Raw genomic sequence first — 142952 nt, 5'->3', positions numbered from 1 at the left:
TGTGATTAGTAAATAAGCAACTTTGCATTTCCCAATACCATTATTAACAATCTTCAAAATTAGCATAGAGATATGACTCGATTGAGCGTATGATGTTTCCTAATATAGAAAGTTAAGTTGTCAACTACTATTTTTTTTATTTAGATTGGTTTCGATTCAGGAGCAGAACAAGGAAACCGAAAATCACTCTTTGTGTGCCTTTCTCGTGAAGTTTGGTTTGCTGCTTATGGCGGAAGTTGACTCGTGTTCTCATTCCCCTAATTTGTCACACTCTTGGCGTGTATTATTTATATTCCTTAATGCTATCTCCGGCGTGATCGCCCTCGGTGGAAACTCGATCATACTGCTGTCCATTTATAAAGTGCGTTCTCTGCGATCGAGACCTTCCAATATCTTCATTGCGTCTTTAGCTTCTTCTGATGCATTGGTAGGCTTGTTGGTGTACCCGACATATATCGCCTTAACCACAAAAAACTTATGGTTCGGCCGAAATGTGGTGTACAGGATGGAGAACTTCTTGTGGATTCAGAGTTTGGCAACATCAACGTATACTCTGTGTGCCATAAGCGTCGATAGACTAATCGCAGTAACACTCGCAATTCGCTACGGAGACATGGTGACCAAAGGCCGTTGTTGGTATGTAGTCTTTTCAATTTGGATCTCTTCCTTCTTGTTAGCGTGCTCGGCGATATTTAATCACAGCACTCACACCGCGTCTATTCTGTGGTTAACATGCCTTGGCTTGACTTTCGTTCTGCCCTTCGCAATCATAACGTACTGTTACGCTCTCATATTTCGAGCTGCCAATGAACAAAAAAGGAAGGTCATTTATCTTAATCCAGCTGAGGCAACTGAAATGCTTAAAAACAAGAAAGCCGCTTGGACTTCAGGAATAGTGATCGGTATTTTTTTCATAACATTTTTTCCAAACGTAGTGTTTTCGTCTATAGATGTAGCCACCAAGGATCGTTGTGAGAAGAATCAGGTCTACCGTCACTGGTTATGGGGAATTTTCTTGGCTTTCAGCAGTTCAGCTTGGAATCCTTTCGTTTATGCCGCAAGGATTAGAGAATTCAGGCATGCGTTTAAAAAAATTGTCATATTTAATTAAGAGCCACCTTATTTCACTTGTTTGGGAAATAAATTGTTGTAAGCTGTTGTCCTTGATAAAAGAGAGAAATAGTAATTATATGAAAAAAAAAAAAACCTTCACTAAATTTCAGTTCTTATAATAACTGACGTTCTGTTAATGTTCCCGTTTGGCATAGTTCAAGCTGAAGGTCATCAATATAAAGACAGAAAAATTAACCGAAAGATTAGTAATTATGAATTTAACACCAAACGTAGACGGAATCCACCTTCCCAGACATATTTCACAAACATCTTTAGACGTAATAAATACTGGCTCTCTTTGAGAGCCAGTATTTATAACTTGCATCTAGGTAAGTGCTTGGGGCCCTTGTTATTTGCAGTCGCTTCACGTGCTGACAAACATCATTAGATAACGATCCTTAAAACACGATTTTTTTTTGGAAAATTGCTTTTTTCTCGTTACTCATATGGCTACCTTCAATCTTAGTGGGTGTGATTGTCGGTCGTGATGCAACAATGATTGCTTCACGCCCCGACCACTGATTGAAATTCCCCGTGGGTGGGGGTTGCGGTTTGTGTCAATTTTTGCAGGATATATACCACTGGCCTTTCAAAACCATCCCTACCCTATTATTGTATATTCTGTATTCAAGTATAGACCACATCTCAGTTACTTTTGAGCAAACGTAACAACTTTCTGACCGCGAAACTTCCCGTTTTTACCTATTTATTAGAAATTCATTAGCCCCCCAAGAAACCCGAAAATGTGCAATTCTTTTGACAATACAAACCCATCGCTGTCAATCCAAAAATGAAAATGCGACGCCATCAAAAGGCACATCCCCACCAGCCTATTATTAAGAAATACTCCCCCACTCGGGTAGAAAGTAAACATTTCAAATGCACTGTCATAATGGTCTTCTTAGCTGTCGCCAGACAACATTTCGTTGTGAGCAGCAAAAACGTGCTCGGCTATCGCCTCGAGCGACTCTTACGCTTCTTTCGTGCTTAGCAACCTCCCGCGTGCATCCATAACTCAATAGTGTACGCTGTGGTGTTTACCATTTGCTAATTATAAAGAAACACTGGCAGATGGAACTACAAACAATTTGAAAGGAATTAATAAAGTTTGCGACATCCCTCTGACACCTTTCCGTCGTTCATCCGTTTTCTTATTCGAGCGCTTTCCAGTTCGTTTACCTGGGCTTGAGTCCATGGTTTTTTCATTTCCTCCTCGATATTTAGTTCATTTGTAATATTCTGAATTCCTTGATTCGCACACTCGTTCTTGTATTCATTTTTTTTTCTTTCCTTTGATCATTTCCCCCGAGAACACTTTTTACGCGATGTATTTAATCCTTCAATTGAATAAATTCAATCATTAGTGGTTTCATTTACCTCTTTATTAATTTTTACTTTGTACGTGCGTTCATGCCATCCATGTCCAGTACCACGGCTCATAACGACTCGTAAAACTGACTTGTCGATCCTTACGGATCGTCAAATGTATTCACGAGTCATAAGTCCGTGAATCCCTTTAAAGCTTTAGCCCGGACGGTTCAACGATCCGTACGATCCGTACGGATCGTCTGATGTTTCACAAGTCAAAGTTTTTCAGTCGATCCGTGAATCTCGCAAGAGAGACTTCGAGTCTCTCTAGCCATGACGCGGTGTGGCGACTCGTAAGTGCAAGAGTGTTCTCCGTTCTACTAAAAAGCGCTGCAAGAAGTGCACGAACAAGAAGATTATTTCCCGTTTTAAAAGCAACACGCCAAGTGCACAAACATCAAGAGTTTTTTCGTTCGACTAAATAGCACCGCATGAAGTGTACGCGTAACAGGAGTATTTCTCGTTCTAAAAGTACCGCGCGAAATGCACACACAATAAGTGTATTTCGCGCTCTACTAAAAAGCACCAAGCGAAGTGCAAAAAAAAAAACAAAAAAAAAACAAGAGTATTACTCGTCCTTAAGGCACTGCATCAAGTGCATAAACAACAAGTGTATTCCTCGTTCTACTAAAATGCACCGCGCGGATTGCACAAAGAACAAGAATATTCCTCGATCTGCTAAAAAGCACCGCAGGAAGTATACAAGGCGCAGAATAATAATATTGCTCGTGTGGTTCTTCAAGAAAGCGTCGCGCAAAGTGCAGAGACATGTGTCGTTCATAAACTTTTCATTCAGCACAAAGAAATATTATTTATATATGAGAAGATCCGCATGGATTGTATGAGTCGACATAATCCATCATGGCCTATAAGACACTAAAGTCTCTCTAGGGACGTTCACAGATTCACAGCAAGACCTCAAGACTCGTGAATGCAATAGACGACTCGTATGGGTCCTATGACTCGTAAATACCTTACACGATCCGTACGAATCGAACGGATCGACAAGTCAGTTTTACGACTCGTTACGATCCGTGGTATTGCTTTAGTTGTAAAGATTTCTGAACCTTCATTGCCTTTTACAGTCTGTAAGGGTACCATAAGGGTACATGCAGTCACGTGGTCTCCGAACTCATCGCACAGCCCAAATATCACTTGAGGAGCTTCTTTAGGTGGTGATCTCGTGACCATACGTGTGATTCAGGGCTAATATTGTCAAGAGAAATAAGATTGTAGTCACTCTTATGGGTTAAAGAGAGGGTACGGTGAGTTGCAAAGTTTAGGAACACAACACCTTCAAAACAGAGATCTCATCACTCCCAATTCATAGGCACATATACAGGTACTAAAAAAAAAGGCGTCACAAGAAAAGTGTACTCATTTTTCCACAAATTAAAGCATCTATTAATAGTTTACCAGATATTCAAGAACAAAAAAAAATTATCTCCAAAAAAAAAAAAAAATACCCTGACAGTAATTAAGTATTTAGTGATATGCATGTACATGTAAGTGCAACTGTGAAAAAGCAACATATTAGAATGAAATCAACATTTATTCTCAACACATAAAGTTCACAAAATATGTCATCCCCGGTAGGCAGTAAAGAATAGAATGGCACCAGTGAATACAAATGAACAGCTACAGCTGTACTGTACAGGGATAAATAACTGAACATCACACAAATTTTCCCTTTAACACCGACAAAGAAGAGTAATGAGCATAAGATGTAAATCAATGGTGAGTAAAGATGGCCACAAATTCATCTTGGCATTTCCTTTTTCTAGCATACAGTCACAGGCATATAACTTTGTGGTACAAGTAGAGTACCCCTGTGCTTTAAAGAACTACGTTTTTCCTTGCACATTCACTGCATGCCACTGTATAAAAAGCAGACAGCAAAATATTAACATTTCTTTTTTTTCGTGTGTGTGGAGAATCTGATGCACCAATACCACACTATGCCATGCTGTTCCTTAGAAACAACTGTCATCTATCAAATTCACTGCTATTGTTCTGTTTTTGCTTGTCATTTTCATTTTCCTGCATTTTCAATTCCTCATCAAGTCTTTCTTTTGCTCTGTATACCTATAAGGTGAAGAAAAAACAGCATGTTGAACTTTACCCTGTTTAATTACATGTCCTAATTTTCCTTTTTTTATTACTACTAAGTTATAAGTAATATATAGCTGTAAATTGCAAGGTTATTAAAAAACAATTGTTTTTTGTTTTTGGTTATGATTTTTTGCTTGAATATTTTTTTGCAGTTTTCTTTTGTCTTTCATTTTTTGTCTTTTTGTTTTTGCTTTTTGATGTTTTTGCTTTGTTGTTTTTGTCTTTTTGTTTTTGCTTTTGTTGTTTTTGTTTTGTTGTTTTTGTTTTGTTGTTATTGTTTTGTTGTTTTGTTTTGTTGATTTTGTTTTCATTGTTTTTGTTTTGGTGTTTTCGTTTTCATTGCTTTTGTTTTGTTGTATTTGTTTTCATTGTTTTTGTTTTGTTGTTTTTTGTTTTTGTTTTCATTGCTTTTGTTTTGTTGTTATTTTGGCACAGTTTTACCTTTGATTGAAGATAGAATGATCCTCCAGCTTTCTTCTCATTGATTTTGAATAGATGATCATAATTCTGTAAAAAAAAAATGTTGAATACTGAAAGATGTTATTTGTTTTGCCACCTGCATCAACCAATGAACCAAGGAAATCAAATATATTCTGTGCCCCAGTACTCCACCCACTGATCTCAAAAATAAGCAGTTACAGATTGGAGGTATTGATTGTATTGAAAAATATGAATGGAGGGGAATAAAAGCATTCTTAGCAGGTTGGAGAACACAACAAATTACACAACAGGATATAGGTCCACCTTCCTCAGTTTAGGCAATTGACCTCAACCAAATCACAAATCAGAAAAGGTCAGCCCTTACATGCAATGAAATTAACAGTGTAATGTAGCATATCAGTATTCCTTACAATTATTTCAACTTATGAAAATCACTTATATTAACAAGAAAAAAAAGCAGGTACTGTTTGAATAGATGTAATACAAGGCAATGTAGGACTGATTTGAGCTTTGATGGATGTAGAGAAGAACACTTACCTTGACAGTTCACCGTCTGCACAAGAACACAACATATCCCCATCCCCCCCTACCCCACTGATAATCAGCCTGAGCAGTGCTACTGTAGAATCTAAAAAATCTCCACTCAGAATCAAACACGCAAAGCTTTATGCTATGAGATCCCTCATTGTATTCAGAATTTGCAATGTGAACAAAATATACTGTACCTTTGTAATTAGTTCAGAGTTCAGATCTTGAACATTGAGGATCTGTTTAGCTTCCTGTTGACAAATATTTTCAATATAATAAATATATGAATTAAATTATCATTTTCTTACAAAGTCAGTGACTCTGTCCAAGTGTACAGCTGGCCACAGCTTCAAGTCAGGTGCATTTCTTGTTAAATCATCCTTTATTAAACAACTTATGCGGTTTAAACAAAACAGTAACATGCAGTATAAACGTGTATGTTGAAGTTTAAAATGAATTGCAGATAAAAATAATTTTAAGCTAGTTTGGTTTCTTTTTCATTTGTTTCAGGTACACTTCTGTATTCCTCAAACAATTTAGGAAGATACAAATTGTGCTACACATAATTTGGAATCATTTTAACCTGAAATCATTTTCCACCATAACACAATCTACCATGCATACATGTACATGTCAACATAAGTTATTATAACATAACCAAAGTAAAGCACGCACTCTGATTGGTCAATTTAGCGTCCCCCATTTGCCCATGGATGTACGCTGCTGACGTGAACAAATGCAAAGACTATTTTTCCCCACGCGCTTGTTTTTCCTGGTCGCATAAGATTTGTTAAATGAAAGGGAACTCTTTAGCTACAATGTATCAATGTTATGTTATAAAACAAATGGTATCCACCACAGCGTACACTATTGAGTTATGGATGCACTTGGGAGGTTTGCTAAGCACTCAAGAAGCTAGAGTCGCTCTCGGCTATCGCCTTGAGCTACTCTTACGCTTCTTTCATGCTTAGCAACCTCCCGGGGTGCATCCATAACTCAATAGTGTACACAGCGGTGTTAACCATTTGTTAATTGGAAGTTAACATTTTACACTTGATGGTTCAGAAATTTCACAATACCATGGAAATATTATAGTGACTACAATTTATCATAGAAAGTTTTTTCATTACTTCCTGAATACTATCATGTGTTCACACTACATGCCATATACAATCATTTCCTTTCCTTCATGCCACATTACCCACCCACCACCCCCCCACCATTACCCTGATGTTGTGATTACCTATCATTAATAGAAGGGAGTTCAAAATGATCTCTTCATGTGCTTACTGTGTCCAAATGGAATTTTCTTAATTAGGATTTATTTACTATGGAGGCCTTCTGACAGGGTGCGCGGGTGGGGAACCAAACAATTCGGTCAAACCAGCAGAATCACACACAATCCGTGAAGTTTCGCAAAATCCCACACAAAATGGAAATTTTTATTTGAAATTTCAATCAAAATGGGTATTTCTGTCGAGTATCAAGATTTCTAGAATATTTTAGACTATTTTCAGACTATTTACCTTCAAAAAACACTCTAGCACTTCCATGCTTTCATCAAACAACTCATCGATCGCATTATTCAAACAACAAGGCATTCTTACCGTAGCGTGCGCTTTCCTGGGCACTAGTCTACTTCTAACTCTATTTTTCATTGGCGGTTTGTGCCTATGCTTTTCAAATAACGAATCAGAGGTGTTGTTGAATAAGGCCACTGGCGTTGTGGCTTTCTCATTCAAAGCGAAAAAAAGTAATGTTTATTCTTGGCAATTACAGGACGAATGGGTTGTCAGATATTAAGACTTTCATAAATCGTAATGGAATAAGAAAACATGGCTTCCATCCACAGTAACTTTTACTGGCGAACTCAAATTATGGGGCCATCTCCTCGAGTCTTTTCGTTTAGCTCTTTCGATCGCTTTAACAAACAAAGAATTGTTTCAAAATAGGTTTTTAAGTTCAGTCAATAAGATAAAAATCGTTCAAAGTAAAATCAAGAAGTCATTTAGCCATTACAGAAGGAATTTCACATTGATATTATAAGAAAAGGTATGATTTATGAGGAGAACCTGGTGTTTACTTTAACAGGGAGTGGGATACGAAATATTTTGTTCGACGCAAGATTACACAATCCCGCACAATTACCCGCACAATTGACTTTTTCTCCCGCACAATTCACCTCCGATAAAGCGCATAATTTTCATATTCTTCCCGCACCCTGTCAGAGGGCCAGACTATGCCTATGAAATTTAATACCAGTTCTGTTTATTGATACAGCTTCATCCATTTTTTACCCAGACTGAAAATAAAGCTATTAAAAATGCAGATATTCCCTCTCTGTGTTCTTGTGTATTATTTCTTTCCTTGTTTTTGTTTGTTTGTTTACCTTTGTTCCAGAAAACATTCAGCATATGTGCCAGCAATTGTTAAATTTAGAATTAAATGACAAAGTTACCTCTAAAGTCAATCCCATAACACTGTTTGAGGCAGCTCTTTTGGCACCCTCTTGAGCCCCCTTTGATGCTTTCTGAGCTGCAGCTCCACCTAAAAAAAAAAAAAAAAAAAATCATACATAAGTAAATAATCATAGACAGTTCCTCCTCAGGACCTAGCAAATAAAAGCAAATAGCACAACAACAAAAAGAAAAACTTGTACATGTAAATGAAACTCATGTCTAGTACCACAACAGCCAGATTGTAGAAACATTATAAATGACTATAATTCTCCTCTTTTCCTCATAAAATTCAAGAAATCTGAGTTCACAGAATGTAACAAAATCAACCACTTTTAAGGCTGAGGACTGAGTGGAGTCCAGTTTGGTCAATAATTATACCCATGTTTACCACATATAATATGTTAATAATGAGTATGATCACAGTAAAAAAACGTTCTCATTCAACGCAGAATTCCCAGTCATAATATTTCACGCTATTTGAGGACAAGAGCAAATAGTTCCTCGACGGGACTGTGCTTTCTGTTTCACAGAATATTATTTGAGTTTACTTCGAGTAAATATGGGCAATGTGTTCCATATAAAAAACTTAAAAAGCAAGTATCTTGAGGAGTGTGATACAGTTTGTTACCACGTTGTTAAAATGATGTAATATATAGCTAAGCGTGCACGCTCATTTAATTTGACACGAGTTAGCAAGTTACAATATGTCCCGGTAAACAAATACCCTACGATTTCTACAGGCAATAAAAAGGGTCAGCTATAAAATCATACAAACACAAAACTACAAAGAGTTACAGACAATCACGAAAGTGCGTTTTAAACGACTAAAGTCTAAGATTTATTGCATCACTTACTTTGAAACTCCTGACGCAGGGCTTGAGCAAACGCTCGTCCGATAACTTGACCACCAAGAATGATGATTTGGGCAATAAATCTCGCCTAAAGAGAGATTATGGTTCATTAACCCTATATTGATGATTTTAAAAGCCTTAACTCAGAAAATACGCAAAAACTCACCATTTCTTTAAAGGGATGATGGTCGAACTACGCGATCATTCCGACATGTTTTTTACGCAACAAGTTCCCAGGTCACCGCAACGTTATGTGTGGATCCCAGTCACTCGCAACATTGTGACAAGCTGTGTATTGCATGTAAGAACCCGCGAGATGTATTCCTTACAATTCTTTCTATCCCTGAGATGCATGCCCGATCAATAAAGACAAAAGAGAACATTTACAGAGTGCGTCCAGTTGACTTCTTAACCGTACGATTTTACTTAAGTTTCAATATGCTTTTTTGAATCAATCCACTAAATTTGTTTTGCTAAACGACCAACGCACTGAAATACTGAGATGCGCGAGTTCGAATTCATGTTGATGGAGAGTATAAATGGAGTGATGGCTTTCACGACTAAAGGTTAAAGTTTTTGGCGATTTTACGGCTAACGGTTAATTTATCTTTGTTTTTTTTGAAAAGGAGAAATTTTACGGTTAACTTTTTTTACGACTTACGGATAAAATTCGTCAATTTTGACGCCTAACGGTTCAAGTTATTTCATTATAATTACTAGTAGTATATGCGTGTAGTACCTATCGCTAAGTGCCAACGAGGAAGACACAATCTGAATATTGAAATTGAAATTTCAATACCGTTTTGAATCAGATGTTAATAAGATACTTTTAAATCCTTATTTTTGACGCAGCGTACACTATAGATGCTATGATAAATAAAAGAACATTGGGCGCAAAGCGTAGACTATGTCTTCTTAAGAAACGTACGTCTATACAGATGTTTATGTCTAAAAACTAAAACGAAATATTCCCTAAAAGTCTCTACAATAATCCCTAAAAGTCTCCAAAACAGCAAAATTCGCACTGTTACTTTACGTTGGCCTTGAAGGTGCCCGCTATGTTAATACAATAATATTATAATAATATTATTATGTTATAATATTATTTTATTATTATCATTATTATTATTATTTATTTTTTGGCCGTTTTAACGAAGCTAGCATCGTCAGGGTCAAATACAATTATATCAAGTGTAACGCTGTCAGGAAATTGTATCTACCTTACACTAATGTGCTTATCCACCGTTAGATTGTCCTAAATCAAGGACCATCATGGGATCTACCTTTTTTTCGATGGCGTCTTCGCTGAAAACATAATGGTTTGGGGTCCGTCACAAACAGTGACGTAGTTATTCACACATCTCAGCATTACGCTACAGAAGCATATTTAAACTCAGAGATTATCATTGTCTATTTTCGAGAGCGCCTTTACAATCGTAAAGAAAATCTACGAGCAAAAACAAACAAAATAGATAGCTAGCAATAGCATCCAATCACAGAACACGGATCTCACCAATTTAAAATAGAAGTAATATCGAAACTTGAGTTACAGTGGTGTTAAACAAATTGTACAAGATTTATTTGAATTCAACGATATACAAATTTTACTGAATGGCGTATTAAGAGCACAACAGTAAAGGCTTCGATTTTTTATTTGTGTTTATAACATAATATACAGCCTTATGCCATATTTCTCACCAACACATCCCTCCTCCACTACCCTGTTGTTGTGATTACGTATAATTAGTGGGAAACAGCTTTACTTTTTCGTCTTCTAATGTGCTCACTGTGTCAAGTTATTTCTCAGGCTCCGTCCAAATTACGCCATAGAAATTTGAAAAGGGAACTTTATCAATGCTGGTGGTTTTACCTACTGTCCACTTTTGGACCTTTACTCCGGACCGAAAATAAAGCTATTAGAAAACGCATATGTCACATTCCTTTGCCTTTGTGTTTTATTTATTTATTGATTTTGTTTGTTTTTGTTCGCTTAAGATTTTCGGTCGTCTTCTATATGATTCTTTTTGTTTTTGTCTTTATCGTTATCAATTTGTTTTTTTTTTCTTTGTTTTTTTTTTTTGTTTCTGTTTGTTCGTTTGTTAGGTTTATTTGACTTTTTATATGTGTTCTATAGAATACATTCAGCTTCCGCCGGCGCTTAAATTTGAAATTAATCTGCGTAGTATGGGCCATCAATAATTTATTCTTTTTGTATAGTCCACAATGAATTTGCGTGATGATTTTTTTATTTCTGTTCGTTCCTTTCATTTCACTTTTCATATGTATTCTAACGGATACATTCAGACGTATCCGCTACCAGTGCTTCAAAATCAAATTAATTTGGCATAGTATGGACGATGAATATTTTGTTCTTTTTTTTATTGTCGACAATAAGTTTGCATTAGGATTTGAGATTGAAGACTCCTATTTTAAATCTATGCAACTTAGGGTATATGTGTCTTTAGAGAGCTTGAGGAAACGAACATTACTCTGCAAGAAGAGCTGGTTAGCTGACTGTTGTACAGTCAAGACATGGGTCTCATTTTCATTTCTGTCCATTTCAGGGAGGTATTAAATCCCCTCCAGTCTGCCCAAATGATACCATTGTATGCTGGTGCATTCGGTGTCATATAGTATTTGCCGTTAAGGTGTGATCGGATGGAGGCTCCATACCACCACGCCCCATGGTACATATTGGCACATTCTATAGCAGGGCAGTCCCCATTATTATGGTCCTTGGTGGAGTAAGGTAAACCATCGTGCCACCTCAAGGAGTCACCGGCTGTTCCTGCAAGGATGATATCATCAATGTCAGGCTCATACGTTTTTAGTAAAGCAGTGAGTCCTCAGGGGGCAGGGAAGTAGCCTTTGTAGCTGGCGGTTTTGTATGAAACCTCCCGTGACCTCGCTGCTTGTTTCAAAGCTCCACCGCTTGACGCTGCAATGTGCACAAAGGCTAAGGTTGATGCATCTCCTTCCGCCAAAGAACAAGTTAACATACAAAAAAAATTGCGAAACTCTTGAAAGCCGAGAAAATTTCTCTTTTCTTGACTAATTCATTTGTTTATTTTCACCTCCTCCCGCCAAAGAACAAATTAACATACATAAAAAAAATTGCAAAGCTCTTAAAAGCCTAGAAACTTATCTTTTCCTGACTAATTCGCTCGTGTATTTTCATCCTAAGATGGAAAAGAATCTCTTCTCCCCCTCTCTAGACCTGTTTTTATGTGAATCCCTCAAAAGTACACGGAGTAAATTTTTTTTACAGTGCCATAACGTGTACTTTTTCAAAATCTGCAGTACACTGAGCTTCAAGTCAAATGTACTCCTTCAAAGTTTTCTAATATATGCTTATGTTATTTAATTATATACCTGAATACTTTCCAAGATGGAGCGCGTATGAGTTTTCTTCGCTTAAAACTTGAAACCTATCGTACGTGGCGTATGCAGAGTCTCCATTGAAATCACCGAGATCTACGCGCAAAATAGTCCGTTTCAGGGACGTCAGTCGGTGTATTTTGTCGAGACCGAGCCAAAACTCGCCTGTCAAGTTACCAAATCCAACTCTGTAGCTCGCCCAGTCTCGGAAAAAGTCAACCGAGCCATGGAATCGCTTTTGGAAGACGACCCATCCACCACTGTTTGTCTTTTGTTGATCGCAGAAGACTTCAAACTCGTTTTTGCCGTCAGGGGTGATTGTGTAGACTCCACTTTGTGTTCTTCCCGCTTGAAATAACTCGTAGCAATCTGTGAAGCCTATTAAAAGAAAATTAATAATCACAGCACCTAAAAAAAAAAAAACTAGGTAAAAACTGCACAGACGATGACGAATTGTGAAGTAAATGGGAGTAACAAATGCAATTATGAAGGAGCTAATAAACAAGATTAAGAGGAAAACAGAGCAAAAACACGAGTATATGACAGTGATGATAATAAAAATATTAATGGTATGAACGAAATAGTAACAGATCAGAATAGCTGGTTGGAGCCCAGTTCAAAGCAATTTGAACAAAAGTGAGGTTATCTTGACTAACAAAAAATTTCTATTTCACTCGAGAAGGTAAATCAACCTGAAATTGAAAAATTTCAGTGCTACCTTTATTTTTCACCGTCTTTTTGTATGGCACTATCTCGGTTGCTTCCTGAAAGGAAAAAAAAGTGAAGGATATGGGACTTACCACTCTTTAGTCGAGCTCAGTTCTTCAGCAGTCAGACATTAGTTTGGAAATCAGTAGGCCAGTTGGTTAGCCAGTCAGTTTGTCAGTCGGTCGCTAGGTGAGTCAGTAAGTCGATCAGCCGGTCATTCGTCAGTCGGTTCGGTATCGGATCAGTCGGTCAGTCAGTTAATCTGGTGGTGTTTGATCGGGTCAGACCATTTCTACGATCCATAGACATTTCAACGACACATGATTTACCTCAATAAAAAAGAAAATTCGTTCTGTCGCCAGGCGTGTATTTCATGTATTCGCCTGTAAACAATTCATCTGGTCACAGCACCGAATTCAAGGTTACTAGAGATTTCCGAATCGCACACCAAGGAAACGAACCTCCATTGCACTGGTTTGCGCTTGTTAATTGTAAATAAAAACCCTTTTGATTCATAGAGAAACAGGGCACTCTCTTACATACCTTCCTGCTGAGTTTTATCGCATGAAACATGTAACCAGGTTGGTAAACAAGACGATTGGTATCACACTCTCCAAGATCTTTGTCTCCGCTAATCAATTCACATACATTCCCTTGTTCTTCAATATCTGGAAGCGAGTTGTAGTTATAAGACACGCATGTCTCGCTGCGGCTACAAGCTTCTAAACAACTCAGCCAATCTAGGTCGTAGAGCGTTTGCGAATTGAGACCCTTAAATGCGTGACTGGGTATCGTACGAAACATAAAACAGTTCACTGCTTCTAAATTGAACGAAAATGCGAGAACAAGGAACAACATTGCTGAAGAACTCATGGCAACATAGAGCTGTAAAAACTATCAAAATTTGTGTTTCTGGAGAGAAAGGAAAATTTACTCTACATGATATCAACTTCCTTCTACAAAAAGTTTCTTTCCTATATTAGGCACTTTTTGAAGCACCTAATTAGTGCTCGTAAAAAAAAAAAAACATCTTTTGACATGCACTTAACAACTTGTCATGTACTTTGTACTGTTTTCATTGGTTCACCGTAAGTCTAGTGCTGCCTGTCTGTCTTCCAATCGACAAATTATAATGATTTGTTGTCTTTTTAAGTGCGACATAATAAAAGCTTAAACCAGTAAAATAAAAGAAGGGAGACTATAGCGACCAGACAAGGTCCATACAAAAAGTCCTTCTAGCTATTAATTTCAGTGATTCTTTCTTTGCGTGTAAGTGAAAACTCAATTACTTTTTCAAAGTGTATCGCCTTTTGAAAAGAAATTAATTACCTCTCCTTTGAAAAGAGTGCCGGACGCGAAACTTATGCATTCGTTACACTTATATTTTAACAGTACGTGTGGCCTTTGAGTGATGGCGATTTTTTTCATGATTTTCTTAATTTCTGTACTGATCAGCAGCGCCGTCCCTCATATTCATCTGATTACATTTTTGAACTACACCTACTTGATATCACAAGTACTAAGAATATTGATCGACATAAACTTTTGAAGCATAAGTGCTTATTATCTTCGTTTCCTACAGATGTGTTAGTCAGTGTTATTATTGCGTTTTGAAATGTGAATATTTGTTCTGTGAGGAAAATATAGAATACTGGAATACTTCCTATTCATTCTCTGTGTAAACATGACAAAAAAAATTGAGCACTTTAAATTAAAAACCGAAAAATATAAACAAAGCTAACTTCTCGACTCTTTGACGAGGTTTCGCAATATTTTACTTTATGCTTTAAGATGCACTGATCATCATTTTTGTTTTTTCGTCATGAGACTCAACTTTTCCGCGAAGCCGAAAAGTTATATACACAGTCTTCATCTACGCTGGTCGACTTGGCTACTGAATGCATTGCATCAGCACCTGATGTAGAGAAAGGTTTACTACAGAGATAAATGTAAAATAGCGTTCTTAAAGAATGCGATAGCCGAAAAGACCCTAATCATTAGCCTGATATTCTCTGTCTTCGGGTTGTCTTCCTGGTGACTTAGTTTTCGGTAAAACTCTAATTTCTTAGCTAGCTGTCTATGATGCGTGGTTTGAGTTAGTAAAGAACTGCTACCAACAGCTGTGTTTGATTATGAACATAATCCAAACCGCGAACTGAATTCTCTAAAATTGTAATTCCTTCCTCAAATATCCTCAGGATCTTCCCCAGAGGAGGAAAATTTCTTTGCAAGTTAGAGTGTGATTACCTTCCGATTGTTTGCTTCCATTCACCTCTGACTCGATCTTCAGTCCTCTTCTATCACTCCACTACGGGGTCGAGAAAGTCTTTCTCATTTTAATTTTCATCTCGAGAAAAAAAAAAAACATCGAAACCATCAAAGCTATGGCACTAAATTTTCATTTCAATTTGATTTTTCATGTTTTTCTATCCTCCTCCCCCCTCTTCTTTCTTTAACTTCTGCAAATTCGACTTGCATTCATTACGACAAGGCTTGTAGGAGTGTAAACAATTTTACTTCATTACTGGTGGGATCAGTCTTTCCTTACCTCTCAATATATCCTGTCTCATAAACCAAACAAATTATTTACGAAGCTCCAGTAGCAATGCATGAACGTTTAGAAATTATACTTATACATTCCAAAAGTCAATCGTCGATCGAAAAATTTGTTTAGATTAGCATAAGTGTGACTTCACTTCTATCAAAATGTCACTTCTTTTAAAATGTATTGTTGCATCTTTGCATTCCTACAGTTCGAAGTAAGAGAGTCGATCAGAGATACAAAAAGTAGAAATAGAGAGTTGACTAGAGTTACTCAGAGAAAGGAATAGAAAAGCGACAGATGTAAATTTGCTGTAAGTACAATTGCATCAGGGAACAAATGTTAAAGACTTAGTGTCCTTGGTGCCTTTTGCTGAGCGCGCTACTTTCAACAGCCAATTCCCCCTCGGACACGTGCTAATATCTAAAGACTTTCTGCTACGTCCACAATAATATTTATCTAAATTCGGAAACTTACTGCTCACTCTAATTTTTCACAAATACAACGAGCGCCAGCTGTCAGCACTTTCACTGAGATTTGCATCATTTATGAGACAATGGTCGCATTGATGTGACAGAACTTTTCTTTTGTGTACCGAACTTTTGCATTTATTTCTTAGCTTAGGATTATTGATTATAATTATGAACCAACTGTCTTCCCTTGAAAGCTGTTATGTACGTTATCTGTCGATTTTCCGATTACATGATTTCACTGTTCTTATTTCTTGTTCTAGACTGGCAGAATTATAACCCTCAGATCATATTTTTCTCGGAGCTCGAGAGAAAGCCATGAAATTTATTGAAACTCACAGGAAACAACTGAGGCGAAAAATTTTGGGCAAATTGAGTTCACAGCGATTACAACACCGCGTGACAAAAGCAAGCAATGATTATTGGCTTTTAGCGCCACGCGCTCAGCTCTGCTTCTTGTTTGTTACGAAGAAGTTCGCGATCTTCAGAGTTGTTTTCTTTGGAATGTTTCTGTCTGAGGTGCTAGGAACTAAGAAGCTGGGGAATAACGCAACATCTCAGCTGAAAAAATGCCCAGAGAGTCAATGCCTGGTAAGCCTGAATGCTTGAATGTCGGATATTACCCGAACTCTCGTAAATAATTCAGCTTGATTTGGTACAGGGCATCTCGAACCTCTTGTAACTCGCAAGTCACGTTATTTAGATTATATGAGAGCGTGAAAGTAATCGCATATCAGTGTAAATCTCATGGCTCAAGCAACACCAGACGAGTGCTCAGAGGTTCGATTCTTCATGTGGACTCAGAAGTTTTTCTTTGTCCTACGCTCGTGACTAGATGAAAAAACATCTTTCTATACGTATCAATCGAGTGTATCAATTCTTGTCTATCTATTATGAACAGACAAGTAGTTAATTTTTGCCCGATGTATTTAAATACCATGTTTAATTTTCTGTGTGCCACCACAAAAAAGAGCATCCTGCTAAATGACACTGAAATGTTTGTATCTTTTACACCTGTCCATAGCTCAATGTGACGATAAATATTTTTTCAAATAAACCATAAATTAAGACTTGCTTTGCTGCGCTAATTTTATATCTTCGACTTTTTAAGACTGAAGCCATTGCTTGTCTTTCTGGAAGCAAACTTAAGGGAGATGGAAATTCAGGTAAGCTTAGGTCTTAGAAAGATCGATAAACCAAGCTATGGACGAGGTTACCAGGTACGTAAGTAGTTCAAAACTTAGACTAGTGCGTTTCTCACTGATGTACCTTTAACACAAAGCAAACATACAAACCAACAAAACAAAATAGATGTCATACAACTTATTTTCAAAGTACCTCGTCGAGAACCTGAAGATTGTGAAAAGTGAGAAGAAGATTCGTGAAGGTGTTTTATAAAGATATCTTTAACATCTCTTATAAACGTATTTTTTACAGGCAATAACGACAGATTGAAAGCTTTGGAAGACGAGGTTAGTTCTCACTAATAATAAACGTAAATTTCTTTAAGTTGAGTTGACGACAGCGAAAGCAGCGCTAACCTTCCAAATATATGGGAATCTAGAAGGTAATGGACGAATTGCAGTACTCAGTTGGAAATCGATAGATAAATATGCTCATTACTTTCTCTTCAATCCTCAAGTAACAAGTTCGACTTAAAAAATACGTTTCAATTAAGTCTGACAAACATACTAGCTTTCGTAGCGACTTCTTCGAATTTTTTGGATAAACTTTTGATCCTATTTTGATCAAAATTTGTTGTAGGGAGATGCGCATAGAGGCCAAGTTTGTTCCAACAGATGCTGAAATTATGGTAGAAAGCAAAAAAAAAAAAACAAACAAACAAACAAAAAACAAAACAAAACAAAAAAACTGGCTTGGAGTGGTTTATGTTTTTTAAGCAGTAAGGCAGGAAATTAAACTTATAGATGATATGAGAGTATTTGTTGACGTCTTATTCACCTTTCGTTTCAATTAAAATCCGTTGCTTCTCTGAAATCTGCTAGGTCGACAAACTGAAAGGTTTACTCCAGAAGGCGGGAAAACCCAACAGCTTCGCCTTACTCGACAGCACCGGCCATCTGCCTCAGAACCTCCTCGCTGCTGGTTACGACAAGTACTCAATGTACGACTTGGGGTGGCAGGCTCTACATATGGCGGCTGCCGCTGCCTGCAGGGGTAGCACAAGCTCAGGAGGAAGTGGCTGCTGTCAAAATGTTGTTCTCGTACGAAACACGGCTGACAGGAAGACCTGCACTCAGATCTGTGGCCGGACTTCGTTTAAAAATTGTGATGCAGAGGTGTCCATTCATGGAAAAACAGGAAAAGCCACTAAGGCCGGTGAAATGATTGGGGCTTTCTACAATTATCGCTGTAATCAAGCAGCTAACGGAGGGAGTGAAGTTTCAGGCTCTCCTGCTGATATCAATCGCTTTCCTAAGGGTTACCCCTACTACAGCTTTTGCTGTTGCAGAAAGTAGGAACGTAGCTGCAAATCAGTAAAAAACAAACGTCTTTCCTCTAAGATTTTAGTTTCTCTCTGAAAAGTCATGAGTCTTAGCTTGCGAAATGCATTTGTGGTATTTTCAATAAAAAGACGTTTACCAGTTTTGCTTTTAATGTGTTTGCTGTCGTTTATGCCGTTTTTTGCCTTCTTGGTGCGAATTCTTTAATGTACAGCTGTTTCGAGAAAGGGTGTTCTTTAACTAATATGTATTAGTTATATATATAATAATCATATATATAACTAATAGTTCATAATAATAATAATAACTAATAGTTAATAATAATAATAATAATACATATAACATATATATATATATATATATATATATATATATATAGTAAGTGTAAAACGATGAAACACGAAGCAAATTTCTAACTGTTCCAGCTTTAATGTGGCGACGTTTCGGCCTTGGGCCTTCTTCAGGTGGAACGTATTTACATAGAAATCAAAAACTGAAAATCCTAGTAGGTTTACAGAATGACCTGAATTTATACTAAACGTAAGAAATATAAATAGTATTGCGTAATGCATTCCAGACCTAAATAATAGGATATAATAATAAGTAAAAGGCAAGAATGTGCAATAGGCGAAATAACCACGAATGGTTGCGAAGAACTCAATTACATTGTGTAGATGATGCCCTAATTAGGTATTATAGCGGACGCGATTTTTGGATCTGAATTCGCGTCTTTTGTTAAGTCCGTGGGGACTGAGTGTACATAGTTGTGCGGTCCAGTAGGCCTCTCTCGTAAGTAATAATCTATCAATATAAGCTGCGTCTCCTTGGCTCATAATTTCTCAATAACAATAAAATTAATTTCAGAAATTTCGTGTTTGGTACAATTGAAGTGGACTGCAAGCTCGCACGTTTTTTTGTTTGTTCGCATAGTTGACTTGTGATTACGATAACGCACTTTGAATTCAGTGGAAGTAGAAGCCACTTATTGTAAATTGCATTTCTTGCACGAGGCCAACTAGACAACATTTCTGGTAGAGCAAGACAGGTTTTGGCAAATCTTATAGGTTCGGCCTGAGGAAAAACTCTTAAATTTGGAATCTTGAATTAAAAAAATTCTTGCAAAGGACTCATCTAGAGCAGCATTTAAAACAAACTCCCGTTTCCCTCCCTGCCTGACTAACTTTCCCACCCATACAAAATCTAGAAGGCGCCAGAATGTCTTTGAGGTTTTTAGTACGGCGATATGTTGGAAAAATCGATTTTGATGGAAAAATTTCCAATAACTCCGTTATTGGAAATTTCCGTTAGTCCTCGACTACAATCCTATCCTCCCTGATGTTCAGAGGGTTATCCAAAAGCATGCTCATCTCTTAAGATCGTCACCTGAGAGAGGCATGAAACTCAGAGTTGCAGTAAAAGTTCAAATAACCTAAATATTGAAGTATAATTATCCATAGCTCTAGCCCTGCTATTGAGCACATTTTTAGTAGATGATGATCTCATTCCACTATTTTGGTTATTTCGCTCCTATTATTGTCGAGCACTGTGTCTGACTCATCTCCTATCAATATGGAGAAGGTGAATTTGAACTATTCAACCAAGAATATCCCACTGCCGGGAAAGAACGAATACTTGAAGAGATTCATCGAGAAGACGGAGCATTTCCTACTTCGGATGCGGTGGAAAGCTTATCATTTCTTAAATAATACAGAATCCATATGATGCACGATCCTCGCAGTAGATAGCGCTATTTAAGCAATAGCGAAAATCAGACCTAAAAAAAGTCAGGCTTGTACGAGATTCGAACCACTGACCTCTGCGATACTAGTGCAGCGCTCTACCAATTGAGCTAACAAGCCAACTGGGAGCAGGCCGTTGAGTTGATTCGTAATAAACCCGTGAAAGTGATAAATACGTGAAAGTGATAAATATACAATGAAATATATGAAGTTCATATATTTTGAACTGCGGTATTAGATACATATAATGCACGATCCTCGTAGTAGATAGCGCAGTAGATAGCGCCTCAAATCAACGAGTTGCTACCTTTTGAAGATGCCATGACCCAGCTTATCCAGAACTTAAAATTCAAGGACACCAAATGCAGTTTTCAAAGTAAGCTACATAGCGACATTAAGAAAAAGATTAAGAAGCCTGGCACCCTCCTCATTTCCGCCGATAAAACCAATAATTTCTATACCATGAGTCCTTCCTCATACGACAAATTGCTTCAAGAGAACATTACCAAAACCTACAAAAAGTCAAGCGATCATCTTGTTGACAAGTTAGACTCCCAGTCTGCCAAAATTGCTGAGTGACTCAAGTTAGAAGACCGCATTGAGAAATTGGCTAAGGAGGATGCATTCATCACGTTGAAAGATCATAAGCCCAATTTTCAAGACAATCCATCATGCCGCTTAATAAACCCTTCTAAGCCTGAAATTGGGAAAATCAGTAAGCATCTCCTTGATGAAATTAACAACCCTATCATCACCAACAGTGAAGTAAACCAGTGGAAAAACACCTCAAGTGTCCTCAAATGGTTTAATAGTTTAGAAAACAAGAGCTCTCTTTCATTCATCTGTTTCGACATTTGTGAATTCTACCCCTCCATTACAGTGAAGTTGCTTTCCAAAGCAGTAGATTTTGCCTCTAAGTACTGCCCAATCCGTGAAATCATCTTGCATGCAAAACGATCTCTGCTATTTAACGATGATTGCCCATGGGAGAAAAAATCTGCCAGCAACCTCTTTGATGTTACCATGGGGTTCTTCGATGGAGCGGAAACGTGTGAGCTGGTTGGATGCTTTCTCTTATCAATTCTTACTGAGAAGTATGGTCAAAATATTGGTTTATACCGGGATGATGGTTTGGCTGCCCTCAACGGAACACCGCAGGAAATAGAGAATATCAAGAAAGGTTTTTGCAAAGTCTTCCGCGACAATGACTTAAAAATCACAGTCGAGGCTAACATCACCAAAACCAATTTTCTAGACGTCACGCTTGATCTCTCAAGTGGGAAGTATTACCCTTTTACAACATCCCCCTGTACGTGCATGAAAAATCTAACCACCCACCATCCATTCTGCACAAAATCCCTGAATCAATCAATAGGAGGCTCTCCGAGATATCTTCCAACAAGGAATGCTTTGATAGCGCTAAACCTACTTATCAAGAAGCTCTAAAAAGAAAGTGGGTATAGCTACACCCTGTCATTCGATGCTGCATCAAACCAGGCACCACGTCCACGAAGAAACAGGCAGCGGAACATCACATGGTTTAACCCACCTTACAGCAAGAACGTGGAAACTAACGTCGGAAAATGCTTCCTTGCACTTATTGATAAGCATTTCCCAAAAAACTAATCCTCTTCACAAAATTTTCAACCGGAACACCCTTAAACTGAGCTACAGCTGCATGGGCAGCATTAAAACTGTCATATCTAACCACAATAAATCTGAAATCCGGAAACTCGCACGCACTGATGATCGAGCTAGGAAAAGCTGTAACTGTAGAAAACCTGACATATGCTCCATGGATGGAAGCTGTAACATGGAAAGCATAATTTACCAGGAAGAGGTCACCACAGAAACCACAAAGGAAACGTACATTGGTCTCTGTGACACCGCTTTTAAAATGCGTTACAGGAACTACTTGTGTTCATTCCGAAACGAACGTTACAGGCATGCCACTGAACTTAGCAAATATATATGGATTCTTAAAGATAAGGACACTAAGTTTAATATTAAGTTGCGCCAGGTGAAACAAGCTAATTCGTATTCCAATGTAGCTAAAAGATGCAATTAGTGTTTGTGGGAAAAATATTTTATCATTTGCAAACCGCAAATGGCAAGTTTAAAGAAAAGAAATGAGCTGACATCAGGTTGCAGACATGCCAGGAAATTCCTGTTAAAGAACGTAACTTTACGATAGCGCGTGCAGTATGTAGCGCGCATGTACACATTGTTCTGTCTTTTAAATTTCGATGTATTGTAACCGTTATTTCTGGCAGTTGCCTGACGATTGCTTCGCAAGAGGCATGAAACTCAGAGTTGCAGTAAAAGTTCAAGTAACCTAATTCTTGAGGTATAATTATATATATATATATATATATATTACTCTAGTTTGAGCACTCTGGCATGGCTTAGACGATACCACAAAGGTTGGGTCGTTTGGGGTGATCGTCTCGGTTCTCCCCCATCCTAGCATTAGCACTGCACTGATGAGGCCCAGAAGGCCGAAACAGTACTGTCTGCAGTTAGTTATATATATATATATATATATATATATATATATATATATATATATATATAGTAGCAAATGGACTACTCAAGTTATGCACATATGGATTTTAATACAGCCTGTTTCGTAAACAAACAAAAGTTGATCCACTCATAAGTCAAACTCCATACACACGCTGATGACTGATGAGTGGATCAACTTTTGCTGGTCTACGAAACAGGCTGTATTAAAATTCATATGTGCATAACTTGAGTGGTCCAGTTGCTACTGTAATCGCTCCTTCATTGTCGAGCACTGTCATGGATCCTACGTTGCCTATTTCGCTGACATATATATATATATATATATATATATATATATATACACATATATATCTATTTAAACAGAGTAAAAAGGTAAACCAAACGATGAGATCCCAGTAGAAGGATCCGCGGAGGATACAATGCTTCAAGGAAAATATTAAGCAAGTGTAAAACGATGAAACATGAAGCAAACTTCTAACTGTTCCAGCTTTAATGTGGCGACGTTTCGGCCTTTGGCCTTCTTCAGGTGGATCGTATTTATATAAAAACTAAAAACTAAAAGTCCTAATAGGTTTACAGAATGACCTGAATTTATACCTAACGTAAGAAATATAAATAGCATTGCTTAATGCATTCCAGACCTTATATAAAAACTAAAAACTAAAAGTCCTAAAGCAAACTTTAAGCAAACTTTATTTATTTACACAGGGTAGCCCATTCAGCTCTAAGGCTGGTATCCATAGGGGCCCTGTATTGAAAATAATTTACATCAAATTTCTAGAATAGATATATATGTATATATAATGACTAAGATTTTACAACTACATTAACAGCCTAAAACTACAAAGCTAAAACACAATTAAAACATAACATAGTAAATAAAATATCAAAATTATCAAAATTACGGTAAAAGGAAATGTTTTGCTCGGCGACAGAACGTTTGAATGTTTTCACTCTTCACAATGTTTAAAGGAAGTTTATTAAAAATTTCTGCGCCAGTAAAAAGAAAGGTCCTTCTCCCAAAATTCTGTTTTACTTTTGGTAGGGATAGCCTCAGACTTTGCCTCGTGGAATAATTGTGAATATTCGAAAATCTGGTAAAATATGATGAAAAGTAACTAGGAACTAATGAGTGGAGACAGAGAAAAACGAGTTTAGCCTTGTGGTAATAGCGTCTACTGGAAAGAGTCGGCCATTGCAGCTGATCTATTGCTTCAGATGACCGAGAGCAACGTGTAATAATCCGTGCAGATCTATTTTGTAAGCGCTGTAGTCGATCTATATCTTGTTGTAAAAGTTTACTCCAGGCAATGTCACAGTAATCAAATAAGGGAAGAATTAAGGTATTATGAACAAGTATTGCTGCCTCTTTTGTGACGAAACTTCTAATGCGGCCCAGAATACTAACTCTTGACGCCACCTTTTTACACATATAGTCTGCGTGAACCTTCCAAGTCATAAAATTGTCGAACACCACGCCTAGGTATTTAAAAGTAGTTTCGCAAGAAATGAGCTTTCCGATAAGATTAAGATTTAAAATACAATCGCGCTCTTTATGCCTTCGAGATGTAAATAGTACACACTTAGTTTTTGAAACATTGAGAACAAGATTGTTGTCTTCTAGCCATTCAGATAGACATTGAAGATCTTGATTAAAGTAAAAAGTTAAATTGTCTACTGTTGGGACAGCGAGATATAAAACTGTGTCGTCAGCGTACATATTTACAGAACAGTGTTTGACACAACGTGGTAAATCATTAATGTAGACAATGAATAACAGGGGTCCGAGGATGGACCCTTGTGGCACTCCAGAAGTTATAGCATGCTCTTCAGATGAATGAGAATCAATTTGCACGAACTGCTTTCTTCCCGTAAAGTAGTCCTTAAACCATAGAAGGCTTTCCTCGCATATACCATAGTAATCTAATTTTCTGAGCAAAATGTCATGGTCAACTGTGTCGAAAGCCTTTGCCAGGTCAATAAACACAGAACCAGTAACAAGGCCCTTATCCATATTCAGGAGAATCTCGTCGGCGAAATAAGTTACAGCCGTCTCAGTTGAGTGCATTCTTCTAAAACCGGACTGTAATTTACAGAGCAAGTTATGATCATCAAAAAAACTTGCAAGCTGCTTGTGGATTAAACGCTCTAGGACTTTAGATACCACTGGTAATACCGATATGGTGCGGTAGTTTCTTGGGTCATCTTTTGAACCTGATTTATGTAAAGGGGTCACCTTCGCTTTTTTCCATTCTGCAGGGATAACGTTTTGTTGGATAGTTAAATTAAAAATGAGCGATAGTGGATAGGCCAGGGCGTCTGATCCGTCTTTTAGTAGACGAGATGGAATACCATCAACACCTGTAGCTTTCTTCGGTTTTAAATCTTTAAGAGCCTTTCTAACTTCCGTCACGGTGATCTTTCGTAGATTAAATTTTTCTGGGCGGACAATTTGCGGTAGCCATTTGGAAAAGGATCGCGCGGTTGATCGGTGGATCGACCTTAAATCTTCGGCACAAGAGACAAAGAAGCTATTGAAGGTGTTACACTTGTCTTTTGCTTCATTAGCTGTACGAGCAGTAGCGCTGCTACTCTTTGAGCCATTTCCGAGTAGCCGTTTTAAGTTTTTCCAGGTCCCACGGGAATCTCCTCTTGTCTCCTGGAACAGTTCGTTGTAATATCTTTCTTTCTCTTTTCTGAGCTTCAAAGTCACAACATTGCGTAAGCGCTTGTAAGAGCTCCAATGAAGCTCATTGTGTGACCTCAATGCCAGATTATGAAAGCGGTCTCTTTCATTTATTAGATGTTTTACCTCACGTGTCAGCCATGGTACTTTATTTCCCCTGACTCGCACGCGGATTTTTGGGGCATGGGTGTCGGCTACTTCACAAAAAAGGTGTTTAAATGAGTCCCATGCGTCCTCAACATCTGCGAAGGAATTTATCAATGACCATGGAACTTTATTTAGATCTTCAATGAAAGCATCACGATTAAAACGCTTGATATTCCGAGTATCAATTATCGTCGGGGGAGGCGGTTTCAAACGATGTAATTTACGGACGGCATATGTTGCGGAGTGATCACTAAAGCCAACTGGTATTACCCCGGAGACATATAGATCCGGACGACTGGTAAAAAATAAATCGATCAGGGTCTTTGAATTTTCAGTTATGCGAGTGAAATTGTCAATAATCTGCCGCAGACTAAACTCTTTCGCCATGTTCATAAAGCGCTTCGTAGATGCAGGTTTATTCGACTGTTTCAGGTCGAAATTCAGATCCCCGGTAATGACAATTTCCTTTTCCCGATCAGCCATTACTGTTAACATATTTCTCAAGCCCTCAACGTAAGTTGCAACGTTGTCCGCATTCGGTGGGCGGTAGCAGGAACAGAAAATAAAACCTTTAGATTTTGGAGGTGTTATTTCCATCCAAAGGCATTGAATATCCGGTTGATCATTTTCAAATTCTTGAATAACTTTGTAATTGAGGTTCGAAGAAATGTAAATGAGAACACCACCATTTCGGCGAGTTTTATCTCTTCGTACAAGTGAGTAGCCGGGAAGCTGAATTTCATTGTCACTGATTGATGAATCTAGCCAAGTTTCGTTTAGGGACAGAACGTGCGGTAGGTGGGTCTCACAAAAAACTCGGATCTCATCCATCTTGTTGACAAGACTTCGCACAAATTACAAATTCTTAAGCCTTTTACCGTACTCAACTTGAAGTTTCCACTTTGAGAAGTTGATTTTGGACCAGGGTTTCGCTCAACATTGCCACTGGACAAGAGTAGCGATAAGCATAGGCAATAGGCCAAAGTAGAGGTGGTGTGCTTTGAGAGTTTGACTTTATGGTTGCCCGCCATATCGACTGCTCGAGCTGCAAACTCATTCAGCGCAGTTTGAGCTATTTTTGCCTTGAGGTCGCTTTTCCAGCGCTCGTTTAATCCTTCCAAAGGTTCTTCACCAAGCAGACTGCCATGTCGAAATATTTTATGCCGGTTTACCGGCAAAATAAAGCAAAGAAGGTGAAATAAGTAAAGAGCTGCCGAGATGCCAACCAACCCTCTTGGCGCCAACCAACCCTCCTAGTAGGTTTACAGAATGACATGAATTTACACTAAACGTAAGAAATATAAATAGTATTGCGTAATGTAATCCAGACCTAAATAATAGGATATAATAATGAGTAAAAGGCAAGAATGTGCAAGGGGCGAAATAACCACGATTGGTTGCGAAGAACTCAATTACATTGTGTAAATGATGCCCTAATTATGCCTCTGTCATTTCGCCGTCTCTCGTGGTTGAACGACATTCGATGGTTGCGCCATCTAGTCTTAAAATCTGTCGCTGTGAGGCCCACGTACGTTTCAGTTTCTTCCCTGGTAGCGACTGTGGCTTGGTAGACAACCTCGCTTTGGAAACATTCCCCTCCTAAAGGGCATTCGTTTTCGTTTCTGCAGTTACACAATCTTTGGGGACGGCTTTCTTCGGACATTTTTGCGTTCCTGAATGTGGCTTTGTTATGCCCGTCTATGATCTGTTTCATATTGGGTGTGCATGAGTAGCTCAGTTTAATGGTGTTTTTAATAAAATAATATCCAATTGTAGACATCGCCTGAAATATATTCTCAAGTATTCTTAACGCTATTATCGGCGCGCACACGGTTGTCAATATTTGAATTTTTTAAACAATGTCATGTGATCACGTTGCTAAGTTAGAGTTAACCGTCACGATGCCTCAGTGTGTATGGAGTTTAACTGATGAGTGGATCAACTTTTGTTGGTCTACGAAACAGGCTGTATTAAAATCCATATGTGCGTAACTTGAGTAGTCCATTTGCTACTATATATATATATATATATATATATATATATAACTAACTGCAGACATTTTTTAAGTTTTGAAAAGGATTCTATCTCGTCATCACTGCCCCAGGAATCCCATGAGATAGCTAGACGCATGCGCATAACGAGTGCTTTTCGCGCGCAAATCAGTTTAGCACGGTGACTTCTTATGCCAAGAAAATCTTCCATTTTTACCTTCAAGTTTCTTAATATCGGGTCTGCAATAAGATCACTGGGTAGAAAACAACTAGAATTACTACACCAGGTTGGGAACCCGATATTCAGTGCTCGAACGATGCTGTAGACCAATCTTCACAGAACACCATGGCGGCGATCCTCAGAGGACTTAACGATACTTTGGAACAATTGACAAAAGCTTCAGAAAAGCAGACAGCGACGCTGACCAGTCTTAAAGACGACATCCTCCTTCGTCCTGAATCAGACGTGGAGGCAGAAAAGGAAGGCTCAAACACGAGCAATACACAACTAAATATTACTGCCACGATAAATAATGTGCTCGACCCGAGCGACTCTTGCGTAGTGAAAGAATCTGCTGGCTCTGACTCAGAATAGCAGAATGATGTCCTTGAAAGCCTGACTCAGGCATTTGTACAGACCAACAATAAATCTCCTACCATAACAGAGAAGGTTGCCAGTCTAATCGATAATATGGCTTCTGGAGGTCTTTCACCAGAAACGGTGAAGGAAAGAGTTGATAAATACCCTCCACCAGAAAACTGTATGTTCCTGTGTACTACAACAGTTAACGAGGAGGTTTTATGATCTGCTTCCCAGGGGGAGCAGAACAGTTGACCTTGCTTTTCAGAAGGTGCAAGAATTGCTTGTTCAGGGTTTATCACCCCTGTCGATTTTGGGGAAACAGTTGGTAAAAGACCTTCAAACTGGCAAAACCACTAACGTCCGTCAGGTCCTGGACCAGGTCATGGACAGCATTACCCTCGTGGCTAATGCCAATTATAAACTTAATATGAAACGACGAGAGCTAATCAAGCCCGACCTCAACCCCCCTTTCACAAGGTTATGCAAAGAGGACATCAAGCCCTCTACAAAGCTATTTGGGGATGAATTGTCAAAACATCTAAAGGATATGGCAGATGCAAAGAAGGCAGGCCAGCAGATGCAGAGGACCTCTGACACCCACACATCCAGCCATAACTATCTAAAGGCTGGGAGGCAGAAATTTCGACACTCAAATTTCAAACCATACCACCGGACATTTACTGGCCAGAAAGCATCTCAGACACGCCCTTTTTTAGGGTACAGCCGGGGACACAAGAGTGCCCCGAAAAAACCCAGCCAATCCAACAACAAAGATTAAATGATAACGAGGTGAGGACACATCCTAAAACAATTATGGATGGGGATTATTTGCATCAAATGGTCCGTATTTTTTCAGCAGGACAGCTGAAGGACTATGTCGGTTCCTGGGAATCTTTGACAAATGACCACGTCATACTTGATGCCATAAAGAACTACCATATTGAGTTTGAAGCTAATACCCCTGTCCAACCTCACCCACCAAAACAAATCCACTTCTCACCTGGTGAAAGGGGGATAATAAGTGAAGAAATATCTACACTTCTCCGTGAAGGAGTTTTGGAACAAACTGAATTTGTAGAGGGGGACTTCCTCTCAACTATATTTGTGCGGCCTAAAAAAGATGGCAGCTACCGAATGATTTTAAATCTCAAACCTCTTAATGAATTTGTCTCGTACCACCATTTCAAAATGGACACTATTCAAACAGCTCTTAAACTCATGCGTCCGGGGTGCTTTATGGCTTCAGTTGACCTAAAGGACGCATACTATTCTGTCCCTGTTGCTAAAGAGGACAGGAAAGATTTAAAATTTGAGTGGCAAGGGAGTTATTATGAATACACATGCCTACCCAATGGCCTCGCTTGTGCCCCCAGGCTGTTCACAAATTTTTTAAAACCTGTTTACTCTCATATCAGATCAATGGGCCATCTTCGCATGGGGCACATTGATGACTCTTTCTTATTAGGATATGACTACGCTGCTTGTAAGAGGAATGTCCAGGACACGATTGACACATTCCAAAACCTGGGATTCGTAATTCATCCGGTGAAATCAGCTTTTATTCCCACACAAGAAATAGAATTTCTTGGGTTTTTACTTAGCAGTATTCTTATGACAATTAGACTTCCCCGTACCAAAGCTGCACGCGTACGTATAGCCTGTCAGAATTTACTACTCAAAACTGAGGTGACTGTCAGGGAAACTGCCCACGTCATTGGCTTGATAGTGTCAAGTCTACCTGCAGTGCAATTTGGAGAATTGTATTACAGGAATCTAGAATAGAATAAGGTCCTTGCACTGCAGGCTAGCAAGGGTAATTATGATGGGCCATTATATTTGTCTAAGGATGCCAAAGTAGATTTGTCCTGGTGGATAAATAATGTGGACTCTTCTTTTAAGAAGATTGTTCAGCCTAACCCTGACATGACCCTGACAACAGATGCCTCAACTAAGGGCTGTGGGGCAGTGTATGGGGAACAGAAAACTGGTGGCCCTTGGGGTTTAGAGGAGCAAGGGTTTCATATGAACTACCTGGAGCTTTAAGCAGTTTGGTTAGGTCTCAAGTCTCTGTGTCATCTCGTGAGACAGAAGCACATTAGGATTCAATCTGATAACACTACGACAGTAGCTTATATCAATGCAATGGGGGGTATCCAATCTGAAAATTGCAACAACATGGCCCAGCAAATTTGGCTGTGGTGTACTGAAAGGGAACTTTGGCTCAGTGCCTGCCACATACCAGGCTCCATCAATGTAGTAGCTGACTCGGAATCTAGAGTATTCCACACCTCCATTGAATGGTCTCTACATCCAGATGTGTTTGATCACATTAATGAAATGTGGGCCCTTTTGAAATAGATCTTTTTGCTTCCCGACTTAATTTTAAAATACCTACGTACGTGTCTGGGAAACCAGACCCTAATGCAAAATATGTAAATGCATTATTCATGCAATGGAAAGAACATTAATTTATGCTTTTCCACCTTTCAGCCTGATAGCAACTTGTCTGCAAAAAATAGAACAGGATCAAGCTACTGGTGTAATCTTAGTCCCTTTCTGGCAGACACAACCTTGGTTTACAACGCTCCTTCACCTTTTAATAGAAAACTCAGTGTTGCTACCTCAGCTGGACTATCTCTTGACACAACCTCACAACAATGCTCTACACCCCCTTCGCAAGCAGCTAAAGTTGATAGCTTGCAAGGTCTCGGGAAAAGCCTCCAGCTTCGCAACATATCAGAGAAGGCTGCAACAATCATCTTGCAGTCATGGTCAGATGGGACGCAGAAACAATATAAACTGTACATCAAGCAGTGGATTGACTTTTGTTGTGAACGACAGGCAGATCCCTATAACCCACCTTTAACATCAGTATTGGATTTCTTGGTCACCCTCAATGATAAGGGCTTGAGCTATACTACCATTAACACTGCTCGTAGTGCCATATCAGCAATTACCCTTTCTGAAGACCAAAATACTATTTGTTGCCACCCACTTGTTTCTAGATTTATGAAAGGCATATACAAAGGCTCACTACCTGTTCCACGGTACCACTCGACTTGGGAAGTTCAACCAGTGTTAAATTATCTGGCTTCCAAAAGCCCTGTGGCTGGCCTTGACCTCAAAATGTTGACCCACAAGCTGATTATGTTGATAGCTCTGGTGTCTGCACAAAGAGGACAGAGTCTTCACATCCTTGATAAGTTCTATGACAAACCTGTGGAATCCTCCACATTTGCTTCCGCTATTCTCAAGACTGTTTAGTCCTGAAATTGGACTTGTTGGCAAATGGTTTTTTGTACTACTAGCCTTAACGAAACATCTTGTAGACAGAAACTTTATTTAACATTTATGTTTCTTAACATTACTTTAATGTTACATACACCTCCATATGGTGTTTTAGGTTCCAATTGATACATAGATTGTAATACCTACATCACTCATTGCTCCGTTCCTCATGCTTTTTATTGTGGGGAAGATACTTATACCCTCAGTTGATATTTGTCATGTAAATCTGTTTGACTTACTACGTTTCAGTTAATAAAATGATTATAGTGATTCATCATTCAGTGTTTGTTCCTCGTGTGACTGTCTTGGCTTTGAAATCTCATGGGATCCCAGGGGCAGTGATGACGAGATAAAATTGAAAAATTAAGCGAGACTTACCTGTAAGTTGAAGTTTGATTGGAATTCTATCGAGTCATCAAACTGCACCAAGGGATCACATGCCCACCCTTGGGCAACAAATCATACTTACATCTGATTTTACCCACCCATTTATTTATAGTGCTATTGACATTACAGTTCTTATACAATCTACTTCATGGTGATCAGACTGTCACATTCGGCTGTAAATACTGATTATGCGCATGCGTCTAGCTATCTCATGTGATCCCTTGGTGCAGTTTGATGACTCGATAGAATTCCAATCAAACTTCAACTTACAGGTAAGTCTCGTTCAATTTTTCAATTTATTTTCAATAAATCACTAATTACAGAATAAAAGCGCAGACAGCACATGGGCTTGGCCCTAACTAAATACTAGTACGCAAAAGTATTCAAAGTCCGAAGATAAAGTTGATATATCTAAAGGGAGTCGTAATTTAAACTAGGATAATTCTTAGCTAAGAATAAAGATAATTCGAAGTTGAACAAATAAAAAAGGCGTAAATTGCGAAGAATAATGATATAACTAAAGATAGAACTATCTTGGGAGTATTAATATAGGATTAAGTTATGAATAAATGTAATTCAAATAACGCTAACATTGATCTAGGGATAATTTAAAGAAACCTGAAAGGAACTAACAATTAATCTATTTATTAATATAGTTATTAAATCAACTATTAATTATTTACACGATAATTTTAATAGTAGTATTGCCTACTTGACACAGAACTGGAGCTTTCCACAAATTTTTAAAGTCACATAAACAGAGACGAAAGTGGTCACAGAGAATTCTCTTCTTGATATCATTGAGGATATGACGGATTATACCCTCTTGATTTTCTTTCCATTGCGAAAAGTAGCATTATTACGAAATTTCCAAATGCCATGCAAGATCGTTTTGATAAGAAAACGGGCCAATCGTGCATTTTTTGGGTTGGCTGGAGCCCACTGAAAAAAGAAAACAGAATTACAAGAGGGGAAGAAATTACCAAGGAGAGAGGAGATCACAGGAGAAAAATACGACCACACTTTTTAGCACGGGAACAATTAAGAAAACAGTGATCAATTGTTTCTTTCCGAGAGCAGTAGGCACATTTATCAGAATCAATATAACCCCAATGTTCTAGGGAATCGCGGACTTTAATGGCCCGAAGGACAATTGACCACAACACATCATTCTTGTAGTTTTCAGAAAAGTCATCTCCAACCAATTTCCAGAGATTGTCAAGTTTGAAATCGATAGGAAGAAAGGGGGACCAAAAACGGTGAAGAATCGGGGAAGCAGAATTCTCACTTAACAGGGCCTGATAGCATTTCTTAGAGGTAAAATCAAAGTCTTGCCACTCTTTGCGGGACACAATCCCGCAAAGAGTGGTAAGCGCCGAAAAACATTTTTTATAATATGGTGTGGAGTCATGAGAACCTGGAGTGGAATTGTCGCGAAGAGAATGCCACTCCGGCCGAAAAGAAGCAAGTCTAAATCCTAGTAAGTATTTGGTTAGGTAAAAGGACTTTGATTCGGGGTTAGAGAGATTAGACACTAGAGAGGCTAGCTTTAAGGAGTCACCTTTGATTTGAAAATTAACTCGATCAAAGGCTTTCTCTTGATCGAGGCTGAGTAGAATGCCAGTTTCGTTAGTGGGCTCAATATAGTCTAAAATATCCCTTAATAGGTGTAGGTTTGACGTAATTTTCCGACCGGGCACGGAGCAAGTTTGATCAGGATCAACGATAAACTGTAAAACTTTAGAGACGGAGAGAAAGAGACTTGGAACATATCTTATAATCGACAATTAGTAAGGAAATTGGTCTCCAATTTTTAAGATATTTGCGATCCCCTTTCTTGATAATGACTCGAGTATTACTTGTTTTCATAGACTCGCACATCTCTCCATCTTGGGAGCATGCATTGAATACCTGGCACAGATATGGACCCAAACGGTCCCAGAACTTCGAGTAAAACTAGACCGAAAGGCCATCAGGGCCAGGAGCTTTGTTTGTGTTCATTTTATTCAGAGCGACAGTAATTTCCTCGAGCATCAAGTCACCTTCACATGAGGATGCCTGATCGGACGTGAGTTGACGAGACAAGGCAGATAAAAAGACCGGTTTGCATCGCGACATTTACCGGCTCTTCGGAGAAGAAATAATTTGGATATATCAACAAAGTTGAAATGGTAAATTGGCCACCGCAACGATTACAGAAGCTGACGTTTCGAGCGTTAGCCCCTCGTCGAAGAAGAGTCCAGAGTAAAAATCTACGTGCAGTTTCGCAATTTCCTCTTGAGAGAAGACCTCATTGCCGTCTGAATCGTACACTGAAGAGATGTGCGATCTTTGCGCTTTACTTCGCTGTAAATTAAAGAAATATCGGCTGGGGCGTTCGCCCTCTTCTAACCAATTGGGACGACTACGAATCATAATTCCTTCTGCTTTTTCGGTATGGAGAGCTTTCAGGCGACATTCCGTATTGGATATAGAATCGGAGACGTTTATAAGTTATAATAATAATAATAATATAATATAGTTTATTTCGGACCACTTGCAGCCAAAGGCTGAATTACTGGTACAGTTTAAAAAATATACACACTGGTTGTGTCGCCATTAACTAGACGTTACCGAAGTCGAATAAATTTAGTGGTTAAGAAAACTTCATCTCTATGTAACCGTCTCCGTTTCTTACGGGAAAAGGAGATCGCTTCTTCCTTAACGGATCGTTTTAGAAACTCCCACCAATTCTGGATGCAAACAAAAGCATGTAAGAAACGTATGTGATTAACGATTAAATTATCTATACCAATGCAGAAATCTTTGTCTTTCAAAAGGGAGTTGTTAAAATTCCATACACCAGGATCGCGTTTTAAGCTACTAGGAAAGTTAAAAACAAGGGAGACAAAGTCATGATCAGAAAATGAACAAGGAAAGATATCACACTTCGTCTCAGGGGAGAGCAAATCCTTAGAGATAAGAAATTTATCGAGTCTGCTCGAAATTGTTGAGGTGGAATTGAACAACGTAAATTGCCTTTGATTAGGGTGCAATTTACGCCATACATCGATAAGAGTGAAAACACTTTCTAATGACTCGTAATCTTTATGAATAGAGATGTTTCCCCCAAATTTGTCTAGAGCGTTATCAGAACAGTTAAAATCCCCGCAAATGATAGTCGCTGAGGATGGAATAAAAAAGTCATGTGGAGAGTCGAAAAACACTTTTCGTTCAGATGGATTGGTGGGAGCGTAAATATTTGCTAACTTCAGATCAACATCGTTGGTCCTGATCAGGATACTGACGATACGACCGTGCGAGTCTTTCTTCCAAGATATGACTTCTTCTTAAATTCTATGGGACATCAAGGTTGCTACTCCGCCTTTTCGGCCGATGGCAGGGGACCAGAAACTACGTCCCGGCCATCGATGACACAGCCTTGATCAGAGACTCAGAACTTATAAACGTCTCTTGTACAAAGCAAAAATCACAATACATTCTTTCAACTAAATCAAATAAATAGTTGTGGGTGAGAAGATTCCCCATGCCCCTCGCATTGATAGTTAATAATTTGAAAGATGTTTAGGAAGAAAAGACTCACTTCAGAAAAAACATTAAAGGACTTACTTTGATTTCTTTGAGTTTATATTTTTTTCCTTTTTTCTTTCCTGGGGTAGGGGTTTCTTTGCGAGACCGAGAGAGGTCGGAGGATTTTCGTTTCAGGTCGTGTGCAGTTTCCATGTCGTTTTCATGGGTGTCTAAAGAAGAGATGGGTGTTGAGGTTGGAACAGGTATCGCAGAGCGAGATTTTCTGGTGACAAGAGTCGGAGTAGTTGGTTTTCTGGAACAGGTGAGAGATGATTCGGCGAGACGGGCAGCTGTACGGCGAGATGGCGGTTTAGCGGGTTTAGTTGAGGTAATAAGGTCTTGAGGGTCCAGGATCGGCGAGTTAGAGGAAATAAGTGGTGTTGGCGACAATTTTGAGGAGGCAGGCAAAGAATCGGTAGATTGGTCGAACGTAAGGTTTTCGTCAGTAGGTGGAGGGTCACCGGTGGATGGTAGATTTTCAGGCGTAAGATTTTCGTCGGTGGATGGAAGATTTTCGGGCGCAAGATTTTCGTCGCTGGATGGAAGGTTCTCGGGCGCAAGATTTTCGTCGGGGGATGGAAGATTTTCGAGCGTAAGATTTTCGTTACTGGATTTCCTGGGTAGAAGAGCGGAAGCGAGTGGAAGATTTTCATCAATTGATTGTTGGTCATCAGACCTGTCGATGTGTACGTCTTCCAATTTATCTGTTGCGGTGCCATGGGCCGCTGGAGAGACCCATGAGTATTGGCAATTAACACCATAGTGTCCTTCTTGCTTGCAAATACAACAAAGAGTTGGAGGTGGGCACTCCCGCGCTTCGTGTCCGGTAACATCGCAATTGAAGCATATCTTATTCGCGCATACATTAGCAAAATGACCGGGGCAATTGCATTTACGGCAGGTAGGAATCTGGCTGCTGTACTTGACAAAGATTTGAAATTTGACGAAGGCCGTTAAAGATATTAGGGGCGTAGGAATGTTTACCACGGCGGTAATGTAGCACTTCGCTGTAAGGTGACAGTCGTTTGATTATAGCCAAATCTGACAGCTCAAACGGTGCATCGTAAATCGTCAGGAAAGTTAAGGGCTTGTCCACATCTTGAAGGGCGTAATTTTCCGAATTAATGTGTAGGGAATTTAAACGAAGGAAGTTTTCCTTGGCAGTTATGGACTTAAAAGTAACAACCACTTCGCCGTTGAGTTTTCTTTGCAAACATTCGATGTCAGTCGGGTCGACCTTCCAAAATGTCAGCGCGTCGAATACAGAGCGGGCAGTCGTTAATTTTTTTTGGAGTAAAGAAAGCGGTTCTCGGCCGCTGTGGCATGTTATTCTCTACATGTTATTCTCCACATTATGGAACTTGTGCCAGAAGTACGGGCAGCTCTTGACGCATATGATTCCCCATTGACAATAGACGAGTTTTCCGGCATTTTCATCCGCGGCGTTCAAAATATCTTCGACAATCCCTTCTAAATTCTCAGTAGATTCCATAATCAAAAGCAAGTAAATGAAGGCCCAAAGGGCAAACTAACCTCTAGTTAGAAGATTGGCTTGGTAATCCAAAAACCACGACCAACTTTACACTGTTTCGGCCTTCTGGGCCTTATCAGTGCAGTGCGGATGCTAGGATGGGGGAGAACCGATATGGATCCCAAATAATGCCGCACTTGTGGTATTGTCTAAGCCACGCCAGAGTGCTCAAACTAGAGGAGCCTAGTGAGCTATGCACAATGCTAGCGGCGATGACTCATCCCACAGTGCTCAATTTGCACATGAAAGCAGAGCTTTGTATACCAAAGAGCTATGTCTATATAACTATATATATATTGGTCGTTAATGAGACTTCCAGGCCAACAAAGGTGCACCGCGCCAGGAGGATCAATAAAGATTCGCAGTCCAAACCTCACAGCCAACACGAACGTAGAAAGTTAAAAAAGATTGCGAGGATGGACAACTTCTGACGTAAAAATACAAAAAAATTTTAATAAAAAACGTTTCGGTCAGAGACCTTCTTCAGTTATTTACAACTTTTGAAATAAAAAAAGAACATTAAATAGGATCGAAGTGCTAATGATTACATAATTACAGATAACGACTAATGAACTGGTGCTATATATAGACATATATATATATAAATCTTCCCTTGTCGGCACGTATTGGGAAAATCAGCGAATACTCTCCTAAGTACTCGTATGTTCAGAGACACCGTTTTGCAAATTTGACTAGTTTTGAAACGTCAAAACTATTGGCGCTTGAATTTTGAGTTTATCCGTTCAGTATTTCTAGTTTTCGTGGAACTGATCGGACTGGCGGATTTTAACTCCTCCTGCTTACAAAGTATGCTAGTCCAATGCAAGATACTCTAAGCAGTTTCTCAGCTGTAACTGGTATTTCTCCAAAACAAAAAAAAACCTTAAATGAATAAATTAGTTAAGAAATAACTATGCCAATGAATAGAGAAAAAGGGAGCGAAGACTACTTTTGGCAATATTGCTCGCCATATTCGAACATGTTCAGGCCGCTGAAACGCAAATCAATGCAAATATGCCTCCTAAAATGTTTCGAAATGAATTTCCAGAAACCTTGCTATCTACATATCAAACTCATGGGGTACAAATAGTCTTAACATGAATATAGTGACCACGCCCACTTCAACGCCCCACTCAAATCGAGTGTAATTTTCGAATGTTTCACCATCGTGCAGATTCTCTACGAAAAAGCACTCAATGTACCTATAAAATATTAAACTATAATACTGTGGCTTTCTATTTCGCTAATTTTCTAACTTGAAGGTAGTGTTTTTCCATCGTCATTTTTACCTTTTCTCCGAGCGGTTGCGTGAAATTAACAAGGCGTTTTTTATCAAACGCGACCGAGCGAAGTGTCTCGGGCGATTTCTCTTTTACACAGGCACAAATTAAAATATACCGCCAGAACAAAAAAGAGGAACAAACTTCCTTTGTTTTGATATGTAAAGTGTCGAACAAAAAGCAGATTTGTCCTCGTCGAATGGCGTTTCAAAACAGCTGTATCTTCCTCCTTTTTTTTCTTTTACTGTTTTGCAAGCGTGAAAGCAGTAGAAGAGAGACCAAAGCTTTTTCTTTATTTCACGAGTAAGTTGGCCATGGAACGATTCTTTTCTATCCTCTAGGAAGTTTTCCGATGGAACCAACCGCTTTTCGCTACGAACAAACGGAAAATATCCACATCCTCCATCGGCCCCTAGGGGTCTCCATTCGTTGAAGCATGTGCTATTATACAGCCAACGTAATGAATTTTCAACCTCTTGTTGATTTTTTCAACCTCCCTGATCTCAATATCATACAGTTTCGAATCCTTCTTCCGTGGATTCGCCTTTCTAACGGGGGTGTATGTTGAGCATCCATTGCAAAATCGCTTTGTTTTTCTATTTCCTTCTTTTGGCCTGTCCGCCATTTTGAAAATTCGCAACGGAAGCATGTGCATTACGTGGCGTTAGTGGACGGGTACACCTGGAACCGAGAAAAACAAATGTTCGTCGCGCTGGGGAAAGAGTTTGATATGGTTTCGGTCTCTCTTCTTCTATCGCAACTCTCAAAAGAAAAATATTCTTCGCGAAGTCAACTACTCCAGAAGTGGATATCGTTAAAAACGAAAAATATTTAGGAGTTTTAGAAATTCTTAAGCTACTTAATTATTCACTTCATGAACAAGAAGACTTCAAAGCTCACATGCCAACTTTATTCTATTCAATTTGATACATCTCATTTAATTTGACTATGTTGTTAGCATATTTTTTACTCTGTTGTTTGTTTACTTTCGGCAACAACAGAAACTAAAATAAAGGGAGGAACTCATAACACCTTTATCAGGATAGGACGCCTCACTTCCTCCTTTAGCACCATGACCACACTTGTAGTTGTAGAAAGAACCCACCATCTCTCCATTCTGAGTAGCTTTGCGTTCTCGTCCGTAGATGGAAACTTCACCATCACAGTTTGGATAGGAGCTCGCGGCGTAAATCGTCGCGCATGTTTTCAAATCTGCAGTGTTCCTCGCCATCACCTTGTTATCGCAGCAGCAATGTCCTCCAGTGGATGTGCTACCTCTGCAAGCTGCTGCAGCCGCCATGTGCAGAGCCGCCATGTGCGTTCGCCAAGTCGAACGCCGAGTACTTGTTATAACCAGCTGGGAGGAGGCTTTGAGGCAAACGAGCGTTCTGGTCGAGTTTCGCAAATCCACCCGGCTGGCCGGCATTTGCCAACTGGGCTTTCAGCTTAGCGACCTAATGATAAAAAAAAAGAAAACAAACACATACACAATATTCCACGCATGCAGGATGATTGCAAATTGACGTGACTGAGATCCATGTATCTCAGATATTAATAGTAGGCCACCGCCTAGTAAAATACGCTTGGAAAATTTGATTCGCAGCTGCGCTAATTCTTTGGTGTCAACTGGTGTCTGAGAAGCTCTATTCTTTCATTCGTGGGTCTAGGCTATGGGAAAATTCAAGCCCACGAGCATGAGCAAAAGCAACTGCAGCTGACCAGCACCCGTTTGATGGTTAGCAAGCCTGTACGTTATACATATATTTTACTTTCTATTTACTGTCCCTTTATTTCAGAGACTTGAAATGGCATTTCAGCCATATAAATATATACATCGGAAATAACAGATAACGAAAAAATGTTAGATGGAATGAGCACCTTCTAAAAGTATGTTACACTACCTCCATTTCCAGATGCTTTAACCTGTGCGCATACCCTAAATGCAAGAACAGATGAGATTGAAAGATCAAGCATCACTTCTTATTTCAAAATATAAAAGCTACTACCCCTTTATGATGTTTATTTCCCATCTTTTATGAACTGCTATCTCCTACCAAATATTCTCATAATTTTGTTTTTTAATCTTAACGGTTGAAGTAAACACGGGAAAAAATGTAGAATTTTAAAACTATCCTATGTACGGAGGAAAAAACGTTGCCTACCAGACAATGTGTCTTGAAATCGCACGAAGCACTTGATGATCCTTCATCTGCGCTTGTCGTAAAGGTTATTGAAATACCGTTGGAAATTGCAGCAATGAAGAGCGCTTTCAGGATTAACTTCGTCATCTTGAAGAATTTTGCTGAGCCACTAAATTAGAAAAAGAAGCGGAAACAGAAGCAGATATTGAGCAGGAGCAGAATTAAATCAACTTGGAGAAAAAATAGTTTACTGTTTATAGGTTATGTTAGTTCGGAAGGTTTCTCTTAAACTTTAAAACACAAGTTTTCCTTGAAGAGCCGTTCACGATGTTAGCAATCGATTCCAAAAAATAAAATGTGAACATTTTTACTTTAACAGCCATTTTAATATCGCGAGTCTGTGATGTTGCTCAAAATAGTATGATGATTCTTATTTGAATAAAAATTATAATCTGTGAGCTAGAAATCCGAATCCACATGCACGGAGACGATACAATAATATGCTGAACCTTTGTTTTTGTCTCGTTCTTTGGACAGTTTTTACACAAACAGGACAGCCCTTTTGTGAGGCCTACTCTGGGACCTCATGTTGCCTTAAGTCGCCTAAAGTTGCCTAAAGTCGCTATTGGTTACGAAATGTCATAAGGGTTCCACCCTTCCCAACTGACCCCATAGACCCTACTCTAATCATATTGCGTCTCTTGCAAGTGATTCTGTAAACATTTTTAAATTCTTTGAAGACACTATTGCCAACTTTTATTTTATTACTTCAGTCAAATAAAATTGCTTTAAATCGCTTTAAATTGCCTAAATTCCCAAGGTTTTTTCTACCAATTTGCCTTAAATCGCCCAAAGTCGCCCAAAGTTACGGCGACTTAAGTGTCCCTGTCTGAGAAAGTGATCCAGGGGCTAAAAGTGGTGGTCAACCGATGCGGCTGAAACTTGGCACAAAAATTGAGTGTGATAAGATATTTCAAGAGCCACTTTGGCTCACTTCTCTAACTGCTTCTTCTGGAGTTTCAGGGGGTCCTATTTGTGAGCATAATTAATGCTATAAACAGATCAAACTCTTGACATAAGGCCTTTATTTTGTGTAAGGTGAGTGTAAATGAAACATTAAAGCCAAATCAGTTTCTTTATCTAGAAATACCTAGACTCGTAGCTTACAAATGCACTAAGAAGGCCTCTGATTAGCACTACAAACACTTCGCGGTTTAGCAAAACAAAGTAAATTTAATAAATGAAGACCTAGTACCCATCATAGAGCACAAATGACGATGTTCTGACCAAAATATGACAATATTTTTTAAAGATGCTTGAGTTTTCTCTGATCTACGTTTTCTAGGCCATATTTCCATACGTATCATACTCCAAGCATGCAAAGTCTATATTTTGTCAGGCGGTTTTTTACTTGAAAATAAAGTGACCTTGACCCGGCCTTAACCAATAAGCTAAGAATAAACCGATCGTTAAAAGATGATCCACTTCTGACCTCTGAATAGGCTGAATAGCTCTCGCAAATACCCATCACTAAGTGAGCATGACCATGCCTACATAAGCTTACGTGCCGCAGTGAGCACCGTCCAGGTGACTTGTGATCCACCAGAGATCTTAGGTACTTTAGAACTGAATAAATGGAACCATCCAACAAAGAGGGAATCCCCAGTCAGAACAGCTGGATGACAAAAAATTATTGTTGCTGTTTAAATGAAATATTCCTCACGAGACATGAGATGATGCCAATAGGACCCGCCATTTTGGACGTGAGAGTATTAGGACGGGACCGAGTTTCCATCCCTCCCCCAATTCAAGCGTAAATGTTTTTGTCCTTATGAAGTATTAAAAGTGTAGCGATAAGAAGTTTCAGGAGAATTTTACGATAGCGCTTTGTTCCTTTAGAGGGGTAAATGAACAATGCGGTGCCGTGTCATGGGCTCTGCACGAAACAGGAATGACTCCTTTGTTGTCTCGCGATAATGACATGACTGCTTGGTCAAAATACAAGGATAAGGGGTCAAGTACGTCCGGGGCGAGAGGAAGACCAGGTGATGCCAAAGCTACAAGTACAGGTAATTCAAAATATAAGAAAGGGCTCATACACGCGCATAAATGTAGCAGATGGCTTTCCGGCAAGTGCAACTCTCGCTAAGAGCGGTCCTCTCAACTTCCCGTCCAAAAAACGTTTCCTTTATTTTTTTTTTCCTATGAAAAGGGTTTAGGACACGTGTTTCAAAAATAGTTTGGTTTTTTTCCAATTCTCTTTTGTATGAAGATTTCAACTTTCGCGAACTTACTGCCAAGGGAAGATTAGCCAAGGTGTTGCAATAGCAAAACCTTAGTTAACTACACTCATTGTGCGAGTTTTTTTTTACGTTGAAAGAATAGGTAATGCTAATCCTAAGCCATCGTATTATGAACCTCTTCTACAGTTAGCAAATTCCTGTGATCACCGCAAGTGATGGTCGACAAACCCACGTTACTCAAAACTTAGTGAAGATTGCGTGACTCCTCGACTTGGTCCAGTCCTCTCACTCTCACGTCCAATATGGTGGGCTGGTCGATACAATAACAATCGCATCTCGAGCAGTTGCGTGACATGTTTCATATAAACTGCAACACAAAATATTCGTTATCCAGCTCTCCTTACTGTGGATTTCTTATTTACTGCCGGATGATTTGATTTATTCAGCTCTAACGTACCAGGGAAATCGGATGGATCACAAGTCACCTGGACGCCTACTCACTACAACTTGTATGTATCATCCTGCTCTTTTACTGATGCCATCATACGTATTTACAAGAGCTAGCAAGGCTATCAAAACTTTAACCATAGATCTTCTGTGAACTGTCGTTATCATTACTCTCACTTCATATTGCATCAAAAAATGGGTCCGACAAAATATATAGACTTTGCACGCTTGTGAGTATAGTATGTATGGAAATATGACGTGAAAAATATAATTCGGACGAAATTAAAGCATCTCTAATAAAGATTGTCATGTCTAGGTGAGAACATCATCATTTGTTCTCTATGATGGGTACCAGGTTTTCAAAGAAAAAAGATTATCTTTATTTGCTAAACCCGGGTGTATGTAGTGCTAATCAGAGGCCTTCTTAGAGCATTTGTAAGCTATAAGTCGACGTATTTCTAGATAATGACACTGGATTGGCATTAGTGTTTCATTTTCACTCACCAAATACAAAATAAAGGCTGTATGTCAAATATTTGGTCTGTTTATATCATGAATTATGCTCAAAACTCCATTTTGCTTGGCCTTAGAGGGGAATAGAGGGTTTGTGCCAAAAACCTAACAAACCTTAATAAGCCAAATTTTCCTCAACTAATTTTGATAAATAGGTCACTAAAGTACATACTGGATTTGATATGAAAGTTACGCAAGAAGGCAGGTGAGTGTTATGGTTTTTTGAAAAATGGCAATTTTGAGTAATGATATTGATCTCAAATTTGACCTAAATCTAGCCCCAGGCCCCTCTCTGTCAAATCACTTGAGAACAAAGTTACATTTATGAAGTAAAAGCTCCACTGTAGTAGAGTCCATGGTCAAATTTGTTTGGCCGCACAATTTACCAATAGCCCATTGCAGAAACGTGAGAGGACTTATATTGATTACATTGAAAATCTAAACATTTCAACTAAAATGTTACTGAATGAAAAGCTACTCAGTCAAGGTTGAGAGTTTTCAGCAGAAAAGTGTCCAAATCGGAGCATTGCAAAAGTTGCAAAATTCCATACAAACCCTTAAAATGTTTTGGCCTGTCTACCCAATCCATACAAAACTCTCTATTTTAGGTGATATTTGAAGAGCTGTCATTTTGCCATTTTCCTCCTCTAAATACTTCTATTCTTGCTTAAGACTCTAAAATTTAGTTGATCTTTCATTTGAATATCTTAGTCTTTCAAACAAACAGAAACAACAACAACAACAACATTGACTTTATTTTTTTTTAAATGAAAGAAATAAAGGCTTTTGTAGCCCGCAGTTAGCAAAGCTATTCTAGGCGGGCTACCTAAACAAACACTGTATAGGCTCTCACACATACACACACACACACACACAAACACACACACACACGCAACAATGAAATAAATAAGTAAATGAGCAAATAAAAATAAATAATAAATAATAGTAGTGATAATCATGAAAGCAACCACACTCTTTGCCAGTCCTCTCACGTTTCTGCAATGGGTTATGGAGTTTTATAGCACTTTCAAAATGCCATCTAGAAGGATAAATTTTTGGTGCTCCCCTCATTGAAACTCTAGAACAAGCAGTCAGAGAGGTGAGCCAAAGGGGCTTTTGAAATATCACGCCCCAACTTTAGTGTCAAGTTTCAGCTCAATCGGTTGACCACCACTTTTGGCCTCTGGAACACTTTCTCAGGCAGGGACACTTCATGCCTCAGAGTAGGCCTTTTATGACTCAAGGCTGATAGTTTCGAAAGAAACTGTTTGGGGCTGCGTCGGTGGGAGTAACGAAATAATTTGGATATATCAACAAAGTTGAAATGGTAAATTGGCCACCGTAATGATTACAAAAGCTGACGTTTCGAGCGTTAGCCCTTCGTCGGAGCGAATAGAAGAATTGTGGGTTGTGTGTGCTTTTAAGGGCAGAAGATGGAGCTACGTTATTGGTGGGAACATGGCAACGAGAAAAACAAGAATAAATTAGTTGAGTGAAAAGCGTTCGTTGATCCCTGAGTGTGGGATTTAGACTGCCGGTTTGAAAGATGAGCTTTTGTTCAAGAGTTTTACGGCTTTCCGTGCTACCTAAGTGTAAGGAAAGACCGCAGATTGCCATATGTTGCCTAGAATGATTTGGTACATTAAAATGTCTAGCGACTGGTTTCGATGTGTCCTTGTCATTCCTTTCCATGTCTCGAAGGTGTTCTCGGAATCGGTCGCCTTGTCTTCTGCCTGTTTAGCCGATGTATATCTTTTTGCAATAAGTGCAAGTTATGCAATAGATTACATTGGCAGAGGTGCACGTGAAGTGATCGGTGATCTTAATGGATCGTTTAGGTCCCGATATTTTATCAGTGTTGTGAATGAAAGGACACGTTTTGCATCGTGCACGAGCGCATTTAAAAGTGCCTGGTTGGTCATTAGTCTGAAAAGAACTTCTGACCAAAAAATTGCCTATATATGTTTTTGTCGCGTTTGAATGAAATGAGCGGAGGCTGCGAAAGGATAGTGCTTGTCTCTGGATCGTTTTGAAGTAATTTAAAGTTTTTAAGAACGATGGATTTAACTGAGTGGTTGTGAGGGTGAAACGTGAGAGTGAATGGAATGCGGTCGGAATCTTCCTTATGCGACGTTTGTAGTGCTGAATGTCGATCAATAAGTTGGGCGCGGTGGTAACCCGCTTGAACGACACAAACAGGGTAACCACGTGTATCAAAAAAATGGCACATTGACTCTGATTTGTGGTGGAAATCAGAGTCATCACTACATAAACGACGAAGTTTTAGAAACTGAGAAAAAGGAAAGGAATTCTTAACGTGAGATGGATGCGAAGACGAATATAAAAAGTAATCATGCGAGCCTGCAGGTTTGTAATACACACTAGTGCATAAACCGTTACCTTCAATTGAAACTTTGATGTCTAAAAAGGATAAAGAATTGTCAGAAATTTCCCAGGTATATTTCAGAGCCGGGTGAGAAGAATTGACTGCGGTTATGAATTGAGTGAGCTCCTCTCTGGTAGAGGAGGTAGCGCTGATACAGTCGTCGATGTAGCGATCGTAGAGTTCAGGTTTGGACCCGTGGTATTGGTTGAAAAATTGATCTTCGACAAAACCTACAAAAAGATTGGCATAGCTAGGTCCCATTTTGGTTCCCCTGGCTACACCATTGGTTTGTTTGAAGAAGTTGTTTCCGAATGAAAAACAATTGAGTGTGAGCACTAGTTCGGCTAAGCGTAGTAGTGTTTCAGATTTAGGTTCCTTATCCGTACGTTGATCAAAAAAATGTTTTAAGGGCCAGAAGGCCTTCGCCATTAGGAATGACAGTGTAAAGAGACGTGATATCCATGGTGAAAAGAAGTTTGTTTTGGCCAAGGAAATTGAAGTCTCGAAAAATTTGAAGAGCGTTTTGGCTGTCTTTAATGTATGATGGTAAAGTTTTGACGATGGGAGCCATAATTTTGTCTAGATAGCTGGAGATAAGTTCTGTGGGCAACTGCAAGCCGAGACAATGGGCCGACCCTGGTTGTTAGGTTTGTGAATTTTAGGTAAAAAGTAAATACGAGAAGTTCTAGGAGTAGTAGTAGTAGTCTTAGTAGTAGTAGTCTTTATTTCCTCACAAGATAAAAAAAATACATATCTTATGTTACAATATTTGAGTAAAAAGTATATATATCTAAATTATAAACTCACATAGCTAAACTGTATTTAAAAATTAAGCGATTAATGAAAGAGTTCTTGAATCTATCTGTATTAACTTTCGGATACTGACTTGTTCGATTCCTTAAATTGTAAGTCGATACTTTCTTCTCGGGTAATAGTCCCCTTAGAGGGTGTCGGTCTATGCCAGATACCTTACGAAATACTTTTCTATCCTGCTTTTCCAGAAGGTTATGGAGTGGTTATGATGAGATTTTTTGCTGTGGCCGGCAATTCTTGTTTAGTTATGAGTTGGTTGATCGTATTCTTGACGGAGTTTTGATTGCTAGCAGTGAGGTCTTTGTCGACCTTTTGATAAAAAGAGGTGTCAGAAAGTTGCCGCAAAGCTTCTTTTTGGTAGAGGTCGGTGCGCCAAACAACGACTGAGCCGCCCTTATCGGCCGCTTTGATAACTATGTCTTTGCGTTTTCTAAGACTTTTTAGAGCCGACCACTCTTCAGAAGAGAGATTAGAAAATTTGATAATACGTTTATGACTCAGACAAACGTACCAAATGAATCTCCACTATGGTTTTTTTTTTTTTCCTGTTGTTGATAAACGTTTTGGAGGCGATGCAGTCTTGCGGTTCGCATTTGTCTCGAAACCTACTTCCTTGTTCCAGCTCCTTCTTAAAGAGTTGAAGAACTGAAAAGATAACGGTCATAGCTTCTGTGTTCTTGAGTATGAATTGAGCCTAAAATCTGCTTCATGCTGCCAGGGTTGATACAGTCGCGCCAAAACTAATAGACAAACTAGCCTTTTTTTTCTTCTGTATGAAATGATAACTTACTACATAGAATAAATCAGTTTGGAGCAATGAGGTATATAGATTTTCAGTTTTGCCTAGTTCTCAGTGGTAATATACGAGGCACAAGAGTAACGTATTCGTATTGAAACTTGACAACGCCAGATCACTTCACTTTTTCTTTTCTTTCCTACGGGGAGTTGCATTTGTATCTTTTTAACTCAAAGCTCAGCCTAGGTGAAACACAAATAGAAGAAGGAGATTTAAAAAACTCAAGCCACATACCAAACGACTAAAGGCCTTCGTGTTTGCTAGATTCCAGTCGAGTCTGGTATCAAATGTACACAATCATGATTTTAGTTCAAGACATGGCAGCAGCTGAATAAATGATTTTTAGAATGACTTAAAAGTGTATTTATCTACTTTGTTGTGGTTGTCAGATTCTCAAATAATGTGTGAAAAAGGTGTTAAAAGTTATTCCATATTGTCAATGATCCGTCACGTAAACAAGAATGAAAGTGCCTTTTCTTCTGACTATAGACTAGCATTCTCTGGTCATTTTAAAGGAAATTAAATTCGGTATTCATTTTTCGATTTCTCAAACTCTCAAATTTTATTCAATACAAATTGATTGAGAAGGAATCCATGCTGTTGAAATAATGGATTTGGCAATAAAATCTCTAATCAGCATCATTAAGATATGACATGTTTCGATCTGCAGACGAATGTTCGCATGAGAATTGAGCATAAGGTAATTATATGTATTTACGCCATGTTCAAGCAAAAAAAACTGAAATGCATTAAGTGCACTTTTAGAATTAATTCCAATGAATATTAGTCTCCTTCGCAGCCGTTGTTTGGGCTCGTCACGCAACGCTCCTGTCCCTCTCCCACCAACCGGCCACTAGATGAATATCTCCTTGATGCATTTAATACCATTTAAAAGGAACTGACGTTGGGAAATATCATAATTTAAGTGATTTTGTCGGAGATTAGGGCGCATTTTTGCGGGCTAGATTAGATACTTTTGGCTCGTTAAAATGTATTTTTCCCGCTTGCACGCTCGCTTGATTGTTCATAGTGCTTTGTTGTTATTTTTTGCCCTGAGTCTTTCTCAAAGTTCTTTTAAATCAAATTTGAAAGACTGTCACATTTCAGTTTTGAAAACTCAAATTTAATCCGAGTTAATTGACCAGGAATCAACGCTTAAGATTATCAAATCTTAAATCAGGATCATTAAAATAAGTCGTTTCTCTACATGACAATTTGATGAATTTTAAAAATTAATTAGATAAATGGATGATTTTAAACAACCCGATGTTAAGATTACAGAGCTTTTTCGAGAAAGGTTGACGGAAAAAAAGGGCAGAAGTGCACGTGACAGTCTTGAAAGGTAACCGGTGGGTATTCGGTATTCAAAGGATTTTGATAAGTCAAATAAATAAACCGATTCTTAAGAAACTCGAAGCCCGTACTCACTGCGAAATATTCTCATGCCAAACGTCCCTAAAATCTTGATATCAAGAGACCGTGAAGGGGAAACTACTCGCAAAAATTTTCGGGATTAATTGTCGCGTGCACTTTTATAATTTTTTTAGTCTTTTTTTTATGACTATTTTTTTGTTAATGCAAACCTTTGTCGAAACAACTATACGCAGCTATCACACAAAATTCAACATTTTCCTTTCCTTTTAATATTTTTTGTTCGAGGTAACTAAGGTGACTGAGCAGAATTTCAAAAACTCCAAAATTAAAAGCCCTCTGTTATGCCGTTAGATGCGCAAAGACAAATATTCCTAGTGTCAATATTCCTAGTGTCATCTTCATTGTCATGGACTTGAATTCAATAATTCATTTGTTTCGCCTTGAGAAGAATGGCGGATATGACTTCATGAAAAGTTTCGACTATGGGTATGCGATGGGTAGACTGATTGCAATTGCCTCTCGCGAGACGCCGTTTCCTTCTCGTTGGCGGTGAGCCGCCGTGGCATATAGAACAGCCCACGGTTGTTGAGAGTTCTAACCACTTAGCCGTTTATTATAAATATTGAGCAAATGTCAACTGCTTTATTGGCATCATCAAGCGAACAATACTGCCCACTTAAACTTTGATAAAACTCGCCTGCTGAGTTAAGTCGAGTCATTTCACAGTGACAAGGTACTTTGGACTTAAGGAAGACAATTTCGACACTTTAAGAAAGGTAAGGAAAGATATACCATCTCAACTCAGGATCAAATTAGTGTGTAATTCCCCAAACAAATTAAACGGCCGATCCACCGACTTCCAGATACGCCTTTTCATGATGCTTTTTCATGAGTTTCAATCTCACAAATATTTCTGTGAGTAACCGAGTGAATCAATGTGTAAAATCTCCGCGACAGATTATATGAGCTTTACTTTAATGATACTAGATTGACCCTTCCAGAACACAATTCTGGGTAAGAGTTTTTATTACGCCTACATGTTACACGCGTATTAGCAAAGTTAATTTACTCAAAATAGTCAAGTTTCGTTTCTTCCTTTCAGTATAACTTTCAGTAAGAGATGAGAATGTTGAACAAAGTAAATTAATATATTTGCTAAAATGGCTAAACACATTTGACCAAGCTCTTTCAGGAATTACCTGCATAGCCATTTAAAAATGTATTTATAGGGTCAGCTAGCGTAAATACAGAACGAGTTGCAAGTTGTAACAGCAATTGTTATGCTGAGGAATTCTCTTCGTTGGTCCTGTTGACCTCTGACGAGAAATCAAAAGAAGCAGTTAGTTTGCTGATTGGTGAATGTATATCTTTTCCTAATAAGGCGAAGGATGAATCGAATTGTTTATATTTTGGAAATGAGTTTTTGATGAGCAAAGGCCTCCTGTACACTCTTACTTCACCCACGTTCAAAAATCATGATAAGACCTCCCTTGGCGCGAATTCCGGGTATAGGGAACAACATGTCTTTTTTACACACCGTCATACAAATAATCTGCCTGCAACAACGCAGCGCCATTTTACATGTTGTTTAAGCAGGTGAAAAGCAATTTTGGAGAATCTTCCTTCCTTTGTACTCTTCAGTGATACAGTTTTGCCGTTGACCAACATGAAAGTTATCTCGCGACCAAACAGTTCTGCGAATGACTTCCTAACTGATTTAGCACAGGGCTAGAAAATATATATTTTCTAACCTAAGCTAAATTTTACAGCTTCCTTGATGATCGGATTTCTCGTCGAAGCTTTATATTGATTGATTTGGATTATCACGCTTCACTCATTCTAATTTGACCTTTCACACAGGAGAGATGTCGAAGATTTTGGTGGTGCTACTTATCGTCTGCCTCGTATCTCTACAAAGCAGTGCGGTACGATATTCGATAAATAATGATAAATACATGAAAAAGACAATAATCATCAGCCCTGTTACTTTGCTGTTGGAAAACATCCCCAGCTGGCGAATTTTTCCCTTGATATTATATTTTAGTTTAATTTCAGAGCTGAACAAAGAGTTTCCAACAATCTGATTGGTCGAGCGGTTCGTGATATGACGCTACATACACCGCTCCGCGCGGTTTATATAAAATGTTAAATTAAGATGTTAATAAATGTTACTAAAATGTTATGATTTTAGACATTTCTCTGTTGTTCAGCTCTGAAATTATACTAAAACAATTATACGCCTCAGGTTCGGTGAATATTGTCGAATTATCGCCCTCGACTTCGTCTCGGGGATTATTCGACGAAATTCACCTCGCCTTCGGCGAATAATCGTTAAATATCATGTCAGTTTTACCGTAATTACAAAGAACTTATTGAGAACTCTAAGCTCATGAGGAAGATCAAATTGATTTAATTCATCGCGAATGTAAGATCGAGAGACATAAAGGAGGTGAAATCAGCCTTGGTTCGTTTGAATTTTTGAGAGGTGGACGAAAGCGTATAGGTCATGCTCTCCTAAGCAAATTTTTGATTTTGAGATAAATCGACTTAACAAATTGTCTTTTCTTCACAGTTACGAGTTAGGCCTAACGGTAAGCGATAACATTCTTTTACATTTCCTCTTTTAATTAGCCGAGTAGGTCAGTCATTATAATTAAAGTGCGCCTACACCCAAAAACTTTTTTTCGCTTAACGGAGTAAGCTTATTTTTTTGAGTATTTCTGCGCAAAAATTTTTATATTTGCTCAAATCTTCAATTTTCTATGCCCAGTCAAAATACGGAAAATCGGCCGCCATCTTGCCCCACGACCGAGTTTAAAGAGGAAGGAATGGCTCTAGTGGGTGACGTCAAATCGAGAACACGAAAGTCTGCATTTCACACATTTTCACTTGTTTGGGAAGGTTGCAGTCGATAATTGTCCGAAAATATGCCGACTAAGTGTGTTGTAGAAGGATGTAGCAACATGTGAAATTTGCAAGAGGGTATCGCGCTTCATACATTGTTCATACAACACACCTAGTCGGCATATTTCGGACAATATCGACGACAATCTTCCCAAACAAGTGAAAATGTGTGAGATGCAGACTTTCGTGTTCTCGATTTGACGTCACATTACCCGCTAGAGCCATTCTTCTTTAAACTCGGTCGTGGGGCAAGATGGCGGCCGATTTTCCGTATTTTGACTGGGCATAGAAAATTAAAGATTTGAGCAAATTAAAAAATTTTTGCACAGAAATACTCCAAAAAATAAGCTTATTTCGTTAAGCGAAAAAAAATTTTGGGCTTAGGTGCACTTTAAAGAAAACAGAAATGACACCCAGCGATCATACTTTTATTCTAGGTGCTTCATAATCCAAACTAAATGAATGAAGACCATGAAATTCGAATCCATGTCACTGTTGGTACAGTAAAGCCCCTTTATCTCTCATGAGTCTAAGCATGTATACTCCTTCAAAGAACGCTTCTTTCCTTAGGTGACAATTATTTTTTCAAGCAATGACTGAGAAGAGCACTGTAATAAACGGAATTTTTTTAGCATTTCAAAACGTTGCATTACATTTATTTTGTTAACTGAAAGACTGAATTACGTAACAAAAGAAGGAGTCAATATATCTATCTAGTCAAATTTGTAATTGTTTTCTTTGTGTATACATATTGTTTATATTAGAAATGTACAGGATGAGGTAAAACCTCAGAATTCAAACGGGATTTGAAAAATCTGCCCCTCCCACCGGATTGGGAACTTATATATAAAAAAAAAAAAAAACCACAACAACAACAAGAAATGTATACACGTTTTTATAGGTTTGTTAGTTCTTTAAAAATACGCAAAATTTTTCAGGGTACTGTTTCTCTTTTGCAGTGACACCTTGCTGTAGGAGGTGCTTAAAGCAATCTCAATGTAGAGTTGATCCATGTGCTTTTACCACGTGCCTTCGTGGTTCAAAGTGCTGCCGCTGTAGCTGCAAGAGAGCCATATGCAAGTCAGCCTACAAGGGCTGATAGAGTTCAAACGTTTTGTATGACTATTAATAACTATGAGCAACGCCTCATTCTTAAACGTATCACTGAAGCTCGTAAACTATACCTGGCTTTCATTGAAATAATCATCAGATAATTTGGGTAAATGAAGTCGGTGTTAAAAATAAATAAATGGATAAATAAATAATGGAAAGAAAAGAGAATGAAGTTCAACGTGGTTTAAGATTAAAAAAACAATTGAATTGAAAACAAAAAGGCTGAAATACTCTAATAAAATCTGAACTTTATCATCATTATTTCTTTTGTTCTGGCAACAACTGCTAACAGTTTGTCGGAAATGATTATTCAGATACTGCGCTGTTGATGTTATGAAAGACGATTAAACTTTGGTGAGTTACCGAGGTTAGAGCGGTTTTCTTAAGTACTCTTAAGTCGAAACTCCTGTACCCTCTAAGCGTAGGTTTTAGGATCTCGATATTTAGGATTCATCCTGTTTCTTGAAATGCATGGATCATGACTGCCAGAGTTTCAGCCCTTTACTTCTCTATCCTTCCAATCCCCACCCCCACCCCCAAAAATAATTAGTTCTTATTAACCGAGCGGGAGATCTGTATGGGAGAATCTTGAACGAGGTCGCCAGTACAGACCGAACGCAATGAGGTCTGTACCAGCGACCAAGGTCAAGATTCTCCCATACAGACCGACCTAGCTGGGTTAATAAGATGTTTATTATATGGCTGTGTCTTATATGCCAATTTTTTATATTCTTTGTACCTTTTTTTTTTTCTAGATCGGTCTAGATGCCGGTCTAGATGAGAAAATCTAGACCGCTTTCAGTATTGATTTCAGCCGATCAAATTCGTGAATTCAGTGGTTCCAAGTCCTTGTGAGGCACAGCCATATTGTTAAAACTTGTTAAAACATTTTGTAAATGCATGGCGTGGCTTCTGGTGAACAACACATACATTGAGGAAGTTGATAAGGTTCTAAGGGACCATTACTTACTTTTTACCAGGTTTTTCTTTAAGAAAATTTCTTTTGGTAAGTCAGCAAACCAACATGTTTCCCTCTGCTGTATTTTGGTTCAGTTGATGTAAGTATACCCGGCAGTAGCTGGGCACCTTCTGCCACAATACCCCTAAAGACCCTGTTACTCTGAATAAAAGTACAGTTTCACTAAGATAAAACGGGAGACTAAGTTTTATAGGAATTCGATTACTTCACAGATCTCATTAGCAAGAAGGCCGACAGTGGTAAGGCAACAGAAACAGTTTTCATTGACTTATCAAAAGCGTTCGATACTATCAGCCATTCGATTCCGTTCTTTTAAGTAAACTGTCCCGTTATGGCGTTTATGATATGGAACTACAATGGATTACTGATTATTAATTCCTTAATAATGATATTATAATAATAATAATAATAATAATAATAATAATAATAGACATTTTAACGTGGAGAAACACTTAGGTAGAAGCTAGTTTACAGGTTTCCCACGAAACAACTTAAACAAATAACTCAAATTGAAAATAACGTTGTTAAGAATCCCAACTGGCCGAAGGCAAACCATTTGGCTATATTACAAGCATGGCCGATGATTTGAAACTCGGGGCTACCGTGAAACAAATCCAAGTAGGGGCCAGGGCGCGGGACTTGAACTCGGGAGCGGCGGATTGCAAGTCCGACACGCTGTCCACTCGACCATGCTGCCTCCATTCCTTCGCCAGCAGATCGTTCTATTTGGAGGTGTACTTTCAGAAACAAATCCTGTTTACTCTCCTTTTTCTCATGTTTTTTAATGATGTGCATAGCCCCATTCGTCATTAAAAGATTGTCACCCATGCCGATGATACTATGATTCTTACTTCCGCTAATAATTTCGATCCGATACAAGGCAACCTTTCCCAGGACTTGGATTATATTTCTAGGTGGTTTCGTTATAATGAACTTAGTTTTAATCTGTAGAAGGGAAAGACTGAGATGATGCTTTTCGGCACCAGTAAATGGTTAAATCTGTTCCATGACCGTCATTAATCTCAATCTCTCGTTCAATGGTTCTCCTGTTAACACCACTACATGTATAAGTATCTTGGTGTGCATCTGGAGCGACGCTTAACTCTGAAACACATTTTTATAAAATTTACAGGAAGGCGGCAGAAAGAGTGAACCTCCTAGGGCGCGTCCGTTCCAGCATTGATACTTTTAGTGCCTAACGAATTTATCAATCGATAATTATGCCGATATTTATGTGTTGCTGCTATAATAGTCTTGGATGGCCAGAGTCCCGCAAGCGCATGATCCACTCTATTGAGGAACGAAGTTTCGAAGTCATTACCGCGAAATGTAGTCCGAAAATCTGCGATCTTCGGTTTTTAAGAATTGACAATTTTCTGCGAAAGAAAGCGTGCTGTTTTGTTTTGACTGCCTCAATGGAACTACATGTTTCTCACTTGCGAATTATTTTAAACGTTTTCACCATAATTCCTTAAACACTAGAAACAATGGGACATCAGTAAAACTACCCAAGGTGAATAAAGGCTGATAGTTTCGAAGAAAACTGTTTGGGGCTGCGTCGGTGGGAGTAACGAAATAACTTGGATATATCAACAAAGTTGAAGTGGTAAATTGGTCACCGTAACGATTACAAAAGCTGACGTTTCGAGCGTTTGCCCTTCGTCGGAGCGAATAGAGGAATTGTGGGTTGTGTGTGCTTTTAAAGGCAGAGAATGGAGCTACATTATTGGTGGGAACATGGCAACGAGAAAAACAAAAACAAATTAGTGGAATGAAAAGCGTTCGTCGATCCCTGCGGAATTTAGATTGCCGGTTTGAAAGATGAGCTTTTGTTCAAGATTTTTACGGCTTTCCGTTCTACCTAAGTGTAAGGAAAGACCGCAGATTGCCATATGGTGCCTAGAAAAATTAGGTAAATTAAAATGTCTAGCGACTGGTTTTGTCAAACATCAATTTTTCAGCCAATACAACGGGTCCAAACCTGAACTCTACGGTCGCTACATCGACGACTGTATCGGCACTACCTCCTCTACCAAAGAGGAGCTCACTCAATTCATAACTGCAGTCAATTCTTTTCACCCGGCTCTGAAATATACCTGGGAAATTTCTGACAATTCTTTATCCTTTTTAGACATCAAAGTTTCAATTGAAGGTAACGGTTTATGCACTAGTGTGTATTACAAACCTACAGACTCGCATAATTACTTGTTATATTCGGCATTTTCGTTTGGTGAACATTTCTTACTGCCGGGCATTTATTTTATTTGAGACTATGCCGCAAGTGGCGACAACTGAATGGTATTTTAAAAAGGATGCACAAACTCGGAGAATTTGTCCACTGAAGAAACAAATTTATTTCGAATCCCTTGACGTTTCTAAACTATCATTTGATTCTCTTTAGAAGTTTAAAGGAACCTTTCATTTACATTTTGGTGAAACTTTCATAACTGCCGGGTATTTAGTCTTTTCGAGACCGTACCTGGCAGTCGAAATATTTTTATGTAGACAATCGAGCGATAGTTTTGGACGGACAGGCTAAGAGAATATGTCCATTAAAAAAAAAAAAAACAAGTTATCTGTAATCTTTTGACTTTTTTAAAACAAAAATGTGATCCCGGCACTTCAGAAGTTTGGCGGAACCTTTCTGTGGAAATTCTTTGAAAACTTCTGACTGCTGGGCATTTAGTCGTTTTGAGACCATGTCCGGCTGCAGGGAATTTAGTTAAAACGTACTGAAAAGATTAGGCTTTCGGATAATTCGCTGACTTAACGGAAAAATACGTCTCTTCAAACAAAAAGAAATGAAATAAATTTCATAATGCGTCACTCCTATTAAGATATTTTCGCAAGGAATTGTTTTTTTTTTTGAATAGCGCGCCATCCAGATATTTATCGCCCTATGCTGTCTTTCGTGTTGTCACGGTAAGAGCTGAAAACGTAATGTGCTAGTGGCTACGAACCAGAGATCACAGGAGAGAACTTAACTGCTGATCGAGTGCAAATGTCGAAGTACTAAGACCCTCCAAAACAAATAATAAGTAGCACCAGGAAACACTGGGTCAGGGGGCTGTGGCCATAATAAATCAATTCAAGCACAACGAGTTAGTTCACGAAGAACGTTTAATTTTCTAGTTCACTAATCAAGTTCAAATCAAACGCAAAACGCACGGCCCGACCATGCAGTTAAACTGCGTGTCTTTAATTTCAATTACAAAAAAGCAGAACCGAAATCTGAAAATGCTACTTCCTGGAACAGTGGTCAGGTTCCCCATCACCTGTGCAGGAGTGTGAGGCTTAAAAACTGTATTGACCTGTCTGATCGTGCGTGATATCAGTACTATATACAGTTGTGCGATGAAAGTGTAAAAATCGTAGCTTTCCTGGAAGCAATGCTTACGATGATTAATTGAATACTTTCTCTGGAGTGTTTTGTTTATCAATCTATGGAAACGCCTTAATCAGGTTTTGTCCTTCTCACCAAACAAAAGCCATTCTCCCCCTGATGAACTTTAAACTCTGCTTCAAGCCTTTCAACTCCTGACGTAGTTATCGGATTTCCTATCAAGTCTAACTGGATCAAAGTCTCGTTGCACTGTAGGGCGTCCACAAACACTTTTGCCCCTGTATCACCGATTTTGTTCTTTCTCAGCTGTAGAAATTGCAAACCTTGATTCGATTTCAATGCTTGTGCTAGGGCTCTGGCGCCTCCACATTCAATCTCGTTGTCACTCAAATCCAAACGCTCAAGAGTGCGATTAGTTTGGAGAGCCTCTGCCAGGGTTACTGCACACAATGAACTCATAGAGGTATCGTGTAGATCTAAACGAGTCAAATGGGTGAGATGTGACTGCAGAACCTTTGAAAAAGCTGTTGTAGCTGTATCACCGAGTCGAAATGCGCCCGAGCTCCTACAATTCCTCAAATACAAATGTGTCAGAGAGGAGTTCAATTGAAGAGCTTCTCCCAGTTCTTCCGAAGCTGAGTCACTAAATATATTTGCTTGAAGATCTAAGTACGTCAACGACTTGTTGAATCGGAGAGCACGCGCCAAAGCCTTAGTACCTGCATCACCTAGAAACTCAGATTCCATGTGATCAGGCCTCGATAAACTTTGATTTTGAAAACTTACGTCAAGGTATTCTAGCATTCGATTCGACTCCAATGCTGCGAAAAGTGCAACCGCTCCTTGATCACCAATAGCGTTTCCGCTTAAGTCTAAATACACTAGCACACTGTTGGAAGGGAGACCTTGTGCTAAAGCTTCTGCTTCAACATGAGTTAGATAATTGTCAGCCAAACACAAATGGGTCAAAGTGTGATTTGATTGTAGAATTCCGCCAAGTGCTTCAGCTCCATTTAGGCAGGTTCCAATACTGGTCAGCTTTAGATGAGTTACCGTACGATTTCTCTGAAGGGCCGATGTAAGTTCAGAGTTACTTAAATCGTTGAACAAATACAAGCGCTTGAGCTCATTACATGATTGGAGCACATATTCAATTGCATCGGAACTTAACTCGTAGCAACAACTCTCGTAACAACCGAATTCTTTCAGTTGGCTATTGCCTTTCAGATATTCCAACAACACTGGGATACATTGTGGGGTGAGCGTGATCCAACCTATTGTGCCAACTGCCATTTTCTCCAAAGGAAGACAGCGCGCTAGAGTAGCTGCCATTTTAATCTGCCTACGACTGAGTTCACTTTCAGAAGTTTCACACTGAGCAATGGTATGAATTATAAGTTCAAATAAAGGTACCCCAGATTTATATTGAAATAGCCATCTTGCTTGCGAACATTCAACCCAATCATGTGGAGTATCTTCACAAACGCGGTTAGCAATTACACCGTCAAAACGGTGATCGCTTCCATCGTCGCTAAGAGTATTGTGGCTATCAACATTGTCATCATCTTGATGACTTTCAGAGCTGCAGTCCTCTTCATAGTTATGGCTTCCCATGCCAACAATGTCCTCTTCATTGTTGTCCCAGGAATCGTCATGGCTAAAATTACAATCCAGCTCCTTTGAAAAATCGAGCAAGAATCTTTCGGGTTTTTCCTGCTGATAGCAAGCACAGAGTCTCGACACCACCAAAGCACCAAGATCATCACTTTTGGTTGCAGCAATTGTTATGACGAACTCCCACACCTGCCAGTACTTACCAACAGGACTAAGCTGAGCAAGCAGCGCGACCTTGTCATTTTCACCAGTTGCCAATTCCTGGGCCAGGTGCAATGCAGCAAAATACTCCTGAAAGGTCTTGTGGGTAAACGCATACGTTGCCTTGGGTTTCATTTTACTTGCACTAGCTACACGAGAAAGAAAACCGAATCTGAGGAAACTAGGTGCCTGACTTTGCAACTCCCCTGGAGTGAAGGTTAATTGATCCATTAGCAGAGCATCAAGAGCGAACTTGCCCAACTGATTCAGGTCATCTGAACATTCTTCGTTTAGACTTTTGTCGTCCAAAAAGATTTGCATACTTGAAAAATACCTCCTTAGAACACAAGAGACAAGTTCACGATACAGCACGGTTCTGTTATGGGGAAGTTTTCCGTGCAAATCTTCATAAACAAGACACAACAGCGCTGTATTAAGAGGATTTGCAGATAATTCACGCAGCTTTGGGTATGTATGTAGACTGCCCATCAATCTCAAAGCAATTCTTGGATCGACGTGATTGTTAAAATACTTCATGATGTAACTCTCGGCATCTTTGCTGGTGAAACCAACAATCTCAAGGATTGTGTCACAGTACTTCCGCACTTTCATTCCTGCTTCGTGTCGGGCTGTTAATAGAAGGTAAATATTAGCAAAGACTCTTCCTCTGATCAAAGGCAACAATCCCTCAAAAAGATCTTGAGGTAGTTCGTCCAGTCCGTCAAGAACTAGTAAAATTCTGGATTGATTGCGGCGAATGAAATGAAAGAAATTCTTTTTCTCCTGCTCATCTGCATCATGTGGTAGTAACTGATCATCAATGGAATCCTCGATGTTATTAGTTTTCATATCACGACAATTCAGTCGAAGAAGCATGTCCACTTTAGGAAAAGAAGCTTCAAGTGAAATGTCCCTTACTGACCAATCATAAGCAAGCTTCTGGCAGTAAGTGGTTTTTCCCATTCCTGGTGGTGCCTCGATCAATACCACTCTTGGCTTTTCACATTGTTGGTGCGGATTGAAGACACCCGTCATTTGTACAATATCCTCTGTTAACCTCGCCCTTTCTTTCTTCCTACTAACTATCTGCAGTTTAGTAAAGATCTCTGAAAGTTCCATTTGCAAATCTTCCTCGCACCAGGGGAACGGACACAATACGGCGTTTTTGTAATCTCGTCTGATCAGCTCTACAAAGTTGCCTGGGTTTTCTACAAAGTAGATTAACATCATGAGCTAAACAGCGAATAAACTCGTCACATAACCCCATCATTGTAAGCCCCCACTTAAACCCTCTCCTATAAGACAAGTCTACGATCGTCTTTGCCATACCGAAAAAACAAATAAGACCTGAGCGAATTGCAAGGGAAATCAGTCTGTTTGAAAAGTAATTCGTTCATTGCATAGAAAAAGAAGTATTTAAACATAATACATGCTGTTCAGCGTAAGTCAGTCAAATGAGATCCTCTATTACAATAAAACAAAAAGATAAATATGAACAGATAATCTGGTGCCTGACCATTTGTGCCACTGTAAGCAAGACTGATGACGATTTTGCTAAAACGCACGCGTAGTTGTCGAAAACAAGACAACATCGTAGCATTACAAAACTTGATAAAAGCAAAGAGAGGAAAGATCTACCGTTTCTAAGCACTGTACCTTAGTAGAATTTCCAAGTGAGCTTATTAGCACCTTCTCTGAGAGCGCAGATTTAGATTGAGCACCAACGTATTATGGGTATGCAAAAAAAGAGATCTGCAGTTTTCAACTCTTGATTCGTACCAGTAGGTATTAATCTTCAGTTGACTACAATTCAGTGAAAGGAAGATAGTTCACAATATATGCTAAGTCAGACGAAAGCTCGATTTCAAATGAAAAGCTTAGCGAAGAATGCAGTGGCGTCGTCAGCATTTCAATCGTGTAAAAGGCAGTGACGAGAGGAAGGTCACTAAATTAAGTAAACAATCTGTTCCCAAGGCACTTGAAGGAAACCGTGAGCTTTGTTTACCCCGAGACCGTCAAGGATACATTGACAACTCAACTCAACCCAAGAACGTTTTTCGGTGTAAAACGCTGAGCAATATATACGTTACAAAGTTCGGCTATCAATATCAGTTATTGGTAAACTGTTGTGCTTCCAATCCCGTATTTTCCGGAGCAGAGATACGAGTATTATGTTCCATCCGGATTGGCGATAGCCACTCTCATTCTAGAACTGTTTTAAAGTTATGGGAATAAGCTTTGATCACATCTACATTTTATTAAAAAAATACACTTCTACTCACATCATTTAGTTCATCAAGAGAAGCTTGACGAAATATTTAGGTAAACTGGCAGGGGCTCAAGAAAACAGGAGTAAGGTTAGATGCTCCTCCACAGAAAGTTGTTTGATGCAACTTACCAGCTGGTTTGGGACTTTCAGCGCATGCAATCGTTAAGTCTGAGCCTTTAGATTTTACCAGGTCTTGTACTTGTTCTGTGGGACAGAAACCACAACAAAATTAGATTTTTCGAGAATTCTTTTGTTCCAGCCAAAGTCTCTATGTTATGTTGCTATATGGAGTATACCAAAACATACGACCTGTTTGTTTTATAACGAAGTGAAAAAAAAAAAAAACAGTGTACACGGTATAAGGGAGGTACGTTTTTCATCGGGGGGGCGGGGCTTCGGAGGGGATGGTCATTAGTAAATATTTTACAAATTGGGGAGGGTCAAACCTGTTTGATACGCAGCCGGGGGAGGGTGATAGCTTTTTTTATTGGGCAAGGAAAAAACTACTCCATGTCGGTTAGTTGACTTTTAATCATTTGTTACCAAACACGCGAAGTGTACAGAAACCGAAAACTTATATATACAAGAAAAGCTGCCAGTCTAAATCAATCTACATCATTTCAAACAGATGTCGAAATATTATGTCAAAAAACTATCTTGTCCCAACTAACGTAATTGTCTCTCTTGACCCGTGCCCGCTTTCGTCCATATTTTTACGTCGGTAATGTTTCTGCGCGGGGGCTCTGGTATAAAATTAGTGTCCGGTGACGATTCTTTGCTTGAGCTACTCGGGCTTGAACCGACAACTCGATCTACCACATCACTTCGCGAGTCAGTTTCCATCTCGGAAAGTGACGAGGTCACTTGTTGCTGTACATTTCTGAGTGGGGGCTTCCGAGGTAGTTGACGCCCCATTAAATTGTACAGCAAGCTACCAATGTGCGCTTTTATCATTGCGACTTTTTCCGCTTTCTTCCCGTTGAAGGTGATCTTGTGATGGGAAAAGTACAAGGATAGTTCGTCCACCCTCAATGACGACAGCTTATCGGAGTTGTACAGTCCAACCCAGTCAATGTCATTGTACTCCCGGTTCAGCCGTTCCATTCGCTCTAGTTTCAGTCTCCTCTTTCTTCTTCTCCTTGCGCATTTTTATCTGGGCAAGGTGCTCAACATACTCCGCTACAAGCTTTTCGGGGACAATGTATTTATCTGAAAACCTTCTAATAGCCTCACTGTCCCCACTGACTAGTTCACTTTCCTCAAACAATCGCTTAATCTGAGCTCGACGCTGGAAGTCATCCGGCTCACGGCCATCGGTGGGAGTTGCACTCCAAGAGATATAATGGAAGTTTGGTAGTTTGCCATAGTCGGGATATGGTCGTCGAGTTGGAAGTGGAGCGCTGGTAGTCTCATTCTTCTCGCAAAATTTACATAGTTTGCCACTTCTCTCCTTACAAGACATTCCCCTATACTCAATATAAAGCTCACCTTTCTCACAAAATGCTATTTGAGAACTCAGTATATTCGCCCTTGGGGTTCGGGAACCACCCCAGATCTTCACCTTTCCACTTCTCTGGACTTGTACTTTTACTTGTTCCCGCACTGATGTGCTACCAACAGAGTCAGAGGAGTAGCGGGCATCCTTTTTAGAATGGCGAGTCGGCAAACAGCCACAACAGCCACAAGTTGCTCCATCTGACCTCATGAAATCCTGGCATTCTCCACAAGCGCATTTCCCTCTTTCTATTCCTCGCACATCCTTGCCCATTTTCAATTTTTCACCGTACAACGCCACGCAATTAACTGCTTTGTGCGCAGACACGGTTATGTGAGCAACACTTCTGGTCAGTTATTTTCACTTCCGGTTGTTTTTGTCTTGGAGGAGGTGGGAGGAGGTCAGACCCTTTTTTTTAGGCATTTAAGAAGGGTCATGCATTAATCCAATCTGGAAAGTGGGAGGGCCACCACTTTTTTGGCAAAAAAATTTCTAAAATACCCCGGCCCACCCCTTCCCCAATAAAAAACGTACCTTCCCTTAAATTACGCAAAATTGTATCACTATCCTGAATAAAAGCCACATACTTTAAAATCAATTTAAAATCTTTATCTTAACCAGCGCTATGAATTTATTGGTATACTGTATCAAACTTTCCGTCGTTAATTTTCTCTGAAAGTTTTTAGAGCTCCGCTGTGGCGATAACGGAGCCATCTTACTGCAGAAAGTTACGTAACCGATAACGACCTGCAAAAGTGTTCACACACGATTCGTCACTTTTGTTTTGGCGTGAACAAAGGTAATACGTGTAACGGAGTTGTGATTGATGGACAAAACAGAGGCGCTAAAAATGCATCGCTAGTTGTTCAAACCGTTCTTGTTTCTGGGCCAAGGCAACTCTTGCCGAGCTCCCATTGAAACAAAGTAAACAAAGTGGAACCTTCCTTGCGAAAAACTCTCGAATATAAACAGTTTCTGTGAGACAGTACATTCAGGATCTGGCATGATTTTCTCGCGAAATGGCATTCAACCAAAATGCGGTCCAGGCCTCAGGAAAACAATATATCCTGGCGGCATTTGATTGTTCCCAGGGAAGCGGTATTCGTTAGAAAAGGGGCGCTGGTTAGGGGATTTTTTAGTTCGTCGGGAGCTCAGATGAACGTTACCACACAAATTAACGCTATTGCGATGAAGGTGAATTACACAGACGCGAGCTAGCAAGTGTCTCATTTTAAGCGAGCCGCTTGCTTTTAAGTTCGCCTGGTCAACAGTTACCTTCTTGAAATAATCACCTAATCGAAAGACGAGCAGACAGCAGAGGGAGTTTGAAACTTAGTTTTTGAGCAAACCAGCTCTTTGCAAAGAGATATTTTGTACTACTCCAAATGTTCGTGATAGAGGTGGAGGGAGTTCTTCCTGAAGAAGCCCTTTGCATACGAATAAAGATGTATAACTACATTGGATCCGTCTCATCACTGAAAACCCTTTTTAGGTATTGTAAGGGTCAATAGATTATTATATTCCTACATGGTCCTTCGCGTATGAGTACCTTGCAGGTGAAGCACTTCGCCTTTAACAACAGTCATGCTACCTTCAACAAGGTCAACGCGACTATCTGTGTTCTGCTGATTGTTCTCAAGCCTCTCAAGCACGGGTCCTACGAAATAAAGCGAGATACAATCTCCAAAGGAAACAAAATAAAGTAAACGTATCTTTAAAATAAACTGAATAACACCAACAAATTTAATTTTTGTCAAAACACTTTAAACAAAGCAATTGTCCACAAATTTTCAACGTACTGACAAAAAAAAAAAAAAGAAAAAAAAAACAACGTACCTTCGAAATCATCCAATCTGCCCTTAACAACTTCAACATCAAACTCCAAGTTCTCCACCCGTTTTTTCATCTCCTCCAGACTTGCTTCAATGGTTCGTAGCTCATTCTTGATCTTAGTCTTGTCTTCTTCATTTTCCACACACATGGTGTCCACAGAAACTTTAAGAAAGTTAAGCTCCTGCTGAAACAGTTGTAACAGATCTGGATCTATAGGAGAATTCTGGAAAAGAGCTGTTCCTGGTGAAATAAGTAAAAAGTGAATAGGACCCATTCAATCAGTCAACATTCAAACCCATCAGTGAAAACTAGTTGGAAAAGTGGTTTTCGAGCCCCTTAAAGCTTCTCTTTTATTTTGTTTGGTTTTGTTTTGTTGCTTCATAGAGAACCTGAAGTGTGAGGATCTACCTAACGATGCAGCATCTAACTCTGCTGTTTACTGTAGACTATGTAAAGAGTTAAATAGAACGCTGAGGAAGAGAAACCGCTGAGAGTGAATTTTTGTTTTTATATAGAACGCTCTTAGCTGTGGTGATCTCTTGAATGGAAACCTTGCAAGTTACGAAAGTCAATTGCCAAATAAAATATGTTTAATTCTTAATAAAATGTACGAAAGGTGGGCAGCTGGACACACACGAAAGAATTGCAATCCGGAAAATCATCAATTTGGAATTTTATCTGTGGTAGTATCCAAAGAATTTGTAACGGGGACAATGAATTTTGACACTAACTGCTCAACACATTTCACTACCCCAATTTCAATTTTTCCTTCACAGCCCAACAATTAACTTCTTAATTTTAGGTGTCAATTTTAGTATGCAATTTAATTAGGTTAGTTTTGGACCGCATTTAAATTTTACTTCTTAATTAATGCTGTGTTTAATAAAGGAGAATATTCTTTATTCTCCAGTATTATTAAACTTAAACTTGAACAGAACTAAACGCCGTAAAGTGAGACGGCAGTACCCCGATATAGTGCGTTACTGAGCAATTATGAGTCTTCTACTACAGAAGACACTTATCTGATTCTCTCTGAGTTTGCAAGGACACTACACGGACGAGGGCCTTGAAAACTAGGCTGGCTTTGAACTCGACATGATAACTGTAATATCCGCTGCAGATATTGCATTTCTCATGTCAACTTCACACGTTATTGCAAATTGATTGAATGCTCTCGACCAATCAGATTTTTCATGGTAATACTACTGTGTAATAATATACATTTTCAGCCACTCTTTTGCCACCAAAACTGTAGGCAGATCACAATACGACCATTTATAAGTACACTTTGTTATGTTCTGTCTCCTTCTAAGAATCTTCAATCTCAACACAACATGGTGTGGAAGTCTAAGTCACACCGACGATTCTTCATTCTATCTAGATCATTAAAATCTTCTTAACCATTTTCTCATGATATTTCTTAACCCAAAATTCTCCATTGCGAGCAGAGCTTGTCAAGCTAACCCTGCTGTGGCTTGAGTCTACGAAAAGTACAGTTTATATTCAAGGTAAACATGATCATTGTCTTGTAAAGGTAAAAGCTCAAAAACAAAAAGTTGGAAATTTTTAGGTGTAAACATCTTAAGTTTAGCATTTCTCATTTGGACAGTTCTGCCATTTTTGCAGATGTACTGTGGAGACAAATATGGCCATTACAACGATTATTTTGATGACTGAGTTTATTTTTCTCAGAACAGCTGGTTGACGCACCATTTAGAGAAATAGTATATTTGCACCGACAAAATCCATATATGAGAACTCAAATATATGTAATCATATCTGATAGGGCATAGGTGGGCATAATTGGGCACAAAATAAACTGCATTTCAGTTGACCAGTACGGACAAGCTCTCACAAATTTATCTCTATCATTTAAATTTATCATTCTTTAATTTCACCTTTGACCATTATGGTGCCAAACCACACTTCATGTTAGGTGGAAGCTGACAGAGGTATTTTATAGACCTTGGGAGAGGGGGATGGGGAGAGTGTTCTAAAATCCTATTTAAAGAACCTTAGGAAAGCCCCACTCCTCATTCCACATCAGCCCAATTTCCAGTGAGGCACAAACATTTTTAGTACTGATAAACCGTAATTGTATATACCGGTACATAGTATGGATATTCAAATATGAACTGGTATCTTAAAGAAGCACCAGTGTGCTTATTTAAAATTTTGCCCAAAAGGAGGGACACTTAATTGAGGGAGGTGCTTATTATGATTATCAACTGTTTCCTTAAAAGGTTTCCAATAACTTCAATAACTGTTGTAGAAATCACTGGTCCTCAAAGACTAAAGAATGGCCTTGTCGTTCCTCAAAAGTGTAGAGCATTTATCAAGAGTGCAGCAATAGGACAAACATAAAAAGAACAGCAAGCACATGGAGAGACTGGAAGTGCCTCATTCAAAAAGAAACTATTCTTCTGTACCAAGTAGCCTACTAAAATAGACCAAATTCATAGAAAACAAGTAAGAAGAAATTTACAGGAAAATTAGTTTTCAGATTAGAAGATAATTTCACATGTATGTGTAAAACTTGCTGGTCTTTCATCAAATTTTCCTTCTCCTTGCGTAAACTTCTCTGACTTTCATACCTAGCCTAGTAAGATATAGCAAAAAGTATGGTTCCAGTAAATTGAAAATATTTTGTAATTACCTTTAGTTTCCCAGTCTTTAAGTTCTCCAAGTATTTTCCCAGCACCTGATAGTGCCAAGTTCTTCACCAGTTGTTCCATGTCAGAAAAGCTCCTTGAAATATTGGGCTGATCACACTTGCTGAAAACACAGTGGGCCCAATCATTCCTTGTCGTTCTGACTTTATCTGCTGCAGTTTGCACAGCTGAAGAGAATGTTGGAATGCGAAGAAGCAACTGTAATACAGCTGAGGCATCACAGTGGTCATCAAATGCAGTGAACTTAGCCATGAAGTTTTGCACAAACAGCCTTGCAAAGTCAACATGAGATGTAACTTGGTAGTTGAAGGAGTTGTAGTCATACACATATTTCCCGTGTATCTTCACCCTAGGAAGGCCATCATTGCCATTGATGTTTTCATATTTAAGAAATTCTTTAGAAGTAGTTGGCCATGCTTTGAGATAATGAGGTCTGGTCTGTTTATGAATGGTGTGACTGCTCTTAAGTGTGTTGTACTCCTTTTCAACCTCCTGCTCCACAAATGGGCGTATCTGAGGTACAAGGACCTTGTTGAGTGTAATTCCTGCCACAAGCCATCGTTTCTGATCATCAGTCAGACAAAAGTGGCTTGGCCTTGAGTTCCAAAACAAAGAGATTTGAAATTATTAATACAAGATTGTAGCACTTTAAAGTACGTATTACATACTGCCAGGATCTTGACTCATGCAGTGGAAGTTTGTAGGGTCCACCACAATGTATCATAGATGTCATCAAACCCCTTTGAAAAACCTTAGCCATCATTTAGCTGATCTGATCTCAAGGTATCACAGAAGGAAAATAATGTTCTTCATTCAAATGAAATGGTGTGAAAATTATTTGCCCTATTCCTATACAAGATACATTTTTTCTTGAAGCTTAATTAACACTGATTCCAGATATTTGATTCATTTTAATTTATAATTTTGACCATTTATTTAACAATGCATTTCTTAAAATAAACTCCTTTGTTTCTGATCTAAATATGATCTGCATATATTGAACAAAAATGCTTATCTGGGATTTGTACATGAATTTTAACACTATCTATTAAATAAACTTTTAACTTTAAAGTAGTACTTTCCAGTAAGTTTTTCAACGTAGGCACATTATCTCAAAGAAAAGGAAAAACAAAAATCATGGACACTTTCTGGGTTCATTATATTTCTGACATTATCTCTAATTCCAACAGAAATTCACTGAAATTAGCCAAGAATAAACTCTTCAATATCATAACTGAAGCTAAACCACTATACAAGGAAAAGCGTCTTGAAATTTTTCTGGGTGTTTCTGTTTGTTGACATAATTGTGGTTCCACTTCAAGCCTGTGAAGGCTGTTATCCAATCATATTTAAGCAAGTCATTTGGCACTGTTTTGTCCGTTGACCATGATCCCTGCCAGAATAGAAAGAGCCGACATAACTTTTGAGGAGTTACAGTAGGACATCAAGAAGGTGAAGTGTAAAATACAGATATTGAAATGGAAGATGCTTCAAACAACAAGAAATAACACAAAAAAAGGAGTGAAAAGGTCAGGCAAAGGAAGGAGAGCTATATGGAAAATACAACAAAGCCTTTCAAGGATCAAATCCTGAAGTGCAATGCAAAAGGAGGGTCTGTCTGTAAGAGTTTTTGTGAACTAGCCCCTTTGGCAACTTTGAAAGAAGAATAATCTGGCCACTGCATCTCTGAAGTGCGATAGGAACCTCTAGCACTATAAGTAGTCCACAATATGTCTGCTCTGATGCAAACTGCGAAGAAATTTTACTAGAATGACAAAAGAGAGTATTGCTGCATTAACATCTTGATAACAACACTCAAATTACAAGAACAATCTCTCTTAGCTTTCCCAAAGAGCTAAGAGTACCTAAGAGTAGACTTCATAACAATTGAACAATTTCATAATTGCACCAAACTCCACATTGCATCATTGTAAAACATTAATGGATTTGTAATTGTTAATAAGGTGACAAGAGGATGACATGAAGTGTCATCACAAGGGTGTAGCCAGGGGGGTCCTGAGGTTCCCGTGATCCCCCCTTGATAAGCCTTCCTTTGAGCAAACAACCTACAATATTCAGGTGGTGGTGAGAACACCATGACAATATCTTGGCCTGCCCACTATACTCTCACTGCTAATCCCAAAACTGTAACATAAAGTTAAACATGCATGACGTGGAGGTCGACCTAACAATCTGGTCAGTAGCCTCTGTGACCCCCCCCCCCCCTTTGAAAAATCCTGGCTACGCCCCTGCATCATTCTCGTGCCTTCCCTACTAAGCTCAAATTACTCTTTGCTTTATAATCTCCAAACAAAAGTGAAAAAAATACCAGTCAGAATAAAATTTTCAGAAATTAATAGAAATTTATTTCCTTTACTAGAATCTGAAGTAAGATTTTCAGGAAATTGAAATTAAAAGTAACTTTATCTTATCCTTTGGTATTCGTGATACCGTAAGAGCATGCCTGTTTTTAAATAGCAGAAGCTACCTTTTCTAAGAGGTTGAAAGGTTCAGGTTCCTGATCATCCAGATATTAACTAGTAGTGATTGTCCAGGGAGCCTTAAATTCATAATTATATTCATTTTGCTCCAATTCACTGTGTTATGGTAGCAACTATTGAGTTTGACAAGACGTGTCGTGAGTTGAGAGGGATGTATTTTATGGAGTCAAAGATCCAAACTTAGAGACGGCGAAAGAACCAACAAGGTTTGTTTTGTGTCAGCAAAGTAGATTCAATGATACTCATAAACTGTAAATAACGATTGCAAAATGCAACTTAATATAAAGCTAAACAAACTTATAACAAAGATAACGACTCAAACTACTCCATTGATATTTGGGGGCAGAACCCTGATATTGCATTAGACAATGTTCTGCACATGAAAGATTCCAAACGAAGATGAGATTACGCGTAAGCGAATTACAAATCCATACTAGCCTACAACAGCGATGCATATGATACTTCGAAACAAGTTAAAATAATCACATTTGGTGCTAAAAAACAGGTTACTGATCTGCATGTGCACGAGGGAAAACGATAACAATTAATTTGAGCTAAGATAGAATCGTACAATGTACTAAATTGATGAGAAATACATTTAAATAACAAAGGAACGAAATCACTTACGTATCTGACCCTCACAGTGAAGATCCTTGATCGGGAAATGCGAAATTGACTTTGACTCAGGGAATATTCACTAATACTCACTTCGCCTTCAGCGAATAATTTTTAAATACCAGTCAGTGTTCATTCAGGGTCCTTGGGTCAAATTCTTGTGAAGTGGAGTAAGTTCAAAAACTGTGGCCTGAGTGTGTGTTTCTACACTTCTCCTCAAGTGACTAGCAGTAGCAGAACTCAGGATTCTTGATTTTAGTTCACTTAGGGGTTCTACCTGGATTCCAGGCAAGTTGTCAGGAGTTTTCTCTGTAAGGCAGTGCTTTGTTTTATTGCCCGTGGCAGAGCAGTAGCATATTTTTTTGTTACACTTTCCCTTTGTTTTATTTTGCTTAATTGCCTTATCTTTTAAGTTTTGACTGTGTTTTCATTTATATCCAATGTGGAAAAGGGTTGACAGGAAGGGCATGCAAGCCACATGTTTCTTGCAGCTTAATAAGTCAAGGAGATCTCAGTTTGATCCACTGGGAAGTTAATGTTATTGTCAAGAGGAGGCTCAGTTGCATACAAGGATTGAAGCACCTGCAAGATTTTGTTTTTGCAATGAAAGGGGGAAATAGATTACCAAATAGTGAGAGGAGTTGAATAATTTTGTTGGTCCAGTTCTGAACAGTTCAGCAACATATATTGTATACATTTATTATCCAACTGTGCTTCATAGCAACAAAGAACACCCAAAATGAGTACAAATATCTTGTGGTATTTGTACTCCAGAGAACCAGTTAGACCTGTTTTCTTGCATCGTGCAAGTGACGAAATCACTGCTTAAACTATGTCACTATCAACAGAGTGAGCCGCAGCATTGCTATCTTTAGATACCCTTATATGATACATAATTTATATATGTTGGAATACCAGTTTAAAGGCCGCGGTAATTTTTCTTAAGCTGAAGTATGTTTTAAAGGAGCACTCTGATGAAACTGCCCCTTTAATTTGAAAACCCGAAAAATTCAGTTATTTCATTATAATAGGAATTTTTAGCGATTAATAAAGCCTTTTCAATAATATTTTTAGTTGAAAGTCAATTGTAGGGCGAGAAATTACGATTTGAAAACCGTTCTGCCATTAATTTTTGTAATCACTTGCCATACTCAAGAAGACTGGCGCGAGTTTGGAGATTACTCATTTGACGTGCCATGCTCATGGCTAATTTTCAAAGAGAGTATTTAGATTGTATATATTGCTTTTTATAACGCTAAGACTAAGACTTTTTAACTAAATTTCATGAGGTTCCCATAGAAATATAAAAGTGTCTTGAGTAATCTACGTCACAATGGGAGGGACCGTGACGTAGATTACTCATTTGACGCGCTGTGCTCGTAGCTAATTTCAAAAACAGTATTTTGATCGTATATATTGCTTTTTATAACTCTAAGACTAAGACTATTTCACTCAATTTCACGAGGTTTCCGTATAAATATAAAAGTGTGTTGAGTAATCTACGTCACAATGGGAGTGACCGCTGACCAAAGATAAGTTGGCCGTGATTACAAAAATTAATGGCAGAACGGTTTTCAAATCGTAATTTCTTGCCCTAGAATTGACTTTCAACTAAAATTATTATTGAAAAGGCTTTATTAATCGCTAAAAATTCATATTATAATAAATAACTGAATTTTTCGGGTTTTCAAATTATAGGGCAGTTTCATCAGAGTGCTCCTTTAAAGTAAAACCCAAAATAATGAATAGAGGAGGCCAGCAAAAGCATAGAGGCTTTCTTGAAATTTTGTGGGTCAAAATGTTCAAAGAAAGAGCCAGAAAATTTATAGGAAAGGACCATAAAGTATACCTTTCAATCTTATTGTTGAAGCACAATTCAAGCAAACCTTCTGAAGAACACACTGATTGTCAATCACTTACCCAGCTGTACTTGACATGGTTTAAAGAACATGTTTGAAGTCACTAGACATTTTGGTTTCTGGAGTTCTGAGACATATGACAGAAGAAATAAATACAATCATAAAATGAACAACAACACAAATAAAACACACGTCACGGTACCTCAAAGTAATTAAACTTAACCACAACGACAGTTACCCTGTTAGCGAGAGATCAATAATCACCAAATTATCATTTTGGGAACCCAAGATTTCATTTCCATTTCATAAATGACGATTCTAGTTTTCGCATGAGAGTAAGATCGAAGTATAAGATATTTAAGAATTGTTTCATGCTTAGCGTGCGTCTATCGACTTATGGATGCACGCGGGGAGTTTGGAGAGCACGACAGAAGCGCAAGAGTTGCTCGAGGCGCAGCCGAGAGCAACTCTAGCTTCTTGAATGCTCTCCAAACTTCCCAAGTGCATCCATAACTCGATAGACGCACAGCTAAAAATATGAAACAATCCTTTTATAACATACGAAAACAATTTGGGAGCTGAATGACGTTTTTGTAATGTTTTTTGAAATGAAAGTTGCCCGAAAATGTTGGCGTCTCCGATTGTTTTGTTGATTTTGTAATTAAATGGTTTTCGGTAGAATTAACAAATGTAACCCAAAAAAAACGTCATCAACAGAGACGTTTACCTTTAAAAGTCGCCTGAGACCAATTTATAGTCTTCCTAGTTCTTGCTGAATGTCTTTCAGCTAAAAAGTTTTCTCCAGCTCCTGTTCCGATAAATTCGGGAAACGGGCCTGTTGTGTTTCGTTTTCATAGTGCTTGTTGGATTGATTACTTGTGGGAAGGTCGAAAGCCAAAGAAAAGTTTGGTTGGTCTTCGATTTACTATTATTGCTTTCCAAAACTTTAACTTAAGGAATTCACACGACGGAAATTTTGCAGCTATTTTGAAACTGCACACGTCATTTTATTGAGCACGGCCGTGCGTACATAAAGATTTTGTTCACGTTGACGCAATAGGAATTAGATAGGACTAGCACGCGCGCTATTTAACTACTATTCACCGAAGTGGAGGTGGTTAGCGGTGGATATTTACCGAGCCGCGAAGCGGCGAGGTAAATATCCACCGCTAACCACCGACACTGAGGTGAATAGTTGTTTTAGTATATACTAAAACAGTGAGATAATATACACCACCGTCGTTAATTTGAGTGACTTCTTCGCTTGTCACGGATGCAAACTGGGGCGCCATTTTTTCCCGAGTTGCTCGGAGGTAAATAGCAAAGGATATTCGGAGTTTGACTAGCTAATCAGAGCGCGCCTTCAACGCTATCCACTGTTTTAGTATATACTAAGTTATAATATCTAATATCTTATACTTCGATTTTACTTGGGAAGTTTGGAGAGCACTCAAGAAGCTAGAGTTGCTCTCGGCTGCGCCTCGAGCAACTCTTGCGCTTCTGTCGTGCTCTCCAAACTCCCCGCGTGCATCCATAACTCGATAGACGCACGCTAAGCATGAAACAATTCTTAATTATATCTAATATATCTAATAGATTAAGCATGAATGCAGTATTTTCTAGATACAGTATCACTCGAATGATCGATGTTACCCCACCAAGTTAAGGAACATTCTAATAAACACCAGAATTGAGTTAAATATCAATATGAGATTGACTATCTGCATAACCCGCTTTGAGAAGAGGAAATTTGCTAAAGAAGCCTACCAGTTCCTATCTTACTCTAATAAACGCCCGGAGTACTTTCTTTTAAGATTTGCTGTATCGTGCGATTATATCGAAGCCATCTACAAAGCATAGAATCGACAACCTACCAATTAGAAAGATCCCACTTTGTCAAAAGCTGTACGTTAGATTAACCACAAACCAGAAATTGTGAAAGTGAAGGCAGTTACAACGATGGTTCGAGGAAGTTAAAGTTAAGGGCCGATACCGATACCAAGTATTCGACTCCAGCGATACCGATCAAATCGGGAAATATCGTTACTACCGATTTCCCGCACTTTGTAATTCCCGTTTGCCCGCGCTTTGTCTTGCGCCAGACGACCAATCGCTGACATGGAGCTGAAAAGACTGTGGGCTCGATATTAGGCAATGACCACTGCACGGCAGCTCTGCAGTGCCAGTCTTGTGGCCTGTGAGCGCTACAAGAGTGAACTCTTTAACGATCATGAGTTTCGACCTAAGTACGTCCTTAATCCAATTTTAAATTTTTGACTGTCTTATTGACTCTTCTATAGAGTACTGTGAACATTGCACAACTTAAACATTAATAAGCACTAAACAACTATACTAAACATTATAATTTCAATATATCAACAAAGTTGAAATGGTAAACTGGCCACCGTTACGATTATAAAAGCTGACGTTTCGAGCGTTAGACCAACCAGGCACTTTTAAATGCGCTCGTGCACGATGCAAAACGTGTCCTTTCAAAGTTCACAACACTGAGAAAATATCGGGACCCAAACGATCCATTAAGATCACCGATCACTTCACGTGCACCTCCGCCAATGTAATCTATTGCATAACTTGCACTTATTGCAAAAAGATTTACATCGGCGAAACAGGCAGAGGACTAGGTGACCGATTCCGAGAACACCTTCGCGACGTGGAGAGGAATGACAAGGACACATCGAAACCAGTCGCTAGACATTTTAATTTACCTAATCATTCTAAGCAACACATGGCAATCTGCGGTCTTTCCTTACACTTACGTGCTGTCGATTCTCAACAGAGAATCAACAGTAGGCTGCGCCTTGTGAGCACAAAATTTTGACCATTGTGATGACGAATATCGTTGACATAACAGTACGGACCACGCTAAACCACTGTTGATTTGTTAAATCAATAGCAACAACAATAATATCAACAAAAAAGGTTAGCATTTATCTCTCTTTTTTTATTTACAGACCGAATTAGACTACAGTATGAACAAGTACTATGCGCAAACCTTACAAGACAGTAGGTTAAACTGATTACACGGAGCTTCCACTCAAATAAAAACAAATAGCAGTCTGCACTTTATCCCTCGTTAAACTAAGATAAGAGTATAAAAAGGAGAAAATAAAAACAGAAAGTCTTCTTTCTATAAGGTCAGTTTGGTTAGTCTACTGGATACCAGCGTGAACTGTGTATGGATGATTATTTTCCTATTGATTAATCTTAGATATAGTAATGAAATTAATTGAACGATAATAATATTAAAATAATTGTAACGGTGATGATAATAGGAAAAAAACTTCATCTCAAAGTCAAGAGAATATTGCATAAAGTTGAGAACAATTGATAAAACACGATTTTCATCATTTCTTGATAATATAGACACGGATCATAGACACACATAACCGGTGAAGAACGATACGGAACAGCGCATGCGCCTCTATCCGTTCATAAACTAGATCTGTAGCAATGCTCAGAAATAGACTAATTATTTAGGAAAATAAGGCACTATTGAAATGATTTGTGAATGTAGTTGTGTTCTTTTTTTAAAAGTATTTTTATTTGATCACGTGACAGTCAGTGTTGTTGGTGGCTTGTTTCGCACTGTAGCTATCAAAGCTCCAGGCTTTCTCTTCTTTTGCTGTCTTCCTCAGGCCGTTAAGTGCATGCGCCATTCAGTTTGCATCTTAGCATTGTAGTAAAGTACAGAGTCGGGATGTTCCATCAACAACTCTAACTGAAGCCGATCAAACTTCTCTTGTTTATCTTCGGGAACTTGCCCTTCTCGGCCACCCTTCGGTTCATCACCGGCTCCAAGGAACGACTCGGAATACCAATTGTCAAACTCGGTTACGAGACGATGCCTACATTGATTGACCAGCTTCTCGCAGTAGATAACTTCGGATTTAGTGTTGAGCAGGTCTTCGAAGTCACGCCGATAGCGTAACTTTAGATCTTTTGCTTTAAAGACAAGTTCATACTCATTATCATCAATAATGACTTGACCGTCGTTCTCTGGTGTCGTTGATTTCTTCCATAAGACTGTTGACTGACGAGAACAGTTCCTTGGCCTTTCTCTTTTTCTCACACAAAATTTCTACAAGGAATAAGCAATTATTAGGTACTTATAATCTGCAGTAGCACATACGGAGACTGGTATGGTTTATCCGAAGGTTCTACTAGATTCTCCTGGTTAAAGACAAAAGCTTACAACTGAAAAGAAAAAAAAAAACAGAAACGAATGAAATCGGATACTTTTCATTGTGGATACGTCCAACGCTACTGCCTCACTTTCAACTACAAAAGCCAATCGTAACGACACTTTAAACTTCTAAAGTCGTGATATGAATCAGTCCCCGAAGTTTATTGATAGCTCCAGGAAAGCACCAGGGCCTGAGGTTGAAAGTTCGCCGTATCCTCATTCCGATATCAGTTGGGTTCGTGAGACTGAAATATTGAAGTCAACTTGTAACTGACCCCACCCTCTCTTCCAACCATATCAAAGTGCGAGTGGTGCTACATAAAAGGGTCATTCAACATTGCCGTCCCGGTGTAAGAGATATAAAGGCTTTGCCTTAACTAATGGTACTGTTAAAAAATAACCAGGAAAACCATAAGGAAAGTTAGGCTTTGTGATACGACACTGAAACCTTTGTTGATGAAAAATGCGTGGGAATCAGGAATGCCAGCTGTGGCCCATGCTTAATTGTCGAATCTAACGTTCAAATCTAATGATTCCTGTCGTTATTTCAAGGTTATTTTTTTGTTCTCCGATTTCTTACCCTACTAAAAGCTAATGATTTAAGATCAGTAATTCGACCTGGAATCAGTAAACAAGCCGCCACTTTCTGCCCAGCATTCATCGCAAATTCCAACCCATTGCATCTTACTCAGAATCCCCGGTTCTGTTACACCCCACCAAGAATACCACTAACCTTTATTTTGATTGAGGATCCTGTTAATTTCACTGCCTCTTTCCTGTTTGATTTCCTCAAAAGCTTCGCTTTTGGGTGAAGGGGTGGCCACGCACTGTGTAGGAGACTGAGCTGAAGGTGATTGCCCTCGATCTTGCCCATCGCTTCCGGCTTGACCATCAATTTGCCCTCCACTTCCCCGTGCGGGAGACTTTGCGCTGTCTCTCCCTTTAGCTTTTCCCCGACTCTTCACCTTTCTGGTGCTTACCAAGGAGGCAACGTTGGGTTTTACGCCAGGAGAAGCTACACCTACACCAAATCCTTGGGCGTCGACTTCTCCAACCAATCCGCTCTCATCGCCTTGGACAGTGCCTTGCTTACCTGCCCTGGCTACAGAGTAAAAACAAATGTTCATTGTTCTATTTAAGACTGTACCGATGTTACGCGCGAAAAACCCAAATTCCGCGTGAAAAGAGATGTTACTCCTTGCTAAAAGATAGATAATGGCGGTTGAATTGTACAAGCTCCGAAAAAAATCTAATTGGTTCCTATTAGAAAATTTCAACTCCTTGGCGATCGAGAATGCAATTTCAAAAATAGTTTTCCAACCAACGGAAGAAAAAAATACGTATAAAAAATTTTACTAGCTTTCGAGGAACCGATAGTTAAAAGTACAACCAAAGTATAACAGCCAATAACCAAGAAGCATTGAAAGAATGCGACAGATCATGAAATAGATGCTGTCAGTTTGTGACGCAAAGTTTACCGTCAAAAAAACGACTTAAAATAATAATAATATAATAATAAAATAGTTCAAAGCACAAATGCACCTTCATGACCAGGACGGGGGGATACTTTCTGGTACTTCCTGGGGATGTGCCGCTGGATGGGGTCTCATTTTTACGACTGGATTGACTATAGTTGGGTTGTATCATAATTAGATTTATTAGAATGGAGTCGCATATTTTTTGGGGGGATTTTACGGATAAAAAAATTCTTGTAAGTAGGGATTTGAAAAAAAAATTAGAAGATTCGCGGTTAAAAAGGTGTTTCATTTACCCAAAAGTGACCGAGTTGGGTTCTATAATTGACCACAGAATAGACTAAAACGGTAATGGGGTTCTGAGAGGCCGGGCACAATTCCCAGCAAAAATGGTCTAAGTATCACCCCCCCTCCCCCCCCTCGATCCGACTCCCTGGACTGCATGAATATAACTCACCGGAAGTTGCTCCATCTCTCTCCTATAAAAGAGACTTAACTCATGTGCATTCCCTAAATACAAGAATAGAAGGGATTTATAGGTTAAGCATTACCTCTTGTTTCAAAGTATAAACGTTGCTTCCCCTTTATGATTATTATTCCCCCTTTTACGAGCTGCTATCTCCTACCAGCTATTTTTATGTATTTTTTTTTTTTTAATCTGAACGATAGAAATAAACACGGGGGATAATGCAGAATATAAAAACTATCCTGCAAGACTTGTTTTATATTCACCTTGACTATGATTTACAAGACCTTTCCCTGAGAGACAAAGAACCGCTTCATTCTGATAAAGAAGAAAAAAAAGATTGAAATAAACTTTCACTTTCTAGTTTACATATGTCAGATAAAAGTAGCTCCTCCCAAGTCCGCTCGTCACCATTTTTGTGCCAACAGTGTACGGAGGAAAAAACGTTGCCTACCAGACAATGAGTCTTGAAATCGCATGAGGCACTCGATGATCCTTCATCTGCACATGTCGTGAAGGTTACTGAAATACCGCTGGAAATTGCAGCACTGAAGAGCGCTTTCAGGATTATCTTCGTCATCTTGAATAATTTTGCCTGAGACATTAAGGTATAAAATTAAAAGAAGCGAAAACAGAAGCAGATATTAAGCAGAAGCAGTTTCAAATCAACTACGAAAAAAAAAAAAATAGGAAAAAAACAGTATACTGTTTTCAGGTTTTGCTATTTCGGAAGTTTTCCTTTAAACTTTTGAACGTAATTTTTCCTTGAATAACCCATCACGATGTTAGCAATTGATTCTTAAAAAAGAAAATTTGAACATTTTTACTTTAACTGCCATTTTAAGATCGCGAGTCTATGATGTTGTTAAAAATATGATGATAATTCTTATTTTAAAGAAAAATTAAGATCTGCGAGCTAGAAATCAGAATCCACACGCACTGTGAAGATACAATAATATGGTAAACCTTTGTTTTTGCCTCGTTCGTTGGACGGTTTTGACACAAACATGGACAGCCCCTTAGTGACTCAGACAAACGTACCAAATGAGTCTCCACTGTGGTTTTTTATTTTTTTCTGTTGTTAATAAGCGTTTTGGAGGCGATGGAGTATTACGGTTCGTATTTGTCTCGAGACCTACTTCCTTGCTCCAGCTCCTTCTTAAAGAGATGAAGAACTGAAAAGATCACGGTCATGGCTTCTGTGCTTAATTCTTGAGTGTAAATTGAGCCTAAAATCTGCTTCATACAGTCAGTTGATACAGTCGCACCAGAACTAAAAGACAAACTATCCTTTTTTTCTTCTGTATGAAATGGTAAGTTACTAAATACACTAAAGCAGTTTGGAGCAATAGGTATATAGATTTTTAGTTTTGCCTCGTTCTTAAAGGTAATATACAAGGCGCAAGAATAGCGTATTCGCAGTGAAATTTGACCATGCCAGGTCATTTTACTTTTTTTCTTTTTACTACGGTGAGTTGCATTTCTATCTTTTCAACTCAAAGCTCACTTCGGTGAAACACAGATAGAAGAAGGAAATTTTAAAAACTCAAGGCACATACCAAAAGGCCAAAGGTTCAGTGTTTGCCCAATTCCAACTGAGTCTGGTATCAAATGAACACAATCATGATTTTAGTTAAAAAACATGGCAGCCGCTGAATAAATTATTCTTAAAATGACTTAAAAGTAAATTTATCTATTTTGACGTGGTTGATAGAGTCTCAAATAGTTTGTGAAAAAGCTGTTAAGAGTTATTCCATACTGTCAATGGACCGTCACATAAACAAGACTGAAAATACCTTTTCTTCTTAGTACAGACTAGCCATTCTCTGGTCATTTTAAAGGAAATCAAATTCGGTATTCATTTTTCAATTTTTCAAACTCTAAAGTTTTATTGAATGAAAATTGATTGAAAAGGAATCCAGGCTGTTGACATAGTTGACTTGGCAATCAAATCTCTAATCAGCATCATTAAAATATGACATGTTTGGATGTGCAGGCGAATGTTCACGTGGGAACTGGAACACAGGGTATATCTATTCATGCCATGTTCAAGTAAAGAAGCTGAAATGTATTAAATGCACCTTTTCAGAATTAATTCCGATGATATCTCCTTGATGTATTAAATACCACTGAAGGGAACTGAGGTTAGGAAAGATCATAACTAAAGCCATTTTGTCCAACAGTAGGGTGCATTTTGAGGGCTAGATTAGATATTTTTGGCTGGTTAAAATGTACTTTTCCCGCTTGCCAAAATGTTTAATTTCCGAAGATAAACGCTTATCATGTACAGAAAATGTAAAAACGACTATATTGCAAAGTAGTGTCGTAGTGTTTATTGACTGCAAAAAAAAATAGGAATGGTGATCATCCATGGAATATTGTATTAACCCGCTTTGTTCGTGCTTGTTATAGCACTATCAATGTTTTAATATTCTTAATGGCATCTTCAGTGTCATGGACTTGAATTCAATAGTTCATTTGTTTCGCCTTGCGAAGAATGGCGGATATGGCTTCATAAAAAGTTTAGACTTATAAATCTGCGAGTATGCGTTGGGTAGACATGATTACTATTGGCTCTTGCGAAACACCGTTTCCTTCTCGTTGGAGGTGAGCCGCTATGACATGGAACAGCCCACGCGGCTTGTTGAGGATTCCAACCTCCTAACCGTTTATTATAAATACTGAACAAATGTTAACCGCTTTATTAACATCATCAAGCGACCAATACTGCGCACTTAAACTTTGACAAAACTCACATCCTTAGGTGTTGAGCCGAATCTTTTCACAGTGACGGACGGGGTACTTTGGACGAAAATTTCGATACGGCATAAAAGGTAAGGAAAGAAATTGTGATAAAGAGAGGTTTAGGCTTAAGATGCAAATTCTGATACCATCTGAACTTAGGATTGCTAACAGTTAGTGTGTGTAATTCCCCAAGCAAATGGCCGATTCACCGATTTCCGTGAGTCTCAATCTCACCGATATTTCTGTAAGTAATCCATGTGTGAAATTTCCTCAAATTATTGGGTGAGCTTTGCTTTAATGATGCTAGATTGACCCTTCCAGATCACAATTCTGGGTAAGAATTTCTATTACGCCTACACGTTTCGTGCGTATGATTAAAGTTAATTTACCCAAAATAGTCAAGTTTCATTTCTTCCTTTCAGTATAACTTTAGCAGATGAGAATGTTGAACAAAGTGGATGAATATATTTGCTAAAATGGCTAAATAAATTTGATCAAGCTCTTCTAGAAGTTACTGGCATATATAGCCTTTAAAAATGTAGTTATTGGGTTAGCTAGCTTAAATACAGAACGAGTTACGATTTGTAACACGGCAATTGTTATAAGGTTTTCTCTTCGTTGGTCCTGTTGACATTTGCGGAGAATTGTTTATACTCTGACGAGGAATCAAAAGAAGCAGTTAGTTTGTTCGATTAAGTGGTGAATGTATGCCTTTTCCTAACATGGCGAAGAACGAATTAGATTGGTTGTTATTTGGGAGTGATTCTTGGATCAGCAAAGGCCATCATTATCACTCTCACGTCGCCCACGTTCAAAAATATAAGACCTCCCTGGGCGCGAATTCTATGGGGGAACAACGTTTCTTTTTCACACACCGTCATACAAATAATCTGTCTGCAATGTCGGAAACCTGGAGACGCCCCCACGCGAGAACAATTTCTTTACCTGTGAAACCAGATATTTCGTTTTGTTTATACAGTGACAGTTGATTGATTAAATTAGTTATTCTCATATTACCTATATATAAAGAAGCGATTACACATTAGGCCCGGTTTAAACGTCGCATTTTACATGCGCCGAACCTAATTGCCGAATTAAGTGCATGTAAAATGCGACGTTTAAATCAATTAAATTCAGCAGATTTGTATTAAATGCGAGTTCAGTCGAATATTCGACTGATCCAGTCGATTATGCGACTGAAGTTCGACAGTTGATTTAAACGCCGCATTTTACATGTGCCAAATCTAATTCATAAATTATGTTTAATTATATTTTACCCATAACACAACAGTTTTATGGTACATGACATGCGCAAAGAAAACTGGCGGGAAAGAATCGAACATCAGAATATGTAGTCCATACCTTGTGCCACCAGCCTTCATTTCGTATCAATCGACGGCACGATCGGGGTCTTGGGACACGTGCTATGGCATTTCTTTGCGATGGGAAAAGCATAACAAGGGAACAAACGTACAGAAGCCGTCTTCTTCTTGCTAGCAGATGATACACTGCCATCTGCATTATAAGTCGCCGTTTCCTGTTAGCGCGAATGGTGCTTGAGAGGCATAAACGCCGAAAACACAAAATAGCCTCCTTATTTTTGTCAGCCATATTAGCGGGGGACTTACAGCGGAGTCTGGGAATGAAGCTGTCACTCGCACTCGGCAATTAAATTCGGCACAATTAAATGCGACGTTTAAATCAAATGCCGAACTTTTTAAATTCAGGTCGACTTAAATTAGTATTAGATTCGGCGCATGTAAAATGCGACGGTTAAACCGGGCCTAAGACACACCATAAACGAGTTGGAATTACGCCTACGCTTGGTTTTGTTATATGGCGCCCAACGTGGGGCATTGATACCCTGAGACACAAGACACGAAATGGCCTACCACGTACTCGCGCCAAACGAGGTGGAAATGGGACTGTTATGACAAAACTAATGAATGAAGCGGATGGTCTTCTCAAGGCTGAAACGAGTGACAAGAAACGCCTGAAGGCTATTGCTGCTTCTCTAGACGAGATGTTAAATTTGGTTAAAACACTCGGCGAAGAAATCATAGAGAATTGCGCGGTGGAAGAGGTCGAAGCCGAAATAGAAGAATCGGATGAAATCAATTCACGAGTAATTGATCGATTGCTAGTCATAAATGAAGCGACTGGTTCAATGGATAACAATGACGGACTTTCGGTTGTCCAACAACGAATATCGACGATACTACGCCCCCTGGTTCTCAACAATCGATTACGCCTTCTGGATCAAGTGGAACTTCGACTTTGGCTTCTAAAAATAATGTTCAACTCCAATTGCCCGGGAGTGCAGCTTATGGTGGATTTCATTCTTTTGACGTCGCTTCAACTTCCCACGCTGAGAACATGCAATCATGAGGAAATTCAGGTCTGGGTTCTCATTCACATACTAACTTTAGCATAAACGCTAATTCAGTGGCTTATCAGCCTAAAGCGAAGTTACCTAAACTAGTGTTACCGAAATTTAGAGGAGAAATTACGCAATGGCAAGGCTTCTGGGACAGCTTTAACAGCGCCATACACGCCAATCCTCATTTGAGTTTAATCGACAAATTTAATCACTTGCATTCACTGTTGGAGGGACAGGCAGCAAGAGGGATTCAAGGGCTAACTAGAACTGAGGCTAACTACAGGTCTGCCATCGAGATATTACACAAACGCTTCGGCAGAGTGCAGAACATAATATTGACACATATGGATGAAATGCTTAAAATTCCAGCATGTATTAACGATAAAGCGTCCCAACTTCGTCTCGGTTATGACAAAATCAGCATCAACATAAGAGGTTTGGAATCGTTGGGTGTAAGTTCTCACCAGTATGGGAGTTTATTGATTCCTGTGATCATGTCAAAGCTACCTCATGAAATGAGAATTCAAGTAGCTAGAAATACCGCGAGGGTCGTGTGGGAGATGTCCGACCTGTTAGAAGTGATCCGTCAGGAAGTTGAGGCACGCGAGATTAGGGAAGGTGTGAGGACCAATGTGAGCCTTGAGAAACTCCACCCTAATCATCATAAAACGCCGACCGCGAATGCTCTTTTGTCTCAAGATGGCACACGATTTTCGTCGACGGGAAATCAAATTAAATACGTCTATTGTGGTGGATTACATTACTCTGCTTCCTGTGAAAATGTGAGTGACCCTCATGCTCGTTTCGAAATCCTGAGAAAGGGTCGAAGTTACGTTTGGTGGTTACGTTTGTTTGAAACGTGATCACCACGGTGGCTCATGCAAAAGGAACTGTCGACGATGTCAGGGCCATCACCATCAGTCGATTTGCAGAAAATTTGTGCCAAAGAACCCCGATTACAGCTCCGATATGTCTGGTTTGATTGATCAGAATTCGAGGGAAGGGCAAAACTCGACTCTTGTGAGTCACACCAGAGAGCCAATTACGAATAAAATAGACCACGTAACAAAACCTGAAGAAGGAAATGAAACTCCATCCTTGGGGAGCACTGTGACCGCAACTTCGACCGCGAGGGCAAAGGGGGGCATTTTGTTACAAACTGCTGCCGCGATAGCAACAAACGAAGACCGATCCAAGTCCATTACCGTACAAATTTTGTTCGACAATGGCAGCCAACGTTCATACGTCACCGACTTCATCAAAGCGAAGCTGGGTTTAACTGCAACGTCCAGTGAGACCCTTCACCTTAACACTTTTGGTGAAAACGCTTATCGTACACAAAAATGTCAAGTTGTTACCTTGCCACTAAGAAGCAATAAAGATCAGTACGTGGAGATTTCAGCGCTTAATTTTCCAGTCATTTGTTCGCCACTTCCTAAGAGAATAGACGTCACGAAATACCCACATTTGATAGATTTAGATCTAGCAGACCGTTCTGCGATCGACCTAGACTCTATTGACATTCTCATTGGCTCAGATTATTACTGGGACATTGTAACTGGAGAATCAATCCGCGGTGAATTTGGTCAGTTTGGTTGGCTTCTGTCAGGCCCTACCGAAGAGCAACATGTCCATGAAATTTCCATTGTCGTCTCGAATCTTATCATCTCTGGTAAAACATTGTAAAACGAAACGAATGAAGCTGACGAGATCACGAATATGCTGAAAATGTTCTGGGAAACCGAAAGCATCGGAATCACAGACGAAATCGAATCCGCAACTCATTTGCAACTTAAAGCTAAGCGAAACGAAGAAATCTCTTTTAATGGTCGTCATTACGAAGTTGCTCTCCCATGGAAGGAAGACTGCTTGCCATGTACAAACAATTATCGAATGTGTGAAGCCCGTCTGTACGGTGGCTCATAAGTGCCATGCAAAAATTGTGATTTTTTTATCGTTTTAGCGACTTTTCTAGCGACTTTTTTAGCGACTTTTTTAGCGACTTTTTTAGCGACTTTTTTAGCGACTTTTTTAGCGACTTTTTTAGCGACTTTTTTAGCGACTTTTTTAGCGACTTTTTTAGCGAGATTTACAGGCAAGTACTCGGGAATGACAGCTTCCAGGGAAGAACTTTGTATAAAAATAACGCTGAATATAAAGAAAATCTTCATGATCGGCTCTTCTCCTCCAACGACGTGTATGAATTTCAACTTACCACGTGGGTCAGTCACAATGTGCAACTTGAGCCCGCTAAAAAAGTCGCTAAAAAAGTCGCTAAAAAAGTCGCTAAAAAAGTCGCTAAAAAAGTCGCTAAAAAAGTCGCTAAAAAAGTCGCTAAAAAAGTCGCTAAAAAAGTCGCTAAAAAAGTCGCTAAAAAAGTCGCTAAAAAAGTCGCTAAAAAAGTCGCTAGAAAAGTCGCTAAAACGATAAAAAAATCACAATTTTTGCATGGCACTTATGAGCCACCGTACGTCTGTGATCTTTGCATCATAAATCAAAAACCAGCCGATTTTACTTCACGAATATGACAAGATTATACAAGAGCAAACGCGAACGGAAATCGTCGAAAGGTGCCAAATTTGAACAATACGAACGAGCTCAATACAAAGAGGGTTTATTATTCACCTCACCACGCTGTTGTACAAAAGGATAGAGAAACGACAAAGGCTCGCATCGTTTATGATGGATCAGCCAAGAATTCTAAAGAAGAACGCTCCCTGAACGATTGTTTAGAAATTGGAGACAATTATATTCCCCATATCTTCGACATGTTAACTAAGTTTCGCTGGAATGCCATCGGGCTTACTGCAAATATTGAGAAAGCATTTTTGATGGTGGGCATCAAACAAGAAGATCGAGACCTGCTCCGATTTCTATGGTTCGAAGATCCGTTCGCGAAGAAACCCGAGATCGCAGAGTTTCGATTCAACCGACTTGTCTTCGGTCTACGCCCTTCGCCTTCAGTCCTGGGAGCCACAATAAAGCATCATTTGCGTTTGTACAAGCAAAGCGAACCGGAGATGGCGGAAATGTTAGAAAAATCTTTGTACGTTGACGACCTGATTACCGGAACAGAAACTGACGAGGAGGCTCTCGTCGTCTACAAGAAATCAAAGAAAATCATGGCCGAAGGCGGATTCAACCTTACAAAATGGAATTCAAACTCGCGCACCCTGTTGAGAGCGATCGAGAGCTAGTGTCGAAAATTCAAGCGAAGCCAAATCGAATCAAGATATTACGACAGAAGACGACGAGTCATACGCCAAATTATCGACTACACCTACTAGCTCTGAAGTGAATAACGACACGATTGTCAAGGTTCTAGGACTTAATTGGGACACTGCGTCTGATGAGTTTTTCTTCGATCTCACAGAATTGTACAAATATGGCAGTTCACTTCAGGCAACAAAACGTTCAGTTCTGAAACTGACGGCCAAGATATTCGATCCCATTGGATTTCTGACACCTTTCAACGCTGCAATGAAAATCTTGTTTCAAGAACTTTGCCTAAAGAAAATCGACTGGGATAGCGATTTAAAGGGATCTTTGCTCATCACTTGGAACACGCTACTTGAAGAATTGAAATGACTCAGCAATGTACGAATTCCGCGTTGTTATTTTCAATCACGACCTGTAGAAATAGAGCTTCATGGTTTCAGCGACGCCTCTCATCGCGCGTATGCAGCAGTTATTTTCATGCGTTCACTCTATCAAGACGGACGAGTTGACGTTCGTTGCAGCTGGTTGCCTCAGAATCACGAGTTGCGCCATTGAAGAAACAGTCTATCCCACGGCTGGAATAACTAGGAGCAGTTCTCCTCCCACGACTTGTTCACAAAATTCAATTCTAACGAAAACCAATTGAAAACAATCAATTGGACCGACTCGATGACTGCCTTGTGTTGGATCAAAAACAAGCGAGTATGGAAACAGACGTCCAGCATCGTGTGGAAGAAGTTCGAAAATTGACCTCCAAGGATGAGTGGAGACATTGCCCAGGCGAATTGAATCCTGCAGATATACCTTCTCGTGGTTTGTCGGCTAAGAAACTTTCCACAGATACGACTTGGTGGAATGGCGCAGCATACCTTTACCAACCAAAATCTGAATGGCCCGTTAATTGATCGACACAATCCGAAGATAAAGTTGCTCTTGAAGAAGCTGCAAAGAATCCACCATCTGTCACGCATTCACTTGTGAATAATTCAGACGACACTCCAGAGAGGAGAATCAATTAGATAATCGACCTAAGGCGCTTTCACAACTTAATAAGTCTGCTCCGTGTAACGGCCCTGGTTATCAAGTTTGTAAGGAAGTTCAAGAATCGAGTTCGAAACGAGAGTACCGAAGAAAAAGTGAGTTTAAAAGCCACCGATCTAAAGGAAGCCGAGCATCTCTGGATCAAGTCAGTGCAAGCATCGTCGTTCACCAAGGAAACTGAATTTCTTCAGCGCGAAGATCACAAGTCGACCCCGCAAACGTATGTCACACAGTTTGGCTTAGACCTACAAGAAGGCGTTGTGAGATGTAAGGGGCGATTGAACAATTCACCAGTACCTAAAAATTCAAGGAAACCTATCCTATTACCTGCAAGCCATGAATTTGTTCAGCTACTGGTAAAGCAGTCAGACGAATCTGCCCAACACAGTGGAATACGAGATACTCTGACAACATTAAGGGAACGGTTCTGGGTGCTTCGTGGACGAGAAACCGTGAAGAAATTTATTCGAAAATGTGTAACATGTCGCAAATACGAAGGCATGCCTTACAGCTCTCTGCCGTCTAACGATCTGCCTGACAAAAGAGTATCCGAAGATCCTCCGTTTACACATGTTGGTCTCGACTTTGTTGGGCCACTGTTCATCGAAACCAAGAGTCCTGAAGTTGAACGCAACGAATCGAAGGTTTACATATGTTTGTTTACATGCGCGTCAACGAGAGCTGTACACTTAGAAATATATAGAAGCCTTAGCGTTCTAGATTTTCTGCTAGCCTTCAGACGGTTTTCCAGCCGAAGGGGTCTACCCGCGACTCTTTCATCGGATAATGCCAAAACATTCAATTCTTCGTGCAAAGAAATACGCAAGATCACACGATCACACGAAGTTTGGCGATACCTAGGAAACCAAAGAATTTCCTGGCATTTCATTATTGAAAGGGCCCCGTGGTGGGGAGGTTTTTGGGAGAGATTGGTTCGCAGTTTTAACAGACCTCTCAAAAAAGTCCTTGGTCGTTCAACTCTCAATTTCGAAGAACTCCGAATTGTGCTAGTGGAAATCGAGTCAGTAATCAATACAAGACCCATTACATACATGTACGAGGACGCAGATTCAATTTCTTACCCTTTGACACCTTCGGATCTTATCTATGGTCGTCGGATCAGCTCAACGCCAAACAGCTCACATTACGAGATCATTAGTACCTACAGGTCATTGACAAGAAAAGCTCGACATCACAAGAGTTTACTTCAGCAGTCAACTAAGCAATGGAGAAGAGAGTATCTTACTAGTTTACGAGACCAGTCGAGCGTTGGAACCAAGGGAAATGGTGCTCGAGAAATATCGATCGGAGATATCGTGTTGCTGAAGAACGATTCGACGACGAGATGTTATTGGATACTGGCGAAAGTAGAAGAACTTATTCCTGGAACCGATGGAAGGGTTCGTGCCGCTGTCGTCAAGACAACTAGCAGAGATAAACGTCCTGTTTATCTTCGAAGAGTAGTGCAACATTTGATTCTAATTGAAGTAAAGGCGATCAATGAAGTCACACATTCAACGCAACCCGCTGTTGTTCAACCAGATAATCAAGTTGTACGAGATAACATTGCGAGACCTCGACGCACCGCAGCGGTTGTTGGAGAAATCAACAGACAATTGAACAAAGGCTGATAGTTTCGAAAGAAACTGTTTGGGGCTGCGTCGGTGGGAGTAACGAAATAATTTGGATATATCAACAAAGTTGAAATGGTAAATTGGCCACCGTAATGATTACAAAAGCTGACGTTTCGAGCGTTAGCCCTTCGTCGGAGCGACGAAGGGCTAACGCTCGAAACGTCAGCTTTTGTAATCATTACGGTGGCCAATTTACCATTTCAACTTTGTTGATATATCCAAATTATATAGACAATTGAACAGTTCATGAACAATTGAACATTGATTTATTTTCATTTCGCGAATTTTGAAAGTTTCTCACGTAATGAATAAACTCTGGGGAGTGTAGGAAACATGGAGACGCCCCCACACGAGAACAATTTCTTTACCTGTGAAACCAGATATATCGTTTTGTTTGTACAGTGACAGTTGATTGATTAAATTAGTGATTCTCATATTACCTATATATAAAGAAGCGACTACACATTAGACACACAATAAACGAGTTGGAATTACGCCTACGCTTGGTTTATTACATGCAACAACCCAGAGCCATTTTATACGTTGTTTAAGCAGGTAAAAAGTGATTTTTGAGAATTTTCCTTCCTACTCTTCAGTGATACAGTGTTCTTGTTGATCAACATGAAGATTGTCTCGCGACCAAGCAGTTCTGTTAATGACTTCCTAAAATTTAGCATAGAGTTATAAAATAACACTTTACAGTCTATTTGATGACCGGATTTCTCGTCGAGGCTTTATGGTAATTGATGTGGATTATCCCACTTCACTCATTCTGATTTTACCTTCCACACAGGAGAGACGTCGAAGATTTTGGTGGTGCTTCTTCTCGTCTGCCTGGTATCTCTACAAAGCAGTGCGGTACGATATTCGATAAACAATGATAAATGCATGGCAAAAACAATAATCTTCAGCCCTGTTAGTTTACTATTGGAAAACATCTCCGGCTGGCGAAATTTGCCTTTTCATATTATTTTATATGATGTCAGTTTTACCGTCATTACTTGGACCTTATTGACAACTGTCGATTTTGTAAGCTTAATTTATCGCGAATGTAAGATCGGGAGGCATAAAGGAAGGGAAATCATCCTTGGTTCGTTTGAATTTTTGAGATAAATTGACTTTACCAATTTCTTTTCTTCACAGAGTTAGGCCTTACGGTAAGTAATGACATTCCTTTACATTACCTGTTTTAGTTGATTTGGTCAGTCCTCATAATTTAAAAAAAACTAATAGCATCCAGTGGTTATATTGTTATTCAAAGTGCTTCATAATCCAAACTAATTGAATGAAGACCATGAAGTTCGAATCCATATCACTGCGGGTAAAGTGAATCCCTTTTCTCTCTCTAGGCCTTAGCACATATATTCCTTTAATTAAGGAACGCTTTTGTCCTTAGATGACAATTTCTTTTTTTCAAGTAATAACTGAGAACAACATTGTAAAAAATGGAAATTTTATAGAAGTCCAAAACGTTGCATTACATTATGTTAACTGAAAGACTAAATTACGTAACAAAAGAAGTCAAGATATCTATCCAATAAAATTTGGAATTGTCTTGTTTGTGTATATATATATATATAGCTTACATTGGAAATTTATGGGATGAGGTGAAACCTCAGAATTCAAACGGGATTAGAAAAGTCTGCCCTTCCTGCCGGATCGGAACCCTATCGAAAAAAAAAAAAAAACAACAACAACAATAAGAAATGTATCCATGTTTTTATAGGTTCCTTAGCTCTTTAAAAATATACAAAGTTTTTCAGAGCATTATTTCTTTTCTGCAGTGACACCTTGGTGTAAGAGATGCCTAAAGCAAGCTGAATGTAAAGTCGATCCATGTGCTTTTACCACGTGCCTTCGTGGTTCAAAGTGCTGCCGCTGTAGCTGCAAGAGAGCCATATGCAAGTCAGCTTACAAGGGCTGATAGTTCAAGATTTGCTTGCCAAACGTTTTGAATGACTTTTAATAACCATGAGCAACGCCTTATTGCTAAACGTTTAACTGAATCTTGTAAATTATACCTGGCTTTCATGAAACAATCATCAGATAATTTGGGCAATTGAAGTCGGTGTTAAAAATAAATAAATAAATAAATAAATAAATAAATAATGAAAACAAAGGAAATGAAGTACAACGTGGTTTAAGAATAAAAAGTGAACTTTATTGAAAACAGAAAGGCAGAAACACTCTAATAAAATCTGAACTTCATCATCAATATTCCTTTTGTTGTGGCAACAACTGCTAACAGTTTGTCGGAAATAATTCTGATACTGCGCTATTGGTGTAAGATAGACAATTAAAATTTTGTGAGTTACCAGTGTCTGAGCGGTTTTCTTATGTCGAAACTCCCGTACCCTCTAAGCGTAGGTTTTAGGATCTCGATATTGAGGATCAGGCTTCATCCTGTTTTCTTGAAATGCAATATCCCTAAATACCCTGTTACATACCAAAATAATTTTAGTGAATTTCTTAGAATATCGAAACAAACATCGAATTTTTTCCAATAGATTTATTTGAGGTTTTCTGTATTCTTTCCCTTAATATTTACTGAACTTGAAGCTCTTCTGACATAGGCGACCCTTACTCTTGCGCCACGGTGATCTTACAAGATTAAGGTTAGGGGTACGAGAAGTTAATTTCCCGCACACGAGATTACTGTGTGATGGATGTTCTCCCCTGGGGTGGGATTTATTGGGTGGACTACTCGCATGTGTTCCGTTCTGGTCCTACCCTACTGCGGCAATGCAGTGAAAATGGTTAGAAATATCTTCATGTCGACAATCGAGTAATATCTTTAGATGCACAAGCTCGGAGAATTTGTCCGCTAAACAAAAATTAATTCAATTGCAATCATTTGACTTTTTTAAAACAAAACAAGATATTCTTAAGAAGTTTGTAGGAACCTTTCAATGGAGATACTGTGAAATTTCTGACTGCCGTGTATTTAGTCTATTTGAGACCGCGCCCGGCTGCCGTGAATTTAGTTGCAGCGTAAAAGATTTTGTCTTCGAATCTAAGTGCTTCGCTGATTAAACGGAAAAATACTTTTCCTTCAGAGAAAAAAAAATATTTCCACATAGTTTCATGATGCGCCGATCATAGCTATTAAGATATTTCTGCATGGAAAATCATTTTTTTAAATGGCGCGCTAACCAGATGTTTATCGTCTTGTACTGTCTTTCGTAGTGTCACGGCAAGAGCTGAAAACACTGTGCTCATGGCTACAAACCAGAAATCACAAAAGAAGACAACTGAACTGTTGATCGAGTGCGAACTTCGAACTACAAAGATACTTCGAAACAAACAATAAGTAGCACCAAGAAACATCAGGTTAAACTTGGGTCAAGATCGGAATTCTATGACTACACTCTCACTCACTCATCTTGACGACATAGGCGGCATCGCCTTCTATGGGAGGCAATAGTCGCAAGAATCAATTCAAGCAAAACGAGGGAATTCGAGAATCACGTTTAATTTTCTAGTTCACGAGCCAAGTTATAATAAAACGTAAAACGCACGGAGCGAACTCTCAGTTAAACTGCGTGAATGTAGTTTCAATGGTAAAAAAGCATACCGTAAATCCTCTATTATTAAGCCCCCCTTCTCAAATAAGGCTCCCCCCTTTTCAGCGGAGGAAAGTTAATAAGCCCCCCTCCCCCTCCCCCAATCCTTATTCTTCACAAAAAAATTAACGTTTAACGTGGACTGATCAGTCATGATTTATTGAATAAAGGCTGATAGTTTCTAAAGAAACTGTTTGGGGCTGCGTCGGTGGGGGTAATGAAATAATTTGGATATATCAACAAAGTTGAAATGGTAAATTGGCCACCGTAACGATTACGAAAGCTCACGTTTCGAGCGTTAGCCCTTCGTCGGAGCGAATAGAGGAATTGTGGTTTGTGTGTGCTTTTAAAGGCAGAAAATGGAACTACGTTATTGGTGGGAACATGGGAACAAGAAAAACACGAATAAATTAGTGGAATGAAAAGCGTTCGTTGATCCCTGTGGGATTTAGGCTGCCGGTTTGAAAGATGAGCTTTTGTTCAAGAGTTTTACGGCTTGCCGTGCTACTTAAGTGTAAGGAAAGACCGTAGATTGCCGTATGTTGCTTAGAATGATTAGGTAAATTAAAATGTCTAGCGACTGGTTTCGAGAACACCTTCGAGAACAACGCTTTTCATTCCACTAATTTATTCGTGTTTTTCTTGTTCCCATGTTCCCACCAATAACGTAGTTCCATTTTCTGCCTTTAAAAGCACACACAGCCCACAATTCCTCTATTCGCTCCGACGAAGGGCTAACGCTCGAAACGTCAGCTTTTGTAATCGTTACGGTGGCCAATTTACCATTTCAACTTTGTTGATATATCCAAATTATATGATTTATTCAGGCTGGAAGTTAATATTGTTTTTGGTCTTCGGCCGTATGACCTCCAGATTCATATGCTTAACTTTCTCAACTCTGCGCTCTAGTTCTCTGTGTAGAATTGCCACCATTTTCTTATCGTTAGTCAAAACAGTGTACCGCCTGGGAACCACAAGTCCGTCCTCGAGAAACCTTGCTCCTGTCGGTGAAAATTCTAAGCTGCAACCTTCACGAGATAAAAATTTACCCAGCAGAAATGATAATTCTATAGGCAAATGTCCAACTAGTTCTTGATCTTGAGAGCAGCTGGTAGACAGGCGGTAAATACCAACTGAAAATTCATCATACAGCTTTGCTTCTTCTCTTGTATCATGCTTGCACATGAGCTTTTCCCCGACTACTGGCTTCCAGACTTTTTTATAAATGTGATGACCACTCGCAACAGATTCAAACTCGCAACAGTAGAGCTGGACAAAGGATATTCCCTGAACTCTTGCCATTTTAAATTATAGCTTGGGAATAAGTCTACTCTGTCTCATACCACGGTATTTTTGCTACAGGTGATGCGTTTCGCTAAATTAAATAGGGCCCCCCTCTCTTTTAAGCCCTCCATTCTCAATTAAGCCCCCCCTCCCCCCCCCTCAAAAGTGATTGCAAAAAATTAGCCCCCCCGACGGGCTTAATAGAGGATTTACGGTAACAGAAACCTGAAAATGCTACTTCCTAGAACAGTGGTCAGTTTCCCCGTCACCTATGCAGGAGTGCAAGGCTTAGAAACTGTATTGACCTGTCTGATCATGGGTAATTTACTGTATAGTTGTGCGATGAAAGTATAAAAATCGTAGTTTTCCTAGAAACAAGACTTACGATTATTAATTGAATACTATCCCGGGAGTATTTTGTTTTCCTATCCATGCCAACGCCTTAATCTGTTTTTGTCACCATCTCATTAAACAACAACTCGCCCCCTGAGGCGCTCCAAGGATGAATTCTGCTCCTGACTTAGTTATCGGATTTCCGATCAAGTCTAACAGGAGCAAAGTCTCGTTGTACTGTAGGGCCTCAACAAACTCTTTTGCCCCTGAATCACCAACTTTGTTGTTTCTCAACTGTAGATATTGCAAAGCTTGATGCGACTTCAATGTCTGTGCTAAGGCTATAGCACCAGAACATTCAATCTTGTTGTCACTCAAATCCAAACGCTCAAGAGTGCGATTATTTTGGAGAGCCTCTGCCAGGGTGACTGCACACGATGAACTGATAGAGGTACTATGTAAATCTAAACGAGTCAACTGTGTGAGAGGAGACTGAAGGGCCTTTGAGAAAGCTGTTGCTGCTGCATTGCCGAACAGAACTTCGCTCGGGATACAGTTATTCCTTAGGTACAAATGTGTCAGAGAGGAGTTAAACTGAAGAGATTCTCCCAGTTCTGCCGCTGCTGAGTCGGTAAACAGATTCGCTTGAAGATCTAAGTAAGTCAACGAGTTGTTAGATCGAAGAGCGTGCGCCAAAGCCTTTGTACCTTCATCACCTAGAAAATCCGATTCCATGTGATTAGACCTTGATAAACCTTGATTTTGAAAACTTACGTCAAGGTACTTTAGCATTCGATTTGACTCCAATGCTTTAGAAAGTGCAACGGTTCCTTGATCACCAATACAGTTTACGCTTAAGTCTAAATACACTAGCACACTGTTGGATAGGAGACCTTGTGCTAACGCCTCTGCTTCAATATGTGTTAGATGATTGCCAGCCAAACACAAATGGGTCAAAGTGTGATTTGATTGAAGAAGACCACCAAGTGCTTTGGCACCTGTTAGGAAGGTTCCAGAACTGCTCAGCTTTAGATGAGTCACTGTGCGATTTGTCTGAAGAGCAGATGTAAGAAAAGGGTTACTTAAATCGTTGATTAAATACAAGCGCTTGAGCTCATGACATGATTGGAGCACACATCCAATTGCTGCCGAACTTAACTCGTCCCAAGATCCGACGCACCAAGAGAGGTCTTTCAGCTGGCTGTTGCATTTCAGATATTCAAACAAAATGAGAATATATTGTGGGGTGAGCGTGAACGAACATTCAGTGTCAACGATCATTTTCTCCAAAGGAAAGCAGCGTGCTAGCGTATCTGCCATTTTAATCTGGTTACGACTCAATTGACTTTCAGACTTTTCACACTGTGCAATGGTATGAATTATAGCTTCACAAAACCGTACCTCAGATTTATTTCTGAACAGCCATCTTGCTTGTATACCTTCAACCCAATCATGTGAAGCATCTCTGCAAACGTCTACAATAACATTGTCAAAACGGTGATCGCTTCCATCATTTCTATCAACATCACCGCTATCAGCATTGTCGCTATCCAATTCGTCGTCATCTTGCTGACTTTCGGAGCTGTAGTCTTCTTCACGGTCGTTCCACGCATAGATGGTTCCCATTCCGAAATAGTCCTCTTCATCGCTGTCCCAGGGATTGTCATCGCTATATTCGTCCTGCGACACATACATATCGAGGTACAGACTCTCGGGTTTTTTTTGCTGATAGCAAGCACAGAGACTCGACACTACCAAAACACTAACGTCATAACTTTCAGTTGCAGCCATTGAGATGAGAAACTCCCACACCTGCCAGTAGTTATCAATAGGATTGAGTTGAGCAAGCAGCGCGACCTTGTCACTTTCACCAGTCGCCAGATCATGAGCCAGGTGGAATGCAGCAAAATATTCCTGAAAGGTCTTGTGGGTAAACGCGTATGTTGCCTTGGGTTTCAATTTACTTGCACTGGCTTCACGAGAAAGAAAACCGAATCCAAGGAATTCTGTTGACTGACTTTTCAACTCCCATGGAGAGAAGGCTAACTGATCTTTTAGCAAAGCATCAAGAGCGAACCTGCCCAACTGATTCAGCTGATCTGAACAATGTTCGATTGGACATTTGTTGCCCAAAACGATTTTCTTACTTGAAAAATACCTCCTAAGAACACACGAGACAAGTTCACGATACAGCAGGGTTCTGTTATGAGGGAATTTTCCTTGCGAATCTTCACAAACGAGACACAACAGCGCTGTATTAAGAGGATTGACAGATAATTCGCTCAGCTTTGGGTTTCTGTCTAGACTGCTAATCAGTTTCTTAGCAAGGCTTGGATCGTCGTGATTGCTAAAATACTTCTTGATGTAACTCTCGGCATCCGCGCTGGTGTAACCAACAATCTCAAGGAGTGTGTCACAGTACTTCCGTACTTTCATTCCAGCTTCGTGTCTGGCTGTTAACAGGAGGTAAGTATTAGCAAAGACTCTTCCTTTAATCAAGGGCAACAATCCTTCAAAAAGATCTTGAGATAGTTCATCCAGTCCGTCAAGAACTAGCAAGATTCTGGATTGATTGCGGCGAATGAAATGAAAGACGTCCTCTTTCTCCTTCTCGTTTGCATCACGAGGTAGTAACTGATCATCAATAGCATCCTCGATGTTAGTAGTTTTCATGTCACGACAATTCAGTCGGAGAAGCATGTCCACTTTAGGAAAAGAAGGTTCAAGTGAAATGTCCTTCACTGACCAATCATACGCAAGTTTCTGAGAGTAAGTGGTTTTGCCCATTCCAGGTGGCCCCTCGATCAATACCACTCTTGGCTTTTCACATTGTATGTGTGGACTGAAGACATCCTTCATTTCAACAATACCCTTTGTTAACCTCGCTCTTTCTTTTTTCCTACCAACTATCTTCAGTTTAGTAAACATCTTCGAAAATTCCATTTCCAACTCTTCCTCGCACCAGGGGAACGGACACAGTACGGCGTTTTTGTAATCTCTTCTGATTAGCTGTACAAAGTTGTCTGGGTAATCTAGAGAGTAAATTAACATCATAAGCTCAGAGATAAATAAACTTCTTTCCGGTCATTGCATCGAAAAGAAGTAATAACATTACACAATATGTTCAGCGTAAGTCAGCCGAATGAGATCCTCTATTACAACAGTAATTAAATTTTAACAGATAGACTTAACAAATGTGGAACACCGTTTAAAGGATTATATACAGTAGAACAAAAAGGCAAACTGCGCATAACGGAGGATGATACAATAGAGACCTGACCATTTGTGTCATTGTGAGCAAGAATGATGACGAACTTGCCAAAACACACGCACAGTTGTAAAACAAAACAACATCGTACCATTGCAAAACCTGATGAAAGCAGAGAGGAGTGATTTTCTGTTTCTAAGCACTATGCCTAAGTAGGATTTCCCAATGAGCTTATTGCACCTTCTCTGAAAGTACAACGTTAAATTGAGCATCAACGTATTCTGAGTACGCAGAGAGAGAAATCTGCAGGTTTCAAACTCTTGATTCGCGCCAATAAGCATTACCATTGGTTTACTACAGTTCAGTGGAAGGAAGATAGTTAACAATTTACGCTACGTCAGACGAAAGCCATTTTCAATTGAAAAGCTTAGCGAAGTAGGCGATGGCGTCGTCAGCACTTTAAACCGTGCAATAGCCATTGACAAGAGGAAGGTCACTGAATCATGTAACTGAACTGTTTCCTTGCATTAGGAACTTGGGGGAAACCGTGAGCTTTGTTTACCCTAATACCGTCACGGATATATTGATAACTCAACTCAACGTTGTTTGATGTAAAATGCTAAGCAATATGTACGTTACTTAGTTCGGCTATCAATACCACTCATGGTAAACTGTTGTGCTTACAATCCGGTATTTTCCGGGGCAGAGATACAAGTATTATGCTTCTTCCGGGTTGGTAATAGCCACTCGCATTATACTGAGAACTGTTTCAAAGTTATGCGGATAGGCTTTAGCCAGATCTACATTCTATTATAAAACCACACTTCTGTTCACAGCATTTGGTTCATTAAGAGAAGCTTAACGAAATAATATTTCGGTAGATTGGCAGGGGCCCATGAAAGCAGGAGTAAAAGTAAAGTTAAATACTATTCCACGGAAAGTTGTCCGTTTCGATGCAACTCACCAGCTGGTTTGGGACTTTCAGCGCACGTAATCGCTCCGTCTGAGCCCTTGGTCTTTGCCAGGTCTTGTACTTGTTCTGAGGGAAAGAGACCACAACAAAATTGTATTTCTGGAGAATTCTTTAGTTCCTGCCAAAGTCTCATTTTAATCCTATTGTTATGAGGAGTATACTAAAACTTACGACTTGTTTGATTTAGAACGAAGTGCAGAACACAGGGTACGTGGGAGAAAGACGGAAAATCGTAAATACCATTCTGACTAAAAGCCACATTGCTTAAAATAAATATATAAACATCTGTACCTTAACCAGAGCAATAAAGTTATTGGTACTTTGTAGAATTAAAATTTGCTGAAAGTTTTTAGAGCTCCGGAGCGCGATAACGGAGACATGTTACTGTAGAAAGTAACGTGACTGATAAAGACCAGCACTTGAAAATTATGCTCTCAGTTGACACACGATGCTCACTTTTATTTTGGTACGGACGAAGGTAAGTCGAGTCACGGAGTTATGATTGGTGAACAAAACAATGGCGCTCAAAGAATGCATCGTTTGTTGTTCAAGCCGTTCTTCTTTCTCGATCAAGGCAACTCTTGTGGAGTTCCCAATAAAAAAGGTAAACAAAGTAGAACCTTCCTTGCGAAAAACTCTCAAACATAAACAGTTTCTGCGAGACAGTACACTCAGGATCTAAATGGGTAATCTCCCGATCTGGGATTTAACCAGATACGGTACAGGACTAAGGAAAACAAAATATCTTCCCCGGGAAGCGATATTCGCCAGAATGTGGGCGCTGGAGACGATATTTTTTTTGGCTTGTTGGAAACTCCGGTAAACCACACAAATTCACGTTATGGCGGTGAAGGCGAATTAACCAGACGCGGGCTTACAAGTGTCTCCTTTCATATGAAACTTTTGCCTCTTCCTGGTTAATATAATAATAATAATAATAATAATAATAATAATAATAATAATAATAATAATAATAATATAATAATAATAATAGTAATGATAATAATAATAATAATAATAATAATAATAATAATAATAATAAAAATAATAATAATTATTATTATTTAATCTTTATATTGCGCAAATTAACATGCGGATATGATCAAATGCGCCTCACAACACTTTTCGGGGGACTTTGGCCGGACTGCATCAGCAGTTTACAAACAATCGAAGGAAACGTATTTGAAGATGCCCCCTCCACCCAGTTCCCAGTAAACGGGCCAGACCACATCACAGTAATCTCGTGAGTGGGTTCTTTAACGTTCCCTGCCTAACCAAGTTAACTAATTAATAGATACTGGAGACGGGACCTACGGTTTATTTGTCCTTATCCGAGAAGACTAGAATGCCTATCCATTTCTTGATATTATAAAAAGGTAGCGCATTCTCCTCAATTATTTTAAGACCTTGAGTGTTGGTCCGGCCGGGGCTCGAACCATCGACCTCGACCTCCCGCACAACAATCCAGCGCTCTAACCAATTGAGCTAACCGGACCAATAAGGTTAATAGTTACCTTATTGAAATAATCACCTACGCAAAAGACGAGCAACACAGCAGAGGGAATTTCGTTTCGACCGGATGCCCACCAGTTACTGACTCCATGCACAACTGCTGAAGCTCTTATTGTAATACCGAGGAGATTGTTCCCACAGTCTAACGTCTAATTATTATGGTGGTTAGTGAAGCCCCCCTTCTCACTTCATAGGTCAGTGAGAGTTCTGGTGTCAATCTTTCTCGCGACTAAAGATGAGGTAACTAACCGCAGAATAACCGCGGCGATCCACAAATAACAATTCAATTTTCCGCTAAGCGACGACAGAAAGAGCTCTAAAATATTGCAATAAGAGAACACTTCGAAAAAATCACGATGTCTCGAATCTTGAAAAGTGCGAAAAGCAGACAGTGGACAATGAAGTTATTAGACCTTCTCCCTGAGGACGCAAAATGCGTGGTAAACAACTGGGTTTGAAACTTAGTTTTTGAAGAAACCAGCTCTTTGCAAACACATATTTTGTACTTCTCCAAATGTTCGTGATGGAGATTGAGGCAGTTCTCTACAAATAACCCATTTGCAAACGGATAAAGATATATAACTACATTGGATCGGTTTTATGACAGAAAAACGCTTTTTAGGTATTTTAAAAGGCCGGTACACACGAGGGAGCTTGCTCCCGCAGCACGCTCCTGCAACAGTTACACGCCCCCGGGTAAGTACCCCAACCAGTACACACGAAGGAGCTTGCTCCCGCAGCACGCTCCTGCAACACACTCCCGGGTAAGTACCCCAACCAGTACACACGAAGGGCACGACGAGGGAGCTGAATGATGAAACAACCCGATTGGAGCATATATGGGAACTAGTTGTTATAAATCCAACATGGCGGCGAACAGCTCTGGATTGAAAAAGAAAAAACTGGTTCTTTTAATGATGATGATGCTTCAGGATATCTGTAGAGGTCTATTACTAGTCTTGTATTTGTGACACTCCATGAAGTTTCTTCGCTTTTTTTTATTGTCAATTATCTGCACAGAATCTTCCCCTACTCCTTCAGCCGCCATTTTGAAAGTAAGTTCGCAATGAGTTGTGCATGAAAAAATACGCCAGTTTGATTGGCCAACTGGAGACACGTCATTTCACGGCAAGCAAATTTCAGTACACACCAGGGAGCTTGCGCCTGCAACAGACTCGTGCAACAGATTTGCCCCTGGAGCTTGCTCCCTCATATCAAACCAGTTTGATATGAGGGAGCAAAACTCGGGAGCAAAAGTTTTGTTGCGCAACATATTTTTTCGCAAAAAATCGTTGGTGCAGACCAGGGAGCTTTGCTCCTGGAGCGTGTTTATTTAATAGCTTCGCCAACCTGCAGGGACACCGCAACAGCTTGCGCCAATTACTGCGGGCCCAATAAAACCACCCATCCTGCCCCAGGGTAGGACATCCATCACACAGTAATCTCGTGTGTGGGAAATTAACGTCTCCTACCCCAACCCTGCAGGAGACGGGACCTCCATTTATTCGTCCCTATCCGAGAAGACTAGAATATCTAACCATTTCTTGATGTTATAACAAGGCAGCAATATTTTCTCAATTATTAAGACCCCGAGTGTTGGTCCGGCCAGGGCTCGAACCCTCGACCTCCCGCACAACAGTCCAGCGCTCTATCCATTGAGCTAACCGGGAGGCGTTGCAGGAGGTGTTGCAGGGGCGTGCTGAGGGAGCAAGCTGCGAAGCAAGCTCCCTCGTGTGTACCGGCCTTAAGGGTCAAATGATTACTTTCTTCCCACGTGGTCCTACGTGTATAAGCACCTTGTAGGTGAAGCACACTGTTTTCCACAACATTCACTTTGTCCTCAACAACATTCACTTTGCCTCCCACGACATTCACTTTTTCGTCAACAACAGTCATGCAATCTTCAACAAGCTCAACGCGACTATCTGTGCTCTGCTGATTGCTCTCAAGCCTCTTAATTTTCTTTCGCATGGGTCCTACAAAATAAAGCAAGATACAGTCTCCAAATAAAAAAAATCTGTATCAAAAAATGAATAACACCAAAAAATCTATCATGTCAAAACACTTTAAACAAAGCAGTCGTCCACAAAATTTCAACGACCTGGGAAAAAAAATAAATAAAAAAAAATAACGCACCTTCGAAATCATCCAATCTGCCCTTAACAACTTCAACGTCACACTCAAGGTTCTCCACTCTTTTTTTCATCTCCTCTAGACTTGCGTCAATAGTTCTTAGCTCATTAGTGACTTTAGTCTTGTCTTCTTCATTTTCCACACACATGTTGTCCACACAAACTTGAAGAAAGTTAACTTCCTGCTGAACCAGTTGTAACAGTAATGGATCTACAGGAGAATTCTGGCAAAGAGCTGTTCCTGGTAAAATAAATGAATAGGACTTATTCAGTTAGTCAACAATCAAATCTATTAAAGAAAACTTATTGATAAAGTTCTTTTTCGAGCCACCTTATGCTGCACTTTTGTTTTGTTTTGTTTTTTTGCTTTATGGACAACCTAAAGTCTGAGGATCTACCTAACAATGCAGCATCTAACTCTAATCTTTGCCATAGACTATGTGAAGAATTATTTCAGAACGCTGAGGAAGATAAATAACTAGATATGCCTCAACTGAAAAGAAACCATTCTCCTGTACTGATTACCATAAGTTGAAGCTGAAAATAAAATTAGCAATACGGAAACAGGTTTTCCATGTATCTTTAATGCATTAGAAGGTGAGGAACAAGTGGGGGATGGCACTTATTTGAAGGGAGAGCTTGTTTAACGATATGGCTTAGGGGAGGCTCTTTGATTTTGGAGAGTTACTTTTTTTGGGGGCATAATTTGATGAATTTTTTTTTAAGCTGCATGCATTTTCCAAGCACCCATTAGTTGGACATCACAGTCCAGTACTCGCTTTCAATTTATTATTATCAAGACTTGGCCACTCCTTCATTTGGCAAATGACCATTTGGATGAGTTTGGATGGGTGTGTTCCAGGAGCCAACTAAAATGGACCAAATTCCCAGACAACTGGTAAAAAGAAATTTACAAGAAAATAGTTGTATTTCGGATCAAAAGATAATTTCACATGTATAAATTTCGCTGCAGGTTTTCCATAAAATTAATTTTCCTTTTCTTAAGCACACCCCTCTGATTTTCATACCCAGCCTAACTAAGATATGGCCAAAAGAATGGTTCCAGTAAATTTAAAATATTATGCAATTACCTTTGGTTTCCCAGTCTTTAAGTTCTCCAAGTATTTTCCCAGCACCTGATAGTGCCAAGCTCTTTACCAGTTGTTCCATGTCAGAAAAGCTCCTTGAAAAATTGGGCTGATCCCACTTGCTAAAACCACAGTGGGCCCAATCATTCCTTGTCATTCTGACTTTATCTGCTGCAGTTTGCACAGCTGGAGAGAATGCTGGAATGCGAAGAAGCAACTGTAATACAGCCGAGGCATCACAGTGGTCATCAAATGCAGTGAACTTAGCCATGAAGTTTTGCACAAACAGCCTTGCAAAGTCAACATGAGATGTAACTTGGTATTTGAAGGAGTTGTAGTCATACACACATTTCCCTTTTTTCGACTTCACCTTACAGCTATCATTGCCATTGATGTTTTCATACTTCAGTAAATCTTTAGAAGTAGTTGGCCATGCTTTGAGATAATGAGGTTTGGTCTGGGTATGAATGGTGTGACTGCTCTTAACTTTGTTGTACTCCTTTCCAACCTCCTGCTCCACAAATGAACGCATCTGTGGTACAAGGATCTTGTTGAGTGCAATTCCTGCCACAAGCCATCGTTTCTGATCATTAGTCAGACAAAAGTGGCTTGGCCTTGTGTTGAAAAACAAGTAGATTTGCAATTAAAAATAAAATACTGCCAGGGATCTTGACCCAAGCATTGGGAGTTTGCAGTAAGGTATCACAGAAGGAAAATTTAATTTAGTGTTTTCACCCAAGCTGAAATGGCATGTACATTATTTGCACTATTCCTATAAAAAGATGCATTTCTTTGAAGCTTAAAATACACTGATTCCAGAAACTTGATTAATTTTAATTTAGAATTTTGACCACTAATGTAACAAATTAAAATAATGCACTTTTTAAAATCAATTCCCTTGTTTCTGATTGAAATGTGATCTGCACATATAGAACTTTAATGGGTGTCTGGAATTTGTACATGTAAATTAATGTTGTTTTTAAATTTCAAAGTAGCACTTTTGAGTAAGATTTTCAATGTAGGCACCTTACCTCAAAGAGAAAGAAAAAACACAGAAATCCAAGACATTCTTTTGGGGTTCATTATATTTCTGATATTATCTCCAAATCCAACAGAAATTAAATGAAAATTAGCCAAGAATAAACTCTTCAAAGATCAGAACTCAAGCTAAAACACTATTATATACAAAAAAAAGTGACTTGAAATTATTTAGGATATCATTGTTTGTTTACATATATGCGTTCAAGCCTGCAAAGGCTTTTATCGAATCATAATGAAGCAAGGCATTAATTGGCACAGTTTTGCCTGTTAACCATGATCCCTGCCAGAACAGAAAGAGCTGACATAGTTTGTAAGGAATTAGGACACCAAGAAAGTCAGGTGTTGATTATGGAAGGCACTTTAACCTATTGATGTCCAGTGCACCCATAAGCGCTCATGTGGACCCACACCCTTTCTATGCCTTGTGATGTCATCACTTTTAACCCTGAAGCACGACTTTGAGCATGTACTTGAACAGGTTGAAAATATCTTACAAACAATACCAGAATGAGCGCAATCGAGTGAAGGAGATTGGAGAAATAGCCAAAAAACCATGTAACTTTAACCTGAAAATCTGCACGAAAATCTCGTTCCATTACCCACCAACCTTTCTGAGCATGTGGTTTGAAAATAATGAGTAGTTTCCTAAAAAATCTCTGCATCAAAATGAAGCCTACTAAATTTCCAGCAAGTGAGTAGAAACTTTAGGCAAGGAAAGGGGAAAAAAAAGGGCAGGAGAAAGAGAGAAAAGTAAAAGTCATAAGTGGGGCATTACTTTTCAACCCATAAACCATCTCGAAATTTTGCTTTCTGTGCCTGCCCGAGATTTTCAGGCCGCCACTTTGCATTTGGGTCGAAAGGCCATCGAGTGTACAAGCTGTCAATGGGTTTGTGGTAAGTTTGAGCTTTTAGAACCACAACAGTGACCCGAAATCTGCTTGACTAGCTTCAAAACACAGTTTTTCACAAAAGCTGTGGCTATTAATGGGTTAAACAACAAGGGACGACGCAAAAAAATGGGAGATAGAAGGTCAGGCATAGGTTCAAGGGAAACACAACATTAAGCCTTTCCACGATCAAATCCTGAAGGGCAAGGCAAAGGAGGGTCTGTCCGTGAGATTTTTCATGAACTAGCCCATTTAGCAACTTTATTAGAAAAAGACTCTGGCCACTGCATCTCTTGAGTGTAATAAGAACCCTTAGCACTATCAGTAGTCAACAATATCTCTGCTCTAATACGAACTGCAAAGAAATTTTCCTTTTACTAGAATGACAAAAGAGAGTGTTGTTGCATTAACATCTTGATAACAGCACTTGAATTACAAGTTAGAAAAATCTTTTAAGCTTTCTCGAAGACAGGGATTCTTGCATTATGCGCTGGTGTGGACCCGCATAATCCGCCATTCTCCACATAATCCCGCATAATTTGTCAAATAAATCAATATATACGTTACCTATCTTGGTGTCTGGCTTGAGTATTATATTTATCCTTTTTCTACAATCGTACAAAATACCAAAGTATCGTTTTAATTTAACAAAAGAACCACATGGATATGAAGCCATTTTGTTTTTATAAAAACGACAAGGCGTTAATAAAAATGTCGGATGAGGACCTGGAACCGATATGAAGCTCGGCCCAGGTTCCAGCGTTTGGCAGTTTTCAAGATGGTGGACGTTTACAAGAATTGCTTTCTGTTTTGGCCATATTATTGCTTTTATTGGAAGGAGTCATTTATCAATAATGCATAATATTCCATTTTTTTATAAAAAGAAACAATAACTGAGTTTCTAAGCGAAGTTAGTTATATTGTAAGTTTTAAGGGATGAAGTCATCGCGCATAATTTCACTCATAATCTTCCCACAAAATCTTCCCTAAAAATCCCACATAAGTTTGATTTTTTTCACGCATAATGCCAGAATCCCTGCAAAGAGCTAAGAGGACATGCAAGTAGACTTTATAAGAAGCAACTTCAAAATTGTACAAAACTCAACCAAGCATCATTGTAAATCAATAACAGATTTGTTATTGTTAATTAGTTGACAAGAAGATGACATGAAGAGTTCATTACTACTCTCAAATTATTCTTTGCTTTATGATCTGCAGAAGTAAAAAAAAAAAAAATACCAGAATAAAATTTTCCGAAATGAATAGAGGGTCATTCCACAGTATTTTGCATGTCACGGAGGGGACAATTCAGAGGAGAATATCATGGATAGCTCCCCAGCTTAATATAATTCAGTTCACTGAAGACTTCTAATGGATAGAACAGCTAATGATTGTTTTAAATCAAACTATTTCCAAATGACTTCTTCCACATTTGGGGGGAATTAGTCATTTATTTAGATTGTCACAGAGGGGACCAGAGAAACTATGAAAACTGAAAGTTAAAATTTAATCTCAGATTTCTGTGAATGTATAATGGCAGCAACAATAATTTAGTACATAGTTTATTTAGATGTTAATCAACAATAAAACTTCCTTAAATGGAAAAGGCCTTCCTCCTCTCTTACATTGTGCAGGAACAGTAAGTGCTCGTGGTTATTGTCACGGAGGGGACCTTTTGTCCAATAGGCAGCAGTGATCAATTGAACCAATTTTCCAGCCTTAATATGAGTTTACAGCCCCAGTTTAATTCAATTCTTTTCAAGATATTCTTTAAAGCTTGACCACATCAAAAAGGTTGGCTGTCATACGTGTCGTCAAGCCTTTAAAGACATTTAATTTATGGCTGGAAAGTATTCTGGAAAGTTGTGTCATGCTGTTTGTTCATATGATACAACGCATTTCTTAAAAAAAAACCTTTATGTGTTTTCTTTTTTTAGTTTTTATTTGGAAACTTTAGGTTCATGCAAAGTACTCAAGATAACACCAACGGTTCAATAAGACCTGGTGCATACAAAAACATACACAACATTTTTAAAACTTACATGTATAACTAAAAATGTAAGCAACTAAGATATTTCAAGGTTTTGTGTCTCTGTCTCTCTCTTTTAATAAAAAGGCTTAAAACTGCATTGTAGACTGCAAATATGCATGCATGCATGATATGCAAGATGTAAATATAATAATTATATAAGCTGAATATTGAACAAAAGTGCCACAGATTCAGAGGTGATAACGACTTACAAGTTTTAATACTTGTATATGTACACTTGTACAGCTAACTGTTGACAATATCCAGTTCATACTAGAGTAGTCTAAAATCCAGTATATAGGGAGGCAGCATGGTCGAGCGGTCAGCGTGTTGGACTCACAATCCGTCGTTCCCGGGTTCAAGTCCCGCTCTGACCACTCCCTGGATTTGTTTCACGGTAGCTCCGAGTTCAAATCTTCGGCCATGCTTGTAAATAGCCAACTGGTTTGCCTCCGGCCAGTTAGGATTCTTAACCATATTATGTTCAATTTGAATTATTTGTTTACAGCCCACAATGTAAACTACTGGGTTACCAGTAATTGTGTTAGCTACTAATTAAAAGTTAATTTTGTTTTTGTTTTTTTTTAATTTCGGTCTCAATCTTCCTTTTTAACCACCTCATAATTTTCATCATTTTCTTTAAATCTTTCTCTGTATTTCTTTGTCCTCTCTTTAGAACTCATTTCAGCTCTAAAGCAATTGCCAGTGCTGTGGTGATCGTGCTCAGAGCCTACAATCCCAGAATCCTTTACTTTTTGTTCATGTAGTAGTCATGACATGTGCAACTCTTTCTTTGACAGTAAAAAATGTTCTACTCACATCCACTTTTGACGGAAATTAACTTGAATTTTAAACTCAATAGTTACATTAATTTCTCTTTTAAGTGAGGAGAGTATAGTTTGTTGCATTGCCTTCAGTGACAGTTAATTTTTCTTCATCACAGTGATGTCCCCTCTGTGACAGGAAGGTCCCCTCTGTGACAGAAAAGTCCCCTCTGTGACAAAAGTTCCCCTCCGTGACATTTTTATCTTTTTTAAAGTAATTAAAAGGAAAAAGAAGTGGAAGAAACTCTTTACCACTTTTGAGTTGGTCAGCCCATACTTCAATAATTAACAGAAGTTTCTGCAGTTATTCCCATTTATTTTAGAAAGATCATAATTTTTGTGCGTATTTTTGTCATGGAGGGGGCAATTCAATGTTGGACAAAGCATTACATCTCTTCCGCACAAAGCCAAGAAACAAATTTAATAACATAGGAAGTCTGGGTAAACAACTTAATGTCCTGACAGTTATTATTAGATTTCTTCTCAAGACAGATCTACAATATTTATTTAGTGTATGTCCCCTCTGTGACAGCTTTTTTGGTATCAAAGTTAATTAATGATAATTTATGACACAAAATTACAGTGCTGACATCTCAAAAGTATCATTTTATACAAATTAGGCATTTAACCAGTACAGAAATAGAACTTAATAGTCCTTTTAGTCAATGTTATTTCTTAGAGCTTTATGTCCAAAGTACTGTGGAATTACCCTAGAACACCATTTCCTTTACTAGATATAAAAACTTCAGGAAATCTAATTTTTTTTTTGTTCTGGTATCCATGATATCTTAAGAGGATGCTTGTTTGGGGTATCACAGAAGGAGAATTAGCATTTTCATTCACACTAAAATAGCATGAAAATTGTTTGCAGTATCCCTATAAAAATAAATATTTCCTTAAAGTGATATAAATGTTACAGGTCAAATTTGATTTCAGGTGAATTTTGATTTAACCTAGGTTATTTATAATGTAGCCTTCTAACAGGGTGCGCGGGTGCGGAACCGCACAATTTGGTCAAACCCGCACAATCCTATGGGGTGCCGTACAGGACAATATTGTGTGCCCAAAAAATAAAATGCAAAAGTTAAATATATATCGCATGGATCAAATGAATATATGAATAGAATATGTGTGCAACATATATATGGTATGGACCAAGTAAATATATGGTACTGAATAAATAAATAGATGACATAGGACAAAAGTATGAAAAATATATACGGCTATTGTGCCCATTGTCAATTTGGTCAGCGGAAGATTGATAAAAAGTAACATGGCGGCCCGTGACAGGATTGATGATTTAGAGTAATTTTTCGAGAGCTCTATTCCATCCCTTTTTCGTCAAGCTCGTAGAAATCTTCACTCTGAAGACATCAATGTCTTGGAGTATTTTGAACGCCAATTAGATGATCATGCATACGTTGTTAGGTGTTTCATATTTGAGTGCGAAGTGCAAAGCTTTGGGGAAAGTTTACTTAAACCACTTTAATATCTCTTGTACAGAGAATTCATCGGCTTAAGAAGTCAGTTTCTAAATATTTGTTGCATGCTTTGAGACTATGCTTCTGAAAGTGGATTTTCTTGAAGTTTCAGGGTTTGAACTTGAACTATCAGAAGACCTAGCTTGCAGGGCTTCTTTGAATTGAGGATGATCAATAATCTGCCGAGCAAGTAAGTCGACAGTGGGAGTAGAGTTTGCCATAATTATATGTGACCGGGCACAGGATTTCGTACACTAACGCTTTTCCGTTAAACGGGTAAAAATAAACGGTTTGTAAACGGATAGTAAACGGGTAGTAAGAGCGTTTAAACGGTTTGCATGTCCGTTTAAACGAATAGTCCAAAGCGTTAAACGGTAGAGCAAAGTCCAAAAACGGATTCCGTAAACCGTTAAACGGCCGAGAAAAAAAATAAACGGATGGCTTAAAACGTTAAACGGTTGAACAGCATCTATAAATATTTTATGGATAGCTCAAAACGGTAAATGGATGGACAAAAACCTTGAACGAATGAGGAGGGCTAAAGAACGGCGGAAAGTCATGCACATATCGATCAGAAACCGTTGCGAACAATTATACGAGTTGTTCATGCGGAACACTGACGTTTCATACTAATAATATTCGACCGACAACGATAGAAAACTAAGTAAAATGAAATTACTAGCCTGCAATTAAGCTATCCACTGGCGAGTGAAGCGAGCCGAGAGCGAGTCTCACCCTGGAGAGCTCGCAATGCGTTTGAAAATTTGTTTAAGCAGAGGAAGCGATCTGTCAATCATACCATGTGGACTGAACATTCTCGATAGAAAGAAAATAGAGTTGAGAAGCAAAGTCGTTTTTTTTTTTCATGTTCCTACATTGTTTCTTCTACGTATTGACTGAAATGAAAACGCACTATCAAGTGAAAACGTTAAGAAATGCCGCTGATTTTGTAGATTTCACCGTCGGTTAATCGAAACAATTTTGCATACGCATGTAACAAAACTCAACTTTCTTTCGCTCGTGTTTCATCTTGCATTCGATTTTGTAAAGTAACGTGTAATTACAGCTTTAATAAAGCAATTTCCGTTTCCTTTCAATCGACGGAAATAAAAGATGAGAAACTCGATAGCCACGGATTTTGTAAATTTTGCCGTACACGTCCATCGAAATAAATTTGCATAATCATGAAAACAAATCTCGCTCTCCTCGTTAAACGGGTGCAAGTAACCGTTAAACGGATGTATTTTATTTTAAACGGATAGGTTAACCGTTTAAACGTTTTGTCGAAAACGTTAAACGGATGAGCAAAGCGTTTAAACGGATGAAGAAAGCGTTTAAACGCTTTAATGATCCGTTTTAAACGGATAGTAAACGGATAGTAAACGGATTGATTCGTTAAACGGTAAAGCGTTAGTGTACGAAATCCTGTGCCCGGTCACATATGATTCCTTGATCAGATGCCAAGTTTTCACGCTTCCCAAAATAACGCCACTGGCCAAAGCGATAACGGGCACAATAGCCGTATATATTTTTCTTACTTTTGTCCTATGTCATATATTTATTTATTCAGTACCATATATTGACTTGGTCCATGCCATATATATGTTGCACATATATTCTATTCATATATTTATTTGATCCATGCCATATATACGTAACTTTTGCATTTTATTTTTTGGGCACACAATATTGTCCTACATGGCACCCCATACAATCCCGCACAATCCGTGAAAATTCCCAAATCCCGCACAATATGGAGATTTTTACTTGAAATTTCAATCAAAACGGGTATTTCTGTCGAGTATCAAGATTTCTAGGTTATTTTAGACTATTTTCAGACTATTTAACTTCAAAAACACTCTAGAATTTCCACGCTTTCATTGAACTCGTCGATTGCATTATTCAAACAACAAGGCGTTCTTACCGTAGCCTGCGCTTTCCTGGGCACTAGTCTACTTCTAACTCTATTTTTCATTGGCGGTTTGTGCCTATGCTTTTCAAATAATGAATCAGAGGTGTTGTTGAATAAGGCCGCTGGCGTTGTGGCTTTCTCATTCAGAGTGAAAAAAGGAATGTTTTGTTCTTGGCATTTACAGGACGAATGGGTTGTCAGATATTAAGACTATCGTAAATCGTAGTGGAATAAGAAAACACGGCTTCCATCGACAGTAACTTTTACTGGCGAATTCAAATTATGGGACGATCTCCTCGTGTGTTTTCGTTTAGCACTTTCGATTGCTTTGACGAACAAAGAATTGCTTCAAAATAGGTTCTAAAGTTCATTCAATAAGATAAAAATCATTCAAAGTAAAATCTAGAAGACATTTAGCCATTACAGGAGGAATTTCACATTGATATTACAAGAAAATGTATGATTTATGAGGAGAACCCAATGTTTACTTTAACAGGGAGTGAGATACAAAATATTTTGTTTGACGCAAGATTATGCAATCCCGCACAATTACCCAATCACCCGTTTTTTTCCAATGTGGAAAAAGAGTAAGAGTTTGCATGTGTTTCTTGCAGCTCCATAAATCTAGGAGATCTCAGTTTGATCCACTTGGAGGTACCAGTAACTGTTATTGTCAAGAGGAGGCTATTACATGCAGGGATTGAAGCACCCGTGAGATTTTGTTTGTGCAGTGAAAGGGGGCAATGGATGTTACATCTATATTGGATTTAATTTACAAGCTTAAAGGCCTTGGTTATTTTTCTAGAGATGGATAAGCATGTATAAATTGAAATTAAAACCCAAAGCAATGTATGGAGGAGGCCAGCAAATGTAATTGGATGCATTTTCGAAAATCACAAAGAAAGGACCATAAGGTATATCTTTTAATCTTAAACTTTTTGAGAGCATTAGCTCAGTTTGTGACAATTCTTGCTGCAAGAACAAGGCTAGTAAACCTTCTGAAACATACTGATTGTCAATCACTTACCCAGCTGTACTTGCCATGGTTTAAATATCATGGTAGTAATCCCTCGACATATTTTTGATTTCTGATGTTCTGCAGGTCAAATGACAGAAGAAATAAATACAATCATCAAAGGAAATACAACACAAATAAATCGACACGTACTGTACCCCAAAATAATTTTAAAAAATTAACCACAACGATAGCTACCTGTTAGCAATTGAGATCAACCATTGCCAAATTATAATTTTTGAACCCGAGATTTCATTTCCATCTCATAAATTACGATTCTAGTTTTCGCGTGTGAGTAAGTTCGAAGTACAAGTAAAAACAAAAATTATCTATTAATAAGCTCGAGCACGAAGCAGTATATTTTTCCGGTTATTATTCGAAAGATGTTACTCCACTAAGCTACGGAACATGGATGGATACCAGAACTGAGTTAAAATATCTCTATTTCGACTTAGAGACGACCAAAATGAGATTCACCACCAGGATAATCTGCTTAGCTTTGAAAGAGGAAATTTGGGTGAAATATATTTACTCAAGAAGCCTACCAGTTCCTCTCTTACTCTGACAAACGAGTGCTCTCTTTTGGGCTTTGCTGTGACGAGCTATTAGATCGAAGGCACACAAAGTACAGAATCGACAACCTACCTTAACTACTTTGTCGAAATCTGTCGGTTAGATTAACCACAAAAGAGAAATTTTTGAAAGTGAAAGCAGTCATCAAGAAGTTTCTAGGAAATGAAGGCTTCAAAGTATCATGGGACTTTAGGGCGGGGAACATGAAAGCCGAGGAATCGTGACGAGGGTTGGGGACTAGTTAACAGGTCGCCCAAGCTCCAGCGGAGAGCAGGATGATCAACTTGCACAATAAGCGTCCTGTCAAAATTCTAAGAGTTTGCATGGGAATATTTACGACCGCTCTTGAGAAGTAAAAATATAGTAAAATCCTCATTAAAAATGCCTCACCTTACTTCCAAAGTGCATCGCTTGTTGTCCGAATGCTGCTGAAAATAAGTCATTTTAGTAAGTGATCCATTTATAGGTTTCTACTCAAACTGAGAAATGGATAACCCGTTAAAATGGCTTATGAACTGTGATATGAACTTGTTAAGGTCCAACTTCCTCCCCCCTCCTTCAATTGCCGCTTAAATTTCCCTAAAGAAAAAAAAAACTTTTCATACTTTTAAAACTTAATTACCACAAGTGACTATAAGTAGAATTAATTACAAAGCTGTTTTGGTGAACAGACTGCTAAATCAGATACATGCATGCAGAAAAGCTCGAGCAGTTTTGGCTGAAACCGTGACTGCAATAAGAATTTGTCAAGCTCAGTCTAGCGGCCACAATAGTGCCCGCTGTTTGCCCTGCTGAAACAAGATGTCTTTCTTGGCTGCTTGGTTTGCATGAAACCTCATGAGGGCAAATATTTTAACGCTTTATTATTTTTTTGACCGTCTTCTAACTTCAAATTAGCACTTTTGAGGAAATTTCAATATCGCACTTCATCTCAAAAAGTAAATAGCAAAAGCCAAAATTCTAAAAGTAAATAAAGAATCCGAAATCGCGTCTACAGGAGAATAATCTCTTGGCGTCTATTAACTTTAAGAAAATGTAAATTTTAATAGAAAGGGTTAACGCAACTTACTTCCATGCTATTTCAGTCTGAATGAAAAGCAAATTTTGGTTCCGTGATACCATAATCCGAAGTAGAAGTCAGGATGGCCGAGCGGTCTAAAACAACACAGAAGAATATGTTCGTGCTTCACTTCTGGCCTCAACAATCAACTTTCAATACGCACCATCGAAGATCGACAGTCGGCTGCACCTCGTAAGTCCACAACATTTTGACCATTATCATGACGAATATCGTTGACGATAAGAGTACAGACCACGCTAAACCGCTGCTGATTTGTTAAATCAATAACAACGACAACAATGTAAAAAAAAGCTTAGCCTTTATCTCTCGTTTTTTTTTATTTACAGACCGAATTAGATTACAGTATGAACAAGCACTATGCGCAGAACTTACAAGACAATAGATTATACTGATAATACAGAGCTTCCATTCAAATGAAAACAAATAACTGACCACACCTTGTCCTTTGTTTAACTAAATAAAACAGTGAAAGGAAAAGAAAGAGTATTCTTTCTATAATGTCAGTTTGGTTAGGTTACTGGATACCAGCGCGAACTGTGTATAGAATATTATTATCCCATGGATGAATCCTAGAAATAGCGATGAAAATAATAAAATAATAATGTTAAAACAGTAATAACGGTAATAATAATATGAACAAAAACTTCATATCGACAGTCACGTGAATATTGTATAAAGTTGAAAACAATTGGTATGACATGATTTTGATCATTTCTTGATAGTATAGACACGGATCATACAGGCATATGCAGAGAAAAACCATACGGAACAGCGCATGCGCCTGTATCCGTTCATAAAACTATATCTGTAGTAATGCTCAGAAAGAGACTAATTATTTAGGAAAATTAAACACTATTAAAATTATTCGAGAATGTAGTTGGGTTCTTTTTTTAAGTATTCTTATTTCATCACGTGACAGTCAGTGTGGTTGGTGGCTTGTTTCGCACTGTAGCTATCAGAGCTCCAGGCTTTCTCTTCTTTTGCTGTCTTCCATTGGCCGTTAAGTGCATGCGCCGTTCAGTTTGCATCTTAGCATTGTAGTAAGGTACAGAGTCGGGATGTTCCATCAACAACTCTAGCTGAAGCCGATCAAACTTCTCTTGTTCATCTTCGGGAACTTGCCCTTCTCGGCCACCCTTCGGTTCATCACCGGCTCCGAGGAACGATTCGGAATACCAATTGTCAAACTCGGTTACGAGACGATGCCTACATTGATTGACCAGCTTCTCGCAGTAGATAACTTCGGATTTGGTGTTGAGCAGGTCTTCGTAGTCACGCCGATAACGTAACTTTAGATCGTTTGCTTTGCAAACAAGTTCATACTCATCCTCATCAATAATGACTTGACCATCGTCTGTACGAAATTCCCCTTGTTCCAGTCGGTTTTGTTTACGAGTTTCCAGAATTTCTTTGGCTTCGTTGATTTCTTCCATAAGACTGTTGACTGACGAGGACAGTTCCTTGGCCTTTCTCTTTTTTTCACGCAAAATTTCTGCAATGAATAAGCAATCATTAGGTACTTATAATCTGCAGTAGCACATACAGAGAGTGGTATAGCTTATCCAAAGGTTCTACTAGATTCTCCTGGTTAAAGACAAAAGCTTGCAACTGCAAATAAAAAACAAACAAACAACAAAAATAACAACAACAAAAAACAGAAACGAATGAAATCGGAAACTTTTCATTGTGAATACGTCGAACGCTATTGCCGCACTTTTAACTACAGTAGCCAATCGTAACGACACCTAAAACTTCTAAAGTCGTGATATGACTCAGTCCCCGACGTTTATTGATAGCTCCAGGAAAGCACCAGGGCCTGAGGTTGAAAGTTCGCCGTATCCTCATTCCGGTATTTGTTGGGTTCGTGAGACTGAAATATTGAAGTCAACTTGTAACTGACCCCACCCTCTCCTCCGACCATATCAGAGTGCGAGTGGTGCTAAATAAAAGGGTCATTAAACGCTGCAGTCCCGGTGTAAGAGATATAAAGGGCTTTGCCTTGAGTAATAGCAATGTTAAAAAATAACCAGGAAAAAGATAAGGAAAGTTAAGATGTGTAATACGGCACTGAAACCTCTACTTGATGAAAAATGCGTGGGAATCAGAAGTATCAGCTGTGGCCGGTGCTTTATTCTCGAACCTAACGTTCAAATCTAATGATTCCTGTCGTTATTTCAAGGTTATTTTTTTTGTTCTCCGATTTCTTACCCAACTAAAAGACAATGATTTAAGATCAGCAATTCGAACTAGAATCAGTGAACAAGCCGCCACTTTCTGCCCCACATTCATCTCAATTTCCAACCCCTTGCATCTCACTCAGAATCCCCGGTTCTGATACAACCCACCAAGAATACCACTAACCTTTATTTTGATTGAGGATCCTGTTAATTTCACTGCCTCTCTCCTGTTTGAATTCCTCAAAGGCTTCGCTTTTGGGTAGAGGGGTGGCCAGGCGCTGTGTAGGAGTCTGAACTGAAGGTGATTGCCCCTGATCTTGCCCATCGCTTCCGGCTTGACCATCAATTTGCCCTCCACTTCCCTGTGCGGGAGACTTTGCGCTGTCTCTCTCTTTAGCTTTTCCCCGACTCTTTACCTTTCTGGTGCTTACCAAGGAGGCAACGTTGGGTTTTACGCCAGGAGGAGCAACACCTACACCAAATCCTTGGCCATCCACTTCTCCAACCAATCCGCTCTCATCGCCTTGGACAGTGCCTTGCTTACCTGCCCTGGCTACAGAGTAAAAACAATTGTTCATCGTTCTCTTTTAGAATTTACAGATGTTACTCCAAACTCCTCGTGAAAAGAGATGTTACTCGAGCTCTTTGCTAAAAGATGGATGATGGCGGTTGAGTTGTACAAGCTCCGGGGAAATCTAATTAGTTCCTTTTAGAAAATTTCAACCCCTTGGCGATCGAGAATGCAATTTCAAAAATATTTTTCCAACCAACGGAATAAAGAATCCGTATTAAATATTTTATTTTCGAGGAACTGATAATTAAAAGTACAACAACAGTATAACAGCCAATAACCAAGAAGCAATAAAAGAATGCGACAGATCATAAGATAGATGCAGTCAGTCTGTGACGGAAAATTTACCGTCAAACAGACGACTTGAAAAAAATAGTAATAAAATAATGCAAAGCACAAATGTACCGGCATGACCAGGGCGGGGGTGGGGTGGGGGGCCATACCTTCTGGTACTTCATGGGGATATGCCGCTGGATGGGGTCTCATTTTTACGACTGGATTGACTACAGTTGGGTTGTATCATAAATAGATTTATTAGAATGGAGTAGCACATTTCTGGGGGGATTTTACGGATAAGAAACTTCTTCTAAGTAGTGATTTGAAAAAATGGGAAGATTCGTGGTTAAAAAGGTGTTTCATTTACCCAAAAGTGACCAGGTTGGGTTCTATAATTGACCACAGAATAAATTATAATGGTAATGGGGCAGGGGTTCTGAGAGGCCGGGCACAGTTTCCTGCGAAAAGGGCTTAAGTATCTCTTTTCCCCCCCCTCCCTCCCGCAATCCGTGCGCCGCATGATAATAACTCACCGAGAGTTGCTCCACCTCTCTCCTGTAAAACATACTTTCCTCGCAGCTTTTCCTCAACGTCCGCCTCCATCGTGTTCACGATCAATCGGAACTGCGCAAATGTCTCTTTAATTTGCCGAACATTGACGAGTTCGATGTCGTTCAGTTCACCCGCCAAGAATCGTTTCACCTGCTCGCGGACATCCTGGATTTGAGACTCTGAGAGGGGCTCGTAGGAGATCTGACTGCGGTTTGTCAGCGTGTCGTGCATGGCGAGTTCTTGTCGTAAAGTTTGGATTTCTTTCTCGTGTTGTTTGCAGAGTCTTATCATGTCGAAGTGCTCCGTTGCAGCGGGTTCTGACGGAACGTTCATCATTCGACTGCCAAAACGTAATGTGGAGAGCTTGGAAGAAGAAACAAGTGGCAGTCAGTTTTTTTCTTTCCTGAATATCGAGACATATCGGTTTGTATCTACAGTTAATGATTAAACACTACCTCAATGGGGCTTTTCAGGGCCAAACTGGAAACCCACATTGTGAATAAACATAACTTTTGAAAAAATCCCAACTGGAAGGAGGCAGCCCAAACGGTCACACACAAAGCGCAGCAAAGGATCTACTTCTTAAAATGTATCGACATTGTAATCTCCAAAACGTTTCCATGCCACGTATATTTACACACAGGACGCCTTTGTTTCATTCCACTCATTATTTCCTTTCTTAATTTATTTCTTACTACACCCCTTTGCTGTGAAATGATAATGACGGAATAACCCTCACCGTTTCTTCAATGTGGGCGGCCTCTCCCCATATATTGGCAATCAGCAAAGTGTTACATTTTCCACCAATGGAATCCTTCAACACGTGAGTGAGTTTGCTTTGCCTGAAGGGAACATGATCTCTCCGCCTGTCTGCCAAGGCTATCACAGCTTGCTCTAGGAACGTCAAGGACTTGTTGATGTACATGGCCTCCACTTGCGTATCACCTACAGACAGTGTCTTTCCCAATCGCTCAGATCCGGCTAAGTCCACAAAGTTCAGCTTGGAGGTGACGTACTTCGTGTTGGACTCGACGCGCGAGTGTGACTCAATGTAGATGGTAAACACGCAATGCGAGCGGGATGAACGTTTGTTCAATGCGTGTTGAGCGATAATACGATTAGTTTCACCCTGAAATAAACAAAAAAATAGATGTAAGATCTTTGATCAATAATTTTAACTCAATATAAAGTGTTAGTCCCCTTTTGATTTTGAGGGTGTGTGACTTAACCAGACTATGACATTGAGTCATTGATAGATCATAGAAAGAAAACCCTTCCGAAATGTATTAGATCTTGCATATACAAATAGAAGTACATGAAGTGCAAAGGCAATGGCAATTAACTATACAAAGTTGTTTTTCAAGCCCACTGAATTTCACTTAGGGTGTGCCTTTTGCGATTTCTGCCCTAGATTGAGTTAACATTATCATTAAAGAGGTTATAAAGTGTAGTTTATAATCTCTTTTATAGATACAATCTACAAGACAGAGTGATTTGTAATCCAACAGTAAGCAGGGGTAGTTCCCTTTTAGTCCCTGACTAGGGCAGATCCAGGATTTTGTCAAGGGGGGTACAGAGAATTGTCTCCCTTTCGAGAGGACCAAGATTTTGAAAATTAGGTCTTCCAAAACATGATTTCCAGCATTCTGAGGGATAAGTTTGAGTGGCTTGACTGAGCCACCCCTGGATCTGCCCCAGCCTGAGTAGCCTGCTGAGTAGTCACCATTTTAGTGAGTGAGACTGCTCAGTATTTTACTGGTGAAAATTAGAGCTTTCATCTTTGATTTTTATTGTAGTGTAAGGGTGGGGAGAGAACGAAATTTGCATCATGGAATGAGTAAAGGTCAATGAGAAGAAGAAGGGAGGGGTGGGGTACACTTTTCCCTACCACCCTCCCACAACCGTCCACTCTACCTCTAGAGAAAACATAGCCTGTTGAATGATTTGACATCCCAATGGGTATTATCAAAGCTCTGTGCTGTGCCCAGTTGGTGAATGTTTTGTAATGAACCAGAGTTTCTGGAAATCATACTTTTTCAACCGATGTGCTGATGATCAGTATTTTGCCACAGTTCCAAATCTTTTTAATTTCCATTTTAAGGTCTTGGTAATGTTATATTATTAATATCATTGTCATTGTTGTTATTATTATTGATATTATTAATTAGAATTGTTTTTATCCTCGTGGTCATTATATTTTTTTCATTGAGTTGAAACCGCCTCCCGGTTAGCTCAATGGATAGAGCGCTGGACTGCTGTGCGGGAGGTCGAGGGTTCAAGCCCCGGCCAGTCCAACACTCAAGGTCTTAAAATAATTGAGAAGAATATGCTACCTTTCTATAACATCAAGAAATGGTTAGATATTCTAGTCTTCTCGGATAGGGATGAATAAATGGAGGTCCCGTCTCCTACAGGGTTAGGGGTAGGAGACGTTAATTTCCCACACACGAGATTACTGTGTGCTGGATGTCCTCCCCTGGGGTGGGATGGGTGGGTTAGGACAGCAGGTCCACATCAGCTATTACAGCTGCCAATTAATCAACCTGCTTAAACAAATAAATGAACAACAACAACAACAACAACAACAACAACAAATAACTAGTAGAATGAAGGGCATCTGAGCAAAATTCAGCTTGCAAAACTTAGATTAATCACGTCCTTCTACTCCGTCACCACACATGCTATAGGTGTAGACCTTACCTCAAAGAGTAGATTTAAGGCTTCTTCTTCACTATTAGCCTGATGAATACTGAGCCCCTTCACTCTTGTATATCCATCATCATCCTCAGTGACGGTCATCTGAGAAGGATCTAATAAGGGGGCCCCCGATAGGGTGCTCAGCAAATCAAACATGTGCTCGTTATATATTTCTAAATATGAGATCCGTATAGTCACAGCATGTTCAGACCTTTCTCGTATCTCTCTGTAAACTTGTTGAATTGCTCGTGGGATAACTCCGCGGTGTTGGAATTTTTCAGTCGAACCAGTCATTGTGAAAGTCTTTCCGGCTCCCGTCTGCCCATAGGCCAAAATCGTTCCGTTGTAACCATCTAAGCCCTCGGTAACGATTCTCTTTGCACATTCTTCATAAACATCGCTTTGACTGGCGTTGTGTAAAACGCGATCTAAATTAAAACTCCAGTCAAGTATTTGATTGTTGATGTAACCACGTCTCAAATCTTTCTTGCAGTGAATATTGATCGATTTTCCATCGGGCAAGAGTTCGATCATATTCTGCGCGAATCGTGACGTCGGCCGAATTCTGGCGTAGACTTTGACCCGTCCATTGCCTTCTTGAAGCATTTTGGTCTTGCTTTCTTCGACAGCCGCGCCGAAAACCACAACTAGATACAAACAATACAAGCTTCACTGTTTCCTCGAAGCCCTGTGTTCTGTTGCTAGGGTAATCGATTTCAGTTGCTATGCCTTTTGCGCACCATCTGCGAGAAGGACCGCTGAGCCGTGCTAGACGGCGCGTAAACAAGATGGCGGACGGAGGAAGTCGCAGGGTAGGACTAGAGTTGCTGGGTAAATGCTCAAAACAAGAGGCCGAAAAAGTAAGCGATCATCAAGAAAACAAACGCGATATATTAGTGTGATTTTTTGGCAAAATTTTAATGCAATAAAATTTTATGTGATTCACTTTCCGGCTGTTACTTTTATTTTGGGAAATAAAATGTCATGTGATGCTAAGTTCAATGCTTTAATTTTTTTCTGCGTAAGTTTAAGCGCATGTAGATATTTGCCTTGTATCTTAAGTCGTGATTTCTCGTCATAGTGTTCTTCATTCCATTTGAAGAACTTTTTTCAAGTAAAACAAAATGATAAGAACCGATTGCTTTCTTTTAATCAAGAGTAAAACTTTGATCAACTTCACAATTGTTAATTTTGTGGCCGCTTCAAATCTCGATTAGAGTATGTGATTGATGAGCTCTGATCTCATGATTTAATCTTTTAACCTTCACATAGATAACACACGAACTATTGGAAAGTATATGTACTGGGAAGAGCTTGAGATATCAAAACTATGGAAAGGTTTGGACAACTGAGGAGTGGAAACTGTTACAACAAAACGGAAAAGAAATGTTAAAAGAATTCACTGCAAAAGGAATGAACAAGGAACAGGTTTGAATGTGTGATGTACTGATGTATTTTGATGTAATTTGGATATATCAACAAAGTTGAAATGGTAAATTGGCCACCGTAACGATTACAAAAGCTGACGTTTCGAGCGTTAGCCCTTCGTCGGAGCGAATAGAGGAATTGTGGGTTATGTGTGCTTTTAAAGGCAGAAAATGGAGCTACGTTATTGCTGGGAACATTATTTTGATGTAATAATGATTAAAACATTCGATTTACCCAGTATTTTTGTTAGCACTTTTCTTGTGCTATGAATTTGATAACAGTAAAGTCATCTGGGAAGTCAACTAGCACTGTATTACATAAATGGGGGTTGGATCTTAAAAAAACTTTGGTGCTGCTTGTGCAGGGGTGTTTAACAGCATAAATTGGTTTATTAGCTGAGTTGATAATATTAATTGCTTAATATAATGTAAAGAGTTTCCAAAGCTGACATCTGGAGCAATTTAGCCCTCCTTTGAGCGCATGGCTAACTGAGGGCTAATGATGCTTGAAACTTCAGCTTTTGAAACTCTTTGCTACAGTGGCCAATCTACACTATCAATGCAGTTGATAAAGCCAAATTATCTGATACTGTATTAGAATTCGAATGACATTAGATTTTGTTAGACATTTAAGAATAAACACTAGCGAGAAAAACACACAACGTTTCGATGACTCCATGTCATCATTCTCAAGTGAGAAGAGAATAAAAATGAATAGTTAATTTATACCGTACGAAGGTGGCAAATGTAAAAGTTTAAAATATTTAAAATATTTAAATAATTGCACGTGTTAAGTTCATAAATGTAAACTATTAAATAAATAGTTTCGCGCGTATGGAATCCGATTGTTTGTTCAAAGAGGGCTTCATCTTCTTCATGAAAAGCATTTCATGAACTAAACAGTCCAGTTTCCCGGTGCACTTTTTAAGTACGTTGAAATGCTTGGTCAGGTCACCGATGGTTTGTAGGCCGTGGTCGTTCTTTAGATGTTGGCCGATGCCCGAATTACGGTACTCATTAATACGTTGATGTAAATGCCGGCTGGTGTACCCGACGTACTCTGCATCACACAGATCACATTTATAATTATATACAACGCATTGTTGGCTAACTATAGGAGGTTTAGGCTCACGTACTCTGAGATCTTCACAGATTTTGCGACTCTTGAACACGGGATGAAGGGTGTGATCGATTTTGTTGCTTAGATCTGATAATTGCCTTTTCAATCGGATTCCATACGCGCGAAACTATTTATTTAATAGTTTACATTTATGAACTTAACACGCGCAATTATTTATTTAAATATTTTAAATATTTTAAACTTTTTACATTTGCCACCTTCGTACGGTATAAATTAACTATTCATTTTTATTCTCTTCTCACTTGAGAATGATGACATGGAGTCATCAAAACGTTGTGTGTTTTTCTCGCTAGTGTTTATTCTTAAATGTATTAGAATTGGTCTGACTAAGTCAAGCCAGTAATCACACAAATAGGCACCCTTTAAGGTGGCCAAACAGTTTTCGTGCGCACTCTTTCTGATGCTATTCAGGGCGCACACAAGGATTAAGAAAAACAAACATGTCAATAGAGCTGAGCAGTCATTTTATTTACTCAACACGTATCCGCACTGTGTTATTTTTCTCTATAGTTGGCGCAGTGTATTGAGGGCTTTAATCTTTTATTACAAAGACATGTTAGAAAAGTTAATGGGGCAAAGAACCCAGCAATTCTCAGCTTTTTCATTGTTACTGAAATAATTCAATTAAATGTAGCACATGCATCGTAAGTCAAAAAATTGTGAATGAATGGAAATTGCTTTCTCGGAAATATGCCTATTTCTTGAGAACCACTCATTAGAATTTCACGAAATTTGGCATGAAAATACTTTAGGAAATAAGTAACTAGAGTATTGAAAAAAATGATTTTGAACAAAGGAAATAATAGATAATTGAGTGAACCTTCAACAAGGGATAATAAAGATCTCTCTGTTAAATTGTTAGCAAATTGTTGTAAACTTGTGAGTATCGTTACAAGCTTGTTGCATGCAAATTATAAAGAAAATCTAATGACTAGATTTTCTACAAATAAACAAAACCAATTTTAAAGGCCTGTTTATATTTATCCATGTTGCCATGTCAGTGGCACATTCGTCAGCTTAACTATCAAAAAAAACAAAGTTTGTGTTGTTGACTTGCTTGCTGCCAGTTTTGGCGACCGAGAGATCAAGAGTTTTAGAGAATATGGTGAAAGAAACACAGGTATCAAAAACTGTGTTCTGCCACTTTAACTCAGCCAGCTGCTCTGTCAGCCTGACGTTCAAACAGTAAGTCAAATAAGGTAGTTGGTCATTCATCAAGTCAGATAATTACTTGTAGTACAATTGTGTCAGTTTGGCTACCTGCTTATTTGTCATCTGTCTGTATGTTAGTCTGTCCATCCATTCCCCTGTATATCCCTTCGTTTGTCAAGAAGTCAGTCAGTCACTCACTCAGTCAGGTTGTCAGGGACAAAGTGGTTAGTTTAAAGAGGGTGTGTTGCGACATGAAGATGAGAGAAACAGTCAAGCTTGGTTTTTGCTTGCGACACCAGCTCAAGCACAAGCACAAGCACAAGCACAGTCAAATACGAGCAGAACAGCTCCTTAACTTCAAAATGAAAACTGACTCAACGCAAGCATAAATACAAGCACAAATAAAAAGTACAAGGATCAGAATTTTGTCTTTTTTGTGTGCTAGTGCTTGTGCTCGGTGGCATTCATTTTGACCTAGCAAACTTACCTTATGGGTGTGTTTGTGCTTGCATCACTAGTGAAAACCAGGCTTTAACCCTTGGTATCAAGTTGGCACAATGCAATTGAATTAAATTTCCCGGCCGGGGTGGACAATTTTTCTTTCCTTTTGCCATCAGCTTGTTGGATGTTATGAAAAATTAGTTAAAGTGTGAAAGATTAGAGCCACAATATCAGCTGTAACGTCTTCCAAAGCTCATTGGTGTTTGTATTGGCAATCATTTGTCAACTGTCATGAATTATGTTTTAAAGGACAATTTTTACCCAAGCTCTCTTGTGTATGTCTCTTTTGTTTGGAAAAACTTCATTAATTTGATCTCTTTAATGCCTCTAATTTTCATTTGAATGCAATTTACAGTATCACTTTGTAGCTGAGTAAAACTTATACAAAATGGTTCACTTTGCAATACCATAATTTACATTTAACTCTCCAGATTTCCGAGGAACTTGACAGATTATCACTAACTCCTGAGGTTAAACAAGCTGTTCTTGACTGTGTCTGGCCTCGTCAAGAAGAAGTGAGGCAAATGCTAGTACTTAATGCAGCTTCGATATCAAATTCTTATCTAAAAGATTTTGACTGGAAAGTCAAGGTATGTGCAACCTTCGATTACATATGACAGGAAACTTTTTCTTGACACTAATTCAATTTTTATCATAAAGAAGTTTTTAAAACAAGTTAGATTCAAAACTAGCCATGAAGAAAGACGATGAGTATCAGTTTTATAACCTAAATGTTCATTTCAAAATATACATGACTGTTGAATTTTATTCTTAAAATTTCAGCTTGATAATGACTGACAAGCAGTCAAAATATTATTTAGAACTGTAACACAACTGTTAAGTTTTAGTGTAAACTAATAAAATTGACAAAATATATACATGGATAAAGATTGTCCACTGAGCTAGTAAGACTTGTTATATCAGGGCTAATGGCATTTGAAACTCTATAGCATACTTATTTATTTATTAACTTCGCCAAACAACAACACTCAATAAAAAAAAGAAAGGAAAGAAAGGAAAATAAAATAACAATCAATGGAAAAAAAAAGGGCAGGGACACTGCAACAGTGTAGCCAGTTACAGCGAGCCCAGCAAACCCTGTTGTCAAATAAATTTTTTGTCAGGGTTTGTTGTTTTAGAGGCCACATTGATCTCATTTTCAACTGACTATTGATTGAAAAATTGGCCAGAGAGAGTTGACTGGGAGTGAGTCTATGTATATTGGTACAACATGTAGTGTGGGATTGGTATAACCTACAGTTTTGTAATTAACTCAAATTATCAACAATGTTTTCAATAAAAAGGAAGATACAATTTGACAAGCACAAATTCCACTAGTAACTTAATAGATATTTATTATAACCTTTTGCTCCTGAGATCTACATGTAAATAGTAATTCTCCTAGCTTTTTACGATTCCTATGATATTGGATCAGAGAGTTTGGTATTGAATCAACTGATAATCCCCTTTGGCAGTTAATATGTTTATATATTCTCATCACTTGTCTGCTTGAGCTTGTAGTGATATGGTAAGGAGAATTTCTGTCTTGGTCACTCGACTGGGAGTCAAAGGGTGAAAGCAAGTTTGACAATCAACCAAATGAATGTTTTTTTTTTTAATTTATATTCATTTTAGGGGTTTTAGAACTATCCACAACACAAGGGGAAGTGGGCCGGAAGAACTTAGTGCTTCCCAAAGTCACAATTGAGACTGCAAGGGAGTCTTTTTATTTTAATGGATCAAAACTGTTTGATGATATTCTTAATAAAATGAAGGATCTTAACTCAGTCATATTTTTTAAAACTCATATTTTAGAATTCTTAAGGCTCTTTTTTTATTTTTCTTTTTTCTAGCAGGGCCCTTATTGATATCAGCATTTTATGCTGAAGAGGTCACCCTGGTTAATTAATTAACATTTATTATTATAATCAGTTCCAGTTATTGAATGATCATTTTACTTTGGTCCTACAGATGACAATGTCCAGTGATAAGTTGGCCAGTGTGAAAGAACCCACTGTCACATTGGATTTTGATGTTGAGGAGCGTGGGAAAGACAGAAACATTTCTGTGGAGCTTTCAAAAGAAGAACTAGACAATCTTATATCATCTTTAGAAGCAGCTAATAAGGTATGATGGGTTAAATTTTGCTTACATATATCATAAAGAAAATTTAGGATTAATTGAGCCTTTTCTCCATCCCAAGAATGAGCCTGATGTTGCCATTAGTGACACAGATGAGGTTAATTGACAAGAGTAAAACACAGCATACATTGATCCCGGTTAGCTCAGTTGGTTAGAGCGCCGGATTGTGTTGTGCGGGAGGTCGAGGGTTCGAGCCCCGGCCAGACCGATACTCATGGTCTTAAAATAAGTGAGGAGAATTTGCTACCTTTCTATAATCAAGAAATGGATAGATATTCTAGTCTTCTTGGATAAGGATGAATAAACCGTAGGCCCCGTCTCCTGCAGGGTTAGGGGTAGGAGACGTTAATTTCCCATGCAAGAGATTACTGTCACAGTGTCATGGATGTCCTCCCCTGGGGTGGGATGGATGGGAATTGACCCTGAAAAGCCCCCATGGGGAGTGGACAACTAACGTATGTATGGATTTTCCACAAGGAGTATGAATCCAACCCCCTCTTTAACCTTCTTCTCCGTAAGTGATATACATCTTATTTCTCCCAACAATCTCTTTTTTGTATTAGACATTAAGGTCATGAGTGAAGACTAAATGATTGCAGCCTTAAGAAGCTCTTTATTGTTAGACAAATTTCCCTTGTACACATACATGTACCAAGTACCACAGGAAATGTCTACAGTAAAATTAATGTTTTGAACCCAGGGGTTCATGTGGAAGTGTAGTACGATCGTGCGGGTGAGTGTAGTCCGGACTGTTGTCAGTGGTGGTGACTGACAACCTGTGCAGAAGTTATCATCAGAGTCAAGTGAATAGTTGTCAGTAGAATGTTCTTAGTCCAGTTTGTGTAAAATGATTAGTCAGTTTTGTGATGTTTATTAGCTGTAAGACTAAAGTGGCATAAGTCAGTCACGATTGGTCTGTTTTGATCCGTCAGTAAAGTTAGGTCATTCTGTTCAGTTTGTTTATAATGTTAATGACAAGAATGAGTTGTTGTATGGGGCTGGCAGTAGTTGACAACTGTTAAGACGAGTCTGTTCTAAGTTTGTAAACCAGCTTTGCACAGTGAGTCGTTGAAAATTTTAGTACTGTAGGTTAGGCATTGTGCAGAATCCCATTCAATAGTGCAGTTCGTAAGTCAATGATATTCACCATTGTGATTGTCGACATCACCTTTCCTCATCGCCCATCTGTTTGAAAATGTATAGCAAACAGTCTAGAGAACTTGCATGTTGATGTGAGGGTTTAAAGGGTTAGCAAGTTGTCAGGTTTCCCTGGGTGTTAACTAGCATCCAGTTTGTACTTGTGAGTACAGAGACCCACTCTCTAGTGAAGGAGCAATATGTGTTTCCCAAAAACTCAACACGTGGCTCAATCAGGGCTTAAATTCAGATCACCGCCATTGATCCCTTATTCAGATTCTAAAACTATTCACCTTTCTTGCCCTTCATCTGTAGATCAAAATATCAACTCCCTTTACCTTACTCCATTATCATTGCTATAATTTTGGCCTTGAGAATTTGGTGTTAAATCAAACAATACAACATGTATCCCCATATTTTTGTTTTTCTTTCTTTTCATCATCTCTTTACTTATAAATCTATGAATATTGTAAGGAGAATTTTCTTTTTGGTCAGTCTTCTGGGAGTGAAAGGGTTAATTTTCTTCCAGTGTTAAAGATTTACGATGAAAGAAAACTTTAAAGCACCTAATGTTTGCATGTGCTTTCTTTGCATTGCAGGTGGTTATGCAGCTAAGAAAATAAGTAGTGAGCATATATATATATATATACACATATATATTTTTTTTTGCTCATGATATTCATAATACATTTAGTTTTAAAACCAAAAAATCAAAAACAAAAAAAAACTGTATTTGATATGAAAATATCCTTGTGTCTGGTACAGCTACATGAATAACCATATGTTAAATGTATTTTAGAGCTTTGTTAAACAAATAAAATTTTTTTTTCCACAAATTTTGTGAACCCACACACTGACCATATTCTTATGTACCCTAGCAAGTGTTCCTTTGAACAGATTAACAAATATCGCTGGCACGATGGACAGTCAAATCAGGCTCTGATAAGATAAATTCCAAGCTGTGAGATGGCATTGAAACAGCAACATCAAGGAAATGAAAATGCGACTTCAAGCAGGACATTGATGAAATTGTGACAGCCACATCGGAACCTTTCAAAATGGTGACATGACAAAGTTTGAAATTCAGATGGCTGACACCTATACCCCCCCCTCTAACAGGGCCTCTCAAATGCCCGTGTGTAGCTCAGGGAAAGGGGGGAATGTTGAAGCTTCGAATTGATCAACACATAACATACTGAGTCATACTCACAGCTACTTTGAAAACCCATTTTTAAAACTAAAGCAGATATACATCTCCTGACCCTTCACCGATTGGTAAAAAAATTATCTTTATTTCAAAACACTGTTATTGCAGTTACCCAGTACGACCTTACTTCGGATTTATCCTGCGTGTGATTTGTCCTTATTGCGTAAAATTGTGGATTGATGTTCCTTCTTTCACCTTGAAAGTTGAGATACTTCAGAGAGTGAGACCAGAGCTTTGATCCCACAAATACAAAATCTTGAAATGGAAATCTTTGTGTTCTGCTAACCTCTCGTTTTCCACACTAAAAGGTCGTCCGATATTATTAATTTGTAGCTTTTAAAACCGTTTTCTCAAGACAGGCTGGTAGTGAGTGAGGCCTTTACTTAAACCTTTCGCTGAAACGGTTAGCAATAAACTTTGTAGTATCAAGAAATCTTTCCACGCAGTTCTCAATGCAAGTTTCTGTTTTCCCATCGAGTTTGTTGCCCGGTTTCTCGACGCATTTTTCCCAACACATATCTGTGAATTCGTGAATCTGGTGTTGAAACTTGTATTTTTGATCTTCAGCCAGTAGCTCTTGTTGAAGTTGTTTATCAACTTGTACGTTCCCAGATCCTCCTCCAAACGACATCCCGTTCAAAATTTCACAGATCTCAAGCAAGAAGTGCTGATAAATAGTAAGCACAGTTAGTCGCACGTGTTGCAGAGAAACTCAAGATGGCGAAGGTTAAACCGCGTCAGACTGGGTAGGAACACTAAAACAATGTCCTTACCAGGGTCCCTCCTTGAGATGACTGAGTGGGAACTTGACAGAAACTGAAAACCTGAACTTTCCATGGAGTTCAAACAGGTTCAAGCAATTTCAAACTTGTATTTTCAAAGTATTGGAAGTAGAAAAAATTACTTTATGCAGCTTTTAAGAAGGAAACAATTTAACAAATGGTAAACACCACAGCGTACAAGATTGAGTTATGGTGCACGCGGGAGGTTGCTAAGCACGAAGGAAGCGAAAAGAGTCGCGCGACGCGATAGCCGAGAGCGACTCTAGCTTTTTGCATACGTAGTGTGGTCAACAATAAGGATCTTAATGGCATACATGCCAATTCTCCTGAATAATCCTGGAGTCTCCCGTTCTCCCGTACAAATAACCAAATCTCCCGGATAAAAGCGACCTTGAACATCGGAAACTCTTCGGAATACTTCGGTTCAACTCCAAAAGTCTGCGGATCAACTTCGGAAACCATTGAAATTCCTCGGTAGATTTCGGAAATCTTTGGGTCGACTTTGGAAGTCTTCGGTTGCACTCGGAAGACTTCGGAAATCTTTTTTAAGGTGAACATTGAAAGCTATTAATTACACGATTTGGGGGGGATGAAGGTCGATTTGATGGAGATGGGGTGCCACTTTTTTCTTATGGGGGGGGGGGGGGTGAAATTCGATGCCGGAGTGTTATAAAAGAAAAGTCTCCAGATTTTAGATTTCCAGGGGTTGCCATCACTGCAATGGGGTGATGGCTTTTACAGCTAACGGGTTAAAACTTTGGGCATTTTATGGCTGTGATTAAATGAAAAAAATATATATTATTGATCATGACTTTTATATCGACCAACGGATAAAATTTATCGATTTTTACGCCTACCGGCTTAATTTTCTGCCCGTTTTGCGGCTAACGATTAACCTCATTTTTGTGTTCCGGCTTTAGTTCGGTAACCAACCATTGGTCACGGAGAGGGACGAGCGGGAAGGGATTGAATGGTCGATAGATCAAAGACGAGTAGCTTGCGGTATGTTTACTGACTTTTCTTAGAAGGTGAACACTCGTTTTCTTCCCTCTTCTCTGCCTTTCTGTTAGCCATGGCCAACGCTAGAACAAGTAAGCTTAAGAACATCCATGCAGTGATCCAGAAGAAATTCATTTCCTTTTCGCTCCCTGAAATTTGAGAAGAAAAAAGGGAAATTATCAAAATTGTTCTCGGCAATACAGCTAAATTAAATGCAAGGTATTTAAGTAAACTGAAATTCGGCATTTTATTTAACTTTCTGCTCCTTTTGGCCCTTCTTTTTCCCCTTCTTGCTCTCTACCAAAATATTATGGATAGTACACTCCTCCAGGTGAAACAGTTAACAACAATATTTTAAAGGAAGTTTTTTTTCTGTAAGGATAAGGCGGCCTATATCATATCATCAACCCAGTTGATTAAAACCAAAGCATCCTGTGATACCCTCCACCGACACAGCACCACAGTTTCTCTGGAAACTTACCCTCTTTATTCAACTGGGGGTAAAGATTAATAACCTTGCAATCCTTACCTTTATTTCAAAACTTGTGACTTCCAAAACTGTGACGATAAGGTGCTTTCTTCAAGTCTCTGATTAAAACTGGCGAAAGTCGTTTTCAGCTATGCCCTTTTAAGATTAACCTTGGCTCCTTCTTGGGGTAGACGACACTACAAAAGACAGGTCCACCGTCTCAGTAACCTAGTAGGGACCTTACGCAAACCACGACGGCGACGGCAACGAGGACGTGGAAAAACAAGAGATCTAATTGGCAGAACAATAGCTCAGCACGTGCGTTTTGAAACTTTGTACATTTCTTAGCCGTCCCATGCAAAACAACAACGTGAAATCGCCAAAATTTGCGTCGTCTGCGAACCGAAACCGCGACGGCAAATTACTTTAATTTCCATTTGGAACTCAACGCTACTTTTATACGTCCTGCTGAAGTTGAGCTGTGGCGCCGTATAAGACAGTAAGCTCCTGCAACCATTTTTGAAATTCTAACTAAGAGTAGAAATTCATTTTTTAATCGAAACTAGGGACCATACGCAATCAGGACGGCAACGCCAAGGAAGACTTTGACTAAAAAATGAATTTCTACTCTTAGTTAGAATTTCAAAAATGGTTGCAGGAGCTTACTGTCTTATACGGCGCCACAGCTCAACTTCAGCATGACGTATAAAAGTAGCGTTGAGTTCCAAATGGAAATTAAAATAATTTGCCGTCGCGGTTTCGGTTCGCAGACGACGCAAATTTTGGCGATTTCACGTTGTTGTTTTGCATGGGACGGCTAAGAAATGTACAAAGTTTCAAAACGCACGTGCTGAGCTATTGTTCTGCCAATTAGATCTCTTGTTTTTCCACGTCCTCGTTGCCGTCGCCGTCGTGGTTTGCGTAAGGTCACTATTGTCTTCTTCTTTCTTTTGTCTTGCTTTTGCGTTAATTACCAAGTACATGAGCTGCATTACAAAACGCGTAGTTAGCAATAAAAACTTGAATGACTAAAAAAAAATACTGATTGATAATATACAAATGCTCATTTTTATGATAATTATAATAAATGTCTGAGCTGCAATACAAAACGCTTGGTTAGTAAGAAAAACTTCTTGGATGACTGAAATGAAACTGATTGATAATACTTTCTCGCACAAATACTCATTATTATGATGGTTTTTTTTTTTTTTTCACCATCCTATTTCTTGAATCCTTTTTATTGTCTCGGATCATATTTGATGCATCCTGCATCAAACTGTCAAATATGATCAGTTTTCTTTTAGTCGTTGAATAATTCGTTGTTGTTTTGGAAATGATTTTTGGTTATCAAATTTACAGACAGCAGAACAAACAGCAGCCAACACATTTATTGTCTGGTATGTGGTAGACGTTAGAATTCATTAAAAAATAATTCTTTTGTCTTGAAAAGAGTGTCTCAATAAGGTTCACCGTTAGCTCTCAAACGGCTAAAAATTAAGCTATAAGGCCTAAGAATTGAAAAAATTCAACCATCAGTCGTAAATCTTTTTTTATATATATAATCACAAAGGAAGGAATGTAATTCGTTTCAGGTAAAACGGCGAAAATTTTGACCGTTAGCCCTAAAAGCTGTCATTCCATAAAGACCCTTTGAATAGCGAGGCAGCTCGGACGCCGAAAAAAGGATTTAAAAAAAAAAAGGTGTAGTTTAAATCAACTCTTACTAATTGGAGTTAGAGACTTTAAGATTATATATTGCCGACTATCTTCGAGTTAAAGACGGTGAACAGTAGTAAGATAAGCAACTCGAAGCTCCCTACTTTGACTTGGCTAATTTTATGTTTGACCACATTATTTTTAAACAACAACAAACATATGAAACATATGTATGAACTGCGGTTATGAAACGTATATGTGCACGATCCTTCGCAGTAAAGCACTATTTGAGCAATAGTGAAAATCAGACCTGAAAAAAATTTCAGGCCTGTACGGGATTCGAACCACTGACCTCTGCGATACTAGTGCAGCGCTCTACCAATTGAGCTAACAAGCCAACTGAGAGCAGGCCAGTTTTTCACTATTGCTCAAATAGTGCTTTACTGCGAAGGATCGTGCACATATACGTTTCATAACCGCAGTTCATACATATGTATCATATGTTTGTTGTTGGTTGATTTATTATCTACGGGTTTATGTCGAGTTAATTTGATGGCCTGCTCCCAGTTGGCTTGTTAGCTCAATTGGTAGAGCGCTGCACTAGTATCGCAGAGGTCAGTGGTTCGAATCCCGTACAGGCCTGAAATTCTTTTTTTCAGGTCTGATTTTCACTATTGCTCAAATAGTGCTTTACTGCGAAGGATCGTGCACATATACGTTTCATAACCGCAGTTCATACATATGTTTCATATGTTTGTTGTTGTTTGATTTATCATCTACGGGTTTATGTCGAATTAATTTGATGACCTGCTCCCAGTTGGCTTGTTAGCTCAATTGGTAGAGCGCTGCACTAGTATCGCAGAGGTCAGTGGTTCGAATCCCGTACAGGCCTGAAATTTTTTTCAGGTCTAATTTTCACTATTGCTCAAATAGTGCTTTACTGCGAAGGATCGTGCACATATACGTCACATTATTTTTACAATCCATTGTTGGTTTTGTTCTACTAGTTGTCGTATCGATTTTCAAAACTGCGCTCCAATTAACAATTAGAACATAGCTAGCAGAGCCGCGCAATCAAATTCAGTATACGTAAGCGTCGCTTCGCCAGAAATTCTTTTTTCGCGCGAGCGGCCATTGTTAGCGCGGGGAAAAATAATGTATTTCGCGACAATAATGGATACAGAGACTCGACCCTACTAGTCCCAAAACGAAGACAATTTTTCGACCTTTTCCCTTGGGCTAGAGTTCTTAAATGAGTCAGAAAATAGAAAAACAACGGAAAAAGAGACTCGGCATCAGCGCCTTCACGATTCGCTTCAATTGATCCACAATTCTACAGGCTATGTTCTAAAACAATTATTTCATGCTTTCAGCTGTGCACTATCGAGTTATGGAGCACGTGGGAAGTTTGGAGAGCACGAAAGAAGCTAGAATTTCTCAAAGTCGTTCGCTTGGTTTTCTGTTCTGGTGTGGTAGGACTCGCGCTCGCACTCGCGCTACGCGCTCAAAAGCGCGACTTGTAAGCAAGTCCTGAAAGAAGCTAGAGTTTCCCTCGTCTATTGCCTCGGGAAAATCTTACCCTTCTTTCATCAAATCTGACGGGAAAAACGGACAACAATATCGGAAGTGGTTGTTCGCGGTAAGCGAAATATTAAGTAAAATAGGAATTGGTTTTATTTCAAATTTTCTGTTGAAAGCTCGAGGTTTATTTAACTGTAGTTTAATTAAAACGAAAAAATTTAAGCTTATCTTTGAAGGCTGAAACAGAGAAGTTTGTCATTTGTTTGGTTTTACCAGAGTGTCTTCCTGTCAAAATTTGTTGCATTTCATGATGACCCTCGGACAGTGAAGCGAATCGTGACGGCGCTGATGCCGAGTCTCCTTCTTCGTTGTTTTTCTCTTTTTCTGCCTCATTTAAGAACTCTAGCCCAAGGGAAAAGGTCGGAAAATTGTCTTCGTTTTGGGACTGGTTGACAGAGGCTCTGTTTGTATCCATTATTGTCGCGAAATATATTATTTTTCCCTGCGCTAACAATGGCCGCTCGCGCGAAAAAAAAAATTCTGGCGAAGCGATTTGCTCGCAGTATCAGCGTGCACTATAGGGATTTTGACCTCGCTTACGTATACTGAATTTGATTGCGCGGCTCTGCTAGCTATGTTATGAAATCGAATCCGACATGGCGACAGTTTCGCGGTTAAAAAGAAAAAAATATTTAGCAAGGGTTCGAATCCTTGAGCAACAATATCTCCTAGGAAATTAAATGACAGCAAAAAAGAAAAAAAAAAAAAAAAAAAAAGGAAGAAACAAAACAAACGAACAAAAAAAGCCTAAAGGAAGGGAAGGAAAAAAAAGTTGGATTTGTTTATCATTGAATGATGGTTAGCGCTCATGATGTATATCAGCTTTTTATTATTTTTTTTTTCCACCTACACAGACATGTAAGGACTCAAATGGTGTGAATAAATTTTATATGGGGAAAACATTGCGAGGCAATTTCCGAACCATTGTTGCGAGGGAGTTCAAAGCGAAGAACTGATATCTCTTGTTCTTCACCGCATGGGTAACTGAATTGAAATAGGAATTAAAATGTTTCAAAATTTTTATTTTAAAATCTTAGTTTTCGCCCTTGATATGAGGGCTTTTCAAAGAAATCTCTTTTTATCATTCCCCAGTTGAAAGCTCTAGTTTGACTGACATGTTTGGCATTGAGGAGGCCATTGCCAGGAGCCTATTGTTTTTTTAAAGAGATTTGGAGGCCGCAGTTATCCCTTCCCTCTTTGATAGTCCGGTATCAACACTTACGTCGTTCCCAGCTTCTTTTATATCAAGCTCTTCTTATGGTGCCGGTACGTCTATTAAGGACTTCCTTTAAATGCTTCACTCGACCTAATTCCTGGTCTTTTTCAGAGATGAGCAGCTGTCCATGTTTATCTCATAAGGGGGGGGAGGGGGGGGAGGGGGCATGCCGCCAGTGTATCTCCCGACAGATCAATTTAGGGATTTTAAAGACATTTCTCTGCTTTCCTTTAGAAAATAACGCAGGCATAGTTCCGTGATTATTTGTTTTGGACTTAATTCCTTAATTGATAATTGCGATCTCTATTTTTCAAACAATAAGTTATATTTTTGTCTTGCAAACTGTCTGTCCTTCCGTGCAAATAATTCAGCACAACCTTACAATTATTATTACCATTATCATATTTATCATAATTGTTTTTACCCTTGCTTTCGTACCCGGATATTTTGACGCCTTGACATGCTCACGTTCAACTAACGTTAGAAAGTTTTCGTTATAGGAAAGTTTTAACCCATGAAGCCTTTACTATTTTTTTAGTTTTCATTTTTTTCTCAACTGATCTTGATTATGTAGTGCTTTAATTCTAACTTTCGCATAAGTATTCAGTTTCGTGACGTTGCACTCTACACTAATCTTCTTCAATTTCTCTTTAGTTATTCAAGAATCTATTTTTGTTAGCCAGTTGTATGTTAGTTTTGATATTAGGAAATTACGAACTACAAGGGAAAAATGAAAAGCATCTTTATTTCCAAACCATCGTTGTAAAGGATTTCCATCAGGGCAAGTATTTTGCTTTTTGTACTACAAATGTATGTAACTAAATTGAATTTGTGCGGAATTTCCAAAAGCTATCAATTTAGATGTGAAAAGCTTAGTCCGAGTCTTGACGCGGGGCTCGCAATGGATCTCCTTTTCGTCCTCCGCCAAGCGATTTCTCGAGTTTGACCAGCATGAACTGGGCATGCATGCTTAAACTCTCCACAACTGAACACCACTGTAGTTACTTTTTAGACAAAGTCATGGTCTTACCAGGCGCCGTAACAGATTACGCAATACAAGAAAACACTATCTCATACATGGATCTGGCTGCTCTTACAATCTGCATGATTGCGACCTAGAATCCCTCCGATGTTAAACCCAAGGATGAACAGTGTTTGTTCAGCTACGCCGTCCAGAGATATCACAATGAAATGTTGATTTGCACATATATCCCACTCTAGCATACTATATTCATATGAACAAAAGGTTTGATTGACTTTGTCTTACTAAAGTTTCACAAAAGCCAAAATACAAATGTTGTTCATGATCAATTCCTAACACCCTTTCCGAGGCTTATGAAGGCATGTAATATATTTTTCCAACTTTCTATGTTTGTGCATTTAAGGATCAACTGCGCTGTATTTTATCCGGATCAGCATTTGTGAGAAGTGACGGGGGAAACGCCTTTGTTTTAAAAAAAACTCTCTACAAACTTTTATCGAGCGTATTATTGATAATGTGATTTCGCTTGTTGTTGTCTATTCATTTATGTCTCTCTTTCTTTTTTTTTTCTTAAAGACTTTTAGTGGTGGGAGCCTCCCCAGTGACAAACTATTTCACCACCTTTGTTTCATATGGAGCAATACAAACGGAGATTATCAAGCCTGGATGGATGGAAAAGTCGTCAGAAAGGGCTCAGGCCTTTTCAAGGGAGGCATGATAAAACACGGAGGTACTTTGTCACTGGCCAAAACCAAGACATAGTTGGAGGAAAATTCGGCCCAGACGAGTCCTAGACTGCGGTCAAGTGTCCGGATTGAATGTATGGAGCTCGGTTCTGTAAGAGAGCGACATAGTAGATCAGTATCGCAATTATTACGTGACTGCAGGGATCGACGATTATGCGGTCCCAGTTGTACGCTAAAGAAAAACTTCAAGGAGAAGCATATGTTTATTTTGAAGACGTTAACACGTGTTGAAAACAGTCTCGGATTTGAAATAAAGATAACTTACCAGATCCAGTTCTAATTGTTTCGTTTTTGTTTGGAACACGACACGATTTGTATGATTTCTTTTTTCTCTTTTCATTTCACAGTATCACGTTATTTTTCCTCGACCTTTTTTTTCGCAATCCTCAACCCTGGCATCAATGGATTTCCAAAAACAATTAGTGGGAAAATTAAAAAGATATTCTTTTGAAGTCCGTGCTATTCCATACTTTTCACATGCAGGGTTATTGGTTTTGCTAACTGAGTCGCTAAAAAAAGAAACACAAGCTAAAAAAAATTGGGGTTTTAAAAAAGAAGGTGATCAGAGATATTGACCTTTGCTTCTTTCCTTCACCGTTTAACTGCCCCATAAATCTAGATATACATAGACTTTCCCTTTTTCGTACTGTGCTCTGCGTAAATAAAAAGAATGTCAGGCCCAACAAAGATGTGGCCTCAGTGTTAGAAAGCGATATTTCATTATTGTACAGGTATTACATATGCGTTATCACGAAAAGTTACGGAAAAGGACTGCGGAAAATATCTCCGAAACAGTGATCGTCACACAACGCTAAGTACGAGTCATCAGAAGAATTTTGTAATCAAGATTCAACACACAGCTGCTTTCAAGAATTTCTATATTAAAAAAAATGCTCTACTTATCCAGTAACAGTTTTGAGTGTGGAGAAAAACTACTTTGCACATCTTAAGGAGTTGGCGAAATTGTAAGAGCATTGTGAATGCAGGGTGTTTTCCCATATTACATTTTCTTTAAAGTACGGAATTGCCATCCTCAAACACGTTGACCCAAAAGATTTAGAAAAAGACCAGCGAATAGTCTCTCCAGAAAGACAATTCCGTTTCGTATTAGAACTGTTGGGCCTTACATGTCAATAGCCATATTACTTCATGGTCCTCTATTCTAATGGAGATTTATATGAAATAATTCCAATAATAAAAAAAAAGAAAAAAACATAACAATAGGTAACGCTATTGAAAAATACAATGGTATTTATATTTAAATTAGCATTTCTGGTGTTTCTGGTCAAATGGTTATCGTGGGAGTCAAGAGGGTTTTTTTTTTTTTTTTCAATACAGTCAATGTGACATTTCTCCCAACCCTTGGATCTGGCCGGCACATTCGCTCTCACTACTTAAAGTTGTCTATGAACAGGATTTTCGATAAAAATTTTCCAACAAAAGGTTTAAAATTTGAATACCACGAGTAATTTTTAGAACCTTTGGAGGAACTTTTACAGCAGGTGTTTCAATCTGCAAGAGCAGACTCGATTTTAATTGAAAACTAAAAAAATATCTTGATTGGAATTTTTACCAAAAGAAGACATGTCGAAGTTTGCTAATCTTCATTAACAAGTCAAAGAGAGTGGAATCGAATGCAAACATGTATATAGGGAGGATCCTAAAGAGACACGAAGTGGTACGATATCAAGAAGAAAATAAGAAAGGGCGATGTTTAGAAAATGGCGCGTGAAGAGTTCCTCCAATTATATGTCTTGGCATTTAATTTCTAGATAAAAAGTGAAACTATCAAAAAAAAAAAAGAAAAAAAATTCGATCTTAATATTTCTGTCATGCAAATTGTCTGTCCTTCCGTGCAAGTAATTTAGTACAGTGTTATTATTATTACTATGATCAAATTGATCATAATTTTTTTTTTACCCTGCTTTCGTACCCAATTATTTTGACACCTTGACATGCTCACGTCCAACTAGCGTTAAAAATGTGCCGCTTTGAGAAACTTTTAACAACTGTTTTTAAGTTTTCAATGATTGGTTGTGTAATATCTTAATTCTAACTTTTGCTTCAAGTACTCAGTTTCTTGACGTTACACCATACTTAACAAATTTCTTTTCAGTTATTTAGGAATTTCTTATTGTTAGCTAAATACGTTCGTTTTGATATTAGAAAATGACAGAGAGAAGAATTAAAAGGCATCTCAGAAGTTAATAATTTGGTAGTCAACGTAACAAATCTATCAGAAAGCATTCTTTTGTCTCCTTTTATCGACACGGTAGTTCCGACAATGAGTACGAATGCAATCAGACAAGGTTTATAAGGGTGTAGCTGAACACACCTTTCACTATTTCGAGTTTGAGTCTCGAGAAAAGCATTTCATCCTCTCATTTTTGGAAGTCACAAGTTTCGGGAAAAAGGTAAGGATTGCGGTGCTGTTAACCCATACCGCCATTCTATTGGAAATCTTTAATTTTCAAAAACCCTTCTTTTTAAACTTTTTTCTTTAAAGCTGCTGTTAATCGTATTATGAGCAGGGGTGCAGTGTCCACATTATTCAATAATGTGCAAACAAGGTGAAGGAAAGACCAAAGGAACATAAATATAAACAAATTTCTGGGTTTCGGTTTTTTTTTTTTTTTTTTTTTTTGAACTATTGCATTTAATTACGTTGCGTTGTCTAGCGAAACCTTAACATTTGTTCTTTTTCTTCTAGCTTTGCAGAAACAGAGAACAAATGAATTACCTTTGGATCACTACGTGTCTGCTTGCGGGCTTATTTGCTTCAGCGTTGGCCACGGAGGAAAGCAGGCTGGAGAAGAGGCAACAATACATGTGTTTTCCTGGGGAGAGAGGTCAGCAAATGAAATAAATGCAAGCTTTTTCCTGCTTCCCCTACTCTTTGATAGACCATACAATACCGCCCTTTTACCTGACTGGTCCATAACTTGATGTAGATAGACTCTTCAACAGCCCGTGAGGAGTGCTAATCAAATTAAGGGGGGCAGTAAAATTAAGTTACCTGAGCTCCACTTCTAGGCTCGTCTAAATCTATATTATTTGTCTTCCGAGACTTGTTACGTTGATTAATGGCAGGTAGAAGTTGTCGTTGGAAATTATTCACCTAATCTTGGTATGCTTGGACGCTAACGTAACCTATGAAACTAAGAGTAATGGGTCGCTTATTATCAATAAAAAAGACTAGATTTCCATGACCACTTTCTTCATCGAAACTTACTTGCTCAATTTTATGATATAGTTTTAATGATATCGATTCCCTCGAGAAAAATTGCAATGTAATTTCAGAATCATTGTTGCAAAGGATGTGCTCCTCGACCTGTATTTCGTGCTAAAACACAACATCAGTAATTCAATTGAAGTTTCATTTTCTAAGAAGCCTTAAATTTGACGGGAAAAGCTCATTTCTCGTCCTTGAAGCGAGAGTGGTCCAAAGGATTCTCTTTTCATCCCCTCAGCTGAGCGACGGTTCGAGCAAAGTCAAAATCAAATTCGCAGGTGTGCTTCAATTCATCACATCCTAAGCGCAATTGTACTTTTACCTTTCAGACAAAGTCATGATATTAAAAGGTCCCGTCACGGATTTTGCAATGAAGGAAAACGCCATCGTGGTCGATCTGTCTGCTGTTACAATCTGCATGATTGCAAGCTGGAATCCTTTCAATATAAAACCTAATGATAATCAATGTGTGTTCAGCTACGCAGTCCCAGGATCAGATAATGAATTGACGCTCTGCACATATCCCACTTCCCGAGTGCTTATCCATGGCAACAGAAGGTTAAGTTAACTCTTTGCTAATTTACCTTACAGGAGCAGAATAGTATCGTAACGGTCAAATGTAATGTAATTCCTTGAGAATATCCCTGAAATATATATCTTTCTCAACATTTCAGTGTACGTAAGCAAGGATGAAACTGCTCTATGTTTTAACAGGATTAGCATTTGGAGGATGTGGAGGGCAGAATTGAAATAATTGTATCTTGAAAAAAAAGCATTTCCTAAAATGTGATCGAACGTATCATTGCTGAGGTTTTTTTTTCTTTTAAACTTTTAATTTCTGATTTTTCTTTTAAAGAGATGCTGGTGACAAAGGCCTCCTCAGTGATGGGATATATCACCACGTCTGTTTCACATGGAGCAACCAAAATGGAGATTATCAATTCTGGCAAGATGGAGAAGTCGTCGGAGGTGGCTCTGATCTTTACAAAGGAGGCACGATTAAACGCGGAGGTACTTTGGTCATTGGACAAGACCAAGACGAGGTTGGGGGAAAATTCGACCCAGATCAATCTTGGATCGGTAAAGTGACTGGATTGAATGTATGGGGAACGGTCCTGTCAGACAGTGACATCCAAGCTCAGTTCCACAATTGTCACGTGACTGCGGGATCTGTGGTTATGTGGTCCCAGCTGTATGCTGAAGAAAGTCTTCACGGCGACGTAATTGTTTCTGAAATTCATTCTTTTGAAAACAATCTCTGGTAGCTGACACTGATATGAAATAAATATCCATAACCAGATCCAGTTTTAATTATTTCGTTTTTTGTTTGGAGCTTGACACCATTTCTTTCTGATTCGTCAAACCTGAATTTCTTTCCATTTAAATTACCACCTTTTCCTTCCTTGACCTTTTCTTTCCTCTTAAATTTGCCAATCCTGTAATTTATGGAAAAATTCTTAGCTTTTAGATGTAAACGAGTTACAAACCTATCAACCATTTTACAAGCTGCACAAACATTCCTGCATTTTGTGAAGATTCCTTAAGGCTATATTGCGTCTTTTCTCTATATTTGCGTCTTTTCGAGTGTTAGTCCTTCGTCATTCGTTCTGATTTCTCCCGGATATTGATTGTAAAAGTAAGATATTTAAAGATAAATTTGTCTCACAGTAATGAGGAGAGAGTATGATGGAACTTCTTCAGGCACGTCGGTTCATCTCGAGGCCCAGATTCATTTTTCTCCTCGGTACTAAAGAAGTACAACCCCTCCTCAATAATAATGTAATCGTTACTGACTCCCACACCTGAACACCTTTGTGGGCAAGAACTTGTTGTTGTTTCTTTTCGTTAACCTGATGGTTTTTCACTTAATTTCCTATTTGTTGTTCCTCTTCTCTGGTATACAAACACCTCATGTCCTATCTCCGCTACAACAAA

At 38.9% G+C, this 142952-nt stretch overlaps 12 protein-coding genes, 1 long non-coding RNA gene and 2 pseudogenes across 17 annotated transcripts in view; 8 read left to right on the top strand and 7 right to left on the bottom strand.

Moving 5' to 3' along the window:
• The window catches only part of LOC111327346 (beta-4C adrenergic receptor), a 2433-nt gene extending 896 nt beyond the window's left edge, over positions 1-1537 (top strand). The window contains exon 2 of the mRNA XM_088733197.1: positions 145-1537. Within this exon, the coding sequence (XP_088589323.1) occupies positions 227-1111 (885 nt within the window). The 5' untranslated portion in view covers positions 145-226 and the 3' untranslated portion in view covers positions 1112-1537. The remainder of the gene's footprint in view (positions 1-144) is intronic.
• Positions 1538-4014: 2477 nt separating this feature from the next.
• On the bottom strand, positions 4015-9144 carry LOC111327371 (mitochondrial import inner membrane translocase subunit tim16). The gene is made up of 6 exons (XM_022931527.2): positions 9039-9144; positions 8876-8960; positions 8021-8109; positions 5760-5813; positions 5035-5100; positions 4015-4566 (listed from the first exon to the last, which is right to left on the bottom strand). Exons 1-6 carry the CDS (start codon positions 9039-9041, stop codon positions 4468-4470), a joined length of 396 nt encoding a protein of 131 aa, XP_022787262.1. The 5' UTR covers positions 9042-9144; the 3' UTR covers positions 4015-4467.
• A 1777-nt stretch (positions 9145-10921) lies between these two features.
• On the bottom strand, positions 10922-15190 carry LOC111327349 (fibrinogen-like protein A). Its single transcript, XM_022931506.2, has 4 exons — positions 13502-15190; positions 12969-13014; positions 12245-12628; positions 10922-11660 (listed from the first exon to the last, which is right to left on the bottom strand). Exons 1-4 carry the CDS (start codon positions 13829-13831, stop codon positions 11398-11400), a joined length of 1023 nt encoding a protein of 340 aa, XP_022787241.2. The 5' UTR covers positions 13832-15190; the 3' UTR covers positions 10922-11397.
• A 943-nt stretch (positions 15191-16133) lies between these two features.
• LOC111327344 (uncharacterized) lies at positions 16134-18589 on the top strand. Its single transcript, XM_022931503.2, has 4 exons — positions 16134-16561; positions 17082-17136; positions 17408-17442; positions 17977-18589. Exons 1-4 carry the CDS (start codon positions 16289-16291, stop codon positions 18448-18450), a joined length of 837 nt encoding a protein of 278 aa, XP_022787238.2. The 5' UTR covers positions 16134-16288; the 3' UTR covers positions 18451-18589.
• A 20556-nt stretch (positions 18590-39145) lies between these two features.
• LOC111327361 (uncharacterized) lies at positions 39146-40451 on the bottom strand (annotated as a pseudogene).
• A 9082-nt stretch (positions 40452-49533) lies between these two features.
• Positions 49534-53260, top strand: LOC111327352 (uncharacterized). The gene is made up of 4 exons (XR_002694527.2): positions 49534-49652; positions 50737-50801; positions 51449-51467; positions 52740-53260. It is a non-coding gene; the product is annotated as an uncharacterized LOC111327352 (long non-coding RNA).
• A 3714-nt stretch (positions 53261-56974) lies between these two features.
• On the bottom strand, positions 56975-67911 carry LOC111327362 (uncharacterized; the record flags this gene model as incomplete). The annotated part of the gene is made up of 5 exons (XM_088734492.1): positions 56975-60238; positions 61429-61503; positions 64344-64451; positions 64631-64867; positions 67284-67911. Coding segments are annotated over 5 exons (3960 nt in total), but the record flags the coding sequence as incomplete, so codon positions are not given.
• Positions 67912-74786: 6875 nt separating this feature from the next.
• On the bottom strand, positions 74787-77504 carry LOC111327363 (kinesin-like protein KIF9). The gene is made up of 2 exons (XM_022931518.2): positions 77212-77504; positions 74787-76373 (listed from the first exon to the last, which is right to left on the bottom strand). The coding sequence occupies exons 1-2, from the start codon at positions 77368-77370 to the stop codon at positions 75927-75929; spliced, it is 606 nt and encodes a 201-aa protein (XP_022787253.2). The 5' UTR covers positions 77371-77504; the 3' UTR covers positions 74787-75926.
• Positions 77505-80394: 2890 nt separating this feature from the next.
• LOC148723780 (uncharacterized) lies at positions 80395-85470 on the top strand (annotated as a pseudogene).
• Positions 85471-86312: 842 nt separating this feature from the next.
• Positions 86313-86741, top strand: LOC148723779 (uncharacterized). The gene has a single exon (XM_088734491.1). It carries the CDS (start codon positions 86313-86315, stop codon positions 86739-86741), a length of 429 nt encoding a protein of 142 aa, XP_088590617.1.
• Positions 86742-87467: 726 nt separating this feature from the next.
• Positions 87468-89435, top strand: LOC148723778 (uncharacterized). Its single transcript, XM_088734490.1, has 2 exons — positions 87468-87613; positions 87818-89435. Exons 1-2 carry the CDS (start codon positions 87468-87470, stop codon positions 89433-89435), a joined length of 1764 nt encoding a protein of 587 aa, XP_088590616.1.
• Positions 89436-89755: 320 nt separating this feature from the next.
• LOC111327339 (uncharacterized) lies at positions 89756-113475 on the bottom strand. 5 transcript variants are annotated; one of them, XR_002694524.2, is made up of 9 exons: positions 113366-113475; positions 112733-112801; positions 103535-104145; positions 102448-102684; positions 102108-102287; positions 98791-98865; positions 94671-97650; positions 91025-91105; positions 89761-90281 (listed from the first exon to the last, which is right to left on the bottom strand). XR_002694524.2 is itself a non-coding variant. In XM_022931496.2 (8 exons), the coding sequence occupies exons 2-8, from the start codon at positions 112747-112749 to the stop codon at positions 94742-94744; spliced, it is 3681 nt and encodes a 1226-aa protein (XP_022787231.2). In that variant the 5' UTR covers positions 112750-112801; positions 113366-113475; the 3' UTR covers positions 93331-94741. The 5 variants fall into 5 exon arrangements, 1 of the variants encoding a protein (XP_022787231.2); XR_015991487.1 differs by having other exon boundaries at positions 89756-91105; XR_015991489.1 differs by lacking the exons at positions 89761-90281; positions 91025-91105 and adding an exon at positions 91157-91322.
• Positions 113476-114655: 1180 nt separating this feature from the next.
• Positions 114656-121360, bottom strand: LOC111327370 (kinesin-like protein KIF9). Its single transcript, XM_022931525.2, has 5 exons — positions 120651-121360; positions 118690-119079; positions 117932-118313; positions 116736-117104; positions 114656-115866 (listed from the first exon to the last, which is right to left on the bottom strand). The coding sequence occupies exons 1-5, from the start codon at positions 121251-121253 to the stop codon at positions 115283-115285; spliced, it is 2328 nt and encodes a 775-aa protein (XP_022787260.2). The 5' UTR covers positions 121254-121360; the 3' UTR covers positions 114656-115282.
• A 56-nt stretch (positions 121361-121416) lies between these two features.
• On the top strand, positions 121417-128983 carry LOC111327353 (COMM domain-containing protein 8). The gene is made up of 5 exons (XM_022931510.2): positions 121417-121507; positions 121920-122075; positions 125300-125458; positions 126840-126995; positions 128747-128983. Exons 1-5 carry the CDS (start codon positions 121436-121438, stop codon positions 128768-128770), a joined length of 567 nt encoding a protein of 188 aa, XP_022787245.1. The 5' UTR covers positions 121417-121435; the 3' UTR covers positions 128771-128983.
• Positions 128984-140085: 11102 nt separating this feature from the next.
• Positions 140086-142317, top strand: LOC111327364 (neuronal pentraxin-2). Its single transcript, XM_022931520.2, has 4 exons — positions 140086-140199; positions 140496-140634; positions 141347-141575; positions 141874-142317. The coding sequence occupies exons 2-4, from the start codon at positions 140517-140519 to the stop codon at positions 142280-142282; spliced, it is 756 nt and encodes a 251-aa protein (XP_022787255.2). The 5' UTR covers positions 140086-140199; positions 140496-140516; the 3' UTR covers positions 142283-142317.
• The last annotated feature ends 635 nt before the right edge of the window (positions 142318-142952 follow it).

Source organism: Stylophora pistillata, chromosome 9 (genome assembly GCF_964205215.1).
Source record: "Stylophora pistillata chromosome 9, jaStyPist1.2, whole genome shotgun sequence".
Classification (NCBI taxonomy): Eukaryota; Metazoa; Cnidaria; class Anthozoa; order Scleractinia; family Pocilloporidae; genus Stylophora; species Stylophora pistillata.
The sequence above is the reverse complement of the archived record's forward strand: the minus strand, read 5'-3'. Positions and strand labels throughout refer to the sequence as shown.

Coding starts and splice junctions, on each gene's coding strand:
- LOC111327370 (XM_022931525.2), bottom strand. CDS start 121,253: ATGCTTCAAGAAGGCAATGGACGGGTCAAAGTCTACGCCAGAATTCGG. Junction 118,314..118,689: donor CCGCCCACATTGAAGAAACG/GTGAGGGTTATT, acceptor TCTTCTTCCAAG/CTCTCCACATTACGTTTTGG. Junction 117,105..117,931: donor GAGAGGTGGAGCAACTCTCG/GTGAGTTATTAT, acceptor TTTACTCTGTAG/CCAGGGCAGGTAAGCAAGGC.
- LOC111327364 (XM_022931520.2), top strand. CDS start 140,517: ATGAATTACCTTTGGATCACTACGTGTCTGCTTGCGGGCTTATTTGCT. Junction 140,635..141,346: donor GTGTTTTCCTGGGGAGAGAG/GTCAGCAAATGA, acceptor TTTACCTTTCAG/ACAAAGTCATGATATTAAAA. Junction 141,576..141,873: donor CTTATCCATGGCAACAGAAG/GTTAAGTTAACT, acceptor TTTCTTTTAAAG/AGATGCTGGTGACAAAGGCC.
- LOC111327353 (XM_022931510.2), top strand. CDS start 121,436: ATGGCGGACGGAGGAAGTCGCAGGGTAGGACTAGAGTTGCTGGGTAAA. Junction 121,508..121,919: donor CAAAACAAGAGGCCGAAAAA/GTAAGCGATCAT, acceptor ACCTTCACATAG/ATAACACACGAACTATTGGA. Junction 122,076..125,299: donor AAGGAATGAACAAGGAACAG/GTTTGAATGTGT, acceptor TTAACTCTCCAG/ATTTCCGAGGAACTTGACAG.
- LOC111327363 (XM_022931518.2), bottom strand. CDS start 77,370: ATGGTCAAGCCGGAAGCGATGGGCAAGATCGAGGGCAATCACCTTCAG. Junction 76,374..77,211: donor GATCCTCAATCAAAATAAAG/GTTAGTGGTATT, acceptor TATTCCTTGTAG/AAATTTTGTGTGAGAAAAAG.
- LOC111327349 (XM_022931506.2), bottom strand. CDS start 13,831: ATGAGTTCTTCAGCAATGTTGTTCCTTGTTCTCGCATTTTCGTTCAAT. Junction 12,629..12,968: donor AAAGACGGTGAAAAATAAAG/GTAGCACTGAAA, acceptor TTCTTTTAATAG/GCTTCACAGATTGCTACGAG. Junction 11,661..12,244: donor CCATCTTGGAAAGTATTCAG/GTATATAATTAA, acceptor TCATCCTTGCAG/GAACAGCCGGTGACTCCTTG.
- LOC111327371 (XM_022931527.2), bottom strand. Junction 8,110..8,875: donor CCTGCGTCAGGAGTTTCAAA/GTAAGTGATGCA, acceptor TTTTTTTTTTAG/GTGGAGCTGCAGCTCAGAAA. Junction 5,101..5,759: donor ACTCTGAACTAATTACAAAG/GTACAGTATATT, acceptor TTTTTTTTACAG/AATTATGATCATCTATTCAA.
- LOC111327344 (XM_022931503.2), top strand. CDS start 16,289: ATGAAATTTATTGAAACTCACAGGAAACAACTGAGGCGAAAAATTTTG. Junction 16,562..17,081: donor GCCCAGAGAGTCAATGCCTG/GTAAGCCTGAAT, acceptor CGACTTTTTAAG/ACTGAAGCCATTGCTTGTCT. Junction 17,443..17,976: donor TGAAAGCTTTGGAAGACGAG/GTTAGTTCTCAC, acceptor GAAATCTGCTAG/GTCGACAAACTGAAAGGTTT.
- LOC148723778 (XM_088734490.1), top strand. CDS start 87,468: ATGGAAACAGACGTCCAGCATCGTGTGGAAGAAGTTCGAAAATTGACC. Junction 87,614..87,817: donor CTTTCCACAGATACGACTTG/GTGGAATGGCGC, acceptor CAACTTAATAAG/TCTGCTCCGTGTAACGGCCC.
- LOC148723779 (XM_088734491.1), top strand. CDS start 86,313: ATGTTAACTAAGTTTCGCTGGAATGCCATCGGGCTTACTGCAAATATT.
- LOC111327339 (XM_022931496.2), bottom strand. Junction 102,685..103,534: donor TAAAGACTGGGAAACCAAAG/GTAATTGCATAA, acceptor TTATTTTACCAG/GAACAGCTCTTTGCCAGAAT. Junction 102,288..102,447: donor CAGATTGGATGATTTCGAAG/GTGCGTTATTTT, acceptor TTTATTTTGTAG/GACCCATGCGAAAGAAAATT.